Raw genomic sequence first — 144,179 nt, forward strand, 5'->3', positions numbered from 1 at the left:
AAAGGCCAATTTAAAAATATTAGGATAAGATTGAACAGGGCTAACTTAGTCCTAATCCTATCCAGTTGGATATCACTTCATTTTGGAAACAGTACTAGAAGTTATAGATCATATAAATAAAAGTTCAAGCCTCTCTAAATGTAACATGGGCTATTCATTAAGATAATTGGTAAAACAATGAAATCATAACAATATTTACTGAGAGAAAGTACAGAGCAGTGGTTAGAGTATAAGCTTAGGAGCTGGGTTTCAATCTCAACTTCTTTATGCACCAACCAAATAACTTTGGACTAGTTGCTGACCCGCTTTCTGCCTCAGTTTTCTTATAAAATATCCACTTGCTAGGTTCGTTGTGAGGATTAAATGAGTTAGTGCATACAAGGTACTTAGGAACAAAGTGCTCTAATAGTAAAAAGTGTTAGCTTATTACTTTGGACATCATTCAATTAAGCATCTGCAGCCTCATTATACATACAGAGAAAGGAGGCACACAGGTACTTTGGCCAACCTCATTGGAAGTGGGGTCTTACAGAGAAACAGTCATGTTTTAAAAATAAATTTGAAATCACTGTAGACTTATATACAGTTGTCAGAAATAATACAGAGATATCCTATATCCAGTTTCCCTCAATGACAACATCTTGCATAACAATAGCATAATAATACAACCAGGAAATTGGTACAAGCCAGTTTATTCAGATTTCACCGGTTCTGAGTGCACTCAATTATATGTGTGTGTATTTAGGGTTTTTTTTTTGTGTGAGCTTATTCTCCAGCAAGAGCAACCAGATAGAAAATTAGCTCATCAATTCAGTAATTTAAATGTTGTTAAAGAAGATAGTTAGACAACTTCATTTAGATCACACACTTGAATATTACTTCCAACGATTTTAAAGTAAGAATAGCCCTCTACTGGAAACTCAGCACATCCGGTTTGGATTCAGCCACTTCTTCCCATTTCCCTCAACCACCCCTCACTCCCAAAGGCTTTGCCCTTAAGAACTAAGACACATGAGTAAGGAGATGGAAAAAATAAAACTTTCTTCATGCTTCACACCAGACTATTGAGAGAGAGGGTAGAGACTTAATTCTTTCGGTACAGATTTTGAAAATATGTTTCTTCATCACCCCCAGGGGCCTTTAAGACAGGACTCCTTCTCACTTCCGGTTGGGCAAGGTGATTTGATCAACAAGGGCAGAGAAGGCCCTGCTCACCCGCTCGGCTCCAAGATACAGGTCCGTGTTTACGGAAGGTTGAGGATCTGAAATCAACAAACAAGAGAGTCCTTCAGAGAAGGTACCTGTAGGTTCTCAAGCTGATATTTATAACGCTCCAGGACAGGGAAGAAACAGAATCCACCTCTCCTCCGTTCCTGATGATAATGCACTCTCTCTAAAGTAGCTGGCAAATGAGGTAGCTATTATTTACCAGGATCAATGACCCATCCAACCAGGTTGTGGGTTCTCAAAGGCATTTCCCTGGACTCCAAGCACAGACCTGAGTAGTCAGAAAGCCCACTCTGGCAAACATCAGAATCACCTGGGAAGTGTCAGAAAAGACTGCTCGTTCCCACCCAGAATTCTGACTCAGTATATACTTGATTGCACTAAGGAACCCAGATATTTGGTCAAACACTGTTCTGGGTGTGTCTGTGAGGGTGTTTCTGAGTGAGGTGAACACTGAATAAGTAGCCTGGATAAAGCAGACTGCCCTCCCAGTGTGGCGGGACCACATCCAATCAATCGAAGGCCCGAAGAGAACAAAGTCTGAGTAAGGGAACTTCTTCTGCCTGCCTTCCAGCTGGGCTGTCAGTCTTCTTCTGCCTTTGGAATCAGAATGAAACATCAGCTCTTCCTAGGTCTTGAGCCTGCCAGCTTTCGCACTGGAACTACCCTTTGGCTCTGCTGGCTTTGAGCTTGCTGACTGCAGATGTTGGGACTTGTTAGCCTTCATAACCATGTGAGCCAATTCTTTAAAATAAACTTCTCTCTCTCTCCCTCTGAAATATTGTGCCACGTTAAAAAAGATGACATTGCACAATGTCTAAGATATACTGTCAAGTGAAAAGAGCAAAGATACATATGGGTGTTGCCCCAAAATGTAAACACACATTTTGAATAATTACAAAGGCAGTGTTTATTAAAATACATTTCATTTTCAAAATTGAGCCATTAGCTGTTAAAGCGTGTATACAGTTTTTTTGGGATACCCTATATAGGTAGACTAAAAGGATGAAGGAAAACTCACTAAACTGTTAATACTAGTTATCCATGCAAAACGGGTAGCAAGAAGTGGAGGGCATGATAATGAATTCATTTCTTTAAAAAAATCTTTGCTTAGGCATTTAAATTTTGCAATGAGCATGTCATATAATAATATTCTTTGTGTAATTAATAAAAAAATCACAGACAATGAAAATATGGAAAGGCTTGTTTTGTTAGTTACACACTTGAGTTACATGTTTTCTATTGAACATAAGAGGAGAGGTTTTATGCCTTATTTACTCTATTTCCTAACATTGCTCCAGAATGACAAGGACCTTGAATAAACAGTATTTTATTGCCTGAATAAGAAACCTTGTCCAGAGGCAAACTTGTTGTAGGATATTCTGTTTCTCAGTCCACAGTGATAAATATTTAAGACATGGCAATAAAGAAACAGGGAAGCAATAATCCATTTTATGCATGGAAGTTTTTTCTCATTGTTGGTTGTTTTCTTTTAAAGCTCCAGTCTCTTGGAATGTTAACATTAGCCAAAGATGTGCACCTAGCATGTGATTTGGCATACATTTGGAATTCAGTGCATATAGGGACTGAATTTCTGCAGCATATAGGTGGAAATGTTAGATATATCTGTGAAATCAATAGTCCAGAAGATATCACAACGAGAAAATAATTTCACTCGAATGTTAGTAAAAATCTGTCTGGTCTCTGAATGAATCAAGGATGAAGGAGATGGCTATCAGATTGACAGCTATGGAGGTTTAAAAGTATTAGGTTATTGAGTCTACGATTACCTTTCTGGGCAACTGAAATACTGAGCCCATGTCTTCCTTACAACAATAATTAATTAAGCAAACCAATAGGAACGAATATCTACTGTACTCAGACCTCTCCCTTGAGCTCCACATGGTACATGTTGATTGCCATTCTGATACATCCATTTGCATGTCTCTCAGACAATTCACACTTAATGTACTCAGAACAGAACTCTTGATTTGCCCACCTCCATCTCAGTGTTCTCCACTTCCCTCGTTGCAATAGTATATCACCATCCACCCAGGCCAAGCCACCGTCACATCTTACTGAGACAGCAACAGGCTATTACCTGGTCTTTTTGCTCACCCCCTTGCCCTTCTGCCAGCCACATTCCACACAATGCCAGAGTGTTTAAAAAACATGTATCTATTTCAAAATGAATACCAAGCATCAAGCAAAGCATTTGGCACATAGTCAATGCTGGATGTTTATTTGTTAAATGAATGAATGAATGAATGAATGATTCCCAGGCAACATTTGAGAAGATTGCCTTCTAAATAAGTGAGACAAATAGTGTCAAATGTCTATTGCTGTGGTTGATAAAGTCTTGTTCTTTATTTTCCTACAATTTGCTAAAGTTCATGCTTGATTTTAAGATTATTTAAAATAAGAATTTAGGTGTTGGTTCCAGAGGGAAAAAAAAGAACAGGAATAGACCTCCAACATCTCCACCCTTAATGCCATCCCTCTACTCCTTTGCCTTCCCTTCTCATCCTTTCAACCTACAGTGGCAAATAGATGGCAAAAAGGGATGGGAGAGAAGCTGGGGAAAGGATTTCAGATATACACAGGATATTTTACTCAAATTAGAAAGAAAATAATTTAATGAGAAAGTGAGACTAGAATATTATGTCCTTTTCTTTCTTTCTTTTTTTTTGTCATCACTAAAGCAAGTCCTGTTAGATGTTCTTTCAAATCTAATCCCTTTTGTGAAAGTTTGAACAAATTGCTACTGATTTTTCAATGGAACATTTGGGATTTCTAGAGGTTTGAGGATCTGTTTCTATACTTTATTTTTTCTATTAAGCTTCCATAGGCTCTTAAAATCCTATTATCCTAGGTATTGATACTGAATGACTCTATTCCGTTAATGTCAGCAATCACCCCCACACTGACCATCAGGCTTGCTGTTCTAATCTTATTAAGCCTTAAGTAATATAAAGGTCATTTTAATTTCCAAAATGTGTTGACTCCTTAGTAAAGCTCCAATCCAATAGGGTGGTCACTAGGATAATCACAACACTGGGTGAATACGTTAACGCTGTGTGAGTAAATCTTAGCATATTACAAATAAGAGATCTTTCTAATCTTCCCAACAATTCTCAATTTAAAACACACACACACACACACACACACACACACACACACACAACTGGGACAGCAAAATGATCAGAAACTTCCTGCTGTGATCTTATTCATCCATGACAGAGACAGAAATAAAACGAAAGTAACCAATACCTTAATTTAATTTCTTTGTCTTTCCTCATCTTCATCAGGGTGGCTATCATGCTTCTGTCTCTGATTCAGTTTGAGGTAATTCTAGTGAGCATCCATAGATTATACATAAATTATGGAGTGTAATTTTTATTTATTTATTTTAATCCTCACCCGAGGATATGTTTTTACTGATTTTAGAGAGAGAGGGAGGGAAGGAGAGAGACACACACACACACACACATATCAAGGTGAGAGAAAAACACCAATTGGTTGCCTCCTGTATACACCTAAACCAGGGATTGAACCCACAACCTTTTGGGTATAGGGATGATGCTCCAACCAACTGAGCCACCTGACCTCTAATCCATACTACCAATGGCTAAGTAGAACTTACAAACAGGATCATATTCAATACCAGACTAAATAAGGACATAAAATTAAGAAATATTTAAGGGATGACAGTGTTTAATAATTGCAAATAGTAGCCATGAAAGTTAATATAGATCTATGCCTAAAAGCCTCAAAGATATAAGACTAATATAAAATAAACTAGAGGCCTGTTGCACCAATTTGTGCACTGGTGGAGTCCCTCAGCCTGGCCTGCACCCTCTCACAATCCGGGACTCCTCAGGGGATGTAATAGTGTGCGAAGTGGCAGGTAGCCTAGGAGGAGCCTGAGTTAAGGCCGGATGCTGCGCTGCTCCCACTCATTTCGGCCCCGCTGTGCCTGTTGCTGCCTCCGCTTGGTAAGCTCATTGAGCAGTGCTCCTGCTGTGGGAGCACACTGACCACCAGGGAGCAGCTCCTGCGTTGAGCATCTCCCCCTGGTGGTCAGTGCGCATCATAGTGACCAGTCTACTGGTTGTTTGGTTGCTTAGGCTTTTATATATATAGATTACACTATAAGTTAAAATCTGATCAATTAGTATTTGCCAAATAATCATGAAGTATATAATACTCTAATAACAAAAAGGGAAAATGAGCATCCCTTTGATATAATAATGCATAATTTCTGCATAAGTATTTCAGTGTTTCTATTTTGGTTGTAAATGCAAGTAGAGGAAAAATTTTTGAGAGATATATTCTTATATTTTCTACATTATTTAACATTGCTAATTGCATCTTTATTCATTATTACATCATCTGAATTGAAAAATAAACTTTACTTTTTCATGATTTTCCTTTAATGGTTGAGCTTGGTTGACCTTAATAAAGTCACTTAAATTATGCATAAATCTTGCCTTAGCTGGTTTGGCTCAGTGGATAGAGTGTTGGCCTGAGGACTGAAGGGTCCCGGGTTCGATTCCAGTCAAGTTAAGGGCACATACTCTGGTTGCAGGTTTCCCAGCCCTCGCCAGAATATGTGCAGGAAGCAACCAATCGATATGTCTCTCTCACATTCAATGTTTCTCTCTGCTCTCCCTCTCTCTTCCACTCTCTAAAAATTAATGGAAAAAATATCTTTGGGTGAGGATTAACAACAACAACAACAAAAAACATAGATCTTTTATCTTTAGGTATCAAACTGAACACAGTGTGGGGTGTTGTCTTCCAAATATGTGTAGATCTAGTCTATTAGGAATCTGAACTGTGCAAAATAGCCGGCTTACATTTGTTGTGGCTGATCCAACACAACATTTTAGAAATCAGAAAAGGTCAAGTGGATATTGACTTTGCTTTGAATACTTATCATGACCCCAGTGATGTTTAGATGGAAATACAGTGGGTGGAATCTTGTGTCAGCCTAAGAATCAGGCACAAGGAGTTCCTATGCCATCCTTGTCTCAGGCAGTCTGGGCATGCTTCTGGCATCTTTAGGATGCTGTTCCTCTGATATAATAATTATAACTCCCATTCCCTTCACAGTAGAGAATTTAGACTCACCAAGTAATTTCTTCAGTGACTTGGCTCTACCAAGTTCAATATCCAGCTGACACTAAGCACCCATTTTATAGTCTACCACCTGTTATGGTCTAAACTGAAATTTAGAAATTCAGAATTCCTAGCCCCCAGTACCTCAGAATTTGACTATATTTGGAGGTAGAGTCTTCAAAGAGTTAATTACATTAAAATGAAGTTTTAAGGGTAGGTACTAAACCACTATGTAGTGTCCTTATAAGAAGAGGAAATTGGATAGGGGCATGCACAGAGGGAAAATGGTGTGAAAACACAGGGAGAACACAGCCATCTACAAGTGAAGGAGAAAACACCAATGATGTTGACACCTTGATCTCAGACTTGCAGCCTCTAAGGCCACTAAGAAAAAAAAGTGTGTGTGTGTGTGTGTGTGAAATGTATCTATCTACTTATTTATCATTTTATTATCACTATTTTTTCTTAAACCAACCTGTCTGTGGTACTTTGTTATGACAGCTCTAGCAAACTAATATATCAACTCAGAAATATTTTGAGAAGACCTCCCGTGATGCAGAAACACATGAGAATGTTATCCTTTGTTTTATCACAAGTTTCTAGATGAATTGTACTCTGACATAAAAGATCTTAGGTTTTCTTAAAAAGAAATGGATGTAGATATCAATATCAATATGCTAAGATAACAAAATGCTCTATAAATAATACATCATGCCAAAACAGAAGAAATAACTATAGAAAAAAAGGATTAAAGAAAAGATCCTTTAGAATTTAGCAATGAGTCATAGTTTATGAGGAATATGATGAAGCTAATGATGATACTACTTATAATATGGAATCCTTAACCAATGGTCCTCTAGAAATAGAGCATAATTTTTACCTATTTTTAAATGGTAACATCAGGCTGACCAGTTATATGTTTTACTATTGATAATAGTAATTGCAATAAGAAACTAATAAGCATTTGCTGAATTCTTGGTATGTGCCAGGTGCTAGACTAAAATCTCAGATGGTTTATCACCTCTCATGCTCACAGCAACTGGAATGAATTAGGCAGTACTAGAAATCATGTTCAGAGATGCTACTGATGTACAAAAGATTCACTACTCTGACTGGTGATGAATTGTACTTTCTAGATGAATTGTAGCTGTTGGGCTAATGTTATAAAATCAAGTGTTTTTAAAAGGCCATCACTATCTCTATTGATTGTGAAAAATCTTACCTGATGGCATTTCTAGAGTGAAGGCATCCATAAGTTTTGATAGCAGTTCTTGCAGTTCCTCTTCTTCCAGCTCATCCTTTTCCTCCTGGATGTTAACTGTCTCTTTCCTTTCCATGGGTGGCAGAGTAGGACTGCTGATTTTCGTAGGAGCATTCTGGGGGGTGTCCTGTAGCAGTCCTTCCTGGGGACTGGTTGGGGAGCTAAAGATTTCCTTGGAGGTCTTTTGTGCTTGGCTTTGTGCCCTGGTGCTTTGTGTTGACGTTGGCTGCAAAATGGCCTCTGGCGATTCTGAATTTGGTAGAGCATGCTCTACTTTTGCTTGACTTTGTTGACTTTTGTCAACCACAGTGGGGTTAAGAAAAGGTTCCCATTCCGGACCATCCACTCTGGCATTCTTGCTCTGGGAAGAATCTTCTTCCTTCCAAAAACTTTTATCCTTTTCATGGTCACTCTTGGAAATCATATTTTGATAGGAAGATGGATGGAGTGGCTGAAACTTTGCCTGGAGGAAAAAGAAAGCTTTACTTATGAAGAAATTAACACTTATCTTGCTTTTTTAAATATATGCATTTCATTTTAATATTCCAAAAGGAAGTTGTAACGTGATATTTTTTCTGCTCTCTAAATACATTAATCTAATGTATGCTGTTAATTCAATATCAACCTAAATTGTCTACAAAAGTTAAAACAGCTCAGATATTAAAATATCACAGGGAATAATCACAATGAATTTAAAAATTTTTGGGTTTTAGATACTCAGATCCTAAGATTGTAAGGAATTTCTGGAAACATCATCCTATATTGAATTGATAGATTAAAAATGGAGTATAAAATAGGTATGTTTTTATATTCAATGTCCTTTAAGAAACAATTTCTTATGTTTTGTGTAGTATCAAAGATCTCCAATTACCTGAAAAGTCTATGAAAATACTCTTTTTCAACTGCAAATTTGTGTGAGGCCACGCTTATTCATATACTAGAGGCCCGGTGCACAGACTCATGCACATTGAAAGGAAATTAATTAGAAGGTGCCCAGTGGGGTGGGACTGGGCAAGATGGGCCTGCCATGCTCTGGAGCCAACCTCCTGTGGCCCCTCCCCAGCATCTGCAGAGTGAGAAGGATCCCTCCAGCAGGTGGGGTCCCTCAACCTGGCCTGAGGGGATCGGGCCAAAACCAGCAGTCCGACATCCCTTGAGGGGTCCCAGAGTATGAGAGGGCACTCTGCAAAGTTGCTGTCACTCAGCAGCACCTGCATTGAGTGTCTTCCCCCTGGTGGTCAGTATGTGTCATACCTACCGGCCGGTCGACCAGTTGCTTAGCCTTTTATATATATAGATTTCAACCAAAACATCTTGGCACAGATTGAATGCTGAAGCAATCATGAAAATCCAGCTATCTTTTATTAAACCATATATTAAAGAGATTTCTAAAAATTGTAAAATGACGCCACACTTCTCAGTCTTAAAAAATATGTAGTTACTGCTTAAAATTGTTATTTTACTTTTTAAATCCTGACCCAAGGATATGTTTATTATTGATTTGAGAGTGGGGGGGGGGGGATAGAGAGAGGGAGAAGAGAGAGATTTGTTTTCCCACTTATTTATGCAATCATTGGTTGCCTCTTGTATGTACCCTGACCGGAGATTGAACCCTCAATCTTGGCATATTGGGAGGATGCGCTAATTAACTGAGTTACCCAGTCAGGGCCTCCATGGCTCAGTTTTAATTGTGATTATGGAAAATAGTGATAGATATAACCCACAGAAGCTCCTCGGGAATCCTAAAAAAATTTTAAAGAAGGTGAAAGGGATAATGAGACCAAAAGGTTTAAGAATGAAAGCTGTAAAGAACCTCTTTGCCCCAGGTCTATTGTTTCTAAATGGTACTAATTCTGTTCTCTCCCGATGGCACTACCTTCACGAAGGGGGAGGACAGTCTGGAAAAGGAAAGCTGGAGTGGGTCCAGGTATGAAGAGGAGAGGGAAAGGGAAAATGCTGGTCAAGGTGAGATGCGAAGTTTTAGGCTGCAGCCCTCCCTTGACCAGAGGATTCGAGGTCAGACTTTCAGGTAGTCCGGGTGGCCAAGATCTCCTACATTTTATACCTGTAAATCCTGTCCCATTTGCTGTAGCTTGGTCCACAGACTGTCCTGGTTGGCTGTGAGTTCGTGAATCTTTGTTTCAAATCTGCAACATTTTTCTTCTTGGGAGGTGTATATGGCTTGCAACTTGTCTTTGTATCGGTTTAACTGTTTTTTAAGGAACCTGGAAGAAACAGGTCTGAATGGGTTGAAAGGGCAAGAGGCCAGCAGGCTAAGTAGAGGCGTGTGTAGCAAGATGTACTCCAGGTCCCCTCCGTAGGAGAAGATGCTGGAGAAACCTGTGCCTTGACTGTTATCTAACACTAGAGGCCTGGTGCACGAAATTCGTGCACTCGGGGTGAGGGGTACCCCAGCCTGGCCTGTGCCCTCTCACAGTGTTAGAGCCCCATGATCGATCACCCCAAAGAGGTAGGCCCCACCCACCTATCCAGGGCTCCTCAATGGATTGTCCCCAAAGAGGTAGGCCAGAGCTAGGGGTCCCGCCTCCATGCCGCGACCACAGAGTCAAGTCCCCACCCACCCACGTGCACCTCGCTGTGCATGCAGCCTCCTGGTGATGGATTGTGACAGCGTGAGGACATCACAGTGTGACGGTGTGAGGGTATGATGACCATTTGCATATTAGCTCTTTATGATATAGGATTGTTCACCATGTGCAGCTGTCCTTTGGTTCTATTGTAGTACACCTGATTCCACTAAGAATTTCACTGGCTTTGAGAGGTTTTAGAAAACTCATCATGCAAACCTTCACCAGATGCTAAAATCTGAACATTGACTTTATTCACTATCATTTTGTCTAGAAATACTCCAAGTAAAGGTAGTATACATGCCATGGCTAAACTCCTGACACCTGTACTCCAGTAGGTGTGTGAAGGCTTTATCCTTGTTCCCCCTGGAACCCTCTTTCCCTCAGGTTCTTGCTTTGCTCCCTCTCTCCTTCAGTCTTTGCTCACCACCATGTTCTTAGAGAGGCCATCCCTGACCACCCTACTTGAAATTGCAAATCAGAGCCCCCACCCTCCGCTCCAGTACCTCCCATCCCCTTCCCTGCTGTAAGTATCTCCATGGCCTTTTGTTATCGAATTGCCACAGAGTGTGAACAGATCTTAGATTCTGACTTAGTCTCCAGCCTTCAAACAGTCACATTACGTGACATAAAACCTGTTTTTCTTATATATGATTTACTCTATTACTTAATAACTGCTTACTGTCTCTTTAGTCTGACAACTTTTTTTTCTCTGTTTTGCTCCCTGTTATAGATATGTGTCCAGTTCAAAGTGGCTTACTAAAGTACAATCTCATTCTTTGAGCAGTGCTATTGGCATGTTTATTGAATTTGGAGAAATGTACAATCTCATTCTTTGATCAGTGCTGTTGGCATGTTTATTGAATTTGGAGAAATGTACAATCTCATTCTTTGATCAGTGCTGTTGACATGTTTATTAAATTTGGAGAAATGGCTCTTTGTGAGAAATGCAACATTTTTCACTGTTAGAGCCTTTGAAATTCCTATTTGCTCCTGACCTTGGAGAGCTCTTGGAATTTAGTTTGGGCTTCCATCAGAAGCAGGCATTTCTAGAGGCTGGCCTTCAAACTTCCAGACAGCCTCACTCAGGAGAAACAGGACCCTGACTCTAAAATCCAGAATCATAACTGAAGTTTCAAGTATATCTTTATGGTGGGTTTTCAGAAAGGAGTCTGCACAGGGATTTGATGTTGCAGACAATCAACCGTTCTCAGAAGGCCTCCCCAACAGTGTCATCCGTGCCTAATGTGCTTGTTATGACCACTAATGATGCTGGTTTCTCTTTCTCCCATGTTGCCCCCAACTCCTGTCCTCTTTCTCTTCTCTCTCTGGACTGTCCTCCATGCTTGGACAGCTAGAAGACATGTACCCCCTTCCTTCCACAATCCAGGTGAAAGTAGGTAAAGCCCTACTTAAAGTATTGTTCTTTTCTTACTCCATTTTTTTAAAGGATAAATTCTCCTGCAGTTTTTGATGAATATAATTTACCCGATACCAAGATTTCCATCAACTGCGAGCCCACTACTTTCCAGGCAAATATCCATTGTTCACAAGCAATTCAGATTGTTTGAGAAATAATTCCTTTCAAATGATCTAAAATCTTCTTTTCTACACTTTAATCTTTATCTGTAGTTTGAATCTCCCATGTAATGGGCTTTCAAATAGAATGGGAACACTCCCAGGCCCAGTGACTCACACACGGAGCAATTTCGTTCCTTGATCAGCACCTAGCGGAGGACAGAGTAATAAACAGGTAACCAGTGATGGAATGATGCTCTTTCTTTTAGTGTAGTCTGAGCTGCCTTTTAAGTAGCCAGTGACACAGTGTTGGCTGATGTTGAACTTAGTTAACTATATATCTCAGGTCTTTTCCAGACTATTTGTTCCAGACTATGGGCCTGTAATTGTAGGGCTTGCATCTAATCCTTTACAATTTGGTCTTTATTAATTGCCCCAATGTTCTAGACCAGTGGTCAGCAAACTGCGGCTCGGCAAACCATGGCTCTCAAGCCCCATGCAGCTCTTTGGCCCCTTCAGTGTGGCTCTTCCACAAAATACCGGCTCTTCCACAAAATACCGACTATTGCGCATGGATCACAAAGTTTCAATTGCACTGTGCGTGCACGCCAGCACGTGGTATCACAAGCCGCGGTTTGCCGACCATGGTTCTACTAGACTATCACGTTTTAGTGAGCCCAGATTGTCATTCAGCCTATTGTCTAGGCCGTGGTTCTCAACCTTCTGGCCCTTTAAATACAGTTCCTCATGTTGTGACCCAACCATAAAATTATTTTCGTTGCTACTTCATAACTGTAATGTTGCTACTGTTATGAATCGTAATGTAAATATCTGATATGCAGGATGGTCTTAGGCAACCCCTGTGAAAGGGTCATTTGACCGCCAAAGGGGTCGCGACCTACAGGTTGAGAACCACTGGTCTAGGCCATCTGGTATCATGTCACACACATTTGAGAAGCATACCCTCTACTATTTTATCCAATTCATTGATACAAATAATAATGCAGAGAGAAACAAGGACAAAGCCTTCCCATAGATTCATTCATTAATCTGCCTCACACTTTGGTATACTTTATATTGATAAATACCTTACTAGGAGACCGATGATGTATATATTTAGTGGGTAGGAATTATATAAAAGGAAATAACTTATTTAAAAATAATTAGTTTAAAATAATTATTCTAAGAAGTAAGTTTTAAAGAATCAAAATTGCCTTTTTATTGCTACACTACTTTCCTTAATTTTATTTCTAATTTCCTTTTCTTATACCATAAAAAAGATTAAAATTGCTTTTAACATTTGAATTATTTAACTTATTTGAAAGTGTTATTAAGCACCTCTTCATGAGTTATTACAGATTTTTAAAATGTCCCTTATCTGTCATACATTTATATTATGAAGCACATCTCTTTCTCTCTTTCCATATATATTGAGCATCTGCTAAATAACAAGCATTGTGCCTGAAAATCAAGGTCTTCCCTTAGGGGGAACTTCTCATTGAGGATCATGAATTCCGTCTTCTAAAGAAATGACAACAGGAGACAGGAACTCAAGGAATAATTAATCCTTTGAGACACAATAAGATGGTCGACAGTTTCCAACAAACCTAATAAACCCGGTAGAACGTTGGATGCTGTTGGGGGACGTGTACTGATTTCTTTAGAAGAAGGGAAAACACACACACCAGACACACACAGAATCATACTTTGCTGAAAATGCTTAACCAATTTTCAAGGACTGCAATAAAAACTCAAAACATAATTTAATTAGCCAGTTGATCTCTGTTATGTTCAACTATTCAAATAGAGACAAAGCCCCCTTTATCTTCATACTGGAATCATAGGATTTCTATGTTTAAGAAATATCTCCTAGATTTAAAAAATCATGGTAAAATCATTGTAAAAAGATCATTGTATAAAAGCAAAAAGAAACGCTATTGATTTGTTTCTGCTGTCAGTATTTGTGCATGCCTGTGGTTCCTACCTTCTTTCCCTATGGAGCGCATTAATATATTCATGAGTCCTCCACAGTTCATTTCTAATGCTGACTGTGGCCTGAAGAAGCAAGAAACAGAGAAAATAAGTTTTTGGTTTAAATTTAATCCACATTCCTAAAAATTCATCATAACAACATGATAATGATATTTTTTTAAAAAAATTTCATTAGTTACTATTTTTCAATGTGACTAATATTTGGGTTTATGTCATCTAAGTGTTTATATGCTCAAAGTATCTATATATATATAAAACCCTAATATGCAAATAGACCAAATGGCGGAACAACCAAACAACCAAACAACTGGTCGCTATGACATGTGCTGACCACCACGGGGTGCGTGTGAAACATGACTTGCATCGGCAGCAGGTGGCAAAGCGCAGAATATGGCGGGCACTGGCTGTGGCAGGATGGTGGAACAGGTGAGCAGGGGCACCAGACAAAGGGGGGGCGGTGCCAGTTGCTGTCATCGGGGTGAGCCTCTGGTGGTTACTAAAAATTCTTTGCTCCTGTGTGCCTTGGCCCCACCAGGTGCTCGCACCTGCTGCCGGTGCCTAGCGCCGGCCCCAATCACAGCGCCATCAGCAGGTGTGAGTGGGGCTGGCTCCATCAGAACGTGGGAGCAGGGCTGCCGGCAGACAGGGGACTGGGGGCCTCAACAGGAGGGGCCACGCAGGGGCACGGAGGATGGGCCGAGACCCGCACCTGTGCCCACTGCAGCTGCATTGCCCACAGTTCCTCTCAAGGTGCATGAATTCGTGCACTGGGCCCCTAGTAGTCACATAATATTATTTTTACATAAAAATTTCCGTCAGCCGTAACCGGTTTGGCTCAGTGGATGGAGCGTCGGCCTGCGGACTGAGGGGTCCCGGGTTCGATTCTGGTCAAGGGCATGTACCTTGGTTGTGGGCACATCCCCAAGAGGGGGTGTGCAAGAGGCAGCTGATCGGTATTTCTCTCTTATCGATGTTTCTGACTCTCTGTCCCTCTCCCTTCCTCTCTGTAAAAAATCAATAAAATATATTTTTTAAAAAATTTCCTTTAAAGAGATTTAAACATAAAAAAGAGTTTTAGATGTTTTTGTTGTTTGTTTGTTTTAATATATTTTTTTTTATTTTAGAGAAGAAAGGAGAAAGAGAGAGAGATAGAAACATCAATGATGAGAATCATTGATCTGTTGCCTCCTGTATGCCCCACACTGGGGATCAAGCCTGAAACCCAGGCATGTGCCCTGTCCAGGAATTGAACTGTGACTTCCTGGTTCATAAGTCGATGCTCAGCCACTGAGCCATGCTAGCCAGGCGAGTTTTAGGTTTTAAAATTAAGTTACAATAGTCTTTGCTCAAATTAAGTTGCTGTCCAGGGCACCTCCTTCTTCAAAAGTATATGCCAAAGCAGTTGGGTCACTTGCTCTCTCTTGGCTCACGAAATCTTTCACTTCTATCTTCCACCTCCTACTTAAACTTCTATATCTTTCCACTGATGCCAAATAGGATGTGTACTTCGCATCATCACTTCTCTTTGAGTTAATAATAGTCAGCTCTGCTCTCATTTAGAATTCTCCCACAAAACCTTGTCTCTCACATCACACTTTGCAACCCAAGTGCAAGTCCTGACCTGCCCCAGGCTGGCTCTGGCTCCTGGGGCACCATGTACCAGCCTTTGGCGCCCACACATCTGGATGGGAGATGGGATCTCATTACTCTACATTTGTAAGCAGCTGTGGCTATGCTCCATGACCTTCTCCCAATGAAATTTTTTCAGCAAGTAGATTCGAAATGCTTCTTGGTTTTTTAAAAGTGTACACTCTGCAAATACTTAGTCATGTACGCAGTTTTGAAAATAGATAGACTAAAGTCTGCAAAGGTATAACTCAAGCAGATTACATTTGGGGAACCAGGGACCAGACCTGGGTTGAGAATTGTGGTTGAGAAGGGCTTTACCTTTACCTGTGATATTTTAACTTTTTATAAGCCAAACTGATTCAGGTGTTATTTATACTGTTAAAGATGTTTGTTTGTTTTTAATCAAAGAAAGATTAAGCTGCAGCAACTTTAACAATGAAAAAGAGATCCAAGGGAGTAAAAGGAAAGTAAAATAAAGAAGAAAAACTCAAACAGCAAAACCTCTTTAAAATTTCTTCCCTCAGAACAAATACATGTTAAAGTGGAAAAAAACACAACATTCTGCATTGTGAAATGGCTTTTCTTCCTCTTTTCTTGGAAGCAGGAAATAGAGCAGCTCTTCCTTTGTCCTCACACATGTAATTCCAGCTCTTTGCCAAGTGACGCCAGGTGTTCTGAGGGGGGTCTGAGTGGCTCCACTTACGGAGCTGATGACGAAAGTGCACACAGACCTGAAGGAACATCCCAGAGGCAACTGCACAGGCTGCGCGTTAGTGGGTGGTCATAAGACCTACTCTCCATTCATACTTCTACCCAGAAAAATTTACTGAAATATCATTAAGGGTCCAGTGTTCTAGGGTTTTACTCTTGGATTCTGGCAATTGTTAAATAAATAGTACTTATGTAAGATAAAGACAACAAAAGATGAAAAATGACTAGCTGCTTAACGCAACCACCAAAACTCAAATACTCAAAACTGACAAAGATAGTATTGAGAAAGACAGAGAGAGAGAGAGAGAGAGACTGATACTATTCTAACTCACATGTTGCAATTCTAAGTTTTAAAACATGAGCAAATCAAATTTAAAGTGGATTTAAAGCATAATCCACTACAAACAAATATAGCTTTTAGTTCCAGCAATGCCAGGGATGTTTACTTATTAAGGATTCTATTTGCTAATGCAATACTTCCAATAAGGGAAAACATGGGATAATTTTGATTGATGCTGAAAAGGTATTTAAAATAAATAAATTTGATGACTTCTGATTGCGTACCAAAACACTTAAAAAATAGGAAAAGAAAATGACTTCCTCCTCATTGAAAAGAATCTCAAACCAACAACTATCAGCATAATATCTAATGGAGAAACACTAGGGAAACACCCCCATTAAATCTAATCCCATTTAAGATGAAATAAGCTGCCCCATCATCTCTTGCATTATTCATATTGTTCTGAAAGATCTGGAGTCTTTCAGGAATGGAGACATGAAACAGAAATGAGAGGTGTAAGTACTGTACAGAAAGAGACCAAAACATCTTTTTTCCCCAGACCACTTAATTTTCTATTTAGAGGCAAGAGATTAAATCTAAACCAATATTTGAAATTACTAAGAGAATTCAGAAAGGTTTGTCTTTAAATGATAACTATTCAAAAATATATAACTTTGTAATATGCCATCACCAATAATTAAGAAAAAGATATAAATGAGAAAGGCCTTTATTCACAATAGCAGCAACAGCATAAAATACCCAGGGTGCCCTAGTGAGAACATAGAATAAGAGGAGGTAAGTTTATCTTGGAACGCTGGCAGAACCCAGCATGCCCCAGGTACCAGGGGGCCACTGAAAACAAAGACAGCAGTTTGAACTAGCACAAAGTTTTGAGAGTTCATTGAGGAAAACGTGTATGTATACCCTACACATATAGCCCACACGTATATCAATATATACATACTAGAGACCCGATGCACGAAAATTCATGCGAGAGTAGGCCTTCCTTCCCCCAGCTGCCGGCACCAGCTTCCCTCCAGCACCCGTGACCCAGGCTGCTTCCCTCCTCCAGCCACCGGCAGGCACTCAGAACCTGGGCTGGCTTCCCTCTGGCCCAGCTTCGTCAAGAAGGTCATCCAGAATGAGGTCCGGAAGACATCCAGTCTAATTAGCATATTACCCTTTTATTATTATAGATATCCCACATATATAAAAATATATACATATCTATGCCATACCTCAATGGCAAAAAACCTAATTAATAATCTGTCTTAAAAATGAGCAGGCAATACAAATAGACATTTTTCCAAAGAAAACATACAAATGACCAGCAGGTACATAAGAAAATGCTCAACATCACTTGGGGAAATGCAAATCAAAACCATAATGAGTGACACCTCACACTTGCTGGAATGGCTATTATAAAAAAGGCAGAAAATAACAAATGTTGGTGAGGATGTAGAGAAAAGGGAATCCTTGTACACTGTTGGTGGGAAGGTAAATTGTGGCAGCTACTATGGAAAACAGTATGGAGGCTCCTCAAAAAATTGAAAATCAAACTATCATATGATTCAGCATTCCTGCTTCTGGGCACAAAAACAATATTCTAGAACAAGTTTTCTCTATTAAATATTTTTTTCTATTCAAACTGCATTTCTATATGATCTTATAAAACCATCAATTTAGCTCATATGGGATTATTTACAAAGTAACCCAATGTTGATAGTTTCCTTTTTTGTTTGTTTTATTTCTATTGAGATAGTAAATTTTTAGAATATAGAAAAAATTCAGAAATAACCCAAATACCAAATAACAGAGGTGTTCAATAACGTTAAGTTCATTTAAATAAAAAATTATACAACCTTTCAGATTGTTTTTGAAGAATTGTATTGGCAATGAAAATGCTCACAACACAACTTCCTACATAATAAAGAGCTAATATTCTAATTAGACCAAACAGCAAAATGATCATCCGGACAACCTTCCAGACAACCATCCAGACGACCTTCTGGATGAAGCCGGGGCTTCATCGGGCCTCTAGTATATTGATAAAGAACTAGACACCCAATATGATATAAATCATATTAAAAATGTTAGGAGGAAAGATTATAATAGTTAACAATGGTTATTTATATTAAGGATTGATTATAACTTTGACTTTAGTCTTTGCTCTTTTATAACTTTCCCAAATTTTCTATACTAAATATGTAGCACTTCTTGACTGAAGTTAAAAAGTTATTTTAAAAATATGTCCCTAGATTTTTCCTTGATCACATGAACATCTTGAAAATATTCCCCAAACCAGGGAATGATTCACGGAATCTGACTGCGTCATTACAGAACGGTCCAGATTAATTGTGCCTTAACAACGGCTCCTTTCCCTTGTGGACTCACCTGGTGATGTGGGCTGCTGTCATCAGTTTGTTGAGCCTGAGACATCCTTTGACATATTCGTTTGGAGGCCTTCATGGCAGCTGTTTCCACTGGACCAATTGGGTATTGGATGGAGAGCCTGTTATAAAGGAGGGTTTTATGAGAGGTTGTAATAATCTTTAATTATCAGGTATGACATTGAGGAGAGTCTTAGAAAATGTTAAATCATAGATTAAATTTAGTATCCAAACAATAGCAATAAAACAACCCAACATTTGTTCTCTGTGCTCTTTCCAGCTACTCAGTTGATAGTCAATGACCTAATAATAGGAACAGAAATTTCTCCACTGCCCCCCCCCCCCCCCCACACACACACATTTGACCATCTAGAAATAAGAATGCAGAGACATTCAGGGATGACTACAGGAAATCCCTGGGTCATCTCGTCCAGGTCAGATACTAAGGGTTCTAAGCGCAGCTGTGGGTTTATGATGTCATATCTGAAAGAGCATAGAATAGAGCAGACTAGTTTAAGGTCAGGCAAGTTCCATTTTATATAACTTCATTTCCTTTCACTCCTTTATTCAGAAACTATTTAAAGCCTCTTACCATCTTGAGATATTGCAGATGAAAAAAAAAAAAACGATTTTTAAAGAAAGCAGAGAACTCCCTGTTCACGGAGACTTCCCATCTAATCACAGACAAATAGACAATCATTTTTGGACATAATGTGATTCTTTCAACAGAATTCAAGGAGTGTCTGGAAAAGAAGCAATTATTCTGTAGCACATTTAATTATTTGCTTAAAGGGGTAGGCAATTTGGGGTAGAGAAAAGCAGGATAGCCTGTCACTTCTTTGTCATGCATCTTGTGAGTGACAGACAGACTACTCTTACCCCATCTGAGATCATTTTTAATACCTTGGGGGCGTCCAACATCATTTTCTGTACTCATACAAATATTTACAACCATCAAAATACATGTTGAATTTGTTTTTGAAACAAAATGGCACTAGTCCATGCACATTATTCAGCCACTTGCCTTTTTTCTCTTAATGTATGATGGTGAATGCTCTCTAGTATAATTAATAGGTACTAAAATTTGTTCTTAAGTAGATTCATTATGTTCTGTTGTATGTCTGTATCATATATGTTCCAACATTTTTTTACTATATGAGAGTTGCTTTTATTCCCATAGGACAGAGTTCCAAAAGTGGGTCAAGGGCCAAATCTTGTATATATTTTTATGTTGAGTAGATACCACTCTCCTAAGGTCAGTTCCTCAACAGGTGCTCTAGCCCCCATTCCTTCTAAACTGCTGAGTGCCATCGCTCCAACAATTCTCCCCTCTTATACCAAATCACCAACTTTTCTCTCTACAAAATCATTCCCTCAGGACACTAACATGCTTTATTTTTTCCATTATAACAAAACATTCTCTTGAGTCATTCTACCACCTAAGACAATCTCTTTGCTCCCTGTATGTAAAACATTCTGAAAAAAATTATTATGTAGTAGCTTCAATTCTTCATCTCCTATTCTCTCTTAAATTGCTCTAGTCTGATTTTTCAACTACCACTGTCCCACAATGCTATTTTTGAGGTCATCCATGATTTCCTTATTTCTAAATCCAAAGGTCAATTCTTACTTGACCTTGCAGCAGCATTTGACATGGTAGACCATGCCCTCCTCCTTGGAACACGTTCTTACCTGTCTTTCAGGAGTCCTCATTTTCTTGGTTTTCCTCCTACCTCATTCATCACTCTTTTTCAGTAGCTCTTGCTGGCTTTTCTTCTCATCAACTTTGTAATGTGAAATATCGCAGTGCTCTGTACTCAACTCTCCTCTCTTCTTCATCTACACACTTCCTTTGGTGATCTAATTTGATCTCATGGCTTTAAAAACCATATATGTTAACAACTTCCAAATTTGTATCTCCAATAGACTTTCTTCCAAATTCCAGACAGGAATAGCCAACTGCATACTCAACATCTCCATGTGGATGTCTAAGAGATATCTCAATCTAAACAACCCCCCTCCCTTTACTCTCCTCTCCACTATAGTCTCCCCCATTTCACATGACAGCAACTTTATACTTCTACATACTATACCATCACCTTAACTATATTATTTAGTATAGATGTAAGAATTGATCCATGGATCTGAGGATGAGAATATAAATTGTACTAATTAATCCAACTATATGAAGAAACCTAATATTATTTTAATTAAGTGGGGAAAAGACAGCATAACTGGCTATCTATCTTAAAGAAAGCAAAGTTAGACCCTTGCTAAAATAAATTTCCAATGCATTGAAAATAGAAACATTTGGGAGAAAAACCAAGATGGCGGCATAGGTAAACACCAGAGATTGCTGCCTCGCACAACCACTTCAAAAATACAACTAAAAGATGGAACGGACATCACCTAGAACCACAGGAAGGCTGGCTGAGTGGAAATTCCACAACTAGGAGGAAAGAGAAAAGCATACCGAGACTCAGAGGGGCGCAGTGCGGAAGTGAAATACTAAGGTGCTGAGGTGCACGCAGAGCGGGCTGGTTGCTGAGGGCGCGGTTGTCTGTTTCAATTGGGAGGGAGTCTCAGGCTCTGAGCTCCAGTTCCGGGTGAGTCTCTAGGGACCCAGACTCAAACAGGAGAAGCGGGACTATCTGGCATCGGTCGGATCTCGAGGGCAGCTTTCTCTCCGAGGTTTGCAGTGGTTGCTGGGACACTGAGAGGCAGAGCCTCTGGGGACGGGACTGAGAGCAGCCATAACTGCTGGCTCTGCCCGCCCTGTTGATTCCCTGGGACCTGCCCTGCCCAAGCCCTGCACAGAGGCATTTGTGGGATAGCCTCAGGCAAAGGCTAGATTAGCACCTTCTTAGAGGACAGAAGTTCTCCCACTGCAGACACAGCTAATTCTCACAGCCAGTTGGCCTGGAGTCAAATCCCTCCCAGTGATACCTACAACAATCAAGGCTTAGCTACAACAAGACTGCGCACAAAGACCACAAGGGGGTGCACCAAGAGTGTCCACCTCAGGTAATTGGGACACTTAGCACAGAAAGCCACTCTATCAACACAGCAAAGCATAAAAAAATGCCAAGACAAAGAAACAGGACACAAATGACAGAACTGGAGGAAAGCAAGCTGCTGGATATAGAATTCAAAACCACATTTTTGAGGTCTTTTAAGAGTCTTCTAGAGTCTGCCGATAAACTTAATGAGATGTACAAGAAATCTAATGAGACCCTCGATGTTGTGATAAAGAACCAACTAGAAATTAAGCATACACTGACTGAAATAAAGAATATTATACAGACACCCAACAGCAGACCAGAGGATTGCAAGAATCAAGTCAAAGATTTGAAATGCGAAGAAGCAAAAAACACCCAACCGGAAAAGCAAAATGAAAAAAGAATCCGAAAATACGAAGATAGTGTAAGGAGCCTCTGGGACAGCTTCAAGTGTACAACATCAGAATTATAGGGGTGCCAGAGGATGAGAGAGAGCAAGATATTGAAAACCTATTTGAAGAAATAATGACAGAAAACTTCCCCTACCTGGTGAAAGAAATAGACTTACAAGTCCAGGAAGCAAAGAGAACCCCAAATAAAAGGAATCCAAAGAGGACCACACCAAGACACATCATAATTAAAATGCCAAGAGCAAAAGACAAAGAGAGAATCTTAAAAGCAGCAAGAGAAAGAAACTCAGTTACCTACAAGGGAATACCCATATGACTGTCAGCTGATTTCTCAACAGAAACTTTGCAGGCCAGAAGGGAGTGGCAAGAAATATTCAAAGTGATGAATACCAAGAACCTACAACCAAGATTACTTTATCCAGGAAAGCTATCATTCAGAATTGAAGGTCAGATAAAGAGCTTCACAGATAAGGAAAAGCTAAAGGAGTTCATCACCACCAAACCAGTATTATATGAAATGCTGAAAGGTATCCTTTAAGAGGAGGAAGAAGAAGAAAAAGGTAAAGATACAAATTATGAACAACAAATACGCATCTATCAACAAGTGAATCTAAGAATCAAGTGAATAAATAATCTGATGAACAGAATGAACTGGTGATTATAATAGAATCAGGGACATAGAAAGGGAATGGACTGACTGTTCTTGGGGGGGAAAGGGGTGTGGGAGATGTGGGAAGAGACTGGACAAAAATCGTGCACCTATGGATGAGGACAGTGGGTGGGGAGTGAGGGTGGAGGGTGGGGTGGGAACTGGGAGGAGGGGAGTTATGGAGGGGAAAAAGAGGAACAAATGTAATAATCTGAACAATAAAGATTTAATTTTTAAAAAAAGAAAATAGAAACATTTGAAGAAAATTTAGAAAAACATTCACATAGCCTTGCTCCTACTTTTGCCCCCTTTAATCTATTCCCAATATCTCTTCCTTCATTCCATTCAGCTACACTGGCCTCCTCACTGTTTTTTGTTTTTTTTTTTTTGCATCTGCCAGGCTCACTCCTGCTTTGAGCTGCTGTCTCCTCAACTTGCAGTATACTTTTCTCACTTACCAGTGCGGTTCACTCCCTCAGATCCTTTAAATCTTTGTTGAAATATCACCTCTCACTCAAGCCCACTATGTCCACCTTATTGATTGATCGATCGATTGATTGATTTTAGAGGAAGAGACAAAGAGATAGATAGATAGATAGATAGATAGATAGATAATAGATAGATAGATAGATAGATAGATAGATAGATAGGGGATTGAGAGTTCCAGAGTGGGGACAGAGCCTCAAATGTTAAGTGGGTGTCAGGAAAGGCCTTAAGAATGAGATGACATTTGAGCAAAGAGCTTTCATGGGTCTTTAGGAGCTGAGGAGTTAAGCCATTCAGGGAGGTGGTCTAGGGGCATCAATTCTTTAAAGTAAAGGTTTCAGTTTTAAGAGAAGGAGATCTGGCTTAGTCTTATGGGGAAGGGGGAGGAATCAGAGCTGGAGCAGCAAGAATGTAGGTGGGGACTTGGGGCATGGAGGTAAAATAGAGAGGTCATCAGGATGGTTCAAATAGCAGCACTTATCTAAGTCATGTTACAATTTTTAGTTTTTAGCTTAAAACAATGGAGAGATAATGGAGGGATTTAAGGCATGGGACTTTGGGGGAGATGAACATGTAAGAAATGTAATCATATTTGTGTTTTTAAAAGACGAGTCAGACTTCAGTGGTCAAAAAAGTGCAAATAAGAATATGGAACTTTGTGCTCTATGACAATGTAGGAATTTAAACGAGATATCAAGTATCTGATACATCTGGATGGTTAACTGACTTATTGTACTGATCCTCTGCTAGGGAGGGTGAAATAAATGGATTGAAGGAGACAGATACATTAGAACCTGAAATCTTTGCTTTTACTTTAAACTAAAATTCTTTGTACTCTATTAAAGATATACACCCACATGATACACAAATTTTATAAGAACATATTGATATCAACCTGCTAAGAAATGTGATACAGACATAGTGAATGCCCTCTAATTAAGAAGTCAATATGCACTTTTTCATTTAAAGAGCTAAAAATATATATTTAATTATACCAAATTGTAAAGTGACAAAATAACCACAGAAATAAGGCCTGGGGTTGAGATAGAATTATACTGGTGGGATGCCTGAGAAAAGATTAGAGAATTACGAAAGAAATCAACAAATTAATACCTATTTAAATGGATCTTTTCTTCTTCTCCCAGTAGATAAAATGGGAACAAATAATTCTGTTTCTGCCTCCCAAAAGTTTAATGACCATAAGCTATAGGAAACGCCCTCTCTTCTCTTTACCTTCTCAAATTTTAAATTGTGAAGAAGGGGTTATTTCAAAAATTAAGGTAACAGAGACTTTGTAAAGGTCACCTTTGGTAGTGATCGGGTATGTGATGGTGATCTTGTACCAGGGGCGTGGCAGTGTGCTTTGGGATGACTCCCTGGAGCATAATTTGGCATTCTGAATTTTGAGAATTAAAAAAATTCACATTTTTTACCCAAGATTTTACTTGAGTAAATTTATCTTAATAAAATGTTAAAAGTATGAGAAGATACGTGTATAGGGATGTTGATAACAGAATTTAGGGGAACAAAATTTGAAAATAACTAAAATTTTCAATGATATAAGGGATTGCTTGTGAATTGTGGCACTTCCTTATTAGAGTTAGGCCATTAAGAATGACATTTTGGAAACCAATGAGATGGGAAATGCTCTTTACTTAATGCAGGTGAAGAGAAGAATGAAAAATTGTACCTACAGCATAATTCCTGTTTTTGAACACGAAAGTGTGAAAAGCATTCATCTGTGAGTGATGGAATACCATCTTTCCTTTTTTTAAAAAAGAAGTATTAATTCTGAATTAAGCTTTCAAAGGCAAACCATCCAAAAGTAGGTATATGAAACAAAGCTATTCCAATACTCTAATACTAAAAATCTTTTGTGGCTGACACCTGCTGTTGGAATAACTCTAAATAATTGGATGGGCCACTTGAAGGTATTTTTGCCTCTTTCTACTCTATCTTAGGCTCGTCCGCATTATGGAAGCTGCTGCTCTGGCCGGGGCTGCCACTCTGCACGGCTGACTCTCACAGACACTCACCTGGCCTGTGCACGGTCAGCCACGGCCTTTGCCTTCACCCGATCCAGCAGCCACTGCCTTCTCGCAGCTTCTTTCCTCCGCCAGCAATCTTGGAGCAGGTTGCTCCTGAGGGTCCCCAGGAGGAGTCTGGTATACTCCTTGGCGGACATCTCCTGGAACGGCCAACATGACAAAGGGCATCAGGTCAGTCTCAACATGGTCTTCTTTCCTTATCTGGGCAGACCGGCTGCTGTGAAAGTCTCCGGAATTGCTTCACGTACGTTTATGTCCTCAGAAAAATCGTCTTACTTTCTTACTACCTGCATTTCTTTACGTTCTCTGTGTCTATGTGTACACAGAGCATACCCCCCAACTTCCACGGTAACTCTTCTCCCTTCGAGCCACCCAGTATTGTGGGATGTTAAAGCTAGAAGGGGGGATGAAGGAGGACCAAGTCCATGGTCATTAACATTTGGGTTGTGGATTCCTCTGAGAATTGGGTGATCACCCATGGATTTATCTCCAGAAATATGCTCAGACCACCTACAGTCCACCCATCAACCCCACATTAAGAACCTCTGCCAAAAAAAAAAAAAAAGCAAAGAAGGAATGCAATGAATTGTTAAAATTTCCAGCACTGGAAATCTTAAGTGTAATAACAAAGTGGCCACACGGTGTCAGTCTAACACCGATAAGCCTATTTCTCCCCAGGCTTTTACAAACAGGTCTCAGGCCATTGAACCTGAGGATTTGGGTTAATAAAGTTTAGCAAAGCAGTGCCCACTGGAAATTATTTGGCAAGATCCAGACACTTGACCTTTGTGGACTATGTGTGCTAAAGGGGAGAATGAGAGAAAACTGTCCTCGGCAAAGCTAGTTAATCAAGACATTTCATTCACTATTGTGGCGTTCGAGGGTGATGTCATCTGTGTGGAGAAACTGATTCACAGAAAGGCTGTGATGAGAAGAAAGTGTTCTTTCTGGAAAAGTTAAAATGCTCTCTGTTTAAAATGTACTATCCCATTTCTCTTTCCTCTTAGAAAGACCTGAATTCTCTTGCTGATTATTAAATTTTTCTTTTAAAAGTCTTAGTTTTATAATCTTCCACTAAAAACTGAGACAGTTGTCTTTCTCTTTCATTTTCCTTTGAGAAAAAAATACTTGACATTTAGGACTCAGGAAAAAGATGTTAAAAAGGAAAACTCCCCAAATGTCCTAGAAACTAGAAGCCTTGTTGCATCATCTTTACCAACCAGATCCTTTTCTTTTTAATCCGCACCCATTTCCAACCCCTCACCCCTCTTACACTGCAGACGTTTTCTAATACACAATCTGGGATCGATGGCTTCAGACTGGACTCAATTTGGCCTATTCTTCCCCCCCAAAAGGTTTTATTTAAATTTACAATGTAAAGAAAGCATATTTATATTGAGAGATATTTAAGGTTCACTTTGCCACTTCCTTAGTCATAAATATTTCTAATGAAAGGAGCAGACTGGTTTTTCTGGAGGGAAAGTGTCTAAACTGCTGTAGCTGGTTCCGACACGATTCAGGAGTAGTTTGGGACAATAGGTTAGGTGTTACCTGGACACCGTGCTCAACCACAGGATGAGACGTCTGGTGGGACTTGCTGTGGAGACCAGATAAGAAACACATCTGGCAGATGTCAAAGTTGAGGCACTTCAGGCAGCGATATCTGCCAACGAAAATGGGAGCGGGGCTGGCATCACTACTAGTAGGCAAACAAGGAAAATAATATTCAGGTGGAAAATGAGCAGGAACATGCAGGGGACTTCTGAGCATAAAAGTTCTCCCAAACTTTGCAGGGATGGATGGTAAATGACTCTGATATGTTTATTTAATCAAATAAATCTTCTTTTGACAGTATTTGTATAATATGGCATTATATTCATATAGTTTTAGCCAACAAACTAGAGTATGAAAGTCTCATTCATTTCTCACTCCTTCCCCCCAAATACTTGTATATGCAGGGCAATGTGTGCTACAACCCTTAGGACAGACCTCATGTTGTGCAGCTGCACAATGCATTCAAATATTTTTAATTTAGTTGCCAACTTTAAAAAAACCTGAGAGATTTTAATAAAGTTTGAATTCTGCCTTCTGTTAAAATTTTGCAAGATGTGATGATATTGGACCTGCATTCCTGAATGGTGCTGGAGAGAATGAAGCCATCCTATATAATAAAAGCCTAATATGCAAATCAGCCAAACGGCAGAACAACCGGTCGCTATGATGCACACTGACCACCACGGGGCAGACACTCAATGCAGGAGCTGTCCCCTGGTGTTCAGTATGCTCCCATAGGGGCAGCGCCACTCAGCCAGAAGCCAGGCTCACGGCTGACCAAGTACAACAGTGGTGGTGGGAGCCTCTCCCGCCTCCATGGTAGCGCTAAGGAGCAGTAAGGAGCAGCAAGCTGGAGGGCAGGAAGGAGTGAGGGGTCCCGGACTGTGAGAAGAATGTTTGACTGCCAGCAGGCAGACATCCCCTAAGGGGTCCCAGACTGCAAGAGGGTGCAGGCTGGGCAGATGGACTCGCCCCCCAGTGCACTAATTTCATGCACTCACTGGGCCTCTAGTAGCTAACTAATTTAAAACACACTTTTGTCATTTTTCTAGAAGTCTGTCCGTAAAAAAGAAAGTAAGTGGAGGAGGGGGAATTCCCCTCAAGCTAAAATGACCATCACACCCACGTTTCTTAACAGCCCAATACTGCAGTCTTCCTGTTATGAATAGTAGGAACCTTAACTCTCCTGTGTCAGAAGGAGAAGGGAGTAGTATCATATTGTTTGTAAAAGATCAGAGATCTATAATCCCATCCTCCCCCGATATTTTAACTCTCTTCTCCAGCTGCAGAGCATGTGGATTAGAGCTCTGTCTTTTTCATCAATTGCATCGATCAGTGAGGCCAATGCAGCTCCTCCTCCCAGACAGACTGTCCTCAGCTCGCACCACAGGCCCTACCCTCACTTCTACTCCTTGCCTTGCTCCTGTAGCATTTGAGTTTGCAATCCTTGTCTTAAAACTCACACACAGAAAAGGGAACTATGGCAAAATCCCTACACTCTTCACATTTCATATCTTGCTGCAAAGAGATGATACCGTAGCTTGAGATTCTAACCAGGCAAGTTAAGTACCATGTGATTATGTGTCGGTGAGAGGCATGGAAAATAAGTGTGATGGGGGAGGGAGGGGGATGTTCCTGTGGGCTGGTATGGTATGAAAAAGTGAGACATGCCATGCCATGCAGTAAGCCTGGGCTGGACATGAAGGTGGGGGAAATCCCAGAGAGGAATCCGAGGAGGAGTAAGGTAATATGAGCTGGTGTGAAGAAGGGTTTGGAGCAAGTCAAATTGGTCAGACCTGCTGATCATTCTGAAGAGCAGAGGAATAAAACCTTGGAACGCCCCTGGGGCCAATGGCGGAAGGTCTTGGAAGTCTGACCGGTCATTTACCAGTAAAGCAGAGCCAGAGAATGTAAGTTCCATGAGACCAACCCTCACTGTCCTTGTTCACTGTTGTACCCAATGCTGGTCCCATGGTAAGATATTAATAGTGTTGAATGGCTATAGTAGTAGCTAACATTTTGAGCACTTACGATGCAGCAGGCAGGGTACATGTGTTGCCACGGTTAGTGCTGGAGGCTAAGAGCAGTAGTTAGCATAATAAATGCGAGAAGTTTGTCAGAAGGCTGATGGACATTTTCAGCAGGGCTGAAAATCTGCATATTCTTACCTGCTGCTGAACAGCTGTAGGCATTTCCCCTAACCCAGTGGTCGGAAAACTGTGGCTCGTGAGCCACATGCAGCTCTTTGGCCCCTTGAGTGTGGCTCTTCCTCAAAATACCGACTTCTGCGCATGGGCCATGAAGTTTCAATCACACTGTACATGCACGCCCGCACGTGTTATTTTGTGGAAGAGCCACACTCAAGGGGCCAAAGAGCCGCATGTGGCTTGCAAGCCACAGTTTGCCAACCACTGCCCTAACCTGATAATCTTTTCCTGTTTACCAAATTTTACCTTTGATATGCCTGTTTGCATTCCTAAAGGGCCAATGTGTTTTCCAGTAAATAAAAAGCTGTGGGTCAGGAGATTTGGGGAGCCACCCCACTAGAGGGTGAAGCCTCCGCCTGGTTCCCCCAAATGACTTCCAAATTTATATTTCTTGTCTAGTCTCTATTCATTTATGCGCAGCCCTTCTCCAGATTCCTGAACCCTTGCTGTGAAAAGACTGCGACAGGTTAGTCCCCTGGAAGTTCTTTAAGGTAACATGTTCTTCTTCTTATTTTACAGATGAAGAAACTGAATGAGAGAGAGTCCCACAGCTCAGACAGCTACACAACCACATGGTAAGTTGTAGAAGCAGGCTCAGAGCCCAGGGATACCATCTGACCAGAGAGGCAGCTATTTTAGCCACTATCATAGACCACCAGGGCAGGAGGCTTGAGTTTGATTTCACAGACACCAGTACCAGTGACCTGGAAGTGGAAATGTAAATCCTGTTTTGGAGGATACCTGGTCCGTGGGAAGTTTTCAATAAACTTAAGTCCAATGAAGTTAAATGAATCACTGTTTCTTCACCAGGAAAATGGACTGATAAACCCTTCCTTCTCAGCATTGCAAAGTTTTTACAAACGTGAATAATTGGGAAGACTTTTCACATGAAATGTATAATAATAGCGTATTTTTAATAAGATTATTTGATAAGCCATTTGCTCTGGTTGCTTTATCCAGTATTACATATGGTTGCGGTTGACTCCTCTAGGATGGTATGTTCACCCTAACCTTGCATTAGTTCCTCTAGGCTCTGAAACTACCTGCAGGTTTGTGAGAAAGGGTGTAAGGTAGATAATGAGATTGGCCTGTCATTGATGCCTTTACCAACAGAGAACCAAGTTTCCCCCCAATCCCATCTCAACCTTCAATGGCTATTACAGAGCATAAATGGGACACGTCCTGCTAAAACATAACATGTGGCTTAGGAACAACCTGGAGTCTGTACTTTCTCTTTCTTTAGAAGGTCAAGTCTTTGCCCTCTTCTTGCTACCTCCAGATCTGAGAACACTTCTCTAAAATGGCTTTATTAAGCTCACTAAAATGAAAAGCCTTGAGGCTACTGTTGGAGTTTATAAGAGCCCAAAACACATGATTAAGGTCAGGATTGTAATGCATTGAAGCTATTTCTAATAGATTCAGAAGGTTACAGCTAAAAGAGGCCAATGACATCATTTGACCCACCCCTCCTTGTTTTCCTTTCAAAGAACTGAGGCTCAGAGAGGATACAGGCCTTGCCCAGCTTACCCAGCTGTCTCATAATCTGAGAACTGTGCATGGCCTTGGATGTCTAGGAGGAAAGATGGTTCACATAGATGCTCTTCTAAGAAAAAGCTTAGCCTCCTGAATAGATAGGGACATAATCTAAAACTTAAAGTGTGGTCCTGCTTGCCCTCTGCCCCTGCTAGTTTTTTGTTGTTGTTGTTGTTTTAATAATATATATTTTTTTATTTCAGAGAAGAAGGGAGAGGAAGAGGGAGATAGAAACATCAGTGATGAGAGAATCATAGATCGCCTGCCTCTTGCATGCCCAACACTGGGGATGGAGTCCACAACCCAGACATGTGCCTTGACCAGGAATTGATTGAATCGTGACCTCCTGAGCTACCTCAGCTGGGCTGCCACTGCTTGCTTTTGAGTGACCTTAGCAAGTCATTCAAAGTCTTTTATAAAATAGGAATAATAATATCTGCTATATGTTACACATAATGATTTTGAAAAAAAATATTTCAATAGAAAAGTTGTGTTTGATATAATTGCAAAGTGCATTTTGTACCTGGCCCAGTGCAGGACACATAGAAACTGCTTAATCAATACTTGTTTATTGGTTAAATGATTATACTACCTATATAATATGGTAAATAGTATTCATGTTCCTCTACTATCCAATATAAAAAGAGCATCTTTCTCATTGTGGTGTGGAGATTTCTTTGGCTTGGCTCCCTTGGTTTTCAACAGCCTTGTTCATTTATATGTTTTATTGTTTAAAGTTCAGTTATTTGCAGAATTTTTCATGAGTGGAGTCTCACTGTGTCCTCAGAATTCTTTTTAAACCCATTTTATTTTCTCAGCAAAATTAAAACCTGATTTGCAGTTTTTTAGTGGGCCCAGCAGACCTATTTTCTATCTGTGGGGAGCATGTTTAAGGTGTAGGGCTCATTAAAACCTGGGAGCTCGGGGGAGAAGAGAAACAGTGAGCAGGAGCCAGGCCCTGCATCCTGCCCCGTTGACTTGCTTTTAGTCCAGAAACAGCCTTCTTAGAATGTCCCAACTGGGCATGCAGATTCTTCTGAAAACAATTAAAGCTAAAGAAGAGGGTCCTTTGTTTGTTTTCCGTCCCCTTACCTGCCTAAAGGATTTCAGGTAGAAAACCTGCTTGGGGAAGGGAACCTTAGTGTATATGAATTAAACATGGCGGACAGGGAGGATTCAAGCAAGTCTCTTAGATTCCCCTGTGTGTCCCATTGTTTCTGGGTGGCCAAACATTTGTTTTCCACGTTTGCTCTTTCTCATCTGCCTGTGAACTGCCCACTTTCCCCTTGAGATCTCAAACCCCTGCCTCCCTCTCCTTGGTCCAGCATGGCATATAAGCCTCAGCTGCTTACTCTGTCTTTGGGTCTCATATTCTTATGGAATCCCTATAAAAACATATGTAATAGATTTAGTCATTTTGTCCTGTTAATCTGCCTCATGTTAATTTGATTAGTAGTCCAGCCAGAAGAACTTAGAAGAAAAGGTATTTTTTCTGCTCCCGTAGCTCCCTGGTTGTCCCAGTTCTTCAGTCCCTCCACATCTGCAGCCTCTACACCTGTGTTCACTCATCACAAGAATGGCATCCCCGTGCCTGGCTTACACCTGTTGGTTTCATTCTTTTCCCCCCAAGTCTTTAAAAATATTCCTAATTTCCCTTCCTTATTGTTTTATTTATGGGAGGCCTATGACACCCTTCCCCTAAGATGGGATTTTGGCTGTCCTTCATAAAGATCTGTCTTTCCTACCTGCAAACCTAGCTTTCAAATACACCCTTTCCTCTAGGCCAGTGGTTCTCAACCATCCTAATGCCGCAACCCTTTAATACAGTTCCTCATGTTGCGGTGACCCCCAATCATAAAATTATTTTCGTAGCTACTTCATAACTGTAATTTTGCTACTGTTATGAATCATAAAGTAAATATCTGATATGCAGGATGTATTTTCATTGTTACAAATTGAACATAATTAAAGCATAGTGATTAATCACAAAAACAATATGTAATTATATATGTGTTTTCCGATGGTCTTAGGCGACCCCTGTGAAAGGGTTGTTCGACCCCCAAAGGGTCGCGACCCACAGGTTGAGAACCGCTGCTCTAGGCAGAGAGATAGCTGGAGTGAGTCCAAGGCGTGTTCTTCGTTCCCTACACAGGGGGGCAGCATAGCATCATGATTGAAAGCAAGGATTCCGGATTCAGACTGCCAGGCTCTACCACTTGCTAACCTTGTGAACCTGAGCAAGTTATTTAGCTTCTCTGCAAATCAGAGATAATAACCCCATCTTCTAGAGAGAGTTATAACAAGTTGTAAATGAAATAATCCACATGAACCACACCATCTGTAGTTTTTAAAATACTTAATAAAGGCAAAAATTATTGTTGATATTATGGATGGCTCCAAAGTATTTTAAATAATTTTTTTTTTTGTAACAAAGGACAAAAGAATTTTTCCCTTAGAGCAGTGGTCGGCAAACTCATTAGTCAACAGAGCCAAATATCAACAGTACAACGATTGAAATTTCTTTTGAGAGCCAAATTTTTAAAACTTAAACTATATAGGTAGGTACATTGTTATTAACTTAATTAGGGTACTCCTAAGGCTTAGGAAGAGCCACACTCAAGGGGCCAAAGAGCCGCAGGTGGCTTGTGAGCCGCAGTTTGCCAACCACGGCCTTAGAGGAATAAAAATGTGTATGGTCAGAGTACATATCAATGGAAGAATTTAATATTCCATTAATTACAGAAGATAAAATACTTATTATCAACCAGGATCCCTCATGCGGGAAATATTGACTCCCCCAAATCAACTGAGTTTCAGATGTGTCAGAAGAAACCACAAGAGAATCTGGAGAGACACAGCTCCAGCTCCGGACTGATTTGGAGAATGACTTGGATCTGACACTGTTGTCCGTGTGTGACTGATGAGCGACTGTACCTCAGTCCTGTGATGGGGAAGCTCCTGCAGACTCCACACCGAGCAGGGTGCGTGGCCATCTCGGTGGCTGACAGTCGGTAGCAGGTCGGGAGCCACAGGAGGATGGGAGGCTCAGACTGCAACCAAGAGAGGAATTTCTCCTCTTTGATTGCTGGGCTCAGCACCTGAAAAACAAGGGCACACTTTGATGTGTTTTCAGAAGTGACTTTGGTCTCCAAAATAGATTAAATATATATTCTCCTCGTCTTTTCTGGCTCTGTTTCCGTGAGCTCTGCTGTCAAAGTTCATTTCGTGAAAAGTCACAGGCAAGTCTACCGGCTCTATTCGGTTGCCTGGGGTGCTGTGTGGAGTAATAGTTCTGTAATGTAAATTGGTCAGCAAGCGGTATCTGTCCCCCAGTCCCAGGGACATGTGCATGGCACTCACCCCCTGGAAGCAGCTGCGCGTAGCACTTTCCACCGAGCAGAGAGAGCGGCTCTCACCCACGACAGTTGGGATCTGCAAGAGGCAAGAAACCCCATGTGAGCTGTTAGAACATGGAGAAATCTGTGCACACTGACATCGGCATGCCTGCTGGGTGGTGTTCACAGCCTCGGAGTCATAAGAATTGGGTGTCGGAGATTGGATGAACTGTCTCCATCCAAGCAAATAAGAAATGTATGGGGTTTGTGCAGTGCGTGAATAGGGACAACAGATGAACAAGTGGGAAGAAGTGGAGCTGGGAGGAGGGAGGAGAGTGAGAAGAAAGTCTGGCCATTGGGGCAATATAGGGCCAGCTTCCATTGTTTCTTAGGATCCCAGTCAAGTTATTTTAACCCTTTTTTTGCCCTTGTTTACCTATGAATTACATATAACAATATTGTATTAAAGTTCAGAGTAGTTTTTTAAAAAACCTTTTCAAACACTTCCATATCATCTCATTTTAACAAATGCCAAGTTCTGGGGTAGGGCACTAATCATTATTTTGTTTAAAGCAAGGGCTGATTGAGATTTGATATTTTGCTACAGAATTGAGATCTCTCTCCAAGACTCCTTACTCTGTTGAGGGGTTCTCACCAAGCTTTGTCACCCTCCAGCCTTATGTGTATTCGAATAGCTCAGTCTACACGCACTCCGTGGTTTCCATCTTTCAATCACATTCATCATAACGAGTTTAGCTAAGGGACTAAGAACACCTTGTGACTGCCAAGATGGCCAGGGACTTGGATCTGACATTATCTATATGCACATTTACGTTGACTTGTCACCTCTATTTATGCCTATTTGGTCGGGGGTCCTAATTTGGGGTCTGACGTCTTCTACAGCACAGGCTGTCAGCAGGCACTGCCTGCAAACTCAGAAGTAATTTCGAAGACCCCCCTGCTGAGTCCATCAACTCGAATAAACATTCTTCTAATCAGGAAAGTGGCACTTAGAACCACTTTGCTGACAATTAGCCAGGCAGAAGTCAACAAACATTTGTGCAATCCTGACAAGATGGCTTGTACTTTAAATGGATAATAACCCCATCCCCAGCTGAACATGAGTAACTACTCCCTATGTTCTTTAGCCTTTGTCTGAAAAAACAACTCATCTTCCAACCCGTGAATGCTGGTGAGCTAACTGGACCACTAGTTTGGACATTGTCCTTGAGCCCTGGGAAAGGGGGTTGGTTAACCTGATTTGTGAAATAAGGGAAGTGTCTCGGATGGGACTGACCTGCTAGTTCTGTGATTCTGACACCAGTCAAAAGAAAATTCACTTCAGCACTGGGTTTTAACCAAACTGTTGCCTTAAGCGTGTGCACAAAGATTTTGTGGATGAATTGCCCATCCATGAGACTCATTTCTTGCAGGTGTTCTGTGGAAGAATTGAACATGACTGGATGACATGCTGGCACAGGCAGAACGCCACTTGAAGTGAGCATTTGAATTCTTGGGGGAGGGATGTGATTCACAGAGTGGGGCCTGGAATTTTATAGGGGACTCCATCCCTGAGTTCTTAATGGAACTCAATGGGATGATAATTTGCTATGCAAATTTCCGCCTTCCTCGCAGCTTCCTCAGGAGCATAATAATGTGTTGAGGGGAGACAGCTCTGTGGGAGCTGCCATTTCAGCAGCTCATTGACCTCAGACGAGGCTGAAACCAGGGTAGATGTGTATGGCCTGGTGGACAGGGTGTTAGCCTGAGGCCAGCTATAGTAGTCAGGAGGCAAGCACAGGATTTCTACAGGACAAGGAAAATGGCCCTTAGTCCATCTTCTTCCCTCACATCCACCTCCACATGCCAGGCTTACACGTCTGATTGTGTAAATGAATTGACAAATGTTCCCACTCTCCCTGGCTCCCCACCAGCTTGAGTCCTGAGAAGTGAGGCTTGCTGAAGCAGTAGCTCCCTAGGACATGCCCGGGAGTCAGCAGAAAACTGGCGATGAGATCCATGTGCTGTCACAACCACCAGAACAGCCCTGCAATAACTCCGTCTGATGTTTTAACCTTATTAATGTATTAAAAATTATTACTCTTTTAAGAAATATGAACATCTTAAAATTTCAGAATAAATTAAACATTATTACGATCAATAAGAACATAAAATATTGATATTAAGAGGTATTTTTGGATAAGTAATTTTGGATAGATTTTTCCTAACCATATTCTCTGTCCTAGAGTTCAATAACCTTCCTGCATACCTACTTCCCACCCCCATCATGACTATCCCCAGTTCAGAATCCCTGGTCCTGAAGGGTAGCAGAGAATATACCACTCAAAATATACCTCTTTGGCATATGAATTATTTGAGCTAAACGCTATTGAGAACCAATCAATGCAGGAAAAGCTCTAAAAATAGGGCACAAATTTTCCTTTTGTAAATAAAATGAACATTTATTCTCCTTGTCCCTACCAGGAAGAGAACTCTTAACACTTATTAGTGGAGAAGGAACAGGCTAAACCTGAATAACAAACCTTGTTCACCGGACTTTTCATGGTCACCTTCTCATAACTTGCCTACCCCACCTTTTTTCGTTGTTTAGCTTAAGGTGGTGTGATGCTAAGGTTGGGCTTTGTCTTATAGACAAGAATGGCCAATGAAGAATTTTAGGCATGAGGATGACATATGCATTTTGGAAGAGTCACTGGCGGTCATGTGGAGGCAGAGTGGGAGAGAAGAGAGGCTTGAGTTGGGGAAACGAGTTAGGGGAAGTGATTGCAGTAGATCAGACCTATACTCAGACGGTAGCAGTGGCTGTCGGGGGAGGAGTTGCATGAAGACATCTATTAATGTGAACTGGACACTAAAAATCAGATTCTTTAATAATGTGGCTAACATCTGGAACAAATTTAAAATTCTTAAATATTAGAGATTTACCTGCTGTAGATCTGTTAGTAGGTTTCTCAAAGTCCTTCGGGTCATACGTGCCCCAGAATCATAACCTCCCCTTTTATTTTCTGCATAGAGCTGAAAAAGAGCTAGATACATAAGGGAGAAAAGATCTTTACATTAAATTCATGCAATGTGTCTTTGAAGAGTATGTGCTTTGAATTCTAAACAGTGTATTTGTGGGTATGAAGGGGAAAAAAATGAAAATTTCTCTTCTTGATTCTTTGCTTTCTATTTTGAAGGCTTCCAAGCTAGATAATTTGATAACTACTGAAAACCCAATTCGCATTTCAACCCCTTGCTCATTCAGCACATCGATGTTGAAGACCAGGAGGTGGGTAAACGGCAATGTGAGGAGAGTCCCGGCCTTGCAGTGGTTCTCAACCTGTGGGTTGCGACCCCTGAAAATACATCCTGCATATCAGATATTTACATTATGATTCATAACAGTAGCAAAATTAGAGTTATGAGGTAGCAACGAAAATAATTTTATGGTTGGGGGTCACCACAACATGAGGAACTGTATTAAAGGGTTGCAGCATTAGGAAGGTTGAGAACCACTGCTAGAGGAATAATAACCACTGGTGTCAATTATCCCTACACAAATGAATACCCAGGGTAACCAAGTTATGAATAAGTAGAAAGCACAGATCAACATCTTGAAAAATTCCAAGTTGGGCTGAGTATATACCCAACAAGAGCCACGTGGCCAGGATATAGGAGCAGGTGAGGAAAATAATGTGTTGGAGATTTGGAGGCCATTGAATTTCAGACACTCAAAACTCCTGTGGGTCTTACCTCTGTATTTTGTAAGAGGGCTGTCCCCTGAGAGGGCAATCAGGGCAGCGGCTGCAGGTGTAAGCTTGAGAAAGCCGGTTCCTGTGCTGCAGGGCAACAAATCGCAGAGACAAGAATGGGAAAGGCAGGGTGATTCTTGGTGAAGTGGCTTATAAAAAAAATGTAACTATTAACGGACGTTTCTGACATGGTGTTACAAGTTCAAGTCTTTCATGGTCTGCTTTCTTATATCTAGAATTTGACAAGATTAATAATTGAATTAAAATATTTCTTCATTCATTCATTCATTCATTCATGTGCTCAGCTAATATTTGCTGGGTGCCTCCTCTCTGCTAAGCACTGTGCTAGGCACAGGTGATCCAGGACTTCTTCCTGTCTCCACAAAGCAGGTAGTTTCGCTTCCTTGGGCTTCACATATCTAGAAACCAAACAACAGAGACAAGAGCCAAAGGCAGTTAAAAGGAGCAAACATTTATGTATATAAAAACCCACCAGGTCACAGGCCCTCACTTAGAGACTAATCATCCTTTGCCACTGGCTTGGCCCCTGTCACACCTACAAAACAATGTGTTAAAAGCAGGAAGAAGATTGTTACGGGCAGGCACTGATATCAGAAATGGCAATCAAAGCTTAATGTTTAAGGAGACTGCAATCATGAGAAATTAACTTGAGAACAGTTTATATGTCATTTGTGCAATTAAAAAATAATAAACTAGAAAGGGAAACACTGTAAGGAATTTGCCAGATGGTTACCTGTGCTTGCCTCTGTGAGGTAGGCTTTTGGGTGATATTTCTTCTTTATTCTTTTCTGCTCTTTCCAAGTGTATTATATTCACTATAATTTTTACTATGTTTTTATTGATTTTTTAGAGAGGGAGGAAGGGAAAGGGATAGAGGTAGAAACATTGGTGAGAGAGAAACATCATCAATTGGCTGCATGCCCCCTGTTGGGGATGGAGCCCCTAACCCAGCCATGTGCATTGACTGGGAATCTAACGGGTGACCCATTGGTTCCTGGGTCAACGCTCAACCACTGAGTCATGCCGGCTGGGATTACTATGAATTTTTAAAAGTCCATTCTGAAGGATGAGGCTTGCTGGGAAAAAGCAAAAAGTTCTTTTCTTAAAAAAAAAAAAAAAAAGTTGTTTTCTTGATTCTCTGCTTTCTATTTTGAAGGCTTCCTAGACAATTTGGTAACTACTGAAAACAATATTCAAATTTCAACCCTTTGATAATTCAGCATAAGGTAAACAAAATGAAGTGAGACAAAGAATGATAAGCTCCAGAGCCAGGGAGACACCCAGAGAAACACACATCCCTGCACACACACACACACACACACACACACACGCATGCACCCACCACTGACTCCAGGGCATGCATACTCAAGCCTTTGGGATGGTCTAAACTGGTGTATAAGTGCAATGAACTGAATGTTCACGTCCCCTCCCCAATTTCATAGGTTGAAATCCTAATCCCCAATGTGATAGAATTTGGAGGTGGGACTTTGAGAGACGATGAGACTACAAGGAGAGAGCCGTCATGAGATGGATTAGTGCTCTTAGAAAAGAAATCTCCAAGCACCCCCTGGACACTTCTGCCATGTGAAGGCACAGAGAGTAGATGGTCCTCTCTGAACCAGGAAGCAGGTCCTCACAGACATTGGCTGGCACCTTGACCTGGACATCCCAGCCTCCAGAACTGTGAGACATAAATTGTTGCTTTAAGCCACCCAGCCTATGGTATTTTTGTTGTATTAGCCCAAACAGAGTAAGACAATAGGTTAGCCATCCATATACAAGTTATTCAAACTTGCTCCACTTAAGAAACAAAACAAAATTAATAATCAGTGACAAAAAATATGCAAGGAAATAAGCTCTAGGGCAGCGGTTCTCAACCTGTGGGTCGCGACCCCTTTGGGGGTCGAACCACCCTTTCACAGGGGTCGCCTAAGTCCACCGGAAAACACATATATAATTACATATTGTTTTTGTGATTAATCTCTATGCTTTAATTATGTTCAATTTGTAACAATGAAATTAGGGATCCCCAGAACATGAGGAACTATAGTAAAGGGTCGCGGCATTAGGAGGGTTGAGAACCACTGCTCTAGGGTCTCAAAAGAAAAGTGTACATTTTTGCATGCATACGTGTACAATGGCCCTAGCAGAGGGTGCGCATGGTCTCTAGAGCAGAAATGAGTTTTTACGAGAGAAAGTAAGGTGGATTTTTTCCCCTTTTTGCAATCCATGGGTCACTTATGTTGGTAAAGCTGATAAACGTGTCTTCTTCCTTGCCCTCCTGAATGAGTAATACATGTGTGGAAAACAAAGAAGCCATCTTATACGTCAAACCGTAAGCAAACATTAGACAGCACCAAATAGTCGATGACCAGTGGCAACCAAACCCTGCCCTTGAGGTCACAGTGTGCCCTCTGCACCCTCACCTGTCATACATGGCCATGAGAAGGCTCAGAGTGAGTTCCGCAGCCCCGGGGTGCACCTGTCCCGGCTTCTCCCTGGCTCTCTGGAACAGCTCCTGGAGGGCCTGGAAAAGATGCTGCACAGAGAGAGGGCTCTCTCTCGCTTCCCAGAAACTCGGACATAGTAGGACGTGCTGAATCTGGGAACTGCCAATCAAGTCCACTGTAGAAAGCAAATGGAGAGTTGAGTCTGATTTTCTGATGGGAACAAAAGGCTTCAAGTAAAGCAAATGTCACCTGGTGTTTAATTAAGACTTCTTTTTTATGGTAGGTATTTCCTTGAAAGAAAATTAGATATGACCATTATTTGAATGCATATCTCTTGTGCATAATTCAGGCATTACTCTTCTGACAGCCAATCTGACTGTGGAAAAGTGCATCTGTTAGTAAAGCACCATTATAACATTATTTCCTGTGTAACCTCTAGGATGGTACTTTATAGAATGAAGTTGGGGGAAGAAAAAGTCACAAATTCGAAAAAAAAGAATTTCCAAGGAATTTAGGACCCTCTAGTGAAAGGTTGGGGAAAACATTACTGTATTTTTTTAAAATATATTTTATTGATTTTTTACAGAGAGAAAGGGAGAGAGATAGAGAGTTAGAAACATCGATGAGAGAGAAACATCGATCAGCTGCCTCCTGCACATCTCCCACTGGGGATGTGCCCGCAACCCAGGTACATGCCCTTGACCGCAATGGAACCTGGGACCCTTGAGTCCTCAGGCCGATGCTCTATCCACTGAGCCAAACCGGTTTTGGCTGTATTTTTTAAGTTGATTAAGCAAATTAGCTTTTCATGTTCAAATATTGTTCTTCCTTTCTACAGCCTAGCTTTAGAATAATAGTGTGTGTCAAAATGCGATGGCCTTAGTTAAAAACCCAGTGATATTTATATAAGAGCAGTTGCTGAATTTAAATAATTTTATTGATTTTGATTGATTTTTGAGAGAGAGAGACCACAGTTTGTTGTACCACTTATTCATGCATTTATTGGGATTGAACACGAAACCTTGGCATATCTAGTCGACGTTCTTAACCAGGTTATACTGGGCCAGTAGAGGTTATACTGGACCAAGGCTGAGCAGTTGTTGAATTTAATATCAGACTCTTTACGTTCCACCTTTGCCTCAGTAATATTTATTATTATTTTTTAAAATAAATTTTATTCATTTTTTACAGAGTGGAAGGGAGAGGGATAGAGAGTTAGAAACATCGATGAGAGAGAAACATCCATCAGCTGCCTCCTGCACACCCCTTACTGGGGATGTGCCCGCAATCAAGGTACATGTCCTTGACCAGAATCAAACCTGGGACCCTTGAGTCCACAGGCTGACACTCTATCCACTGAGCCAAACCGGTTAGGGCAATATTTATTATTTTTTATCTTGTTTCCATTAGTATTATTATCTGAGGAAGGCACTAAATAAAACCAAAGTTGCTTGTAAAAAAATAATGGGTTATTTCCTGTATACTTTTATCACCTCTTAAACATTTTATGAGGCAATGAATATAAGGATGAATGAAATAGAACTAACCCTATGGCTTCTTACAGATAGAGGGTGACAGACAAAATTAATAAACACCCAATTGTATCATCGGAGAGATGTGGATGATGGTGGCACCAAGAGCTGCTGGCACTTAAACTGCCTCAGCCTGTGAAATGATAAAACCCTGTGCTTTTCTCTGCTTCATAAATCAATCTCGCAGATAAGAAATCTAGCAAGTATAATAAAATATTTTTATTTGTTCTCTGGTGCTGCTTTTAAGGGCAGAGTCTAAAGAAGTGAGGAGTAGGTTCCAGGATGTAACTTTAATAAAACCCTGGCTGCAGGCTGCCAAACCTTTTATCGTTACTCAATCGCAAAGCCTATCGCCTCGGTCCGGCGTGCTGCACACGGGATGAGGGCTCTGTATTACAGAAACACAGATAACACCGGTGTCCATTAATCTCACCGCAAGATTTATGCAGCGATGAGCCCCAGGCCCTGCCGCCTGGAACTCATAGCATGCTTTATCGCTGTATATGGGGCTTTTTTGCTTTCAAATTTTCATTTGGATATCTTTTCTGGAGTAGAACTTTTCAACTACTAATTTTGTGTCTTATTAATATTTCCCATGAGTATTGTTCATATTTACTGTTTCTGATGCCAGGGATAATAAGAAGTACAAAAAGGAACGTCCTCAAATTACATTCTTTGTACCCAGGCAGAAATGATGGAGGCTTATATAAACATTTGCTGCTAACTTTCTTTAATGGGAGAAATTCTCTAAGGAAATAGCATAACTGAGGATATATTTTTAGTGTGCCTATTCTATCTTTTATTAATCCCTGGAATAACAAATACTAGTTACAAGTAATTTTATTTGTCTACAGTAGTGATTTTTCTTCCTTCCTTTCCTTCCTTCCTTTCCTTCCTTCCTTCCTTCCTTCCTCCCTCCCTCCCTCCCTCCCTCCCTCCCTCCCTCCCTCCCTCCCTCTCTCTCTCTCTCTCTTTCTTTCTTTCTTTCTTTCTTTCTTTCTTTCTTTCTTTCTTTCTGTCAAGAATCCCTGCTTCAAAAGACCCTTATACAGAAAGGCAGTATGGAAAATAGAGAAATACAGTTGTTCTGGTTGAGGAGACGGTTTCTGGGTTTTCCTGGGTTGTCTATTCTTCCTTTCCCACCTTGCTAACCCTTTCGTGTCCTACATCATACCCATGCACAAACTGTTGTGAAGCACAATTTGAAATTCATTGGTCTATATAACTTATTAGGCAAAAAGCAAAATATAAAAACGCTCAACCTTTAGGAAAAAATGTCATATATATATATATATATATATATATATATATATATAATAGCTTCTTTTAGGTCTGATATAATAATGTCATAAATCATTTCACATAAAGTGATTTTTTAAAATGTAATACAAATTTATTAGAAATCAGTAAGTTTAGGTATGCTGAATGCCTATTGCTTTTCACAGCCAAGACCCAATTTATTTCATGTTGGAGAATTTTTACAGGATACATTTTTTTAAATGTATTTTATTGATTTCAAAGAGGAAGGAGTAGGGAGAGAGAGAGAGAGAGAGAGAGAGAGAGAGAGAGAAACATCAATGATGAGAGAGAATCATTGATTGGCTGCTTCCTGTATGCCCTCTATTGGGGATCAAGCACACAACTTGGCATGTGCCCTCACCAGAATCATGCTGTGACCTCCTGGTTCATAGGTCAGTGCTCAACTACTGAACCACGCTGGCCAGGCCAGGATAAATGTTTTTACAATATTTACTTTATTTTGCTTAGATAACAGTATCAGAAAAGAAAACCATAACATTCAATCAGATCTAAGTTTAACACAAAAGAGCAGTTCACAGGGAATTCTCGACATAGTTTTAAAATTTATGGCCCAGGAATTATTCACCTGAACCTACTTTTACATGTTCAGAGAGAGAAGTACAACTTGAAAATGAAAATCTTATGAGGTAGAAGAAATTTGAAAATGTTAAATTTACATCTACAAGTACAGATTTCTAAACTAACCTATTTTGTAATTTTATTTTGTGTTAATATTGGTATCCTGAAAGGGAAACCAACATTTTTTTTTCAGAAACAAAATAGGAAAAAAAATCTTCATCCAAAAATTATTTTCTATTTCAGTCAATGAAGCTACCCTTTGGTTGAACACACATGGTGTCCCCTCCCTCTCCATCTTCTCTGTTACAAGTGGAGGAAATGCACAAATGCAACCTCCGGAGTCTGACCTCACTCACATAAGTTTTGGTTTGCTTTGTGAATTTACATAGCGCATCAGGAACCAATTATTCCCAGTGTTTCAGAGAGTTCTACTTACGTTGACACGTGGTTTGCACAGATCGTAATTTGAAGGCTGTTCTATAAATGGAATTCTCAATACTATTGAGAGCCTCTGTAAAGAAAGCATGAAATAACATGGATAAATGATCATCTCATTAGACAAATCCCACATCCTGGAAGGCAGCTCTAGGGATCATGTAGGCCCTTTAGTTTGCTCTCTTTCCCATCTAGAAACAAATATTAATGGTCTACAGAATCTTAGGCTGCAGGGGACCCTGGACTCACCCTCAGAGTCCACCAAAAAGTGAGGATCCCCCCACAAATCTGTCCATGTTTTTATAGGAGGAAACAGCCTTATAAACAAATAGAATAAAAATCTCTTTGTAGCCCAACGGGTGTAGCTCAGTGGTTGAGTGTTGACCCATGAACCAGGAGGTCACGGTTTGATTCCCAGTCAAGGCACATGCCCAGGTTTGGGGCTCGATCCCCAATAGGGGGCATGTAGGAGGCCACCAATCAATGTGTCTTTCTCATTGATGTTTTATCTCTCTTTCTCCCTTCTTATCTCTCTAAAAGTCAATAAAAATATATTTTAAAAAACTCAATGTAGAATATAACCTCAATTTTCTTAATATATTCTAGTCATATATACACATATGTATTTATGCATATATAAAAAGCAATTCAAATGCTATCTATCCAATCATTCATCTAACAAATATTTATTGAGCTCTTGTTATATGGCCCTGGCATGATTCCAGGCCCTTGAAAAATAGCAGTTAACAGATGAAAACCCCTGCCATGTGGGGCTTAATTCTTAGTGGCATTCACCAAATTGGTAATAGTGGATATCTCTGGGTGCTTGAATTCTTAGTGTTCATAGTTATTTTCTTTCTACTTGGTGCTATTCCCTAAATTTTTGATAAAGACCTATATTATTTTTATAATTAAGAAAGAGAAATTTAAGAGAAAGAATGAGAAGTGAAAGCTAGTGAAACCAGGAGATAACAATAGTAAAAAGGCCGAGGAAGATGAGTTTCAGAAGGTAGAGACAAGCCAATAGTTCAGTATCTGGAAGCCACAAGGACATCAACTATGGGCAAATATAGCCTTTTTTTTATGATTAACTGAGTGGAGAGAATGGCTTCGAGGTGCAATTACCGAGATCAGAGCTAGGTTTGGCAAAGATCTCTGTGTCCAGTCCTAACGGGGAGTCTCATGTCTTTAAGTGGACCCCAAAGCCAAAGACAAAAAGTATAGCAAGTGAGGGTCACAATGCCATGTCAGACCAGATGTTCTGACCACTTCAGACCAGCTGTTCAGGATAAAAACCTTAGAGTTTCTGTCTGTCTCACAGGGATGGCTTCCCAGACTTAGCTCACTGTCAACTTCATGCCAAGCCACAGTGACTTGATTTTGGTTTGCAAAAGGATGCCTTGCCCTTGAATGTTGTGGAGTAAAGTTCTATATGTTACACATTTGGGTATTGAGGACCAAGCACTATGCTCTACCCTGGACTGGGTCAGACCCATCCTGGAGGAGTTGGAGCCCACCAAATGCCTCTGCCTGAACATACATTGATTCAATGACCAATCTATGATTATGAGTCAAAGCACCCACTTCAGGTGAATCTAGGCTGTGCCTGAAAATGCCACCAATACAAGCAATCTTGTTTAAAAAGCTCCACTTTTCTTTTCTTTTTTTGAACAGGTACCCCTATATAAAACTCTACGGTTAGTTCTAAATCTTTTGTCATTTAATGTATCCTTATTTTTAAAACATACTTTCTTTTCAGGTAAGAGTCCAAACTTAGAGCATAGGAGAAGTGAGAAACATCTCTGCTCTATGTGGGAAGTAAAACAAATTGAGAAGAGAGATAATAATAGTCTGGAAATGCTTTACAAAAGTGCAATGCCCGATATTATTTTTTCCTCCTAGGAACTGGCCCATTTTTATGCTCTCAGATGTCTTAAATTAAAACAGAGAATCAGTAAACTAGGGATCTTGCCAGTTCCCAGATGCTGTTCTTGGAGGAAGAGCGACTCTGTAGCTGCTCTACCATCTGGCCCGTCGCCCTCTGGTCAGGCTCTGTTCTGCAGCGTCATCTGATGAACTTATACAGCATAGCATGGCCAGCTGCGATACAGCAGCACGTGGAAAGGAATGTACAGCCCAGGCGCTTCACCACCAGCCCAGCTTCCTCAAGGCTCCCCACCCCCTCACTGGTGGGAGAAATTCAAGAAAGGAAAAGATTGCTAGACATGCCAGGCCCAAAGCTATGAACAAAGTCCTTTTAGATGCTTACAGAAATAATACAAAAGCTACATATGGTCTTGTTCATGGGAGCATTTTGACTGGGAAATGTGTTTTGCTTTAAATGATTCTTTCTTTTAATATTTAAAATTTTTATTGTACTAATATATATAATACAAAATTTGCTATTTTAACAATTTTTAAGTGTACAATTCAGTAGCATTAATCACATTCACAATGTTGTGCAACCATCATTCTTTTTTTAAAATCTTTGTTGTTCAGATTATTATAGTTATTCCTCTTTTTCCCCCCATAGCTCCCCTTCACCCGGTTCCCACCCCACCCCATGCCTTTACCCCCCATTGTCCTTGTCCATAGGTATAAGATTTTTGTCCAATCTCTTCCTGTACCCCCCAAATCCCCTTCACCCTGAGAACTGTCAGTCCACTCCTTTCTATGCCCCTGATTCTATTATATTCACCAGTTTATTCTGTTCTTCAGATTTTTTATTCACTTGATTTTTAGACTCACTTGTTTATAGATATGTATTTGTTGTCACTTTGTTGTTTATAATTTTTATCTTTACCTTTTTCTTCCTCTTCTTAGAGAATATCCTTCAGCATTTCATATAATACTGGTTTGGTGGTGATGAACTCCTTTAGCTTTTTTTTTTGTCTGTGAAGCTCTTTATCTGACCTTCAATTCTGAATGATAGCTTTGCTGGGTAGAGTAGTCTTGGTTGTAGGTTCTTGCTATTCATCACTTTGTATATTTCTTGCCACTCCCTTCTGGCCTGCATAGTTTCTGTTGAGAAATCAGCTGACAGTCGTATGGGTACTCCCTTGTAGGTAACTGACTGTTTTTCTCTTGATGCTTTTAAGATTCTCTCTTTGTCTTTTGCCCTTGGCATTTTAATTATGATGTGTCTTGGTGTGGTCCTCTTTGGATTCCTTTTGTTTGGGGTTCTCTGCGCTTCCTGGACTTATAAGTCTATTTCTTTCACCAGGTAGGGGAAGTTTTCTGTCAAAATTTCTTCAAATATGTTTTCAATATATTGCCCTCTCTCTTATTCTGGCACCCCCATAATTTGGATGTTGGTACGCTTGAAGTTGTCCCAGAGGCTCCTTACAGTATCTTCATATTTTTGGATTCTTTTTTCTTTTTGCTTTTCCGGTTGGGTGTTTTTTACTTCTTCGTATTTCAAATCTTTGACTTGATCTTGGGATTCTCTTGTCTGCTGTTGGGAGTCTGCGTAATATCCTTTATTTCAGTCAGTGCATGCTTAATTTCTGATTGGTCCTTTTTCATATCCTTGAGTGTCTCACTAAATTTCTTGGAGGTTTCTAGAAGGTTCTTGAGTAACCTTATAACCATGGTTTTGAACGCTATATCCAGTATTTTGCTTTCATCCATTTCTTTCATTTGTGACTTGTTTCTTTGACTCCACATTTTGGTTGCTTCCCTGTGTTTGTTTCTATGTACTGGGTAGCTGCTAAGTGTCCTTGAATTGATAGAGTGGCCTTGTGTGGTTGGTGTCTTATATGGCCCAGGGACTCAGCCTCCCTAGTCACCTGAGGTGGATACTCTTGGTGCACCCCTTTGTGGGATGTTTGCACAGTCTTATTGTGGTTAACCCTTGATTGCTGTTGGTATCACTGGGAGGAATTGACCTCCAGGCCAATTGGATGTGGTGACCAGCTATGTCTATACTGGAAGGTCTGTTGCACAGGAGACACCCTTATGGGGCAGGACTTGCTTCAGTAGGGCTTTGGTGCTCACTGAGTCTGCCCCCTGAGTGTATCTCTTATGGATGTGAAGAGTTGTAATCTGTTATCATCTCCAAGGAGGTGCAAGGTCAGCCACTGTCTGGGGCACCCAGCAGGAAATACAGAGACACCTGCAGATTCCTCCTCTTTGTATGGGGTTTGGAAGTGCCCATACGAGGTCAAGCTGTAAAGCAAGGCTGCTGTTGCTGTCAGGTAGGGGGCCTTCTTTTGGAATCTCTGGGGCTCTCTGACCCAGCTGCAGTTTGTTTTAGGCGAAAGGACAGGCCATTCATATGCAAAAGCCGATGTGCACAGCTTGGGTGGAGTTGTAAATTGGATGGGGTGGGGTTTCTTGGAATCACCAGGGCAGAGCAAACTGCAATGGCTTCCCTGAATCAGAGAAGTCCCTGGTTCTCTGTGTCCTGTGCACCTGTTCAGGAACAAAGATTGCTGGGAGTACCTCTAAGAGTAAGCTGCCCTCACGTTTTTGTCCCAATGCCAGACAGGCCAGTTTCTTCCCATATGTGTCTGGGTCCCCCAGAGTCTCATCCATAACTGGAGTTCGGAGCAAGCGGGAGCTTGTATCTCCCTCCCGGTTTAAAGAACAACACATCCAGGTGCCAGCACTTTCTGTGCCTCTGCACCTCTTGCCAGTCTCAATGCGCCTTCTTCACCTCTCTAGCTCTGGAACTTCCACTCAGCCAGCTTTCCTGCGGTTCTGGGTGTTTAGTTGTTCTGCCGTTTAGTTGTAATTTTGATGTGGTTGTGAGAGGCAGCAAGTATAGGTGATCACCTATGCCGCCATCTTGATTTCTCCCCGCTTTAAATGACTCTTAATTTTGTTTAGCCAAATCAATATGTGTCATTTTCTACAGATACTAAAAATATAATAAAATTGCTTTCAACTGTCCATCATCTACTTTGATGATCCAGAAATAGGTATTTTAGGTCAGTGGTTGTCAAATTGTGATCCCAGAGGAGCAACATCAGTATCACCTGGGAGTTTGTGGAAATGAATTCTTGGACCCCACCCTGGACCAACTGGGGCACTAACTCTGTAGGTGAAGCCCAGCATTTTAACCAACCCTGCCGGTGATGCTGGCACACTAAATTTTAAAAACACATCTTTAGAGACAGAGAATTTGGCTTTGAATACATTACCTACTGTTCTGTGTTAAGCTTATTAATATGAGGGTCTAAATTTGGGAAACCCAAAGATAATTTGAATTACTCAACTTGTTGTTTTAGATAAATAACTTGAGTTATTATAGAATTTTATGTAGAACAAATAAAGTTAACAATCTAGATTTTAGCTAGGGGCTGCAACTAGACTCACCAATAAAAATATCCTAGACAGTTTGGGCCTAAGCTGGCATTCAGATGTGTTAGAAGAAAGGGGAATTGGTCTCCCCCACATTCATTTATCAAATATTCACATAACGATAGCTGTGAGATCTTTCTCCCAACCTTGGGCCCACATAGTACTGGATACTTAACCCCTGACATGGAAATTTCTACAGTGATATCATTTTAACAGTAAATTATGAGAATAATTTAAAAATAAGCCACTTCTTGTAATTAAAATGTAATTATATTGAGACCAAGTAATTCGTTAAATTATTTGGGTGCTTTGGAGACAATAGACCAAATATTCTTAAATATGAATTTATGTTAAGAAGAAAAAGTCTTTTAAATCACCCAATAGTCTCTTTTTTCAGCCAGAAATTTGCTAAACGTCTACTCTGCTACAACTCAGAAGTCTGAAAATACAACATCTGTGCCTAATTTTTTTGTTTACAAACTATGCTCAGAAACTTGACAAAAAATGCTCACCTTGATTGTCTGGGTCCATTTCAGGAGTTTCTTGAAAGGGTGGATGGCAAGAGGGTCCTCCTAACTGAAAATGAACCAACATTTTAAGCAGAAGGTTTTGCAGTGGAAGAAGGAGGGTAGGGGAACAAACAGGCAACTAAAAGTCACTTCACCTGTGGAACAAGAACATGAGGTGTTTAGGAAGACTCTATAGAGTCTACAGCAGTGATGGCGAACCTTTTGAGCTCGGCATGTCAGCATTTTGAAAAACCCTAACTTAACTCTGGTGCCGTGTCACACATAGAAATTTTTTTATATTTGCAACCATAGTAAAACAAAGATTTATATTTTTGATATTTATTTTATATATTTAAATGCCATTTAACAAAGAAAAATCAACCAAAAAAATGAGTTCACGTGTCACCTCTGACACACGTGTCATAGGTTTGCCATCACTGGTCTATAGTCTCCTGGAAGGAGAAAAATAGGACCATAGTGGTAGAAGTTTCTCATACAGGTCACACTTCTGGAACTTAGAGTGATAACTCAGAAACTGAGACCAGCTCCTGAAACTAATACCGTGACTACTTAAAACTTTCGAGGCATTATAATTTCAAGAGTAAACTGGATCCTTACCTCAAGAAACTGTAGTTTTACTTGAATTTTGAAGGGCAAAATTAACAATTCTACATATTAAATTTCTGACAAATATTATATCCATTTATATCCACCTTATCACACAATTCTACATGTAGAATTTAGTCAATATTTCATTTTAAAAAGAGTAGTAAATTAGCTAGCTGCTGTTTCATGTTGTAACTATTGTTCGAACTCAATATATATACACAGATATGTAAATATGTTTACTTTGAATAAAAAATGGGCTATGGTATAAGAAATCATTATACAATTCTTAAAAAAAGACATTTCTTAACATGAGCAGTTGAAAACTGTTTTAAAAAATTACATTATAATCAAATTTAAATAGTACTTTCCCTGTTCTAGGGAATGAATTAAGGACAAATTATTGGATAGATAAATCGTATTTTACAAAGAGAGAAACTAAAGCAAAAACTGATAACATTCGTTCTTTAAAAATATAACAGCAATAGTGACTGCAGATTTGTCAAAACTAGGAACATTTCATATACATTCAAGTAAAATTTGTTTGGAAAGTCATATTAAGTGGGATCAGGTAAGGACTCACTCCTCTTGGTGCAGAAATGCTCGCCTGAGCTCTTCCTGAAGCCCCCAGGCAGGTGCAGAAGGACCCGGCCTCCTGCCCCATCAACATGTCAACATTACCGTGGAGACACAATCTCCCTGTCTCCACCCCAGGCCCTTACCTTTCTTCGTGTCCTTGAAGAAGCATTTCAGTCAAACATTCTGCATACATAACTCAGATGTGGCATTCCCAGTGAGAGAGGACGTCTTGTCCCGGTGGCCCAGCAATTGCATGCAAAACAGTGACATTGAATGTACACTGTTTTTAAGGGCTCACAGAAGTGCATTCATTAGTAATAAAGGTCTTGAATAATTTAATACCACTCCAACATCTCTGTTTCCGTATTAATTTCATGTGTAGGAGAGTCAAGGAAAACTACTGGGTGCTATGAAGGGCAGCAGTTACCATAGGGCTTAGGAACAGAAAGAGGGGCTCTCCCTCCCAGGGAGCAGGCTCCTTCCTGACCATCTAGGTAAGAGTGACCTAGGACTGGAGTCTAATTTTTAAAAAATACATTTTTATTGATTTCAGAGAGGAAGGGAAAGGAGGAGAGAAAGATAGAAACATCAATGGTGAGAGAGAATCATGGATTGGCTGCCTCCTGCACACCCCACACTGGAGATTGAGCCTGCAACCTGGGCTTGTGCCCTGACCGGGAATCGAACCATGACCTCTGGGTTCATAGATTGATGCTCAACCACTGAGCCTTGCCAGCTTGGCTGGAATCTAGTTTATTTGATTAATTCTTTTAAAAATACAGAGGTACTGTCACACATTTTAAGAAGGCACCAAATGTAATGAAAACTTTCCAAAGGATAATAATAATTTGTTACAAAGGTACATTTCCTCGTAAGTTTTAAGTATAATCTAAAAATGTATTTTTAAAAATTTTTTTATTGCTTAAAGTATTACAAAGGGTATTACATATGTGTCCTTTTTTTTCCCCCGCCCTTGACAATCCCCTGGCCTCCCCTACCCGCCAGTGTCTTATGTCCATTGGTTATGCTTATATGTATGCATACAAGTCCTTTGGTTGATCTCTTACCCCCCTCCCTCCTGCCCTCCAACCCCTGCCCCCGGCCTTCTTGCTGCAGTTTGACAATCTGTTTGAGGCAGCTCTGCCTCTGTATCTATTATTGTTCAAAAGTTTATAATGGTCTCTATTATCCATGAATGAGTGAGATCATGTGGTATTTTTCCTTCATTGACTGGCTTATTTCACTTAGCATAATGCTCTCCAGTTCCATCGATGCCCTTGCAAATGGTAAGAGTTCCTTCTTTTTTACAGCAGCATAGTATTCCATCGTGTAGATGTACCACAGTTTTCTAATCCATTCATCTACTGATGGGCACTTAGGCTGTTTCCAGATCTTAGCTATGGTGAATTGTGCTGCTATGAACATATGGATGCATATATCTTTTCTGATTGGTGTTTCTGGTTTCTTGGGATATATTCCTAGAAGCGGGATCACAGGGTCAAATGGAAGTTCCATTTTTAGTTTTTTGAGGAAACTCCTTACTGTCTTCCATAGTGGCTGCACCAGTCTGCATTCCCACCAGCAGTGCACGAGTGTTACTTTTTCTCCACATCCTCTCCAGCACTTGTCGTTTGTTGATTTGTTGATGATAGCCATTCTGACAGGTGTGAGATGGTACCTCATTGTTGTTTTGATTTGCATCTCTTGGATGATTAGTGACTTTGAGCATGTTTTCATATGTCTCTTGGCTTTCTGAATGTCCTCTTTTGAAAGGTGTCTATTTAGATCCTTTGCCCATTTTTTGATTGGATTGTTTATCTTCCTTTTGTTAAGTTGTATGAGTTCCCTATAAATTTTGGAGATTAGGCCCTTATCAGATATGACGTTGGCAAATATGTTTTCCCCCGCAGTGGGTTTTCTTGTTGTTTTGTTGATGGTTTCTTTTGCTGTGCAGAAGCTTTTTATTTTGATGTAGTCCCATTTGTTCATCTTCTCTTTAGTTTCAAGTGCCCTAGGAGCTGTATCAGTGAAGAAATCGCTTCGGCATATGTCCGAGATTTTGTTGCCTTTGTATTCTTCTAGTATTTTTATGGTTTCCCGTCGTATATTTAAGTCCTTTATCCATTTTGAGTTTATTTTTGTGTATGGTGTAAGTTGGTGGTCTAGTTTCATTTTCTTGCATATATCTGTCCAATTTTCCCAACACCATTTATTAAAGAGACTATCTTGGCTCCATTGTACGTTCTTGCCTCCTTTGTCAAATATTAATTGAGCATAATGGTTCGGGCCGATTTCTGGGCTCTCTATTCTATGCCATTGATCTATATGTCTGTTCTTGTGCCAGTACCAGGCAGTTTTGAGAACAGTGGCTTTGTAATACAGCTTGATATCTGGTATTGAGATCCCACCTACTTTGTTCTTTCTCAGGATTGCTGCAGCTATTTGGGGTCTTTTTTTATTCCAGATGAATTTTTGGAGAGTTCATTCTAGATCTGTGAAGTATGCCGTTGGTATTTTAATGGGAAGTGTATTGAATTTATAGATTGCTTTGGGTAGTATGGACATTTTAATGATGTTGATTCTACCAATCCATGAACACGGTATGTTCTTCCATCTGTTTATGTCTTCCTCTATCTCTTTTTTCAACATCCTGTAGTTTTCTGAGTTGAGGTCTTTTACCTCTTTAGTTAAGCTTATTCCTAGGTAGCTTAATTTTTTTGGTACGATGGTAAATGGGATTGTTTTTATAATCTCTCTTTCTGAAAGTTCACTATTGGTGTAAAGAAATGCCTCAGAATTCTTGGGGTTAATTTTGTATCCTGCTACATTGCCAAACTCATGTATTAAGTCTAGTAGTTTTTTGATGGAGTCTCTAGGGTTTTGTATGTATAATATCATGTCGTCTGCAAATAAGGGCAGTTTTACTTCCTCTTTTCCAATTTGGATGCCTTTTATTTATTCTTCTTGTCTAATTGCAATGGCTAATACTTCCAGTACTATGTTGAACAGGAGTGGTGAGAGTGGGCATCCCTGTCTTGTTTCTGTTCTTAGGGGAAATGGTGTTAGTTTTGTCCATTGAGTATGATGTTGGCTGTGGGCCTGTCATATATGGTTTTTATTATGTTGAGGTATGATCCTTCTACTCCCACCTTGTTGAGAGTTTTTATCAAAAATGGGTGTTGGATTTTGTCAAATGCTTTTTCTGCATCAATTGATATGATCATGTGTTTTTTTTTCTTTCAATTTGTTTATGTGATGTATCACATTTATTGATTTGCGGATATTGTACCATCCTTGCATCCCTGGGATAAATCCTACTTGGTCATGGTGTATGATCTTTCTGATGTACTGCTGCATCCGATTTGCTAAGATTTTGTTGAGGATTTTGGCATCTATGTTCATGAGGGATATTGGCCTGTAATTCTCTTTCATTGTGTTGTCTTTACCTAGTTTTGGTATTAGGGTGATGCTGGCTTCATAGAATGAGCTTGGAAGTGTTACTTCCTCTTGAATTTTTTGTAGTAGTCTGAGGAGGATAGGTTTTAGTTCTTCCTTGAATGTTTGGTAAAACTCCCCTGTGAAGCCGTCTGGTCCTGGGCTTTTGTTTGCTGGAAGCTTTTTGATGACTGCTTCAATTTCTTCCATAGTTATTGGCCTATTGAGATTTTTAGATTCTTCCTGATTGAGTTTTGGAATGTTGTATTTTTCTAGGAATTTGTCCATTTCTTCCAGGTTGTCTCGTTTGTTGGAGTAGAGCTGTCCATAGTATTTTTTAACAATCATTTGTGTTTCTGTGGGGTCTGTTGTTATTTCGCCTCTATCGTTTCTGATTTTGTTTATTTGGGTCCTCTCTCTTTGCTTCTTGGTGAGCCTGGCTAGAGGTTTGTCAATCTAGTTTATCCTTTCAAAGAACTAGCGCTTGGTTTCATTGATTTTCTTTATTGTTTTTTTGGTTTCTATGTCATTTATTTCTGCTCTAATCTTTATTATCTCCTTCCTTCTGCTCACTCTGGGGTTTTCTTGTTGCTCTCTTTCTAATTCTTTGAGTTGTAGAGTTAGATGATTTACTACCATTTTTTCTTGTTTTTTGAGATAGGCCTGTAGAGCTATAAACTTCCCTCTCAGAACTGCTTTCATTGTGTCCCATAGGTTTTGGATGGTTGTGTTTTCATTGTCATTAGTTTCCAGGATGTTTTTAATTTCTTCTTTGATCTCATTGGTAACCCAATCAATATTTAGTAACATGCTATTCAGCTTCCAAGTGTTTGAGTATTTTGGGTTGTTTTTATTGTAGTTCATTTCTAATATTATGCCATCGTGGTCTGAGAAGATTCTTGGTATGATTTCAATCTTCTTGAATTTGGGGAGACTTTGTTTGTGACCCAATATGTGGTCTATTTTTGAATGTGTCTTATGAGCACTTGAATAGAACGTATATTCCGTGGCTTTGGGGTGAAGTGTTCTGAAGATGTCAATTAAGTCCATCTGATCTAGTGAGTCATTTAGGGTTGCTGTTTCTTTGCTGATTGTTTGTCTAGAGGACTTATCCAGTGATGTCAGTGGTGTATTAAAGTCCCCTACTATGATTGTATTGTTGTCGATCTCTCCTTTGATATCTTCCAGGAGTTTTTTTATGTATTTGGGCGCTCCTGCATTGGGTGCATATATGTTTACCAGGGTTATGTCTTCTTGTTGTATTGATCCCTTTAGTATTATGAAGTGGCCTTCCTTATCTCTTGTTAAGGCCTTCACTTTGAGGTCTATTTTATCCGATATAAGTATTGCTACCCCAGCTTTCTTTTCCTTTCCATTTGCTTGAAAGATATTTTTCCATCCCTTCACTTTCAGTCTGTGTGAGTCCCTTCTAATGAGGTGGGTCTCTTGTAGACAGCAAATGTATGGGTCATGTTTTTTTATCCATTCAGCCACTCGATGTCTTTTGGTTGGAGCATTTAGTCCATTTACGCTTAAAGTTATTATTGAAAGGTACTTGTTTGTAGCCATTTCTTTTTTGTGTGGCTGTTTTCTTTCTGAGCTTTTTATTTCTTCTTTTTACACCAGCCCCTTTAGCATTTCTTGCATGGCTGGCTTGGTGGTGATAAACTCCCTTAGCCTTTTTTTGTCTGTGAAGCTTCTTATTTCCCCTTCAATTTTGAATGACAGCCTTGCTGGATAGAGTATTCTTGGATTCAGTCCTTTGCTTTGCATCACTTTGTAAATTTCCGTCCATTCTTTTTTGGCCTGATGTGTTTCTGTTGAGAAATCATTTGATAATCTAATGGGAGATCCCTTGTATGTAACTTTCCGTCTCTCTCTTGCAGCCTATAAGATTTTCTCTTTGTCCTGAACATTTGCCATGGTAATTATGATGTGTCTTGGTGTGGGTCTTTTCAGTTTCACCTGTTTGGGACTCTCTGGGCTTGTGTGACTTTTTTCTTCCCCACTTCAGGGAAGTTTTCTGATATTATTTCTTCGAATAGGTTTTCTAACCCTTGTTCCTCTTTCTGTTGTTCTGGCACCCCTATTATTCGTATGTTGTTTCGTTTCATGTTGTCCCAAAGCTCCCTTAGGCTCTCCTCCTGTCTTTTAATTTTTTTCTCCAATTGCAGTACACTTTGGGTGTGTTTTGCTTTCTTGTCTTCTAATTCACTAATTCAGTCCTCCACTTCTCCTAGTCTACTATTGATGCTTTCAATGGTGTTTTTTATTGCAACTATATCGCTCTTCATTTCTTCTTGGGTCTTACATAAGTTATCGATTTTTTCATCTGTTTCTTCTTGCTTCTGGCATAAGTTGTTGATTTTTTCATCTGTTTCTTCTTGCTTCTTGCATAAGTTGTTGATTTTTTCATCTGTTTCTTCTTGCTTCTTGCATAAGTAGTTGATTTTTTTATCTGTTTCTTCTTGCTTCTTGCATATGTTGTTGATTTTTCCTCCATCCGGTTTATGCACTCCAGGACCCTTATTCTGAATTCTTTTTCTGTCATGTTGCATGCCTCTGTATCATTAGCTGCTTTTCTGGTGAGTCCTCCTTTTCTTTCCTTTGGGGGTTTCTTTGCCTACCCATGTTTGATCTCACTGACATATCTAGATGTTGAGTTGTTCAGTGGCTGTTCCCTCGGTGGCAGTGGCTCCTTGGGCTGTGGTTGCTCCTTGGGCAGTTGTGGTAGCAGCTGCTCCTCAGTTGGCAGCAGCTCCTCTGGTGGGTGCTGTTCACAGCTGTGGTGGCTCTTCTGGCTGGTGGGGGAAGGCTTCACGTACAGCTGCTGTTCCTCAGACAGAAGGTGTGGTGATTAGGAGGCTGCTGTTGCTTGGATCTGCTGTGTTGATTTAAAGGCACAAAATACAACACAACAAGGCACAACGTACCAGGCACTGAACACAAATATATTCACGATATTAATAACCCCAAATAAAGGCGACCACCCAAATTAAGAGAATTAGGGGATAAAGAAGAAAGAAGAGAAAAAGATAAAAGAGAAAAAGAAAAGAACAGAAAAATAAGAAAAAACAAAACAAAAAAGGAGTGCAAAAATGAAATTGGGAAAAAAGAGGGGGGGAAAAGAAAAAAAAAGAACAAAAAGAGAGAATGAAGTAGAAGAGGGGAAGAGACTATTTGTATGAGGAGAAAACTCCAATAGAACTGCCACTAATCCCAACAAATTCCAGCAACAGATCCCTGGAAATAAATGCAAACTACAAACAACCAATGCTATCAAGAGAAGCAAGGGAAAACAGAAGCACAAAAATAACCGGGGGGTGGGGGGGCGGAGGGAGGGGAAAAACTAGCAGAAAAAAAAGAAAAAGAAAAAGAAAAACAACCTCACAACCAGTCCTAAAAAAGAAAAAAAAAACACAAAACAAAACAAGCCAAAAAAACCCCCCCAAAACAATATACTCAACAATCAAGGAAACAGCAAGAAAACAGTAGAAAGATAAGAGAAAAAAATGTTTGCATAGTGAAGAAAGATAAGGGATAGGTGTATAAGGATTTAGAGCAGTGGATTGGAAATAGGATATATAAGTAAGGTGAAATTAGACAGGGAGTAAAAAGACGGAATAGGGAAAATCTAAAGCAGGGATAGGGTAAGAGAAACAGGACACCAAAAGGGGAAAAGTGAGGAAGAGGGTTTTAGCATAGAGGTAAAATTGAGGAAGGGAAAATTGATGCTAAAGGAACGATGAAAATAGAATGGAGAACACTAATCCCAAAAGAAAATAAAGAGAAAATAAAATGGCACTTTAAAAAATGGTAAAATGGTGTCAGTAATAATACTGGTTAAAAATAAAAATGTAGTAATTAAAAGGGTAAAATCAGGTGATGGAAAAAGAAGAAAAAGAAAAAAAATTGGTTTCTTAGTTAAAAGGCGGAAAAAAAAAAGAAAAAATTTGCAGTAGTGAAGGTCTTTCGGCTCTTCTACTCTTCAGCCTGGCTCACCTTAGTCCTGCCAGGTATTTAGGAGAGTGTTGAATTTCCCTGCGTTACACTGTTCCTCCTTGTTGTAAATCACAGTTCTGATTTTAAGGCAGGCCGTATTTGTGATCCAGACTGCCTTAATTTGTGTTCACCTAAGAGTCAGTTTGTGGCTCAGCCTCTGGGTGGCAGTGTTTTTGGGTTGGCCTCTGAGGCTATATGGCTTCTCTATCCAGCAGCAAGGGTTTATTTTCTCTATTGCACTTAAAACTGGTTTGGGGAGGTTAACTGCCCAGAGCTGGTTCTTTAATTGTTACCCTGCTCTGTGTTGTTGGTGGGACTGAAAGTCCCTCTATAGGCCAGACCCTGGTAACTCCCAGGGACTAATCAGATTATTTTAATCCCTTATCTAGTACAGGGTGGAATCTGGGTGTGGCTGTGCTCCTTGCCTGGGGGCTGTGGGGAGGAATTCCACCCTCCTGAGAGAATGGCTGCCCCAGTCCTAGGCCCAGGGGTGTCTCAGCACTCAATTTGCTGCCACCTCTCCCAGCCCCCGTTCTGTCCTCAGCCTCTCCCCAGATTCCACTCGTCCGCACCTTCTCCCTCTCTTCAGCACAGGTGAGTGTCTGTATCCGAACTGTCCTTTGAGCAGGGTTCAGTGAAAACAAACAAACAAACAAACAAACAAACATGGGCCAGCCACGGAAATGCTCCTCTCTTACCGGCACTGCTTGATTTGGTCAGTTCCTCAGGCTGCCCCCTTTAGGCTTAGTCCTCCGTAATCACAGAATCCAAATCTCAAATCCCCCGACGCCAGCAATCCCGTGGAACTCCTTTCCCCAGTTAGTGGCTGTGTCTGTCCCAAGAGACGCGGCTGTCTGCCACGCAGTCTCCCTCCAACCCTCTGGGCTCAGAGGTCTGGCAAATTTTCCTGCCCAGATCTCTGGTTTTTTACTTTTCCAGGGGAGCTCTGCCCTTCCCGGCTGCATACTGTCTCACCAGCTGAGTAATTTCGTCAATTCGGGGTGGGTGTTATTAGTTTCAGCTTCTTACTCCATTTGCTCCAGGACAAGACCTGGGACGCGTCTGCCTATATCGCCACCATCTTGCTTCTCCTCTAAAAATGTATTTTTTAAGAAGTTTGGATTGTGATTAAAAATAAACATGTTCTAATCCTAATGGAGTTATAAAGCAAAAATTCTCACATGAACCAAATGTATTAGAACTTGATCACTAATGTCTTTAGGCTGCCAAGGAGGTAGGAAGTCAATTTTAATATGTGTTTCAAAAAGTTAGAACTAAAGCACAGGCATAATACTAATGAGTGGTACCTGGAGAGCCAGAATGTCTGTGAGTCTTTGGTCCCAGTGGAGGCACTTAAAACAATAATGAAAAATGGTACCTGGCAGGTGTGGCTCAGTGCTTGAGCATCCACCTATGAAACAGGGCACATGCCCTGGTTGAGCCCTTGGTTCTTAATAGGGGGTGTGCAGTAAGCAACCGATCAATGATTCTCTCTCATCATTGATGTTCCTCTCTCTCTCTTTCTCTCTCTCCCTTCCTCTCTGAAATCAATAAAAATATTAAAAAAATAATAATGATAAATGGTCACTAATCTACTCTAGAATGTCCCATAATAAAAATCTACTTTGAAAAATGAGTATGATATCCTAGCATAGCTAATTCATTCTTTATTTGTGAAAAGTATTAGAATCACAGTATTGGTATCTTAAAAAACGGAAAGGTGGGACACTAAAAAGCTAAAAATATATTATAATGAGGCAAAATGAGGTCAAGTGGAGAGGGCAAAACAATTGATTGCCTTTCTCTATATAAATCTATTGATTTTCTGGGAGCAGGTAAGAGAATGTAGCAAGACAGCAAGGCTATCTCACATGAAATGTATACCTAAGTTAAGTGCTGCAGACTCAAAATTGAAATTATCCTTAAATTTTTTTTGTATTTCATTATAACTGCATCAAGATATATCAGAGGTACTGGCAGCAGAGGGAGGTTGGAATGCTTTTCTGAGTGCTGCCCTGCTGAGAGGTGAACAGATTTTGGCAAGGGCTCAAGAATCTTGATACTAAAAATGATAAAATAGAGCAATTATAATAATACTAGAGGCCCGATGCATGAAATTCATGCAAGTTTAGGCCTTCCTTCCCCCAGCTGCCAGCACCAGCTTCCCTCTGGCACCTGGGACCCAGGTTTCCCTGGCAGCCCTGGCTTCATCTGGAAGGTCATCTGGTCTAATTAGCATATTATGCTTTTATTGTAGACTAGAGGCCTGGTGCACAAAAATTTGTGCACTCGGGGGCGGGGGCCCTCAGCCCAGCCTATGTCTTTTTGCAGTCTGGGACCCCTTGAAGGATGTCCACCTGCTGGCTTAGGCCTGCTCCCTGGGGGATCTGGCCCAAGCTGGCAGTCAGACATCCCTCTGGCAGCTCGGCAGCCTTTGGGGGGTGTCCACTTGCCAGCAGGGAGCAGACCTAAGCTGCAGTCGGACATCCTTAGTGCTGCTGAGGAGGCGGGAGAGGCTCCCACCACCACTGCTGTACTGGCAGCCATCAGCCTGGCTTGTGGCTGAGCAGAGCTCCCCCTGTGGGAGCGCACTGACCACCAGTGGGTAGCTTCTGCATTGAGCATCTGCCCCCTGTTGGTCAGTGTGTGTCATAGTGACCAGTCATTCCCAGTCGTTCAGCTGTTAGGGTCAATTTGCATATTACCCTTTTACTATATAGAATAGAGGCCTGGTGCATGGGTGGGGGCCAACTGGTTTGCCCTGAAGGGTGTCCTGGATCAGGGTGAGGGTCCCACTGGGGTGCCTGGCCAGCCTGGGTGAAGGGCTGATGGCTGTTTGCAGGCTGGTCAAGCCCCCCAGTGGGGACCCTCACCCCATGGGTGATTGGCCAGCCTGGGTGAGGGGCTGATGGCTGTTTTCAGACTCACCAAGCCCCCTGGCGACCGAAGCTCCCAGCCTTTCCTTTTTTTTTTTATTCACTCCAGCTCCGTGGCCATGGCGACTGGAAGCAGGCATCTGGGGTTTATTTACCTTCTATAATTGAAACTTTGTTGTCTTGAGAGGAGGCAGCAGCTGGCCGGGAAGCTTGGCTTCCTCCATCATTGGGGCAACCAAGCCTCCTGCTTGCTCCAGCTCTGTGGCTGCCAGCTGCCATCTTGGTTGGGTTATTTGCATATAGTCGCTCTGATTGACTGGTGGGCGTGGCTTAAGGCATAGCGAAGGTATGGTCAATTTGCATGTTTGTCTTTTATAAGTGTAGATGTTGTAATAAAAGTTATGTAAACATCTCTCTCCCTCTTTCCCTCTCAAAATATCTTACTGTACTGTACCCTGTATACAGCTTCTCACTAAAAGGAAGCCCTTTTCAGCTCCTCTGTGGCCTGTCCACATTGCCAGCATCACTATCTTGCACTTGGGGCCATTATAAAGTCAGATGAGGATTACTTGAACACCCGCCATGGGACACCTGGACAGTAGATTCAATAAGTGAAAAGCTACTAAATGACAAAGCGGGATTTGGGGGTTATGTATACAGAGTGGAGTCTGAGGACAAAGGGTGATTCATGTCCCTGATGAGATGGAGCAGGATGGTTTGAGATTTCATCATGCTACTCAGAACGGCATGCAATTTAAAACTCACAAATTGCTTTATTTCTGGAATTTTTCTTTTAATATTTTCAGACCACAGTTGACCACAGGTAACTGAAATGTCAGAAAGTGAAACCATGGCTAAGGGGAGGTGGGGGGCTACTGTTCTTTACTCCTGATATGATTCTGTGCTGTATATTAATCTGGGACAGATGTGTGGTCGTAGGTGTGGTGATTAAGATCAATTTGCTCTGTTCTCCTAGGGGAGGCTCTCCTAGAGCTCCGGGTCATCCTACAGTGGTTCTGAGATACATAGTTCATGTTCATGCTGGGAAGTACAGCTGGCTGGGGATGGGCTCGATGTTTCCCAGCGCCCCTGAAGAGGAGAAACTCTGCCTTCATCTCTCTCTTTCTAGATCCTTGGGAGGTCGAATGACCCTTTCACAGGGGTCGCCTAAGACCATCGGAAAACACATATATAATTATGTGATGAATCACTATGCTTTAATTATGTACAATTTGTAACAATGAAATTGGGGGTCACCACAACATGAGGAACTGTATTAAAGGGTCGCGGTATTAGGAAGGTTGAGAACCACTGTCCTAGATGCTCACCTATTGGAGAAGCAGCTAATTATCTGATCAGTCAGGGTGGGACATCCACTAGGAAGAATGCTGCTCACTCAGCAGCAGAGCCACTGCCTTGAAAGGTGGTGTGTGCTCATGGCTGTAGTCTCTGCTCCAGCTTTTCCACCAGGTTCCTGCTGCTAAGTGACTGGCACTCCTGACTGGAGGGGAGCAGACCAGGAAGCTCTGCTTGGATTTCATGGTCTGAGTCACACTTCCAGCGAGCTCCATTTTAGCATGAAGAAGCCCTGCACGTTAGGGGCAACGAGCACATGCCCAGCTGTGTGTAGAGCACCTGGTGTCGTCCCACCCAGTTCTTGTTCCTGTGCTCACTCTCCTTTGGTTGAGGTCCCCACAGGGAGAGGTAGGGGAAATAGGATTAGGGCACAAAACACCAACCAAAGTCTCCAACACAGACAGACCTTAGGATTTCTTCACAATAACAGCCAATGAAGTGCTGACTTTAAAAACAAGCAAATGTAAGTCATGGTTTGGAATCATGATAGTCAGAAGCAGCACTGAAGTTTCAGAAAGTAAGGTGTATCTTAAGACCTTTTTCAAACAACATAGAAAGCTCAGACATCAGCAGTTTCTACAGGACTCACGGGCTTTCAAAATGTCCTCATTGGCATTTGTAAAGGGTTCCATTAGTTTAAAAAATCCATGAGCATATTGGTTTGACTACTACTGCTTTAATTTTACTGTAATTTTTACTTAAACCATGCCATGCAATTATATTGTAAGAATATTATCCTGCCCTACCGGTTTGGCTCAGTGGATAGAGCATTGGCCTGCGAACTCAAGGGTCCCAGGTTCGATTCCGGTCAAGGGCATATACCTTGGTTGCAGGAACATACCCAGTAGGGAGTGTGCAGGAGGCAGCTGATTGATGTTTCTCTCTCATCGATGTTTCTAACTCTCTCTCTCCCTTCCTCTCTGTAAAAAAAAAAAAAAAATCAATAAAATATATTTAAAAAAATAATTATTATCCTTTCCTTTCAAAATCGAGGCCACATCTAGTGTCACAAAACAGAAACCTATTCAATCTAAGCTAAAGTCAAACTGTGATTTATTGTAAAGATCATTAAACCAAGCAAATCCAATGCACACCAGGCCTTATGGGGGTGCTGAATTGGCCAGTTCGGCAGGCCTCGCAGGCAGAACTTAGTGGTCTTCTCTAGTTCACTACCATTCCCATCACTCACACACCAACTTTCTCATCCATTTTTCTTAGGTCCTTTTTTTTTTTTTTAAGAGTAAGAAGGAATCTGATTGGTTCTCCTTGAAGAAGGTGTGTCTATCCTGGCCCAATCCGTTGAGGCCAACACAATAAGAAAATCTGAGCAAATATGGCCCTCCAGGCCCATATTTTAGGTACCACCTGCAGGAGGAAGCAGGTTCTCTCGGAAGGATGTACAGGCAGGGACACAATGAGTGACACATTATTTTATTGTAGTTCAAAAAATAACAATGGACACCAAAGTATTTATGAGAAATTAATAATAACTATATGAGTGGGTACACAGAATAATTGAATTCTGATGTGTGTGTGTGTTATCACTGTCATTTAATTGTCTGGCATAATATTATCTAAGACTGAAGTAAATCTATTATTCTTTCCTAAGTACAGACATATGGGTCTTCCTATGTTTATTACAATGCCAGTTACTTTTATAGTTGGTCTAATTTGATCTGTTACTGTTCCATAGATATGTTTTCAAAGTCTGTAAAAAGGAAAAAAAAAAGGAAAAGATGTAACAATTTTAAAAATACATTAGTAACATTTGTTTTTATTAGCTTTTCTCTTGTTCCCCTTCCCTTCTGTTTTCTGGATTTCTGTATTCAATTTGATTCAACAGCTGAGGGAGGTGTGTGTGAGGGGGTTCCTATGAGGTTAAATTGAGCTGTAGGCCATCATTAGATATTTTCATATAAGAAAATTAAATTCTGGCCTCTTTGCTGACTTCAGTCTATTTCTATGTACAGTCTCTCTTGGCTCCTTTGCTTGTCAGTCTGAATTTTGTTTGCAGCTATACTGTCAGTTCCATTTCCTCTCCTGGTCCTGCTTCTCTGCTGTTCAAGAATTCTAATTCCCCAGTTAGCCCCACTCTAAGCCCATTGTACTCTTCATTCTCAGAATGGAAGGTGCAATAGATTTGTTCATTTCATTGGATATTCAAATAAAAGTCTGGAGGCATGAGTGAATATCCTGGTTGGTCAGTCACAAAGAAATTGACATCAACTTGGTGTTCATAAAGTAGCAGGACAGCTCAATCTGGACTCGCAGATGCTTCTGTGTCCCTTTCCTTTCCATTCTGTGGGAAGGATTTGGTTGTCCTGGTCATAATCCTGGTCATAAAAGCAGGAACTCAGGTTCTATAAGTCAGCAATGCTGGTCCCTGGGGATATGTGATGGGGAGGGTTAAAAAAGAACCATATCACAGGGACAGGATCTCTTACACCCAGTTCCATTTCTGGAATAAGAAGAGACGAATGAATAGTTTGTCTACCACCTACCATTTGTGAGCTCTTGACTGAATGGGTTTTCCGAGTTGGTTTTAGGAGTCAGATCTAAATCATTCACTGTGGTAAATAGAGAATTGAAAGAAGAGAGTTTTAGCATTTAAGGCACATTGATTTTTTTTGCAGTTATTCTCATTTTATCCTCTCTTGTTCCTTCTAGTCCAGTTCCTCTCTTTGGAGTGTGTGAGCTACTAGGTCACTTTTATATGGAGTTTCAACCCATGACAGTGGCTCATCCATGGCCCGTGGGGAATATGAGCAAGCAGGTGTCTAGCCCAGCAGCTCAGTGCAGCACCTTTCCGCCAAACTCCCTCGGTAGCCCTGGTCTTACAGCAGAAACCCCTGGGCAATGGCTCAGTGTTCGCCAGCTCCTCCCATACAGAAACCAGGGAAAGAAGTGGCAAAAACTGAAACAGTCTAGATTATTATTATTTTTTCGAGATATGATTTGTATAGGCAGATTTAGCAAATATATAATCTACATAATTTTAACTACATAAATATTAACAAGTATTTTGTAAATACAAATATTTACATAAAATTTACAAATATTTATATATATTTACAAATACATACTTTGCATATGTGTATATTCATACACACACACACACACACACACACACACAGAAGGGAAGAGAGTGATTCCTAGATTTTCCTGCTAAAAAGAATTCTAGCCCAACCTGCATGGCTCTGTGGTTGAGCGTCGACCTATGAACCAGGATGTCAGGGTTCGATTCCCCATCAGGGCACATGCTGGGGTTGCGGGCTCGGTCCCCAGTGTGGGGCCTTCAGGAGGCAGCTGACTGGTGATTCTCTCTCATCATTGATGTTTTGATCTCTCCCTTCCTCTCTGAAATCAATAGAAAAATATTTTTTAAAAAAGAGAGAATTCTATCTTGACCTCTCCATCTCTTCCTCTCACACACCTTCTGAGGAGGATCCTGACTTGCCATGTCGGTGATTTGGGGCTTTGTAATGAAGAACAAAGAAGAAAAGGGAAAGGTAAGACGGGTGAACATGAGGGGTTGAAGCTGAGGTGAGAGTATTTGGGGAGAGTTTGAGGTAAGTATGACCTGGAAGCAGCTTCAGTTTGTTTGTTTTTAAATTGTGGACATTTTTATCCCTCCTACAAAGTGTTTTCAAAGTATAAAAAGAGAAACGGAGTTATTTACGAATGACTTTGGTTGCTGGACTATGTTCTCTGACCACAATATCAGACTCTCAGAATGAGCAACATGACCCAGGACTCCGGTACAGAGATTGCGTCTAATAAGATTGACTTACCATCTGGCATAACTTGATCTTTCCCTTCCTCGTGTGTTAGATCAGGAATGTCAATTTTATATTCTGAAAACAAATCTAGTAAAAAACATACTGGGTTTAGAATATAACTAACAACCTGTGCGCTGTTTTAACGCAGTGTTTTCAAACTTGGTTGAACATGACTTACAGTAAAAAATGCATTTTACATTACAGTCCCATACATGCACTTATGCACATACAATGAAATGAAAAGTTACAATATTTACCCTTTTCCAAACTTCTTACCTTTTTCTCATCTTTTCTACTCATCCTTTTCTTTTTATTTAATTCTAGTTCATTGGAAAAAATTCTGGTCTCCTTATCCTTTTATTATCAATTTTATTCTAGTTCAAGAAAAAATGCTAGTTATTAAATTGATTCTCATGACCCACTAAATATTTTCACAACCCACCTAACCCACAATATGGGAAGTATAATATTATATTTTATTCTAATGCTCCTTCAACAAATAGCCCCCAAACCAACCTGAAATCAACCCCACTATCTCCACTTTATCACCACTCAAGTTCTTTAGTCTGTATAATATTATCATCTATTAGAGGGTCTAAGAACCTAAAATCCTCTAGAAGGCCCATGATCAAGCAGGTTCGACTTCTAAGCTTGACCCCGTCAATTGTATGCTTTGTCCCGTCACCCACAAACCATATTGCTGAGCTCCCAACCATCTATTCAACCAAATAGCGGATGCCCCTTACCTACCGTTCCCAGCTCTACTTATCCTTTCTGGATCCTCTGCTCTTGCTCAGCTACCCTATGTACTGTCTTCTGAATACAGTTCTATACTATCTCAGGTTCGTATTTCATGCCTTGATCACTGAAATGTCTCCTTTGCCCATCTTTTTCCCTCTGGTGGGGATACATCCTCTTTCCAAGCAACTCTCCACTTGCACACCTCCGTTGTACTAAATTACATGAGTAATTCCTACTCATTCTTCTGGACTCAGAGCTCCCATTATGTCTCTTCCTAAAAGCCTTTCATAACACTCCCAGTCTATGTCAGGAGATCCCCTGTGGGGACCCATTATACACTGGGCCTCTATTATAACACTTCTCAATAAGGTAGTTTTGCTATTTCCCATGCTAGATGGTGAACACTTTAAGGTCAAGAACAATGTTTGATTTATGTTTATGAGCCTAGCACCTAACACAGTGTGTGTGTGTGTGTGTGTGTGTGTGTGTGTGTGTGTGTTAACATGAAATATTCCTGTTCAACAACATTTCAAGGGTACAGTAAGTTAACTGCACACACATTGTTGTATAGTAGATCACTAGAATTTTTTCATCTTGTGTGAATGAACTACACAGTGTCTGAATAAGTGCCCATTTGACTATCTTTAGTTATCTTAGATACAACTAGATTTCAAGATATTAAATTTTCTCCATACAGTATAAGAATCTTTCCTCTCCTTTCTAGATTACTTATCATATATATATGTAGATATATATATTTTTTTCTTTCCTTTTGGCCTGTCTTGACTTTAGTTTTATTGAGCTATTTAATTCATTGTGCATCTTGGCATTTACCTTTTCATATCCTCATGGCTTCTTTCCCCCAGATGTGTTTGTGTGGCCATAACTCCCTTACTGTGTCCCTCAGCATCTTTCACAGTGACCGGCACATAGAAGGTGCTCAGCGAATATCTGGTAATTTCCTTCAAAGATTTTAACAGATTTCAAATATGATCTTATATTTGAGTATAAGATGAGGGTGATATAGGACTCAACTCCCATTATACAGCTAACAGGTAATCAAATTCCTTTGAAATGTAGTGTCAAGTCTCAGATGAAAAGGGCATTTATTTTTTCCAATTGATATACCTACCATCTGCATATTCCTGATTTTCCTCATTGTCATCTGTGGTAGTTAAGGCAGCCCTTTCATGTTCTAAGAGTCAGAAAATTAAGTATTAACTGAAAAGTTTAAACAATTCTCACACATGAATCATCTCACTGATATGTAAATAAGCAGAAATGCCCTAACTCGCAAAGTTCTGATTATTTTCAATGCCCCGATCTTGGAATCTCCGGAACCGTGTTTTGGGCAAGGTCCAATGTTGACAGAGTCAAGATCAATCAACTCCATATGCACCTTGACCTTTGTTAATAAAAATTCAGCATATTATCAGGTCATTTTCTTTCAGAAAATCCACTATAATTCAGGTATTGTGGGAAATTTAGGACTAACTATCAGTCAATGGAGTCAAATTTAGAATGACTGCTCCATGGACATTATCATGAAAGGAATTTATAGTTTTAGAGGCCTGTCAAATGCAGGAAAACCTACGGCTCCTCAGACTTTTGTGCCTGCACCCTCTGTTTCTGTGCTGCCTCTGAGCTTCATTTGGTTTGGACACTCCTGGAGACTTGACTTTCCAAAACCCACCCTCTGCTGTAATCTTTTCCTTGCAGGCTCCCTGTCTTTACTCTCACTTCCAGTACTTTGACCTTTAACCTCACTAAACTCTCTCTCCTCTAGATGATCTGAACCAAGGGCAATCCTGTTCCCAGCCAGATTTTTTGTTGTTGTTGTTTGTTCGTTTTTACCAGTTAATCCATTCTGAGAGGCAGCAACTGTTTTAATTGGTTGAAATCTATACCATACTTGTTAAATATTTTCAATATCACCCCTGCCTGCAGCTTTTAATTTATACTTATTACTTCCTTCTTTATCTAATCTAGACCCCTATAGATCACTTCATTGCTTTCTTGCAATTATTCTCAACTTCTTTGATTCACCTCCTTCCTTCCTAAATGGTAAGTAACATAACAAAACTACTCATTTTCCATTCTCATGATCAATGCCAATGACCAAATTACCTGAACATCCATTTAGGGTGCCAGAAAACAAGAGAAATATGAGAAAAAATAGAAAAATAAAAACTTTTGGGAAATAACTTGCTATTCCAAATAAGGTCATCATGAAAATATTCAGAATTTTATTGGAATGAGTATATTGGAATATATACTATATTGGAATGCAGTATAGTGTTATTTTTATTCTAATTGCAGGGGTGGCAGTACACTACAATATTTCAAGACTTACTACAATCATGCATCTAGGTTCCCACTTCAGCTAACTGACCACCTTTGCGAATCACACAACCATACATTGAGAGAATAAAGTTGTTGTTTTAAGCCAATAATTTATTGTAATTTGTAATGGCACCCTGAGGAAACTAATTCGTGGGGTATATACAAAAGTTATATGGTCTTAGTGTTTTTAAGATGTGATTTCTTTAGCATTCTTAGGAGATGTTTTATTTCAAAGGACATAGTAAACATGGCAGTTTATTTTGTCAATAATTGAGTTTAAAGGTGATAATATAAGGATTTTATTTATCTATATTAAATAGTGATTCAGTTTTAACAAATATTTTAACACTCTTTTATTGTCCCAATAGGACATCACATCTAAAAGATTACCTGGTTGATATGGGTGAAAGTATAACAAATCTCCAAGTGCAACAAGTTTCTCCTGTTGAAAAATTTTACAATGAATTAAATGACCAGTATTATTAATCATTATTTAATAGAAAAACACTTTGATTTTTAAAAAAATATATTTTATTGATTTTTTACAGAGAGGAAGGAAGAGAGATAGAGAGCTAGAAACACCGATGAGAGAGAAACATCAATCAGTCGCCTCCCGCACATCTCCCACTGGGGATGTGCCCGCAACCAAGGCACATGCCCCTGACCGGAACCGAACCCGGGACCCCCCAGTCCACAGGCTGAAGCTCCATCCACTGAGCCAAACTGGTTTTGGCTGATTTGATTTTTTAAATAACCAAGTATTTTTAACATACCAGAAATTATGTAACCAAATGAGTAAAGTTGGTCTGCTGATTTTTTTCAAACTTGTGTTGGTTCCTTATTGTTTTTCAAAATAAGATTCAAGTTGAACCCAAAGAAAACAAAGGTATGCCTTGGCCTCAGAGAATCGGTTTAAGATCATTATCAAAGTCAGTTGCCTTGTATCTACTCTGACCTTACCTGCATCAGATCACTTGTCATTCTGGCCATTGTTTGTTCACTTATTTCGATATCTTTGAGATCTGTGAGAACCACCCAAGTCCCATTCTCAAATTTCGCAGGCATAGAAAAGACGATCCCTTCAGGAATGCCAAACTGGCCTGCGGTGAGCAAACGCAAAGCAAAGCAAAAACACTCAGGAAAATAAGTCTTGCCTACTAAGTATTGTGGAGCGGACATTATACATGGTTTTAATGATAACGGTGGAACTAAACCTCTGGTCATTCCTCCCCAGGGCGAGGTGAAACTCTCTAGGAGTATTGATTGGCCACCTGTCCAGGTTCTGGCCGTCCCCACTTCAGTCTCTCTCTTGGAAGGGAGCACCCCTGTTCCTTCTTCTTTATCCCTCTGTGCTGGGGTCAGACTCCCTGCCTCTGCCTGGAGGGCTGATGCAGCCTTTCTTCTCCACCTGGTGTGGGTTCCTTTTGTCTACTTCCCAAGGCTTTACCTTGTGCCCCTCGGTAGCCCAGGAGCCCCAGGCCTTGTCCAATCTGGTCTCCTGCTCTTCCAGGGGACTATGGCAGTCATATAGGTCAGGCATGAGGACTAGGAAGGGAACAAGAGGGAGCAGGAATGTTGCTGATTTCCTCTGAGCTCCTGGTTCCCAGTCTGGATGTGCTCCAGACAAAAAGATTGACAATACCTGTTACTAAGTGAGCAACATTCAAATAAAATTGCCCCACCTCTTCTGCGCCTTGGTCAAATAAAAAAATTATGCTTGCCAATCTAGTCATCAAAAATATTGCCACAAGAGCAAAATAAATGCAGATAGTCAAGAAACTAGGATCTAAAAAAACTTCCTCAATGGGTGTCCCGGGTTCTCTGTTCACTCTCTATTTGTTTTCTCTGTAAAGGGATAGATAGCTTTATGGGTGAGCAACATATGAGGATTTACCTATATAGTTTCAGGGAGCAATGACCACAAGTTCCTTTTCCCCAATATTGCATTGTTTATTGATGAATTCCTATAGCGATTAATTAAAGTTTCTACAAATAAAGGTAAAATTTAAAATTCCGATCTCACTAAGAAGGTAATATACTGATTTGAATTCACACAAAGGGGATGTTCATACATCGTAACTGCAATTGAACAAGATTCACCCACCCATGAAGGAGACCCAGGCAAAGCTCTGTCTGCAGGGGGTACACGCTCTAATGGAGGGAACATATGAATCTAACCACACCCTGGATAAAGGCGGGATGTAATATGCTTTCTGATGGAGGAAGACAATGCTATGTGAATACAAAAGACAGAGATTAATCTGACTTGGGGGCTTTGGGGAAGATTTCCTTGAACTGCATAGTAGTCACAGGAAGAACGGGGAGGATGGTGGTTCCACTAATAACTGTCAAGAAAGACAAGGAACACAATTATGAAATTGTGAAAACCTAGACAGCTTAATGATCATGTTAACAGATAATAGGTGGGACACAGAAGTGGGAGTACGAGGTATACATGGAGGTTTTTCAATATTACAAGATATGAAAGACCCAGGCTTACCTTCACTCAATACTCCTAAGGACACGATTTCCCCATACGGTGAGCCATGGTACCAGTATTTCAATGTAGTGGCTATACTGTGTGCAGCTAACATGCCTCCAAATTGTTTTCCTGTGGCAGTCAAATCTTCAAGAGTTGTCACAAATTCTCTGTTTATCCACTCACTATAAGAAAAGAAAGAAACAATTTTTCAATGAAGGGAGAAGTGGAAAAAAAAAGACTACTCCCTAGGTCAATGAATCTGAGTACAAAAAAAAAAAATCATCTCCACAAAAGAGAGATACAACTTCCTTTGTCCTTTCTTTAAGCGTCTTCCATCCCATAAAAAGTCGATTGAAAAGTAATGAGATAGAGCAGAAAGGAATCCCAAAGTTTCAAACGAAACACATGATAATACAAATATGAAACACAGAAAAGAGGTCAAAGGCTACAAGAACAGTTACTTTCATGACGAAGACTTTATCCTGTGTAGATATTATCTTGGAATGGGTGGTATTCATTTTAAATAAAATAACATCATAAAACGTTGAATTATTCACACTGAGAACTAGAGAGATAACTTTGGCTTTATAATCTGAGGTCTCAAGGCGGCGAATAGTCCAGCTGGACTAGAGCAACCACTAAATGGCTGCCCCTGCGAATCCATCGTGCTGCAGTTCCATTAGACACTGCCCCTACCCAGGCAACAAATGCAGAGGACCCTACTCCGAGAGTATGATTTCTAGGGTCTGAGGAAGGGAAGGAAAGGGAAGGAGGGCCATTGGAAAGGAAAGTGCTGCCAAGTGTTACAAAATGCTTCAAAGGCTCTCCTCCCCCTTTCTGTCCTCTGCCTGAGCACAATGATAGGGTTGACTGTGGTGGGCACAGTTCGAAGGGCTTTACCGGCAATATTAACCCATGTAATCTTCCCAATGACCCTGCAAGGCCCTTACTGTATTACCACTTCCACTCTGTAGATGAAGACTCTGAGGAATAGAGAGGTTAAGTAACTTCTCTAAAGTCACACAGCTCATAATTGGCTGGGTGAGAATTTCAGCTCAGGTGTCTTGGCCCTAGGGACTGTGCTCCTCACTGCTTCTGCGCTCTGCCTCTCTGGGACAGCACACCCAGCGGGCCTGGGCCTGCTCACCAACTTGATCCCTTGTTCTTGAAACTGGCCGACTGATTTCAACCTGGATACACATCTCTGCCTTTATAGTAAATGAGACTCACATTACATACCTTGCTTTAGAGATAACTTTAATGGGATATGTGAGCCACTTTAAAGATAATCTGAAATGTAAAAATTTGTAATTTCAAAACTAAATAAATTGGGGGTGGGAATTGACTAGTTGAAATCTTACGGAACTTTCTATTTCTCTTCAATAGAGAGCGTAAACAAAGATGAGTGTGAACAGTCAAGTTATTTTTGCCCAAAGATTTCCAAGATGGTTTAAAAGATTACAACAACTATTGAACATTTATTCAACACTGTTAGGATACGCCACTTAAAAATAGACAGTACCTATCAAAAACCAAGCTTAACACAGGGCGAGAAAAGTGAGGAGGTCCCCAAATAGCACTCTCATATTTGTAAATCTTGGCTTTTCTCAGATCAACGTAGCAATTTCCACTAATATTACCCCAAATTATCACATCTTTGATGTCTGTGAAGAAAAGAAATAAAAATTAACCTAATAATGAACTTCAGTCTACAAAATTGCCTGATGCCTATTTTTTTCTGTGTGCTTGTTTTAGGATTGGACCTTTTGCTATAAAATAGATCAAAGTTTATGCTGCCTAAAATGGTGCAAATCATGTGGCTCAATCATCTCCTTAGTCAGGGTTTGGCAAGTCTTACTCGTGCTCTATGAATGGTGTGGGCATACAACTGAAATCCAGGAATCCTGGCATGCCCCCTGAAGATTCTGCTGCTGAAAACTGTACCGCTCGCCTTGGTCCTGACTTCATTAACCTGCTTACCTTAGAGAACTGTTTTAAAAATTATTTTTTTAAAACATTGGTGACCTTTTTAACTGTTGTCACGGGGGAAAAAAATGGAATATTAGGTTTCAAAGTATTACTTGCAAAGTATAAACCTTATTATATAATGATGGGCAAGGTGAGGTGGTCACGAAAGCCAGTTCAAAAAACATGTTTGCACAGTGGTCAGATCACACACTAAGAAGTTCTTTGAATGGGCTTCGCACTTCCTACCCCAGACTCCTGAAGGGTTCCTAGAGGGTACGGGCTTCTTCCCAGCTGCTTTGAAATCATACTTGCTTAGAAACACAAGCAGAGAGACAGGAGTTCACTCACATGAGGGGGATGTTTTCATCTTCCTGGCCACCGCCGCTTTGGCCTGCCCTTCCACCCCCAGCGCCACGGCGACAATATTGTGCGCGATGCTCGGGGCGTATCTCATGAGCAACAACGTTTTCAGGTTGACAAAGGTTTTTCCTGCCACGATGACTCGGACCGAGTCGCGAGCGTTCTTCTCGATCAGGTAGCCGTAGAGCCTGCACAGAGGCACCCTGCTGCGGAGGCATTCCTCCACTGTGTACACCTCCTTGGTCCTGGAGTCGTCCAGGATGATGACCACGTGGGCCTGGCGGAAGGCGTCCTCCATACTGGTGCAGATGGAGACGCTGCGCAGCACGGGCGACACCAGGTCCTGCGCATTCAGGGCGAGGTTCTGGAGGGTTTTTTCCGCCTGCTTGTTGTCAAACAGAGCTATGCTGATTTGCGTGTGCGTTCCGAACACCTCCCCGCTGGTCAGGATGGGGATGAGGCTGTAGCAGGCAGGGGCAGACGCACTAACAGTGCAAAGCAGGATTAGCAATGGTTAAAGCTTTTGTCCCTTTTAAACTTTTATTCTTTAAAAAAAAAATAATATATAGAAGCCGGGTGCATGAAATTTGTGCACTCGGCGGGGGGGTGAGGGGGCAGATCCCTCAGCCCAGCCTGCACCCTCAGTCTGGGAGCCCTTGGGGGATGTCCAACTGACAGCTTAGGCCTGCTTGTAGTCGTACATCCTGAGCCAAGCTTCTGGCTGAGCAGCGCTCCCCCTGTGGGAGCACACTGACCACCAGGGGGCAGCTCCTGTGTTGAGTGTCTGCCCCTGGTGGTCAGTGTGCATCATAGCGACCAGTCATCCTGCCATTCGGTTGATTTGCATATTAGCCTTTTATTATATAGGATTTGTATTGATTTCAGAGGGGGAAGGGAGAGAGAAATAGAAACACACACACACACACACCTCAAACTTGACATTCAGATCTTCTATCATGGAGTTAATCCCACACCCTCCTCCTTTCAAATATAAACAGCCAACCTTGTGAATCCTGGGCTTTGACTGTCCCACCTGGTGATCCAGACCTGCAAGGGGTCAATGAGGTCTTTCAGGGATTCTTTCTCCAGCTCCTTTTGTATATGAGCCTCCAGGTTCTCCTGAGCAATTGCCTTCATCAGCTCAGTCGTCATGCTAGAGGTGACATCGTAGTAAAGCTAAACATGGCAAAAGAAAAAGTCAGTCCCCGAGAAAAGACAATTAGTGGATAATGGCTCTATTGGAAAGTTCTTGTGTAAAGCCAGAAGGGAGTAAAAAGAGAGCTAAGAGGAGACTTTTAGAAAGCAAGACGTTGGAAAAATGAAACAATGTGAAAGATGATAATGTTTTAAACAGATAAATCAACTTAACTTACATACCTGGGCATGCTCCAGGAACTCATTATACCCTCCCAGAAGCAAGCCCTTGCCTCCGCGATCCAGCAGCTCCCTCCAGATGATGGGGGAACTTTTGTGGCTCCATTTATTCTTTTCACACACATCTCTCAGCCACTCCTATTGAATGATATTCCAAGTGCAGTCACACATTAAATAGACCTCAGAATTCAATACTTTAGAATTCAAACACTAAAATACTGGCTTTTTTTGTGCCATTACTGAATATACATAAAATTTAGATAGCATAAAATTTACATTAGTTCAAATGTAAATATAAAAAATAGTGATAGTTAAATAACAAATTAAGCAAATAAGAAATAATATTCTTCAAATCCACTGACAAAGTAAAGGCACAGGAAGTTGCTCTCTTTGCTGAGGAGACCTGGGATGTTTATGTTTGTTTTTTTTTGTTTGTTTGTTTTTTTGTTTTTGTTTTTTTTTTTTTTTTTTTTTTTTTTAATTAAATCTTTATTGTTCAGATTATTACATTTGTTCCTCTTTTTTCCCCCCATAACTCCCCTCCTTCCAGCTCCCACCCCACCCTCCACCCTCACTCCCCACCCACTGTGTTCATCCATAGGTGCATGATTTTTGTCCAGTCACTTCCCGCATCTCCCACACCCCTTTTTCCCCCAAGAATAGTCAGTCTATTCCCTTTCTATGTCCCTGATTCTATTATAATCACCAGTTCATTCTGTACATCAGGTTATTTATTCACTTGATTCTTAGATTCATTTGTTGATAGATGCATGTTTGTTGTTCATAGTTTGTATCTTTACCTTTTTCTTCTTCTTCCTCTTCTTAAAGGATACCTTTCAGCATTTCATATAATACTGGTTTGGCGGTGATGAACTCCTTTAGCTTTTCCTTATCTGTGAAGCTCTTTATCTGACCTTCAATTCTGAATGATAGCTTTGCTGGATAAAGTAATCTTGGTTGTAGGTTCTTGGTATTCAGCACTTTGAATATTTCTTGCCATTCCCTTCTGGCCTGCAAAGTTTCTGTTGAGAAATCAGCTGACAGTCGTATGGGTATTCCCTTGTAGGTAATTGAGCCTCTTTCTCTTGCTGCTTTTAAGATTTTCTCTTTGTCTTTTGCTCTTGGCATTTTAATGATGATGTGTCTTGGTGTGGTCCTCTTTGGATTCCTTTTGTTTGGGGTTCTCTGCGCTTCTTGGACCTGTAAGTCCATTTCTTTCTCCAGGTGGGGGAAGTTTTCTGCCATTATTTCTTGAAATAGGTTTTCAATATCTTGCTGTCTCTCATCTTCTGGCACTCCAATGACTCTGATATTAGACCACTTAAAGCTGTCCCAGAGGCTCCTTACACTATCTTCACACTTTCGGATTCTTTTTTCATTTTGCTTTTCCAATTGGGTGTTTTTTGTCGAATCTTTGGTTTGATTATTGTACTCCTCTGGTCTGCTATTGGGTATAATATTCTTTATTTCAGTCCGTGTATGCTTACTTTCTAATTTCTTTATCGTAGCATCGAGGGTCTCATTAGTTTTCGTGAGGCTCTGCACAAATTTATGGCAAGCCCTCAAAATTGCGATTCTTAGCTCCATATCCTCCATTTCTGTCATGTTTTTTTGTCTCCGCATCTTTTATGCTTTCTTGGTGCACCCCCTTGTGGTCTCTGTGCGCAGTCTTGTTCTAGCCAAGCCTTAATTGTTGTAGTTAACACTAGAGGGATTTGACCCCCAGGCCGACTGGCTATAGGAATCAGCTGTATGGAAAACGTCTGCCTTCTGGGGAGGTGCTAATCCAGCCTTTGCCTGAGGCGATCGGCAAATGGCTGTGCGCAGGCTTTGGGCGGGGCGGGATCAACAGGGCGGGCGGAGGGAGCAGTTATGGCCACGCTCAGTCCCGTTCCCAGAGGCTCTGCTTCTCAGAACCCCGGCAGCCGCTGCAAACCTCGGAGAGAAAGCTGCCCTCAAGTTCCAACTGATGCCGGATAATCCCGCTTCTCCCGTTTGAGTCTGGGTCCCTAGAGACTCGCCCGGATCTGGAGCCCAGAGTCTGAGACTCACTCCCGACAGAAAACGACAACCACGCCCTCAGCCACCAGCCCGCTTTGCGCGCGCACCTCGGTACCTTTGTATTTTCCACACTGCGCCGCCTCTGAGCCTCGATTTGCTGTTCTCTTTCCTTCTAGTTGTAGAGTCTCTCTTCAGCCAGCCTTCCTGTGGTTCTGGGTGATGTCCGTTCAGTCTTTTAGTTGTATTTTTGAAATGGTTGTTTGCGGCAGCGGTCTCCGGTGTTTACCTACACCGCCATCTTGGCTCCTCCTCTAACAATCGGATGTTTATGTTAAAGATAAGCCAAGTGTTCCAACTCAACTTATTTTTAAAAAGTTTAACGGATTTCCCCCTTATTCTTCTATCTGAGATATTTCCAGTCGTAAGGAATTTTCAATATTGAAAAATTTGATATTGCTTTCCACATCTGTAAGTATAGTGTATATTGCTCAGATTAAATTAATGAGCTAAAAATTACACAGGGATTTCTGATAATATTTATTAGAAACATATTAAATCATTATTTGGTTTGTGTAGATCAGGTCTTCCAATGACAAGAGCTGAGTAGAATAGACAACAACATTCTTATGGGTAAAGTACATAGGAGCATTCTTGTCTCTGGAGGCATGTGCAATGATGCTACCTTAACACATAAAATCTTAGAAACAAATTTCCCTTCTGATGTTGAAATCTCTCTGCTTTTATCCCACCTTAAAGCAAACAGTGCTGCTGTGAAGATTCTCCCAGGGCCCTCTATTTTACACCACAGCCTTCCCAATGAAGTGCTGAGTCTATGGAATAAGGGACTCTACCCAAAAGGACCTTCAGCATCCAGGGCGTGTTGATATCCTGGCAAGAGATGAGAGAATATGTATGGGACTGGCCCCTGAGGATGCTGAATCAAGAGTGGGACATAAAGTTGGACAAGGGAGAATTTATCAATATTAATCACTCTTCTGCAATTCAAGAGTGTACACCCTGGCAAAGACCTTGGAAGAGAGTGATAACACATTGCTGGGATGATTCTCCTAAGATTGGGGAAGGTGATGATTACCAATGAAATGCCAGAACTGCCTTGGAAAACAATGGAAGGGATTAAAAGGCTTAGAAAAATGGTCATGCAGGAGTGGATATGCTACTATAGAATTCTGGAAACCCATTAGTCAACTGTGTACTCTAGAAGGCCCTTGGGGCAATACATTCACAAAGTGACAAGAAATGCGCTGATGAAAGGGTTCTCAGTATTGCTGGGAAGCCCTGGGTGGCTGTCCATTCTAGGCCAGGTCTTTAAAGGACATGCTGTTATAGAGCTGGACTCCAGGCCATTGGGACGATAGACTCTTGAAACAAGAGGCTAGGGAGCAGTACCTACCAGAGAGTATTTATTGTGAAAGAAACAGTAGCCCTAGCCAGTTTTGCTCAGTGGATAGAGCATCGGCCTGCAGACTGAAGGGTTTGGGTTTGATTCTGGTCAAGGGCACATGCCTGGGTTGCGGGCTGGATCCCCAGTAAGGAGGGTGTGTGTAGGAAGCAGCCAATCAATGATTCTCTCTCGTTATTGATGTTTCTATCTCTCTCCCTTTCCCTTCCTCTCTGAAATCTCTCTCCCTTTCCTTTCCTCTCTGATATCAATATATATATATATATATTTCTAGCCAGTTTGGCTCAGTGGATAGAGCATCGGCCTGTGGACCAAAGAGACCCAGGTTCGATTCCAGTCAAGGACACGTACCTGGATTGTAGGCTCCTCCCCAGCCCAGGCACTGGCTGGGGCTTGTGCAGGAGGCAACCAATCGATGTGTTTCTCTCACATCGATAATTCTCTCTGTCTTTCCTTCTCTCTTCCACTCTCTCTAAAAATCAATGGAAATATATCCTTGGGTGAGGATTAGCAAAAAGAAAGAAAGAAGCACTAAACAACCCAGCAGGAAGATAACTTAGACAGCTGAAAGCACGTGGGCTCATGAAGAGGTAGAGATTATGCAATGACTCTAGAGATCAAGCTGCCACTCACCAGAGCTGATGCAACTATTGCTGCTACTAAATGTCCAATATGCAGCAACAGAGACCAATGCTGACCTCCTCAGAGTGGCATTATCCCTCGAACTCACTAACCAGCCCCTTGGTGGGAAGTTGATTATAATTGGACCCCCTCCCACCCTGGACATGACAGTGATTCATCTTGACTTGAATCAACATATATTCTGGGTAAAGAACTGTCTTTTCTGCCTGTAGGGCTTTGCCCAGTACCCTGTTCAAGAGCTTTCACAATATTTTAACCTGTCAACATGGGACCACTTCAAACTAAGGGACACACGTTAGTGTAAAGGATGTGTGGGGTTGGGCACATAACCAAGGGATTCACTGGCCCTATCATGTAAAACACCACCTAGCTGCCCGATAGAGGGAAGGCACAGGCGCCAGTGTGGGACTGATGCCTTGCAAGGATGGGGCACCATCTTTCAGGAGGCAATAAATATCATAAATCGACATAGTGTTTTGCCCCAATAGTTAGAATGAATAAATTCAGGAACCAAGGGATGAAATGAAGAGTGACCCTGCTTACCATCACTTCCAGTCACTTGCCCTAGACTCTGTGGATCTGCAGGTTCTAAATCCCAGGGTAGGGGTTGCTTCTATCAGGAAGACTCCCATTAAGCTTTAGGCTGCGGATGCCACTGGGTCACTTTGAGTTTCTTTGCCAAAGAGACCAGCAGGCAAGGGAAGGAGTTACCATCCTGGAGGGAATAATTGGCCCTGATGATCAGAAACATGTAGGGCAGCTATCACCCAATGTGGGCAGAAGAGAATATTTGTTGTCTAGATGATTTACGGGGGCATGTTTGGTACTGTCTTGCTCAATTTTGACAACAAGTGGACAAGTGCACAGTTGCATCCTATAAAAGAAATGGAGACAAGGGTGCACAGATACAGGTATAGGTCACCACACCTAACAAGTCACTTAGCCCAGCAGAGAGTAAGGGGACTCTAGAATGGACAATAGAGAAGAGAGGTGATGAGTGTTAGTTGCAGCCCTGAAATGATGGGTAGTGGAGACTATAGTTCATGTGACTAACCTTCTTGTAAAGTTTTCCTAGGAGAGAGGCCAACCAGAATCTTGGACAAGCTGTTCCCAGATGGTGTGAACCTATTACACAGAGCATGCGGACCCAAAAGGCACAACGGGTGCACTGTGGCGGGTCCTGTCATTGCAGTCCAGATTGCCCCTTCACGACCCAGGCCCTCAGTCCCTCAGTCACGACCCAGGCCCTCAGCCCCTCAGCCACCGGGAGTGTTGGCTGCTGACTGCTCAGTGCCCAGTCTCCTTCCAGGAACTGGCTTTAGCTGAAGGAATTTCTCTTGCCTTAAGTTAAACGCCTTCCCTGGGCAGCTGGCATCCAGTGACTGTTAGCTGGGTGAGTACAAAAGCCCGGCCTCCGTGCCTATTTTGGGGGTGTCTCTGAAAGGCTAACCCAGCTTCAGAGTCCCCTGTATGACTGGCTGAGCCCTTTGTTGCAGCTGGATGGCAATTCAACTTCTTCCATTGCCCAATGCTGCTGCCCTCATTCCTTCCCAGGATGTTGTTCCCAAGAGCACCCCCCAATAAAGGAAATTCCTTCACCTAAATCTTCATCTCAGTCTGTTTCTGGGGAAACCCAATCCCAAAGAAGGGTATTTCAATAAACAAGCACCTCATGCCATTAGAAATCAATATGAAGGTGAATGAAGAGTTAAGACGTGCAATAAAAGTTACTTGGATTCTTATTTGTTAGGGCCTCATGTGTTCTAATTGGTATTAGGAAAAAATAATGCTTTGAGGCTGATAAGTGGGGACTTATTTTATTAGTGGTAAAATATCAGTAGTACACGAACATTCATTGCTGGAAGCCTATCTGATATACTAGCTAATGTTAATCAAATTAGAAACATTTTTGTGCATGTGTAAGTTTAATAAATTGTAAAGGCTTCTTACCTCCCAAACATCAGGATGTTGGGTAATTTTAAATACATGAAAATCAGGAAGATTCTTTTGTAAATAGTCTGCCAGGATTTCTGCTTTAGCATAATATGGGTCATCTGCTCTACCTAAAAGAGTTCAAATTAGCAATGCCTTCTTTTGTCATACAGAAATTATCATGCAGTTTTAAGTATATGTTATCTAATTAATCATGTAGTTACATTTTGTAACATAGTTATAGTATAAATTGCCACCACATAAACTTTTGATTTTTACTATATTGGTAAAACGGTCAGAATCTTAAAGTAATAAAACGTGGAAAGGAAAAAAAGACTATTGAATATTCACTCTCCTCCAGTACTATGTTAGATCTCACTTCCTCTAAGAGGCTTACATGCTACTAATTAAACATGAACTATTAACAATGAACTATTCATTAGTAGCTATGAAAAGCAAAGTGTGAAGTGAGGAGTAGTGGTAGAATCGCATGTGGATTTGATGTATGTGGCAGGAGTATTGGGGGGAGGAGAAGCTGAGGAAGAGAGGAGAGTCTGGGGTAACTTCTACTTTCTGGCTTGAGTAGATGATCCTGAGCTTAGCAGAGAGAAATCACAGGTGATAAGTTTATTGCTAAGTGCAGTTGGAGGGATCTGTCATACATCTAAGTGGATGTGAGCAGCAGGCAGCTGCATGTGTAAGTCTGAAGTGCAAGCTCTATTTAAGGGCTTATGATGTAGCCATCAACACACAGGAAGTTAAAGCCACCAATGTGCATGGGATTGGCTGTCTGATAGGCAGGGGCCACATGCAAAAGTCTCTCTATAGCATGCTTCCCCATCTACCACAATTACCAGTTCTTTGACCTCATGGAGACTTCTAAGTTATCAATCCCTCTCAACCTCCCCCTATTTATTAGCCTCCCTGTCTTGTTCAAATCCATCGTTCATGAATCCAAACCACTCTCTGGCCAATTTGACCCACTGTGCTCTGGCAAATACACCTGATAAAAGCCCATCGCTCTGGATGAACCAAATTACCTGTCTTTCCTAGGCCTATGTCCCACCTGCTAGATACCCCTGGAGAAACATGGCAGAACCAAGCCTAGAGGTGCCATTACATTCATGGCCATCACCCTCAGCTGGCCCTCAAATCCCTTACAGCATTCTCTTCTTTTCTCCACAACTGCTGTTCCAGACTTTGTCCACTTCCTTCAAATCTCTTCCTTATCTCCAACATTTTTTCTGGACCATCAGAAAACAATAGATAACCTTGCTCTCTACTTTACAAAAACAAAGCCAAGTCATAGAACAAGGCATCATTTGGGAAAGACCCCAATCTCCTGCCATCACAGGTACCAGCCCCTCTGCATTTGGATGCATCCTTTCTTTCTTCTATTCAATGGAAGAGGGACCCTACCTCCTGTTTGGGTCTCATCTTACCACACATGCTCTGAATACTACCTTCTTCTGCCTTCAGAATGTTCATAGATTCTGCTAAGTTTCTTTCTAGAATCTTATCTCTGTTTCTAATGAAACTTTTTCTTCATATTTAAATATACTCATTATATTTGTTTCTCCTGTACTAAAAAACAAAAAGTCCATGCCCCCCATAACTATTGTCTTCCGCTTGACCTTTTCTATTAACACTTTCTTCTTTTTATTATTAATAAAAGAGTTCTCTACACTTGCCATTCCCAGTTCTTTACTTCCATTTATTTCTCTTCCCACAGCAATCTGGCTTTCCCTATCATTCTCTAGAACAGTGGTTCTCAACCTTCTTAATGCCGCGACCCTTTAATACAGTTCCTTATGTTGTGGTGATCCCCAATTTCATTGTTACAAATTGAACATAATTAAAGCATAATGATTAATCACAAAAACAATATGTAATTATATATGTGTTTTCCGATGGTCTTAGGCAACCCCTGTGAAAGGGTCGTTCGACCTCCAAAGGGGTCGCGACCCACAGGTTGAGAACCACTGCTCTAGAAGGTCACCAGGACCTCCATGTCACTAAATTCAATAAACATATTTTTAGTGACCTTTGTTGACTGTTGGCAGCATTTGGCCCACTGCTAACATTTTGAAGCACCCACTCTGCTTGGGCATTCTCCAGGATTTCTTTCTACTTGTCTGGTCACTTCTCATTCTACACTGTAGGTTCTTATTCCTTTATCAATACATTAAAAGGTAAACATTATGCAAGGCTTCTTCTCTTCATATCCTGCACATTCTTCCTGGCCAATCTCCTCCACTCTTTTGGGTTCAAGGAGCAATCTGTATTTCCAATTCAGACCTATCTCCTTATTCAGTTTACCTATACCCTTCTGTATTCTTTCATCTCCTTCTTAATGTCCCATAGACACTCAGCATATCTATGATGGATTTTGTTACCACTCCTTCACTAAATCTGCTCCTTCTCATATATTCTTTATGTCCATCTATCAAGTTATCTAAGAGTATCCAGAGTATTAAGCCTGTTCTTTTTCAATAACTCATCTACCAGAAGATGTGGTTGCAGCACTGCTTAGGAATAATTTTAACTCTTTCTTCTCCCTTACTTGACTCCCTCCACCAAATTAGACAACTAATTCTATGGCTTCTGCCTTCCTAACATCTCTCCAATCTACTCACATCTTTCCATTTCTGTTTCCTACCAGCCTAGGTCAAGCCAACATTATCTCCTTACAAAACTATAGCAGCTGACTGGGCTCTTGGCATCCAGTCTTTCTCTTCCCACACTGCAGAGATAACACTCACATAAAATGAAAATTTAACTATGTTCTTCCCCTCCAAAAACCTTCCATGTACTTCAGATAAAGTTTAAAATATTGAACACGGCTCACAAGAATCTACATCACTAACTCTGGCCTTAGGCTATGATACTCCTTTCTTTGTTCCCTTTGCTCCAATCCCACTAAATCTATTTTAATTTTCTATTTATTGTATACTCTCATCAAGCTAGTTCTCCTCATTTCAACCCCACTTCCTACTACCCATGCCTAAACTGCTCTTTTCCTTCTTACCTCTTCTCTGCTGGTAGGTCCCTTTCAGGTCCCTGCTTAAAAGTCACTGCCTCTAGGGAGCTCCCTGGCCTGACTAAGCAAGGTCCTCTGCCAGGGCCACTGCTCCTATCAAACCCTGCCCTGCCGCTGCATTCTTTGTACATTTGTTTACCACTGTCTTTCCTGCATACACTCTGTCGGTGCTCAAATATATCCTTCTGAATAAATAAAGAAGCAAAGAAAATAGATTTTCAGGTAGATGGGAGGTGCCAACTGTGTTAGTACATCAAAGAGGCCAAATATGAGAACTGGACAGCTTCTCTCAAATCACTGGTGATTCTGTGAGGGCCATTTCGGAAAGGAGGCAGATGTAGAAGCCAGATTGAGTGGAAGGAGGACCTAGAAGTAGAAGAGCAGTCTACTCTTTTAAGAGTCTTGTTGAGAAGAGGAGGAGGCAGGTACAATAGCATGTTGTAGCAAAAGACTCTTTAGTGCTTTTCTGGATGCCAGTCATCACTTCCTATCCTTCCCCTCCATTGCTGACAAGATGGGCTACCTAAAATAAAAGCCCATTAAGGATACTCTCCTGCTAAGTTTTTCAGCGGCTCCCTACTGCTTTTAAGGTACAGTTCAAACACCTTTGCTTGGTGCACTTGAAGATCTGGTTGCAGCTCCCCTTCTAGCCCCAGGTCCAGTCACTTCCTCCATATCCAGATCGTCCATTAGGCCATGAGGCTCTTAGCCTCTTTGCCTTAATCTGGAATGGCCTCCCTATGTCAAACTTTCACACATCAGCTCCTGTAACAACCCCCAGAGCCCTGTGCACTGATCACATTGTGTCAAAATTACTTGTTCACATGCTTCTGTACACCATGAAACTGAACGTTTCTCAAAGGCAAGGACGTGCCCCCTACCCCTACCCCTTCGTCCTATATGTCCAGTGTCCTGCAGTGCTTTGCACAGGGTCACTGCCCAATCAACATCCTTGAGTGCCTGTACCAGAAAGCCTGGGGTGGTCCATATGGAGGCTGGAGTTGCTAAAACAGAAGCCAGTTAAGAAGATCACTGCCAAGCGGCTATAGGAAGCCAGCAGTTGTTGGTGTTTTCAGTGATCTGCGGGCTTACACGGGAATCACTCACCCGCAAGCACGAATTTGGCCATGGTGAAGCTTTGGTCCCGGGGCAGACAACGCGACTCCGCAGTTTCCCGGCAACCACGCTGCCAAGGACGCGGCGCAGGCGCACTCTGTAGCTGAACGCGGGGTCTGGCGCCCCGCAGCGAAGATTAACTGTTGGAGTACGCGATCATACGTAGCCTATAAAGCTCTGCGATCTCTCCCATACCCATCATTGAAGCTAAGAACACTAGTCATTTCCTTTGTTAAGCTTTCTTCTCTTTAGTGTTGGGAGATTCCTTCTCCAATCGCTGCGAGCGAACACTTTTGGTCCTCAGAAGGACCCGTCCAATCCGTCAAGTCTCGCGAGAGGCGCAGTTCTCAGCCGTGCGGTTCGGCTGTTCCCGAAGGCAGCCACGGGGTTCAGGGCTAAGGTGAGTGGAGGACGCGCACGGGCGGGACAGTTGGCGGGGCTGCACTCTAGACTTGCGGCTTTTCGAGACGGGTCTCAGGAGTTCCCAGCATTGAGTTCAGGAGCGGGGTGAACCCGGGTGGCTGAGTTCCGCACCGACGGGCTGCTGTCGCTGGTTCTGAAACCCGGGTGCTGGCAGGTGTCTCCCCTCCCGCACTCAGGCCACATGCGAGCATCACTTTAGTTTGCTGCTTTGTCTCCGGAGCCGTTCTCCTGGGTCCAAAGCCTTGTTCTTAATAGTCCAGGTTCTAACGCCTCTTGTTAACAAGTATGGATCGGCGTTAAACCCTTACGTTTCTTTGAAGACATCGCCAAGGCAATGTAGAGGAAGCTTTGTGGGGACAGTTTCCATCGGAAATCCACTTCATTAAAAAAAACAAACAAACCTCAGTTGTACAGAGTATAGTGCTTCTGAAGTAACCTGGCTCCCCCGGGACCGCACGTGTGTAGAGGTGGAGGAGGCACGTCTTGGTCAAAGAGTTTACCATTTTAGTGTAAATCTTTCACGTCTCCGCAGGTCTCCGCTTTAGTGTCAGTTAAATGCATGTCATTTGAGTAAGAGCTGTGTTCCCATTTTTATTCCTTTCATAACCCCTTCCCCGCAGGAAAGCAGCGGCACGTGCTCTCTCCCGCCCATAGGAGCGATGTTGGTAACATCCTGACAACTTCTGGGCAGTGCTTCCGTGGAGAGCACGATGAGTAACAGAGCAGGTTCCTTTCTGTGGAACCTCCGGCAGTTCAGTGCTTTATCTCCCACCAGCAGAACCGTGAGGCCGGACCCTTTGGGATTTTGCAGACCAGAAATTGTTTATTCAAACTGGAGCCCAAGAAACCATCCCTCCAACGACTTTGCTAGTAAAACGCAATCACCTACTAGATATCTCTTTCAGGATGCCTCGGTTTTTAAATCAGGAGATGATGTCTTTCAAACGAAGGGCACCAGCCCCGTAACAGCCCTTCCGGTCAACAGATTCTTGTGTCCTAGAAGGCTGTCCTTTGACTCAAAACAGTCTCCTGTCCCTGAGGATGGATTGAAGAAGATGCACTTTCACCACGAGGCCTCTGACGAAGATGTTCTTACCCGGGAGACAAAGCCCACCCCTGTCAACGTCAAGAAACTGTCGCAGGGCAATTCCCTGAGTGATGTGTTAGATGCGTTTGCAAAGGCACCTTCCTTTCCCAGTAGCAACTATTTCTCAGCCATGTGGACGATTGCCAAAAGGATGTCCGATGACCAGAGACGCTTTGAAAAACAGCTGATGTTCAGCCACCCCGCATTTACCCAGCTGTGTGAACACATGATGAGAGAAGCCAAGATCATGTACTGCGACCACCTGCTGTTCAGCCTCTATGCCATCGTGAGGCTCGGCATTCCTCAGAACACTCTGCTGGTTCAGACTCTGCTGAGGGTGGTTCAGGTATAATCAAAAGGAGTCTAACACATCCTTTTCCTCGGTTTGTAGATCTTGAATGAATGAAGGGAAACAGAGGGGTAGTCTTGGCATAACTTGAAATAATGGAGGGAATAGACTATCAGAGGAACGGTAGTTTCCTTTTTATTTGCGTCTGTATATATGATGTAGAGTCCTTAAACTAGCCAGGTCTGTCCTCTTGCTGTGAAATTTATGAGACCTTGTCCCTTTTCTCCTCTTCAGAGTTGAATAATAATGATGAGTAAGATAAAATGAGGAGAGAGAAAAAATATGCAAGGAAGGTTGGGTAGTTAAAGGAAGGAAAAAGGGTGTACCTACACCTCTTTCTTATATAATTGTATTCAGCCCTCTTAACAGCTTTGTAAAGTTGATGTTAACCTTAGTTTTGCAAACGAGGAAACAGACTTAGTGATATTGAGCAAGTTGGCTAAAGTCACACAGCTGGTGGATTCTTTTATGCAGTAGATATTGGGTGTCAAATATGCATCAGTTACTGAACTTGTCTCCAGGGATATAAAGATACAGAAGACATGATTCCTACCCTTACAATCTGGAGGGAATACGGCTATTTTGTGGGCAATCACAAAAATAACCAACATTTGAGTCCTATATTTACTGTGTTACAGGCATTGTACTGAGCACAAGGGGATTTAATTGTGAACAAAATAATGGCTACAAAGAACTTCCGGTGCAATGAAACAAAAGTATAGAGTCTTATGAGAGTATAATGGGCGTCCATTCTGGTCAGGAGAAGGCCTTCCTGATGGGAAGAGGAGATGAGGGAGAAGGATACAGGATTAGTGTTTGCGGCAGAGATTTGTTTGAAAACAATTGCTGCGTGTAATCTTCAGTGTAGCCTTTTAAAATAGGTATTGTTACTCTCATCTTTCCAATGATTAGGAAATTTAGGCTTGGAGAGCTTAAAACACTTCCCGAAAGTCACGAATCTGATAATATCACTATTAGTAGGTTCTTGATAAATGTGTCCATAATGAATGAACAAACACCTACCAGCCCATTGTAGAACTAGAATTCAAGCTCGGTCAGAGATGATGTCTAAGCTGAATCCAAGGAATACACAGCAGTTTGTGAGAGATTGATAGTGAACGGGATGGTTTTTCAAGCAGAGAAGATTGCTTGTTCATCCCAGAGCAAAAGTTTACAAGTTTGGGAGCTGAAAGTAGTACAGAATGGCTGAAGTACAGAATTCTGGGGGGGGGGGGGGGGGGGGTTTGAGGGAGTGGGGAGGAAATTGTGACATACTTTCCTTCAGACACATAGCCAAGTGGTCTTTCCTTTCACAGTAAATATTGAAATATTGATGGCATGTTGTAAATTGTTATGGAAACCCTCCCGTGGTAATGAGACCATTTTTTCCCTTCCACCTGTACCTCTTTCAGCCTAAGTTTCCTTGATGTGCTCTTGTAAGGTATATAGATTAATTATAATTAAACTGTAGAGCACTAGGTAAGCTGTGTTACTATTCCTTTTCCAAATTATGCCCACTGCCATTTCTGGCATCTACATTAGTACCAAACTCAGGGGACCTGAAAGAAGGATCTGGGGGCTGGGGCTCCCCTTGAGAGCCAGATAATAGTGATAAAATGTGACAGGTGATGTGGATCAGAAGATTTACCAACTGCAGTTCGTTTGCTACCCAGGAAAGGATACAGGGAAATTATGAGGACACAGGTTCTTTAGGGATGGTCAAATTGCCCTCTATACCGTAGTAGCTCTTACATTACAGCTCTTGTCTTCATGATGACCTCGAATCCTAGAAGGAGGTAAAAATAATGTTTGATAAAAGGTGTGTCAGAAGCAGAGTAATATAACCAATAATGGATTTTCAGTGATAATAGTAAATGTAAAGAAGTTTTGATGAATAAAAGAGTGTGAATTGGGTATTTGGAAAACTCACTATGGACGGCATTTTATTTCCTAAAGATGTTGTTTATTGAGGACTGACTCCGTGTGAATTATTGGTTTCATAGTTAAACCTTAATTGAAAGCATCAGTTCAGTGGTTTTGCATGGGTACAATAGTCTACTATGGGCTCATCAACTGTAGTGTTTTTGTAATTATATTTCAATAGGAACGTATCAATGAGTGTGATGAGAGATGTCTTTCAGTTTTGTCAATTATTTTAGAAGCAATGGAGCCATGCAAGAATGTGGATGTTCTTCGATCAGGATTGCGGTGAGGACTCTATGCTTTCTTCATGTGGCAATCTTTGTTTTTTTAATATCTCAAATAAAAAACCAAGATGAAAGCTGAATTGCTTTTTATGTTTGTTTGGGGAAAACTTTGATGGTAGCTTTAATACCTTATTAAATTTAAAATTCTCACTATGGATCAGATAAAGGTGGAAATAATGCTGTTAGGGTCCACAATAATGAAGGTATGAGCAGCATTGAAATCTAAGTTTAATATATAATACTGATGTGGGCTGGCAGAGAATTGACAGGTATTCAGTTCATTATGGTTATTTGTGCACTGTGGAGGTTACGTGACACTGGCCTGGCTTGAAAAGGAGCTTGAGTTTTACAATTTATAAAATTGATGAAACTGATATAATGTTATAAGCCAGTGAGAATAATGCTTAATCCCTTTTTTCATTGACAGTGCCTTGGGGTATCTTACAATAATCTGATGTGATTTGTTCATTCATAAAGATAGCAGAATAATTTGAGAGGGAACAGTGCTAAACTGGTCCTGGATCTTTCAGTAACTACTCCAGCGGTTCTCAACTTGTGGGTCGCGACCCTTTCATAGGGGTTGCCTAAGACCATCGGAAAACACATATATAATTACATATTGTTTTTGTGATTAATCACTATGCTTTAATTATGTTCAATTTGTAACAAAGAAATTGAGGGTCACCACAACATGAGGAACTGTATTAAAGGGTCGAGGCCTTAGGAAGGTTGAGAACCACTGAACACTATCTTCGGCAGGTAGATCATGTCTATTGGCTTCATATTTCTTGCCTAGAAGTAGGAACTGGACCAAATGACTTTTAAGATTTCTCTTCTGGTTTTAAGATTCTAGGTCTATGGTATTTATTCTGTTTGATTACAGGATACTAGTTGATCAACAAATTTGGAAAATAGAACGTGTCTTCACATTACAAGCTGTGATGAAAAGTATTGGAAAAGATGCACCGATTTCTCTTAAAAAGAAACTGGAGGTAAAGACTGTCTGAATTTTTTCTAGTGGATGAGATTTTAAAAAATATTTTTTGTGATCTGTCACTTCCTACAGTCAATTTTTGGGAGGACATTGTTATGCTTTTGTGTTTAACTCTGTTAAAGTAAAAAGAAGTAGGTTTATATCTATCTGTATATATAAGTAGGTATATTAACTATATGTCTAATGAGTCATTTTGCTCAAACTTTATCCTTTTTATTTAAAAACAAACTTTTATTTTATCACAAATGATAAATTTAATCTTGTTTTTCTTTAGATGAAAGCTTTGAGGGAATTACACAGATTTTCTGTTTTGAATAGCCAGCGCATGTTTGAGGTACTAGCTGCCATGGATCACCGTTCTGATGTACTTCTGGATGAATGCAGTAAGATGGTCATAGGTAAGGGAAATTTTTCTTTCATGACTTTTAACCTCTGACCTACTGTTCTGGACTATATTTGTTTTGTTTGTTTTAAGAACTTTGCTATTACAAATAAAACATATCTGATGATATGGTTACATCTAAATTTTATTTTTGCCTGCAGTTTTGTTTGTTTTTACAAAATACAGTACTATATTTTTTAAACAGAAACAAAAATATAGTGTGTAGAGTCTCTTAGATCTTACATTACAAACTATCTGGTAATTTTTGTTTGTTTTTTTAACTCATTCTTAAAGGTAATATCAATGGATGTCCTTTGAAAATATTGATCAACATATTGCAGTCTTGCAGAGACCTCCGATACCGTAATTTATATCTTTTCCAGGGAATAGCAGATTATGTGGCTACAACTTTTGATGTCTGGAAGTTGAGACAAGTAAGTATGTTAATAGGTTAGAATAAGCCTCAGAAACAAATTCAAGAAGCATATTAATTCATTTAACATTCTAGGTATTTCTCTATCAACTTTATAACAGTTAAGATACCAAAATATTCCAGTGCTAAATTGACTTTTGAAAAATTAGTTCCTTGTCATTTCTGTCTGGGAGTTACCTGTTAATGTACCACTCAATCGTTTGACTGTTTTTCTTTCTTTTCTTTTTTTTTTTAATATATTTTATTGATTTTTTACAGAGAGGAAAGGAGAGAGATAGAGAGTTAGAAACATCGATGAGAGAGAAACATCGATCAGTCGCCTCCCGCACATCTCCCACCGGGGATGCGCCCACAACCCAGGTACATGCCCTTGACCGGAATCGAACCCGGGACCCCTCAGTCCGCAGGCCAACGCTCCATCCACCGAGCCAAACCGGCTTTGGCCGTTTGACTGTTTTTCTATCTGAAATAAAAGTTATATTGTTCAGTGTTTGCTCTTCTATTTGCCATTCAAAAGGTTGCATGGTGCCGAACCGGTTTGGCTCAGTGGATAGAGCATCGGCCTGCGGACTGAGAGGTCCCAGGTTTGATTCCAGTCAAGGGCATGTACCTTGGTTGTGGGCACATCCCTACTGGGGAGCGTGCAGGAGGCAGCTGATCGATCTCTCTCATCGATGTTTCTAACTCTCTATTCCTCTCCCTTCTTCTCTGTAAAAATTCAATAAAATATATTTTTTTAAAAAAAAGGTTGCATGGTGGTTTGGATAATTAGGATTAATGCTCTCTTTTTCTTTTCTTATATTTAGAATAATAAATCCACGTGATGTGACAGGCTTATGTTTTTTGAAGAATAAAATGTCATTACTTAATGATCATGTCTATGTTCTAGTTATGGAATGTTTGCTTATTTCCTCCAGAATAAGGGCCTTTTAATTCAGGGGCTGTGTTAGTAACATAAACATGAATGAAAAAGCCAGTAAAAACTTTTTTTTTGCAGTTAAGCAATGGTAACCATTAGATCAATAGGTTCAGTTTACTTTGGAGGGTAAGATAAATATTGAGTTTGCCATAGAAATTGATTTTAGAAAGAGAAGTACTGATCACGAGAAAGACCAAGAGGGAAAGGAGGAGTGAGCTGGAAATGTTAATGTAATCATATTATTTCATCTCTGTTCTCATTTCTAGAAATTCAGATTGAACACAAATTTCTGAGTTATCTCTTATATGTTAGAATCTAGGAAGTGTCTAGGTTTGGAAGGGGAGCAGCTCAAAATTGAGTTGGACACTTGAAAAACTTCAGAAAAGGTATATATTTAAGTAGTTTTCAGGCCTGTTGTGAACAGCCTGTAGGATAGGACTTATTTTTAAGTGAAATGGAAACCATTGTATACGCTGGTATTCTGCTTATATAAGGAGGTTGCTTATTAACTTAATGCCTGACTCAAAATTAACTGGAACAGATTTTGTGAGGAAAAGATAATTGTTCCTTTTTAGGGAATATTCTCTTGATCAGGACAGTTCTATTACTATTTAAATTTTTTGAGATTTAAAGAAATTACTACTAGCATACTGGAATTATTAAAGTGTTCTTCCTCAATTCACTCTTTTTTAAGGTTCTTTTTGTCCTCATTTTATTTGAAAACCTTGCCTTTCGACACACTGATCTGATGGATTTATTTATGAAGAAAGTGGTGGATGAACGTGGCTTCCTGAACATGAAAAGCATTGTGTCTATTCTTCACGTGTATGCCTCTCTGAATCACCTCCACGGGGGCCCAGCTCGAGAGTATGTACTTGTCCTTTTTTACTGTTTTAATTGCCACATACATACTCACAGTTGACTAGAAGAGATGAATTAGGTAGGAAAGTGGTAGAAAATTTGGCTTAACACATTTGTATGACTACATGTTGTACAGGAATCATTTTACTTATGTGCTGGCCTCTGGGAAAGAAGGTGTGTTACATCCAGAGTATCTTCCTGGGTCTGAAACCTGAGGGAGAAAGCATTTAACATTCAAACTGTGATTTCGGTCCCTTGGTTTCTTCTCCTCTTGGTTGGTCTTTACCGTCACCAGATTTGCATCTCTGATCATTTGTGTGTTCTTGAATCCAGACTCCTGGATGCATATGGTCACTGTAGATCCCACAGGTGTCTCGTGGTCAATTATTCTGCCAAGTCGGCTCATTTTTTTTTTTTTTGCCAGTTATTTACTATTTACCAACCACCATGCAAAGGGATTTTATAAAACCACTTTATTGAGGTATGACAAACATGTAAAAAGCTGTATGTACTTAATTGAGTACCATTATGCCTGACTCATTCTCCTCCTGTCCTCATCTAAGTTTATTTGTGGATTTAGTCAGAGAGTGAGTGCCAAGCACTTGGGTTAAGGACAAAGATGAATAAGACATAATCCTTTTTACCAGACGATTCTGTGTAATTGGTAAGGTAGACACATAAATCAGCGGTTAAATGTAGCCTGAAATTGGAGTGATAGAGTTTTATACAGGACACATGGACATAGAGGAGGCATGTGCCAGGAAGCTGGCCTGGCAAAGTGGAGGGTCGAGGTGGATGCCAAGTAGTGCTGCCTGGAGGAGATGGTACCTGTGCAGATCCTAAAAGATGGATAGGTAGGAGGGAAGATAAACAGAAAAGCACATTCTGCGTGGAACGACTCCGTATCAAGTCAGGGAGGAAAGACACAGCAGAGCACGTGCAGAGAGCCACAAGTAGTTTGGTGTTGCTGACGCATAAGGAGTGGATGAGAGGACTGGAGAGGTGATTACCACTCAGGCTCCAGAGGTAGTCATCTGCAGCCCTGTGATGACTTAAAGCCTTTCTTGCTGCAGACTGCAATTCAGTCAGTTACCAGTTAATCAGTGCCGCCTCTCTGGCGTCTCTGGTACCTGTTCCATTGTTCCCATCCCCTTGTAACTCCCAAGTCCTACTTAGCCTGCCTCTGCCTCCCTGCCTCGCTCCCTCCCTCGCCCATCTGCTCCTTTCCACAGACCTCCCAGTTGATCTCAAACATGTCCCTTGATATCCTCATGAGGGCATACTTGCTCCTGCTGAAAGAATCACTTCTCTGTGCTTTAGCCTCACTGGTTACTTACTGTAGCCCCAGTAACGTGTACCTTCAGGTCTCCATTTCTTTGCTCAGTTTCGCATGATCTTCCCTTTCCCTGTCTTTTCTACGTATTGACAGTCTCCTCATCCCAGAGCTATCCATCTGCTTTCCGTCCTGAGCACTGCCACAGTCCTCTGCAGGTACTTCATGTTTGTCTTGCATAATGATGCATAGCTTTTGCCCTAAGAGTCAGACAGACCTGCTTCAAAGGGTTTGTGCCATTTATTAGCAGTGTCACCCAGGACAAGTGGCATTCCCTAATTTTGACCTTTCCTCTCTTTGTGTTTAACTGTTTTGTTTTACTGGATGATAGGATTAGGCTTGGGTTTTTTGTTTGTTTGTTTGTTTGTTTTAACTCAGAATTATTGATAGCTACAGAATATTAATTGTTTATAAAACAGCAGAGTTGTTCCAGGCCTTATGGACATACTCATGATAAAAATGTAGCATAATGGTTAAAAGGCTGTGGAGCCTGACAGTCTGTGTTCCAATGCTATCTCTGCTACTTCCTGGCTGTGTGTTCTTGGAGAAGTTACTCAACTTCTCTGAGCCTGTATGCTCATCTTTATTGTGAGAATAATAATATCAACCCTATAGCATCTTAATAGGAATTAAATGAGTTAAAGCCTACAAACCATTTATTTGCCCTATGTAAGACATAGTGGTAGCTAACATTTATTGAGCATATACATTGAGTGGCCAGATTATTATGACTGGCCAGATTATTATGACCACCCCATCAGTACAATGAAGTGAATTAGTTTAGTTATGCAAATAATAATAATAATAAAACCTTGAGAGTATTTGCTTAGAAAGTTTTCAATATTCAGTATTTTTGGAAGTGTCAATGATGTACTGATGTGGTGGTCATAATAATCTGGCCAGTCATAATAATCTGGCCACTCAGTGTATATTTATTATAAGATATCCACCTGAGCTGAAATATATGTGAATACTTATTTCAAGCCTGATTTCCTTTCTTTTTAAAAAAATATATTTTATTGATTTTTTTTACAGAGAGGAAGGGAAAGGGATAGAGAGTTAGAAACATTGATGAGAGAGAAACATTGATCAGCTGCCTCCACACCCCCTACCGGGGATGTGCCTGCAACCAAGGTACATGCCCTTCACCGGAATCAAACCTGGAACCCTTCAGTCTGCAGGTGGATGCTCTGTCCACTGAGCCAAACCAGTTAGGGCACAAACCTGATTTTCTTATCTTCTTTCTTTGGACTCCTTAAAGCCATTGGTCCTGTGGCGTCTCCCTAGCTCTACCATGACCTTGTCTTGTCTTTATCTTTGAAAGCTGACTTTTCTTTGTTGCCCTGCAGGTTCCTGGACGCTATGGGTGCTGCTCTGACTGGTTATCTCCACCACATCTCTTCTGAAAACCTGCTGAACGCTGTGTGTTCATTCTGCTTGATGAACCATTTTCCCTTGGCTCCCATTAACCAGCTTCTCCAGAAGGACATCATCGATGAGCTGCTGATGTCAGGTGTGGTGTCAGTGCCCAGGGGGGACTGAACTGCAGCAGTTCTGCAGCTGCCTGTGACTGAGTGGGGTCGCCGTGGGCTCAGGTTAGAATGTGCAGAGCAGAGGCTGCTGAGGAAGGGACCGGCAGTGGTGAAGTCAGAGGTCGTGTAGAAGGCAAGAATGAGAAACACATCATCGCGCCTTTATTGGCACTTTGTGCAGCTATACAAAGGTTCACGTTCTTTATGCCTTGAGCAGAGGTGTGTGTACGTCCTCACCCTTTTGTGTCACCTCTGAAGCCAAATTAAGTCAACTCTTGCAGCTCTGAACACCTTGTCTTTCATAGCCAGTAACCAAGGCACAGCCTGTTAGATCAAGAAACCAAATAGTTACCAAAGCAGTGAATTTATTTACTCTAGGAACCAAATTAATTGTTGACTTTTGGTCTTTAATATGGAACACAGAAAAGCAATATCAGGTCAGGTGTACAAAATTTGATGTGTCTGAGGATAGAGAAAGTTTACATTCTTCTAAAAGCAACATTATAAAATTGCAGCGTTGAATTGAGAAGAAGGAACACCGTGTTTAGATTTTTCAAGCAACTTAATGTGCGGGGAGCAGCCTGGAGCCCAGGAGACCTGGATCCTCGTGTCAGCTTGCCTTAGTTAATCATGAGGTGTCTTAGCATTTGCTCATCTCCTTAATGAAGAGTTTAGACTAAATCACCTTGAAAGAGATTTTAAACCTTAAAACATTATGAAATACAGGGTATTGATCTGGACACTACGGGACTAGGGAGCATAGATTCCTCCTGATATGAAACAGATCAAAGAAGTGTGGGTGCATTAATACGGGTTCTTAATTGTGGCATTAATATTTTTTCTTACATGTTTTCTCTCTTCTTTTAGATAACAAGGAGAGGAATATTTACAAGCTTCAGATTTTGGCTGCCTGTCTGAAACTTGATGATGTTCCTTGTCACAAGGCCGTAGACTTAGTACTGCCGTCGCTGCCACCTGCACCATTGTATCCAAATGCAAAGGTGGCCGAGGTGCTGAGCAGCCTCCTGGGAGAGGGGTACTTCTTGGAAAATGTACAGTTGCCACATAATCATCATATCGGTATGGGACTTGATGTGATTTACATCTGCTTCATTTTGTTTATTTTCTATTCTGTCTCTCTTTTTAAAAATATGTTTTTATTGATTTTTTAGAGAGAGAGGAAGAGAGAAGGATAGAGAAGTAGAAACATCAATGAGAGAACATTGATTGACTGCCTCCTGCATACCCCCTACTGGGGATCGAGCCCATAACCCGGGCATGTGCTACGACTGGGAATCGAACCAGTGACCTCTTGGTTCATGGGTCAACGCGCAACCACTGAGCCACACCAGCTGGGCTGTTTTCCTTCCTGACTAGGAGTTGACCATGGCATTTTACTGTAGTGCGGCGCTGGCTCTGGAGCTGGATGCCGGGGTTGGGTTTCTCACTTGGCTTCTCACTGGTGCTGTGACTTCAGGCACTTACCAGTCTCCCTTTCCCAATGTGTAAAATGCCAACAATAATCTTCTCACTTCTTAGGATTCCAGTGATGAGTGCATGAGATTGTCCTTGTAAAGCCCAGACCAGTGTCTGGCACATGGTAAGCTCAATTTATAGGGTGTCCCCCAAAAATGTATACACACACTTTGAATAATAATAAAGACAGTTTTATTAAAATACATTTCATTTTCAAAATTGAGCTATCAGCTGTTAAAGTATCATCACATTTTTTTGGAACACCCTATATTTTAGCTGCTGCCTTTATCATCGTTGGTAGTAGTAAAGTACATTTTGAAACAAAAATCACTTTGAGCAATGTTTGAAAAATTATCAATTCTTTTCTTTCAGATTTTGAAATCAGAATGGATTCTAACAGGAGTGAAGTGCTTCCACTTTCTGATGCGAATATAGTAACTTCTGCTACAGATATTCAAAGGTTGCTTACATCTGTTCATATGCCCAGCTTTATGATTTTAAATCTTAATTCTCAAAGACTCCCTGTTAAATATTAGTAGCAATCCTGAGACCTTATATTTGTATGGAGCTTGTAATGCACTAAGAGACTTCTCAACTGCGAATCTCCTCAGGTCGTAAGTGTGGGCACTGCAGTCTTCAGCTGTGCACTGGAGTTGGGCCATTTAATGAAATAGGCAATTTTTTTTTTAAAATATATTTTATTGATTTTTTACAGAGAGGAAGGGAGAGAGATAGAGAGTCAGAAACATCTATGAGAGAGAAACATCGACCAGCTCCCTCCTGCACATCTCCTACTGGGGATGTGCCCGCAACCCAGGTACATGCCCTTGACCGGAATCGAACCCGGGACCCTTCAGTCCACAGGCCGACGCTCTATCCACTGAGCCAAACCGGTTCTGGCAAAATAGGCAATTTTTAAAAATTAAGTTTTAAAGCTAAACAGTTCAAGAAAACAGTGTTAATGTGATTGAACTATTAGCACAGTGTGAACTTTTGACAACTTTTTAATCAGCAATAGTGATTAAAAAGAGTTAAGGCCTCTAAAAAATCAAATACCCACTAAACATTTTGTTCTACCATGAAGACCTTTATAAAGGTAGAGAAACTAGCTTCTTAATTAAGCTGTTGTACGTGGGTCAGATCATACCGGAGTTAATCCTAAGTTGTTTCCTTGACCCACACACTACCAATGGGTGTCTCTGGGAGAAACCTGCTACACTCTGAGAGGCTGTCCTGCCTTTTCAGTAGATGATGAGATGGTGTTGCACACGCCCTTGCTCAGTCAGCCTTTGTGGAAAGGTCTGCTGGGCTCTGTGGGGCACACAAACATGAGTCAGACATGGATTCCGACCCCACGGAACTTATATCCCATATTGCTTTGTAGGACATGCTCATAAATATGATTGGGAGAGGTCCAGAAAAACATTTGTAAGGATTCAAACTCTCATCTGCCCATCCCTCTCCATTCACATACAACTCTTTTACTCATTTCTGCACCCGTGTAGCTTATTCCTTGGGCATCTTTTTCAGCTGCTGTCTTCCCTATGCATGTTGCCCATCTCCTCTCAACCAAAGACTTTCTCTCTGATCTTGTTAGAAAGTTATTTTTCTTTCTTAAGTATTCTATTGTTCTGCATAACATTATAACATAGTAGCTCTCAGCCTAAGGTATGAGAAGAATTGAGGAATTTGAGCATTCCTTTAAAAATATAATTTTTTTTCTCTGATTTGTTATGTCAAATAACAGCCAGAAGACAGTAGGAATACAAATGTCTTTTCCCCAAAGGCCAAGAGCAATGAAAAAATCAAATTCCACGTTCCACATTTTTGTTACACATTCGGATTTTATCTTTTTAACAGTCTTGCCTTTCTTTTAGTTTTTTCTTCTTTGCATTTGGCCTCCCCATTCTGGTTTTTAAATTCTCTCTCTCTCTCTCTCTCTCTCTCTCTCTCTCTCTCTCTCTCGGAGGCACTCTGTTCTAGAAGAGCTTTACCATTTGGTATTACCTACATCAGTACTTCAGTAGCGTAAATAATTATCTGTAGGTCAGAGATTAGCCTTAAAATGGGCGCTTTCATATTTGAAATTTCCCCTTATCAGGAATGTAGCCACCCTTAAAGATGATTGAGGAGTAACTTTAAAGCATTTTTACAAGCTTTTGGTTGTTAATGTAGCCTTCATATAGTGGATTATGTACAGAGGCCAATTAACAAGGAAGTGGCGGACTAAGACAGTAGGGAATGGTGAGGGTCCGTGGAGAGCTCAGCTTTGAAATCTCCAAATACAGCAGGATTGTGACTGGTAATCTCATTAGTAAGTACTCTCATATTGTGTATTTTCATTTTCAGAGTGGCTGTACTGTGTGTTCCTAGATCTACGTACTGTTTGGATTTAACCCACCCTAGAGGATTCCTTGCTACGAAAATGCGTCATTTGAAAATAATGGGTTTTCATGTGATCTTGGTAAGAAAAAAACACAGGTGATGTGTTCTTTAGTTACTGATGTCCATTCTGCCAGGAGTGTTGTAATTGAAGTTGGTTACTAGGATTCTGGAGGAATTGTTAGCAGCACAGAAATAAGTGTTTTAATGATTGGTTTGGCTTCTCCTTAGGTGATTACTATCATTTACTAGGGGTTTTATAAGTGCTACATTTGGTGAACTTTACTCCTTTTTGTTAAAGTTTTGTTTTCATGGGCCAGTGTGAGGCTGTTGTAGGATGTTTGTCACCATAAAAGCTGGATGGTTATAAGGGGATGGTTCTTCTTCCCTCTTGTGCTTCATTTTGGTTCTGGGTACCATAGCTTTTCTTGAGCAGCCTCTCCAGATGTATGGAGCAAGAATAAATATATGATGAATAAATATATATTTATGTTAACGTTGGGATCTATCTAAATGCCACTCATTGGTCCTGCACACAATATGAAATGCAAACATTCTAATATTCATTATGATAGTTAAGTAACTAAAAATGGATTATACATGGATACTGAAGTTAAGATGGCCCCTTCTGTTAGTTGGCTACTATTTAAGACTTTTTTTTCCATATTGGCTATTTTATATATTCTAGGGAAGAGTGTCCCTAGAAGGGAATTTTTGCACCCTTTAGAAGACCTTTAAAGTTTTTATAATTTTCAGCTTAGCACTTTCTTCAACCCTAGCACAGTCTTACTAAGCCTTTAAAATAACATTTGTTTTTAAAAAGCAGTTGGCTTGATGTTACTTTAATATGTTTGGATGAAGAAAGTAGCTTTTATTTTACGCGGCATCATTTTCTTGCAAACCGATTATTTTCCTCTTTCTTCGTAAGGTCAACAATTGGGAGATGGAGAAACTAGAGATGAAGGAGGCGGTCACATTTTTGAAGTCTCAAATCTATTCAACTGAAAATCCTCCTACCGCTGATGTTAATTTTCAGAGCACGTGTTAAAGTAAAAAACAACCTTTTCCTATTAGGAGACAGACATAAATTTGTAAAAATAACTTTAATAAAGACTACAATTCAACTATCAGTGGCATTTACTTGACTGCTTACCATAACAAAAAGTTCCTTCAGTTCACTGTAATAATTAATTTTAATAATAGAAGAAATGTTACTGGTATTTTAGGAAATGCTGAGAAAATTCCAGAAGGGTAATTTTTCCAACATAACTATTCCCTCTAGTGCCCAGACATTTGACAGATTCATGAGCTGTATGTTTTACTGTTTCTCAATGGCTTTGATAAACTGAAAACTGGTTTCTTGGTTGTGATGGGTTGCAGGTAAGTTGGTGTGGGCAGTCCTTGTGTTTGGATCTGCTTACTTACACTCTTATTACAGCTGTCTGAGGGCTCAGACCTTGACCATATGTCAAGCATTGGCCACCAGGTTCTCGGTTGACGGTAAGAATGAATGAGGATGCCCTGACTGGTTTGGCTCAATGGATGGAGCATCAGCCTGCAGATGCAATGGTCCCAGGTTCGATTCCGGTCAAGGCCATGTACCTTGGTTGCGGGCACATCCCCAGTGGTGGCTGTGCAGGAGGCAGCTGACCGATGTTTCTCTCTCATCAGTGTTTCTAACTCTCTATCCCTCTCCCTTCCTCTCTGTAAAAAATCAGTAAAATTTAAAAAAAAAAAAAAAAGAAGAATGAATGAGGCAACAGGTTACAAATGGGTGAGGACTGGGCAACTGCATTTGTCACATTCTAGGTGGAGGTGGTTTGTGGGCCATACTAAGAAAAGCAGATGAGATAACAGAGAGGTCAGGGAGTCCAAGTTTATTAAAATGGATAGGCTGTGGGTGATAAGCCCTTAACTCTTGCCATTATTGAGGCCATTCCTTTCTCTTTCTCCCTCTTTCCCCTTCCCACTACTTTGTAAAGTCTTTTAAATTATATATATACTAGAGGCCAGGTGCATGAAATTCATGCACTGGAGGGCGGGGGTGGGAGGATCCCTCAGCCCAGCCTGCCCCCTCTCACAGTCTGGGAGCCCTCAGGTGGAAGGCAACCCGGCAATCAGGAAGGCAATGCCCCATCACACCTCTGCTGCTGCCACTGCTGACAGTGCAAGCCTTGGCCGGCCTTGGTTACCTGAGCCTCAGGCGGCCTGGGGGGCTGAGGGCGCCACCATCTTTGAGGGCGTGGCATTTAATTAGCATATTCCCTCCGTATTGGCTGTGGGCACTGCCATCTGTGATGGTGTGGGCATCAATTAGCATATTCCCTCTTTATTAGATAGGATATATATGTGTGTGTGTGTGTGTGTGTGAACTGTGTTGTGAGTCAGACTACTTTTCAATTATGCTTGTTCATTCTTTTGAAATATTTGTTCAAGTTTGCTGACGCCTAGTTACCTAGTATTTGTCTCACTGAGGATACAGTGAGTTTCACCTGTGAAACCTGAGTGCCATGTAAGTTGGTATTATTTTACCCCCACACGAAAGACTAAATGGTTATATTCCCCCAGAGTTCATATGTTGAAACCTGACTCCCAATGTGATGGTGTTTGGAGATACAGCTTTGGGAGAAGATTAGGTCATGAGGGTAGAGCCCTCATGAAATGGGTTAAAAGAGACCTCAGAGAGTTCCCTCTTTTCTCTGCCATGTGAGGGCACAGTGGAAAATGACCCTCTATGAATTAGGAAGGGGCCCTCACCAGACACCAAATCTCTCAGAACCTTGCTCTTGGACTTCCTAGTCTCCAGGACTGTAGAAGTAAATTTGTGCCGTTCATAAGCCACCCAATCTATGGTATCCTCTTACTATCAGCCTGGATGGGCAACGATACCCCAAACGTACAGTTATGCAATTACTGGACACCTTACTCTATGCAGCATTGCTAAGTAGTCACGTGTATTCTCTTTTCATGATCTTAATAATAATGAATTCTCTTTGAGGTGCAGCTGCTCTCATGATTCTCTTAGGTCCCTTCATTTCTCATCTCTAATACAAGGATAAATTATTTGCCAATGCTACACAGATAGGGCAGGGCTAGAGTTGGAACCTGAGCTGACACCAGCTTCTGAGAAAAATCGTCCAGGAACCCCAGTAAAAATACTCCAGCAGAGCGACTGCCACTGTTAGAGGTTTTATCATATATCCAGCTGGCGTTTAGAAGCGGTTAGTGCTGAAAGGAAGTTTAGCATCATTGAACCCACCTCCCTCATTTTATGGATGAGGAAGCTGACTCAAAGAATTGGATTTTTCTGGAGTCTCAGCCACATATAACTGATTTCCACGTCATTTCATCCTCTGCTGCTCTTCAGCTTGTGTCTCCAGGAATCTGGCTTTTGGTTCCAGACTGGATATCATCTGGTTTTGTGTATGTGGCCAAATGATTTAACCCTTACAAACTTCAGAACAAGAGTTGAAAATACTCTATTAAAAAAGAAACAAAGATTTATTCATTAAACATTAAGTGTGTATCTTTTATCTAACGGCTAATATGATTCATATTCAAAAGATTGGACCAATGTATGAATACTTGCAACTACCTTTTGGGGAAGTGGTTTTCCTGAATTTGTAACAACTGGCATGGCCAATTACAAGGCATTTTTTTACTGGTATTGCTAGTATTAGCATTCTTCATTGCTTTGTGGTCTAAGAAAGTCCTATGAGACTCAAGGTTCAGAGTCAAGAAAAAAGTGTAAATAATACATGTCTTTTCAGGATTATTCATATAAATGGGGATTTACTCCTCACTTCAGGAGAATATGTAAACATTCTTCTTTTCTGGTATTTATTCAATTTACAAAAAAAAAAAAAAAAATCCCAAACCACACAACCCAGTTTGATTTTATGGGCTTGTTTCTCACTGAATGACACAATAAGTAACAAAAAGTGGGAGTTTATAAACCCAAATTCTGACTGCTCTTGATGAAATCACAAAATATTTTATATCATAGTACTATGTCCATTTTAATAAGGATGAAACCTCCTATTTTATTGTTAACCAACCAAAAGGGTGAAGATGAAAGCTATTAATTTTGTATGTGGCTTGCTTCTGATGTAGTCTTACGCTAAGTCAGCCAACCTGGGAAAGAAATTAGGTGACCAGAAGAGTTTGATTCTTTGGTCTAATTCTGTCTTTTTGTTGTTAATCCTCACCAGAGGACATATTTTCTATTGCTTTTCAGGAGTGGGAGGGAGGGAAGGAGGGGGAGAGAGAGAGAGAAAGGAACACTGATGTGAGAGAGACACTTGACTGGTTGCCTCCCACATGCACCCCAACCTGGGGACAGGGAGCGAACCTGCAACCCTAGCACCTGCCCTTGACCAGTTATCGAACCTGAGACCCTTTGGAGCTTGGGACACCCCTCTAACCACTGAGAACACCAGCCAGAGCCTAAAAACTTACAAGGACTAAGATGTTAGGTGAGGGTCTCAGAGTATTCATCAGCTTTCCAGGTTGGTCCTTCAGGATTGTGATCACTGGGGTGGGTGCCAGGGAGAGGACCTGTCACTGCAGCGGGTCCTGAGGTCAGCCATGTACTAGTAGTTGCTTGTCTGGTTTTGCTGCCTCTCTGAGCCTGGAGCTGAAATACAAAGGAGGCCTAGATGTTCTCTCAGGGGCTCCAAACCGTACGGCCAGCGATATGCTAGGGAGGCAAGGTCACCCTGGAGTCTCGGTATCCTAGTTTTGCTCATTGCGAGGCACCTAGGCCTTTGTGCCCTGGTGACCTTTCTGTACCTGCCCATCGTTCTTGCCCTGCTGATCTCTAACTGCCTACCACAGCTCCATATATTTAAGCCTTTATGGCTTTCAGAGGTGACCCTAAGCTACGTGCTCTCTGTAAATTAGAAAAATGTTGAGGTATTCTATCTTTTTTTTTTTACTTTATTAAGCCTTTTTGTTTGTTTATACACGTTTAGAGCAGTATTAAGATTAGGTTTTTCTTTTTTTTTTTTTGATTCTTGAACTTCTTTAAAATGTCAATTTACATTATAATTACATCAAGTACACAGATAAATATCAAGGGAAAAATAGGTGATCTATCTATGATACATCTATAATAATAAAAGGGTAATATGCTAATTAGACCAGATGTTTTCTGGATATTATTCCAGACGTCTTTTCTGACAAAGCCAGGACCAGAAGGAAGCCAGCCTGGGTCCTGGGTGCCGGAGGAAAGCTGGTGCTGGCAGCCAGGGGAAGGAAGGCCTACTCTTGCATGAATTTTCGTGCATAGGGCCTCTAGTATCTAAATAAAGAACTCCTATAATTTGATAAGAAATATACATTACAAAAGACAAATGAGCAAAGAGCTGAGCAACATGAAAAAATTTCAAAAAAAAAAGTTTCAGTCTACTAGTAATCAAAGATGTGCACATTCAAACATGAGATATTTTGGCCTTTCAAATTAGCAGGGTTTTTTCTTCCTTTAAGAATTACAGTGCTGACACAGGTGTAATGAGGCGGGCACTTACATATGCTGCTGGTAATATAAATTAATATGACCCTTCTGAAATGCACTCCCCCCCTTTAAAAATAGCTTTATTGAAGTATAACTGACAACCACATAGGTTTAAAGTATACAAGTTGATAAGCTTTAACAGGTTTCACACACACACACAAACACACACACACACACACACGAAAACCACCACAATCGAGATAATAAACAAATCTACCATCCCTGAGAGTTTCCTCCCTCTTTGCCCTTCCCTTTGTTCCCACAAAACCACCCATCTGCTCTCTGTCACTATGGAATGCTGTTTATATGCATCCAGAGTCTTGAAAATATTGGTATCTATTGACAGCCCTCATCGAAATCATGGGTAAATCTCAACGTGGGTAAATTTCAGAGCCTTGGTTTCTTCATCTGTAAAATGGGACGCTAATACCCAGTCTGAAGGGCTATTATGTATATTGGAAATAAATATATGCGCCTTTTTATGTAGTAGATGTTTAATAGTTGGTAGTTCTTATAATAATAAGGCAAATTTCCATGGTGATTGATTATAAATGTGAACCACAACCCTTGGCAGTGGTCACTATGTAATAAGCTAATAGACCAGAATTTTCAGCTGAAGTAAGACTGGAGCTGAATTTTGAAAAGTGTGTGCAGAGAAGCTCCTATACCTTTCTCATGTAGGTGTAGGGAGGTAGTTGTGTGTCATTGTTGTTGTTTTGGGAAGGGGGGTCACTATTCCAATATTTGAAAAGGAATTTGGTATAGTGGAAGTAGCGAAAAATTAATGCAAATGTCCCCTAGGTGGCGCTACTTCATCGTGAAAATGCAAGCGGGAACCAGTATTTTTAGAAGTGACTTCCCCTGGTTTGAATTTCAAATAAGAGCAGGAGAGCTCCCCGGGATGTCTGGGAAAAAAGTGACCAGGAAGAAAGAGACTTTGAGTACGACGAGTATACACAATACTCTTGCCCGTGAGGCCCCATCGGGTATTGGGTTTGTTGTGGTTGGGACCAGGAAGTGGGTGCAGGCCAACTCTTACTCATTCCCTGTTGGAGCCATGACTGATTTTGACAGATCGAATACCATTTAGAACACTGCTGTGGGGTACAGTGTAGCCTGAGATGTCCGTGCTAGCCCCTCCAGGGATTTGAGGGATGTAAGAACCCCTGGAATATTCAAATATATATGCTAATGAATTGAACAAGAATAGCCCTTTATTGTTCTGTGTGTCACTGTGCATTTCTCAGCTACACTCGTCCTTTCCAACCTCCATTTCTGGGCAACCTATTTTTCTTTCGGCATCAGAAGCGATAGCATCTGGGAAGTGAATCTGATGAATTCTGTCTGGCAACCAGCATCCTTCAGACTGCCAGATCCTCCTGCGGCAGGAAGCTGAGATGCGCAGGAGTTGACTCGGGGCCAGATCTACCTGTCTTTGAGATCCTGGTGATGGGGGAAGGAGGCTGGCCAAAAGCGGAACTTCTGAAACTCTGTGTCCTGAGTTCATTTTCATTTTGGCAAAACGTGACTTTGGTTTCCAAGGGAAAGAGTTCACATGTACTAAAATGTCTCCGTTGCTGAAGTTGCTTTGTGTCCTCTGCTAAAGCCTTCTGCCATCAGTCCCCATCTCCCAACACGTTTTCAAATGTGGTGTCTTTGGGAGGTAACCATAGCAACTAAGCTTATTCAGAAATGACTGAATGTAGGCCATAAAGGGAGAGGAAACCCCCTGGTATTTTTCCCTGGAAACTCACAGGACCCTTGGCTTTAATAATGGTATCTAGTCTGAGTACTGTTATCTATGCACTAGGCAGTGTCCCACTTTAAGACATCTGGTTCTCACACACACCCCATGAAGTGACCACCATTCTCCTTTTATATGGTTGAGGGAATTGTAGCACAGAGATTTTGGTGTGGAGCAGGGTTGTACAGCTGGTTGGGTTTGCTAGGCTTTGAAATCAAAGGCCCTCCGATAGGCCCTATATACACGGCCTTCTAAGGAAAGAGGGAGACAAGTCTTTCAATGTCCATTTTGCAGGTAGTAAAAGTGAGTCACAGAAACGTGGAAATGATTCCAGGCAGCAGAGACCAGCAGAGCCTCTGCCTCCCTCCCACTGACACCTTCCTGCTATAGGCAGCGGTACCGCTCCAAGATGACCTCATCTGATGCTCTGAGCAGGGCTTTGTGGTGATTAGATCTATTTGCAGATGAGGAAATGGAGACACGAAGAGGTTAAATTACATTTTCCAAGGTCACAGCTAGTCTATTGAACAAGAAACAAAATCCATCTCTAATTCCATGCCCCCTTCCTAGAGTTGGTACTTTAAAAAGATTTCATCCCTCCATCTATCCATCCATCCACCTGCTCATCCGTTTCCTAAGAATTTATGAATGTATTGGGTACCATATATTATGTGTGGTTGACAAGGTTTTCAGGATTAACTTTAATTCATCAGAGATGAATTTTACTATATATACAGGGACCATCTTTGACTTGAGTATGGTGGAAATACTGTTTATGAGTACAAACTTGTATATGTGAGAATTATATATTCAAATTAACCTTAAAATTCCATGCCAAATGTACTATAGATATAAAATCGTAAATTTATCTCCATACGTTGCCTAAAATGTTGACAGAGAAGGATGTTATGCTTGAAATTTTTAGTTAAGCAAAAGGCTGACAGTCTCACGAGAAAGATGATCTGTAATCTGAGCTAGAGCCACTTGCCCTGCAGGGACACCAAGCTAGAGCCACTTGCCCTGCAGGGAGCCCATTGTATGGAGAGGAAGTGTAAGGGGGTGGGCCACGTCCCTGGGGAGAAGGTGTCTGCTGACTTGGACTCAGTGTTCACTCAGTGAGGTAGAACCATGATTCATTGGGTGACACTCAGAAACCTCAACTCAGAAGTCTTTTGAGAGCTTGACGTGAGCCCTTTGATCATTGGGGGCCTGGAGACAGGATCCTGACTCTTGCCTGGGAGAGCCCAAAGGCAGGAGGCTGCCTGGAGCTGCTTCTGATGGCAGAGCAGGAGCAGAGGGCACAGTGAAAGGGCTTCAGGCTTCCAGATCGTGCTAGGGAGAGGGAGGCATGGAGGCATAGTGTCTCCCATGGATTAAATGGATGTCGAAGAAGTTGGCAGGTTGAGCCATCCTGAACGGCACCCCCCTCCCCCCCAGAGGATGTTCTCCTACCAACCCCCCAAAAGAGGCTGTGTGGGGTCTTCTCAGGCAGCCTGGGAGTGCATTGTGTGTGTGTGTATGTTGGGAGGTGGGGGGAGGGGCAGAAACACTGTGGTGTCAGAGGTGCAGCCAGTAGAAAGGGGTGGTGGTGGGTGGTTGGTGTCTCTAAAGAACCCTCTAATGTCCTTCACGAGAGGAGGAATCAGCCTTTGCACATCTAATACCTAAAAGGTGTCTACACAGAATACAAGGTCGCCGGTGAATAGACCTTACCCCTCTTCCCCTTGTCCCTCCCCTCCATCCTGACCTTGCGGGGCCAGAGGCAGCACAGGGAGTGGGGCTGGAGAAGTGACAAGAAGAACAAGGTGGACAAACAGCGAAAAAAGAGACTGCTGCTCGTGACGGAGCCTGGGGAAGAGGACCTTAAACTGGGTGAGGGATGAATGCTTTGAGATCAGCAGATGGACTTTTTAAGACCTGGAAATGAGGCTATTCTAATACTAGCCAAGTGGGGCCCATATATGCCTGAGAGAGCTCCGCGGGGTGAGGAGGGGTGGGCTCACTGCTGTGAAAAGGTTTTCACATGCACAATATATTTTCCGAGGGACCCTGGGATTTCCTGTCCTGGCTCCTTTACCCCCAGCAGCGAGGCTCACTCTAGAATCATATCCTCTGGTGTTTTTTTTTTCTCTTTACACCTCTGCTTAAAGAAACATCCCGCCCTCTTCTGCTTGGTTTCTCGTTTTCACTTTAGGGTTATTACCAAGGAGAAAGGACACTTTTTCCCATAAACTGCGGGCAAGTGCTGCAAACTCCCTGTGGTGACTTTGTGGGACCTTCAGGATGAGGGTGGAATCTGAAGGGGACAGGCGTTACGATTAGAAAAGTTATCTCTTGCAATAAAACACCCTCTAATACCTCTTATACTAGCGTATAGAGTCACTTGGTGAGGGCCCACACAAGATGTATTCATCTGCAATTATTTATGCTTACCAGGGAAAGGAGGTTTTTCTTTGTTTATTGTTTTCTTCATGATTAACCAGCATGGTAATGGTAGGGTTATAGTGATAACAACAAGAGGAATGAACACGTTTGAGGTGTACATTGCAGACAAGGTGCTAATCCTAGATTGACAAGTTCAGAGGCAGGGAGTCTGTTCTGTAAGTGTGTGTGTGTGTGTGTGTGTGTGTGTGTGTGTGTGTGTGTGTGTGTGGCTTAAGGGCAAAGGGAAGGAAGAGGGGATAAATGAACCCCATGCAAGGATGGGCTGGGAGGGGTCCAGGTGCTCTTCTTATGCTTTCCACAAGCTGTTTTGCATTCGAGGTCACGAATGTGTAGGGCTCTCACAAGCCTTCTCCTTCTATCCCTCCCACAGAATGAGAATTAATCATTACCAGAACTACTGTGAGCTTCCTGCTTATGAAAATCCACATGTAATTGTTCCTGAGAGGCAGTCTTTCTCTCGCAAAAGTTCCAGAAAATTCTAGCTTCCCCAGGGCTGACCTTGCGTCATTAACACCCCTGTTTTCTGTCTTCTCAACTCGGGAACAGTGTTCGGTTCTGTGACCTATGACTTTCCCAAGGTTTCTGGGCCTGACCCAATGCGTAGAAGATGTGTCCCCTCCACTTGAGCCAGCGAATTCTTTTAAATATACTCATTCCTGGCACAACTTTATCTTTTGTCTCTGGTTTTCACACACAGTTAAAAGTGCTGCAGAGCTAACCTTGGTGACGTTGATAACACTGAGTTATACCCTTTTTGGCCAAAATATAGGCATAAAGGAATAATTTTCTCCTAAAACGTAAAAACTAGGTCTGAAGGCAGTGCCAAAAGAAAAAAAAGCACCAAATATTTTGAACAATGACATCATTAGGGGAACAAATATATGATGAGTCTCCCAGGGAAATTATTTTAAGCCCAAACCCAAATATATAAAATACTAGAGGTCTGGTGCATGAATTCGTGCATGGGTAGAGTCCTTAGGCCTGGCTGGTGATCAAGGTTATCAGTGCTGGGCCAATTGGAGCCTTCCAGCCGGGGGGGAAGGAATATGGGGGGAGGTTGGCCACTGGCCCAAGGAGGGAGCCAGCCCTTGGCCCCCCCTAGGAAAGGGGCCACGTCCACCACCCATCCCCAGTTCCCCTTCCCAGCTTGGGGCCCCAAAGGCCTTGGCGGGGTCAGGAGAGGAGGCGATGGTCACCAGGCCAGGGGCGGAAAGAACAGCCGCTGGCCACCGATGCTGCCAGTCGGCTGCAGGAGTTTGGCTGTAGGAGTGTACTGACCATGAGGGGCAGCCCCTGCATTGAGCATCTGTCCCCTGGTGGTCAGTGCATGTCATAGCTACTGGTCGACCAGTTGTTCTGGCCATTTGGTCAAGAACGGTCGCTTAGGCTTTTTTATATATAGAATATGATAATAGCCACTGTCTTTTAAGCATTTTTCTCAATGGTTAATTAAATAAAACACTCCAACTCAGAGGTATATATTATTATGACCATTTTACAGCTGAAAGAACCCAGACAGACTTCCCAGCCATGGGACTTTGAGCAAGTTATTGAATCTTTCATATCTGATTCCAGAGCCATATATGGACACATAACTTTATCCTAATCAAACAGAAGGCAAGTGATATTCAAACACATGTCACCCATTTTTCTCTCATTTTCATGTGAGGAGATAAAGGTGCTAATACATTATACATGGGTAAAATTTTCCCCACTTTTGAATGAATTTCATCATGGATGAGAAAGGCCCTGTTTTTCCTATTTTGTATTTTGAACTTTAGGGAGGAAAGGGAAAGAGAGAAAAGGTCATCGGACTGAGCACCAGGAGACCCAGGTTCAAGCCTCTCACTTAACTTCTCTGAATCTTGGTTTCCTCATCTGTACAACAAGGTGGTCAGATAGACCTTCTCTAACACACAAGGCTTTTCCTTCTTTATAAGGTTAGCATGAGCCTGGATTGTCAGTGCCAGGTTCTGGTCAAAGGTCCTCCTTATTGCCCCAAACTATGTTTTAAGCTCATAGAGGAGCAGTCTGTCATCCCAGGACTAAAAATACGCAGTGCTTTGTGAATCAAATTGAACATTAAATTGCATTGAAAACATAAAGTTTTACACAAACTGTTGGTGCACAAGACTTAATGAGCTCCATATGCCCGACCTCTGGAAAAAAACGGCTTTGGGAACTGTCGCTGTGGAAGAGGCTGGGGCATCAGCATCTGGTGTGAGTTATGCGGAGGGAAGGGAACCGACCGCATTTTTGTACCATCGCCAAGCTGGGGAAGGTAGAAATACTGCATAATGTGTGCTCACCTCCTGAGATAATGCTGACAGGTTTCCAAACGTTTCCTCACTCTTCAGGAAGCTGTGGAGTGGAATGGATCCCGACTTCCTCTTCCATGCGTCTCGTGCCCGCGAGGCCACAGGATTTCAGGTCTGCTCTGTTGAAAGGAGGCTCTCTTGTTGGATGAGTCAGTGACTTTGACCACTTGTACTTGTTTTGGTCGACTCTGCTACTCCTAAAAGGATCTGCTTGAAACCCCTTATTTAAAATAGTCAGGCCTCCCCATTGCTTATGCACTTACTGCATGTAGGTGAGTTGAACACCGAACCCATTTTTTGAGATTCCTTGGTCATTAGTCCCCATCCTTAGCAGGCTGGGCTGTAAGCCATTCAGAACCCATCGTCAACATCCCAATCTCATCTTTCTGAGCCATCCACGAGCTTTCTACTCTGAATTCCCACCACCTCTTCTTCATCTGGGAATCTCCTAATCCCCTGGGATGTCGCTCTTTGCCATTTCTGTGTTCTCATAGCCCTTAGATGCAGTCAGGAATAGAGAGGAGGGGTATAAAGTCCCCCCCCCACCCCCACCCCCGCAGTAAATCAGAGAGCTCTTCATGAGTGAAAAAATGTCTGATTCTTCCCTTTATTTTCCTGAGCAGAGTACAGTTGGCTTTCATGAAATATTTATTGAGTGAATAAATAAAGGAACTAATGAAAAAAATGGAAAGTTCTTAGAAACCAAGCAGGGTTTTAGTCTTTTGAAGCTTTGCCACCACACTTCTCTGACCATCCTGCATATGATAATTTTATGTCTATCAGGGTTCATGACACACTTACATCCTTGTTGAAGGCTACTGTTCAAGGATAGAAAAACACCTAACGTTCCTCTGACCACATGAATTTGCTATGAAACAGCACAGAAAGGAACAAACCAGGAGACTCCCTTGTCTTCACAAAATGCTGTTGCTCCCTGAGCTCGTTAAGCATATGGATGGACACTTGCTTTGGAGATGTGCTTTGAATATAATCATTTTCTGTGTACGGTTTTGCAAATAGATAGGTCTCCCAAATGGAAACTGAACAGAGGAAGTAATTTAGGTCTTCTATTATAAAATAGAATTTAATTCTAATCCTTTTGTTCCTATCTTCATTTCAATTTATTTTCTAAACACTGAGACAACCAAACCATGAATTGTCACCCATCTTTTTGATACCAAGTTCTGAATATTCACATTTTGGAGATCCTTAGTATTGATAATCGGAAATAAATATTTAGAAGAATTGATGGTCATATTTTAATAGGACATAGTAACTTTCCAATTCATTGTCTCATGATCCGTGCATCAGTCTTGTGAAATGGATGGGCAAAATGCTGTATAGATGAGAAAGTTGAAGCTCATAGAGCATAAGTGAATGATCCAAAGTCATGTAGCTAGGAAAGGGCCATGCCAACACCTGGATCAGTTCTGATTATGAGGGTAACGCCATCCCTCATTCCAAGCATTTAGACATGAAAAGGCACACACATTGTCCCATGATGATTTGGGCCACCTTTGCAAGTTTCTGTCCTCCCAGGCATGCAATCCATGTTGGAGAAACTGGTTACTCAAGGGCCTTCTCTGGCTCATTATCATGCTCTAATGAGCTCAAGAAAGAAGAGTCTCTGAGAGAAGATGGGCTTGAGGAAGGAAAACACTGAAAATGGAGCCTTAAGGCTTGATGCAAAGGCAACCGAAGTTACTTGAAGAAAGATGCAGATTGTGGGACTGAGGGGTTTAGTTTGGTATTGTTTTTAAACTGGGCTATCCCCTTTCTCCTTTCTCAGAGAGATTCAGACAATGATGAAGAAAATAGTGATCTCATTTACTCACTAACTGGCTCCTCTTCAGTGAAGGTGCAGGTGGTAAATTTGTTAAGAACTCAGTTAAAAACAATGGACGATTTAAAATTCAGGAAATTGGGGTTCCCCGTTTAGCCTGATCTTGTTAGAATAATGGAATTTGAGGGTTTAAAACATAACTTGTTTCAGAATGATGCATGAGTTCTCAAAAACCTTGTTTAACATATTGCTGGAATAATGCATATGAGATGGTTAAAAATGGAAGTGAAAAAAAAAATCCCCAACACCCTTAAAGGAATTTGCAATTCATAAAGTTACTGACAATTTTGCATTATAGTTGCCATGGTAACCGTGCTAGGCTTCTGCTAAAACGTTTCTTAAAAGGGGAAGGAATAGTATATAATAAGCTCTTCAAGTGTAATTTTTTTGTTGTAGTTGAATTAATGTGTAATTCTTATGTGAGTATTTTAGTAATCCATGAACGTGCACTCTAGTTATGGTTCAGATTTCTTATCTCTCTGTGTTTAAGCAATGTATGAGAAGTTGCTGGCTACTAGCAATGCTTAGTGATTAATTATAAAAAATACCAACAAAAAGCATTATCCACAGTAATTAATTATAAAAGTAAAAACAAAAAGCATTTCAAACCCGACTGTAGTAAATTTCCCAGACCAAAGCATTGACTTGCTTATTGATTCAAAGTGCTTTCAGCCAAGCTTTTAGGCTATATTCACAAGTCACCCCTTGCCCCCTCTCTCCTTTCTGTTAGAAGAGTCCTATGTAGTGAATAGATGAGGACCAATTAGACCAAAATAATACTTTAATTTGGCCATTTGAATAGAGAGCTATTTTTAAATGGTAATTGACTCTGTGTGAGCTTGTGTGAGTGTGTGAGTGTGTGTGTGTGTGTGTGTGTGTGTGTGTGTGTGTGTGTGCTGTTCAGCTTCTATGGAGCTAGTCTAACAGCTGAGTCAGAACAGTGCCTATCTGGACAAGGAGTTGAGGTTGTCTAGGGTTTGATTTCACGTGGTCTGTCTTGAATAGAGAAGAGATAGGGGCTTTGGAGTGAAACAGAACTGGATTGAATTTCAGCTCCTCATTTTACTAGCTGAGGGCTTAGCAAGTCACTGAATATCTGGAGCCTCAGTTTCTTCACTTGTATGAATGAGGTGTATACCTTTCTTGCAGTGTTTGTCAGGATGAGAGATTATTGGACATAAAACATTTTACTCAAAGTTTGGCAGTGTATTTATTGCCTATTGTTGCTGTAACAAATCACCACAAACTTAGTGGCTTAAAACAGCACATATTTATTATCTTAGGGCACTGGAAGTCAGAAGTCCAAAATGGGTCTTGGGATAAAACCAAGATGTCGGCAGGACTGCCTTCCTCTCTGCCTCTTCCAGCTCCCAGAGGCTGCCTGCATTCCGTGGCTCCTGTCCCCATCCCTCCATCTTCAAAGCCTGCAGTGGCCGCTTGAGTCTTTTTCACATCTCCTCACTCTGATGATGACTTTCCTATCTCCTTCTACTGCCTTTAAGGATCTTTGTGATTATGTTATGCCCCCTCAGAAAATCAGGATTATCTCCCTATTTTAAAGTCAGTTGATTAGAAACCTTAATTCCATCTGCAGCCTTAATTCTACCTTGTCGTGTAGCACATTTATGGTTTCTGAGGATTAGGACACCTTTGGAAATAGGGATGGGGGGCGGGGGGCGGGTCATTATCCCACCTACCATACACAGAAAGTACAAATAAGTGGTAACTACTACATATTTTTCTATCATTCTTATTATTTTAGTATTAGTAATAATAATACTTACCCCATCTAAAAGAGGGCCCAAATGAGGAGTCGCTAGAACAGAGAGAACTGTCGAAATTCAGAGCATCTGAATCAAATGTTGGCCTGCCTGAAGTTCTTTGTTGACTTTCTGTTTTCTGATTATCACGCTTTGGTAGATTTGGGTGGGTCCTTATAGTTGGAACCCATACCTGGAGAGCTGCCACTAGGACTGAGTTTCATTTCCCAAGGGCTTTGCTTTAATGTGGTCTCAATTATGAAAAGCTTTATTTCATTAGCATTGTTTTTTTCCAAAACTGTTTTCTCAAAATGCAATAATTTATAAAGCCTAGGAATCACCTCTTAGGAGTCAAGGCTTCAAGAATTCTGAGATGACAATAGTTCTTGGTAATATTCTCGCAGGAGATGGCATTTTCACACTCTAAAGTAATACCAGTGCCTATCAGCCCTATAAGAAAGCAAGGTGGTGAGGGGCTCATCATAAAACTTGCTGTGGCCAATGCGTTGTTGGGAAGCATGACATAACCAAAGCTTGAAAGCATCAGGCTTATTCTCATTCTTAACTTCTTTGTGACCATAAGAATCTCTGTGCTAGTCTGTTGAGTGATTAGACATTTGGGACAGAACTGAATCAGCCCAGTAATTTCAGCCAAGGACATTCTATAGCAGCTGAAAGTCAGCTGACCCCCATCCATCAATTCATCTCCTTGTACATGTGAGATTGTCCAACTGAGACCAGAAGAACCACCCAGCCCAGCCCAGCCAAAATCAGTGGAGTTTCTTAATCAACCACTTCAGAGACATGAACAAACATTGCTTATTGTTATATTCCATTGAAATGTCATAATTAGTTGGGAGTCAAAATTGCTGGGGAAACAGTTATTTATTTCCCAATATAGTTTTGAGGACTCTCATCCTCATATTTTTTTTCTCCTTAACAGCCACACTTTCATTTTTCCTAAGACATGGTATATATCTGCCCACATGATGTTCTCACATTTTCTATGGAAATTTCTTGGAAGAATGCAATAACTGGGATTCCAACATGGAGGCAGATTAAGTGGAAGCTACACTGACATTCTCCTCAGACCAAACTGGAATTACAACTAAAATATAGAAAGATCATCCTGAATAACCAACTGGAGACTAGCGGGAGAGAACCTCATAACTAAGGACATGAAGAGGAGGCCACATCCAGACTGGCCAAACCGTTTAAATAATTTTCTTCTTCAACTCATAGAAATAAGCAAAATACTAGGTAATATCAAAAAAACAAGGTGTGTTTTAAAATAAAATGTTTGAACTTGTAAAATAAAAAATGCAATAACTGAGTCATTTGCTTCTGGTGAGTTCATGCTTCTGAAAGAGTTGGATTAAAACTGCAAAAATCTAATGGGTATCTATGAACTTGAGGAGGATATTCGTTCACTTAGTACTACCTGCCATTTATTGGGTCCTGCGAGTATTGGCTCCATATTAGACATGGCACTGGGCTTTGGGGAACAAAAGGAAGCAAATGTAAAAAGCTTATTTGTGTAGACTTTGTGTTTTACTGGAGGACACTCTAAACTGATAAATAGACAAAAAGCCAGCCCAATGTGGAAAGTGATAATGCAGAAAGAGGAGCATAATTTTGTTTATTTTCAAGTCTAGAGAGACACATATTTTGATGAAAATACTAGAATTAAAGAAATACTTAGATACTATTAGGTTATTTATTCATTAATAAGTACATGTCAGACACCTACTATAGACAAAATAGTAAACTAGATTCTTGGAGGCTATAAAAATAAGTCCTTAAAGGGTTTATAATGTAGAATGGGACACCAGCATGCAGAATTAATATAAATCAAAAGGAGTAATTCTCATTAGGAAAATCATAAAGTGCCTTAAGGATATCATGGAATTTAAGCTGGAATTTGAAATCAGATATAAACCTCTGATTTATATCTACCCAATACAAATAGATCTGCACAATAAAGGGTCTCAAGGTGTGGCAGAGAACATAGACCTCTGGCTGTAAGACTTGAGAAAGAGAAAGCTGGAGGATGCTGCAGAAGACTAGAACCTAGAAATAATGAGGTTAGAGGCCTGGGGTCTCTCTTGGGTGGTATAACACACAGGTTGTGTGACTCTCACCAATTCACTCAGCCAGCTTGGTTTTCTCATCTCCAAAATGAGCAAAGCGATTCTAGATAATCTATACAGACCCCCTTCTAGCTCAAAGATCCCAAGTAAGCTAATTAATTACTCATCATGTGCTAAAACACTTAAACACATAAAATGCCCAATATTTTCCATTAAGGATAAATTAGCATGGACTCAGCTACTGCCTGTCATGTGTAAATGGATACAATTTGAATACTTCATACATTTCAATTATTCAGTCTTAATGCAACAAACACAATGTGGTGGAAATTCTATTCTTGGAGTAACAGACTCATTAGTCCGAGTGGAGGGAAGGCTAGAGAAGTTGTATCACAGAGTAGAGAGAGCAGCAGACAGACTGGGTGCCAATGCTGGTGCAGTCACCAGCCATGCGATTGTTGCAGAAGTCACTTAGCTACTATATGCCTCAGTGTTTTCATCTACAAAGCGAGACTAATAATCCTGCTCCATAAAGTGAGGTGCACATAAGGTAATCTATTTAATGTTACTCATCAATAGTTCATTATGGATAATATGTGAGGAACTAAGTGAGTTCTCTACAGGAGGGTGTCCTTCTCTCTGCACCAGAGATGTGTTCCTGAAAGGTTATGTGTGATTTGAGATTTTTTTATACCTCCTTCCTCTTTGAAGTGTGCTGTTTTAAAGGTTCCTGCTGTGACTCTTTTGACTAAACAATTACTTGATATTTAGATTACATGAAATTTGAATTTATAAAGCAGGACAATTATTTTCTTAAAGAGTGGGTTATAAACTACACTGAATGTGGAATAAATGGCTAGTTTATTTAAACCCACTATTCACTTCCCCTTTCTTTCTATTGAAGATGTTCTTTGTGGCATCAGTGTTTCTGACCAGAAGACTTCATTTTGCATGTTTTTTGTGCCGAGGGGGGGGGGGGGCCGAGGTGATATTAGCTGCCTCTAACCCTTCACTTTACCCCTTTTCTCATTTGGAATGAAGGTTGGATGTCTAGAGACCCAGCAATATTTTGCAGCTTTGAGAATGGAAGTCACACACTGAAGACAGTGGAGGAGCTAAACAGAATTTTGCTGCAGTGCCAGCCCCAGACTGTCTGTCTTGACTTTTCTTTCAATGAGAAAGCAATAGCCCTTTATTTTCATTTAAGCCTCTATTATTTCTGTTCTCTGATAGGAGCAGCTTATTGCAGTCCATAACAGATGCGCCTAGCAATATTGGTGGCATTGTCAAGTTCAATGGGCAGAATCAGAAATCAGAGTAATAATTATGCCTGATACCACCTCCCCCCTCCCCCCAGCTAATCATCTGTGCAGGATTCCATAAGACTAACCAGTTAGTATGGCCAATGTTACTGATTGTCAGCAAAGTTTATCAAAATTCACTTAGATGCAGGGGACGCACATAGGAAGGGCATCTAGTTCAGTCTTGAAGGATTGGGAAAATCTTCCTTAGGAAGAGAATGTGGGTGATTAAAACTAAAAGACAGCAGCAGTTAGCTACTAAGGTAGAGCAGAGTTAGGAGGGCAGAGGGAAAGGCTTCTGGCAAATGAACAGTGTTAGCCAAGACACAGGTAGAAGTGGACTTGTTCTATTTGAGCGAGCGGTAAGTAGTTAGCATGTAAATGGAGCCCAGTGTTGGAGGTGAGGGAATGGACTGTGGAGTGAGGCAGGAAACCAGGCAGGGGAGCAGACCAAGCAGAATTTAAGTGTTTTGTTCTATCCTAAATGGAATGAGCTTCCATTTTGAACAACCATTGTGATGGCAAGGAGGAAGAAAGATGGGGCGGGCATGATTTGGTTGTTTCTGTAAACCAGGTACGAGATGAAAGGACTCAACTATGGTGTGGTACTGGAAATAGGAAGAGTAGACAAATTCAAGTAATAATATGGGTTAGAACCAATAGGACTTAATGAGTGATTGACTCAATGCCAAGAAAGATGCCTGGGTTTCCGGCTTGGGATCTGCATGAGTGCAAATTTGAGAATCTCATGGATGGCGTATTTGCTGCTTCTTATATGAATCCTAAATGTCTGCTTCCTATTTAGAAATAAGCTGGGTCAGAATTGGCTTAGGGAAAATTAAATTTTATTGATAAGAAGAGTAAGCCATCTGGCTCTTCTCTGACTAGTTGATATCTATTTCCCTGGGTATAATAAAGATGTAACCCCTGCTACAGGAAGCTATTACCTGATATTATTTATTTCCTGATAAAAAGGAGCAAATCATGGCTGGACATTTGCAGAAAATGAGTTTCTAATAAAGCTAAGGTAGTTAATGTCTAAGCGGGAGTTTCTCTTGCGATGATAAATGTCTACTCTGTTGAAATAGTTTCCATAAAAGTCAGTCGGTAAGAGAGTAGAGATACTGTGTAATTGCCAATGAGGCAATAAAGGGATGCTTGTTTATTGGATTTATAACCAACAACGAACCCCAACTCTTATAAAAAATGAAAATGCTTGGGTGTACCAGTTTAGCAACAGGAGCTTTTTGTTTCAGAAAAAAAATGGTATCTCAATATGTATTTAGTGCAACATTCAATGGATAATAGCAAAGACCGTGGTGGATGCCATTGGGAAAAATAACAAACTGTGGCCGTGTGTGGGAGGTACAGTGCTAATAGCTCCCAGAACAAATAATAGCATATTGCTGACTGTTCGGTGTACACGAAGGGCTTTTTCCCCTAATTGCTCTGTGTGATTTTTGCTTATATTCGCTGCTAGATTTCAGTCTGTACTGGTGGGTTGCTGGAATGGGGCAGCAGGAGGCAAAATACATCTTTACCTTGACTATATGTTTTCTTTTCTCCCACAAACGCCTGGTTGAAAAACAATCCACAGCTTCTCTGGCATTGAATGTAACAACCTCACGAGCCCAGCATGCCATGGATGAGTATGGCACACACAATCGCTGTCCTTGTCTCGTCTCAGGTGCTTTCTGGAGACTCAGCTTGGGTCTTGGTGCTCCCTAGATGTTTCAGTAGCCACTGGGTGCTTCTGCCTTGTAGCTTTGCCTCCCCGTGAACTGCTGCCCTGAGCTACCTGGTCAAAGCCAGGTCATAAGCATAGTATCCTCTTTCCAGCACAGGGAACAGGGAAAGAGGGCATGAGGGCAATCAGCTTCCCTTTCAGAAACTTCTCAGAAGTTTCTCATCGCATTGGCCAGAACATCATCACATAACTCCACCTACTTTCAAGGGAATCTGGAACATTGTCTCTAGTTGGATAGCTGAGTGCCAAGCTAAAATTCAGAGTTTTCTACTACTAAAAGGAAGATGAGGAAAGTAGTGATATGTGAGGGCCAGTGATCATCTCTGCCACACAGTCCTTTTGATCTGTTTTAGTGACTGCTCTCTTTCTCTAGAGTGAGTTTCATTTTATGGGGTGGGTGGTGAGGGTTCCCTGTATCTTATAGATCAGCGATTTTCAACCTTTTTAATCTCATGGCACACCTAACGTGGTTACTAAAATTCTGTGGCACCCCAAAAGATTTTTTTTGCTGATCTGACAAAAATAGGTATAATTTTGATCCATTCACATTGGATGGCTATTGTTGTGTTGGGTGTTGTCATTTTTTATTTGACAGTCTAAGGAAAAAGAGGCCAGTGCCCCTGACTAAATAGTCAGGTGCTGCATGTTTTAAAAATTCTTGCGGCACACTGGTTGAAAATCGCTGTTATAGATGTTGCCCAGATGGTGCCTGTTCATTGCTGACAGAGAAGCCATTGGAAACTACCTATCTCTAATGTCATGTTTTAACTGATACAATTTGAATATTTCATACATTTCAGTTATTCATACACGAATACACTTCAATCTCAATATAGCAAAGTCAATATGCTGGTAATTATATTATCTATCATATTTACCAAGGGAAGCCTGAATATATGTTGAGGATTTTCCTGTATTGTTCCACAGCCTTGTTGCTGGAACATGGCAATTAAGATTAGCTACCAAGAAATAAATAGCAACACTTGAAATTGAATGGGGGTGCTTTGTTTATTTAACACTTAAAGAAAATATATTGAGTGCATTTTTATTTCAAAATAGAAAGTTTTGTTTTCAATAAGTCAAATGCCCCTCAGAGAATTTGGGGTTTTGTCTTCTTCTATAATGTTAAATGGTATTTTTGTGTAGGGCTACCCATGATGTTACTTGATGGGTTGGGGCTGGTGAATTGAGAGGGCCTGGTTCTGGGACATTTAGGAGACACCCGGATTTCCTATCTGAGAGCCCGAAAGAACCATTTGGAGGCATTCAGGACTCTCTCCACCCTTCTACCGCAGCACTAACAATATTATCCATTTTATAGTATGGCTACCTTTCTTTCTCAACAAGAGACTCTGAACTTCTTGGGGGAAGGACTATATCTTCTCCAACTTTGTGTCTCTTGAGCACAAAATGGGGGCTATTTGAAATGTTGAGTGAATGGATGAAGAAGAAGGCAAGTGGGGCAATAGCCCTAAACAGGAGTTGGAAAACCTCTTTCAACCTATCAGGATGAGAGGATGAAAAGATGGGTGTGGACACAAAAAATCCAGGGACTCCTGCCGGATAACTCTGTCATCTCAATGAGGTTGATAATGAGTTGGGGCAGGGTGGTCAAGAATTTGGGGAGAGTAGAAAACTTTGAAATGGTTACTTGGAAAACATGAGAGACAAGCTTATAATCGTTCATGATCTCACAACTCTTACTTTATCTTTAGCATTCCCTCTCTGGCTCTCTAGGTCACATGCACACTGATATTTATTTATTTTTTTATTTCTTTAATTTACCATGTTGCTTTTTATGTCAGGAACTCTCTTTCTCCTTTCCTCCTTTGCCTGGCTAACATTCATTCACTTAACAAAAATTTTCCCAATGTATTTATTGGTGAGGCATTGTATTAGCATTGAGGATATGGCAATGAATAAAATAGAAAAGTCTGTTCGCTAACATCTGGACTGGTGATGTTCTGATCAAGTTCTGTGCCGCCTGTCATGGCACCCATCCAACTAGAGCTCATTCATGGATTCTTCAGGGGCTCCCAAGGGAAACTTTTCACTGCGCCCTTCCCTAGGGAAGTATACTCTATCTAGCAACCAAAGGAACTGTAATTTCTGTTATAGTATTCCACAGAGGAGATTATGGTAATTTGGATTACTGCAATTCACTCCATGGGCTTTAAGAAGGATTTGAAGGATGCTAAGCAATCCTATAATTCCAACCCCTCATTTTTAAGATGAGGAATCTGAGCCCTAGAAGTGATCATCTTGTCCAAAAGGATGTGATGGTGATATTTTCACATCTCTATGAGGCTGACCAAGGAGCTGGTTAATTCTTTTGCATATCCTAAATATAAATCCATAAATATCAGAGACCAGGAGGCCTAACTGTCTGGGAGTGAGGCAAGGTGAGGTGTTTGTATAATGAAGATGCCGACTCTAGTTCTGCCCCTTTAGTGGTTTTATCATTAGACTCCATGAATATTGTTATAAAAGTTCATGATAAACAATAAGTGCCGTACAAATGTGAGGTTATACTTCTTTCTCCAGACAAGCCAGGATGGATGACAAGATTAGTCCAGGGGCAAGCTCTGGAATGTAGCAGGGCCATTGTAAGCCCTCTAGGAGGCACAGGAATATGAGGCAACCCCAGTGAATGACTGATAGAACACACCATTAAATAAACAGAGGCAAATAACACAGACTCTTGAAATGAAGACAAATGCGTTTTAGCTTGATTTTATTTTCTCATTTTTCCTTAGGGGGCCAAGTGGCCCAGAAGTCTCACAAGTAGAATTGCTATTAATCATGATCATTTACTTTCCAGAGAGGAAAAAAAAAAAAGTTCAACGTATGCAAGCTGTATTTCTAAAATTCTGATACATAAAAACTGAAGCTCTATTCTTCCAAGTAATTATTAACTACAGAAGGAGAGTAAAAGCTTATAATCAGGGACATAATGTCAGACTCTTTGGCACTTTCATTTAGGACATTTATCCAGCCTGGAAAAAAAAAATCATTATTAGGTTTCCATTTCAGATTTGTTCCAGAGAAAGCTTTTCACTTTCTCTTCCATGACACAGAATCTTAATATAAAACACAGAGGGGCTACTGGGTAGAAAGAGAACAGAATCAGATGGGAATTTAGGGATCTACAATGATAATAAACTAGAGGTCTGTGCACAAAATTCGTGCACTGGAGAGTAGTCCCTAAGCCTGGCCTGCACCCTCTTGCAGTCCGGGACCCCTCAGGGGATGTCTGCCTGCCGGCTTAGGCCAACTCCCCACAGGGATCAGGCCTAAGCTGGCAGTTGGACATCCCTCTCACAGTCTGGGATCCCTCACTCCATACCGCCCGCCTGCTCGCTGCTTCTTACCACTCAGCTCGCTGCTTCTTAGCCACTGTGCTCCCCAGCTGTGAGCCCAGCTTCTGGCTGAGTGGTACCCACCCCCCGTGTGAGTGCACTGACCACCAGGGGGCAGCTCCTGCGTCGAGCATCTGCCCCCTGGTGGTCAGTGCGCATCATAGCGACTAGTCGATCAGTCATTCTGGTCATTCCGCTGTTTGGTGGCTGGGCTTTTATTATATAGGCTATCATTCTGTGGGCAGGTAAGAATGATTTCTAAACATATCCCTCAGCCCTGCCCCCACCCCTTCTTTACCTGACTGGCTGCCTGTGTGCAGATGCTGTGAATGCTCTGGGTCTGAAGGAGCAATGTCAGCAGGGGACCTGGAACCACTTTAGGGCAATCACTGAAACTTGAATCTTCAGGTAGAGGTCACGGAGCCCAGACCAACCTTAGCCAAATTCATCCTCCCACTCTTCTTACCCTTTCATTTTGGTATACATAGTGCAAATGCAACTGTCTAATTTTTAGGGGAAAAAATGTTCAGTGGTAATGTCTCATTCTAAAATAATGGTCTGATAAAAGCAGTTGTGGTAACCAATATTCTCAGGAATTCAGCCCCACATATCCACCACTGCCTGTACTTCTAGCACTCACTAGATGCCTCTCCTCTTTCCCTTTGGTTTTCCACCCTCTCTCTCCTTCTTCATTTCATTGATTCTCCACTTGTTCCCCACAATGACCAAAAAATGGGTGTGAAGTGCCTACAGTAATATGTGAAATGCAAAATATACCGAGAAATAGATGAGGAAATAGGGGTGGAAGGGAAATTGGATTGCAAAAATGAGAGACAGCCAGGGATGAGGTTAACATTTGGAACCAAAAAATGATAAAGTTCTCTGGAAAGCCAGAGGTTGGCTGCAAACCCTGTTCTGAGCTTCTTGAGTAAAGGAGGGCATGGGAGGAGTTGCAATAGTCATAGTATCTAAGGGTCGGCTCCCCTTGGCTGCCCCTCTGGCCTTGCTGCTCATTGTGATCATTGCACCCACTTTGCTTCAGGTAACTAAATGCCACTCCCTCCACCCCCTTCATCATTCCGGGATCCGGGGTCCGGGATCCGGTGATCCCATTTGCTTCCAGGGAGCTCGCTACTATAATGACATCTCTTACTGTCAGGTGTGATCTACAGAAGTTGGCCACCCCTGAGCTTCCCATCAAGCCTGCTGCCTCTTGTGCCAGTGTGTTGCTTATTCTTTGGTTAAATAGTATGCTTTCTGGGCCTTCTTGTGGACCAGTCGCCTGGTGGATTTTCCAACTCTGTCTGGTATACCCATTATTGCCTACTTTTCTGATGCTTTTGAACTTTCCTTCAACCATATAGCACAGTTTTTCTACATTACTTAGTGTGGGCCATTGCTTTTTCTAAGTTCCTAAAAACCCTTATAGAAACTTATAATCACTGTTTAACTGAGTCCTAGCCAAGTGTTAAGTTCTATATTGCTCTAATAACTATGAATTCTTCTTTATCTGTCTTTATGCTCCACCCATCCCCTTAATCCTTAAAATTCAGTTCCATACATACTACACTCTCCTGGCCCCTGTCAGTACATGTCACCTAGAGTGACAGCTCCTCTGCCCTATGATTCCTTTCCTCCCTTAGCATGCTCAGCACTTCCCAGGCCAAATTTTGTTGTGACTTAAATCTAGTTACTTGAGTGATGAGAAGGGGAGGTCAAGACAGATCCCGAGTAGAGTTCATGTAGTTTACAAAAGGCAGAGTCCCTTCTATCAAGGGGGAGACATGGGCCTTCAATGGGAGAGGATCTTTCCACAGAGGGTCCAGGGAAATCTGCAGACTCAAGATTGTTGAGCATATCAACCCAGATAACCCCATCTTGTGTCTCAAGGTCCCATTTCTTCCTAATCAGGGCCTTGACCTTGGCATATCAGACCTGACAGGGATTTGAATTATTGGGAATTATGCTTCTGTTGTTCTTATAAGTCTTGGTCTCGGTTCTAAACGTTATCTAAACATTATCTGATCCAGTGGCAGGTGACGAGGGTCACTGGATATGCCTCAAAACAGGCTTAGGCTTTCACACTTAGTCTTTAATTGGTGATGAATTACCCTTGATACCATATCCTCCATATTTCTCCAACACCTCCCACATCATACCTGTAAAACATCCCATGAGCTTAGGTTAGGCAGTGTTCTTTAACAGAAGAGCTGTCTCTGGGGCAGGACTCAATTATGGCTGCCAGCTACCAACACTCCCAGCAGCCTGGGAAATGCACACCTCGGTTCTGAGAGGACAGATGCCCCTGGATGGCTCAGCACAGTCCATTAGGGGAAGAAAAGCAAGTTAGGGCTTTGAACTCTAAGTCACGTACATAAAATAGGTAAAGCCTGATTTGCTTGCCGCTATATAGACAAATACAATATCATAGAATCAGCTGAGATTGAGACTTAGAACACTAGTGTAAATTTGGAGAGATGAGGACAAACCGCTGGATGGCATTCCAATTATATCCATCCCAGAATCCCTCCTGATGGTGGACACCTTTTAAAAATTCTTCTTTTCTCTCAGTCTAAGAGAGTCTGAGGTTATTATTTCCAGCTCCCCAGGTTTCTGTCCTGTAAGGACTATCATCTATATTTTTAGAGAATGTAAGAGTGAACAAGATGTGTTGCCTGTCCTCCAGGTAGGTGGATGGCAAGGCTGTTCCCAGGCTTAATCAATTGATTTGCTGAGAGCTGACTGGGGTGGGAGTGGGGTGTAGAAGGGAAATAAGAATGGAAAACAGCACCACATTAAATATGCATATAAATTACATCAATTTCCAAATTGTTGAAACGCTCCTAATTGTGTGCCTCAGTGAGGGGACAATACAGTGTGAGGCAGTGCTGAGTGTTATACTAAAAGACACAAATGATGGAAAACTTCAGCAAGGAGAGAATATTCTAGAAATAACAGGGAAAACCTCAGGGGAGAGGTAAAATTTGAATAATACCTTGAAGAAAAAAATGTGACATACTTATAAGAATGAGTGTGCATTTATGATTATCGACCTTTAAAACCTGTAGATTTATGTATTCAGCCTGGTCTAATCTAGTAGATAAAATCACATTTTACTGTCCCATTCTTTATTTTAGCTGTGTCTCATAGCATATTAAATTTGTGGAGATTTAATTATCGGTCCACTTACATTATATTGTTATTTAACTACTTCAGTGTTATTTGCATATATATCTTGTTATGGTGTCAAGAGGCCTTACAGCAAAGGAAACCTACGAACATATCAGTAGAGCAAATGGTGTTTACATTTGCTTTGCTGCTTGTTAACATTGGCCAGTTGAGTGTTGTAATCTCCCAGTAACAACAGGGACAGAGTAATAAACTGGTAGCTAGAATGACATAGTTACATCAAATTTGCTGCAAAGCGATCCCCAGTTACTATCATATTTCACATCTGTGAGTGGTAGAACCCAATGAGAAAGAAATAAAATTATTTGATGGAATCATAATACTTTGGCAAACCCTAAAACATTTATTAATTCAAGTGCCTCTTTCTTCTGCTTATAGAATTAGTATGTGCTACTGTAAAGAAGTCAGAAAACACAGACATGTGAACATTGGGATGAATTATTCACCCATAATTCTTGGTAAGCAACATGGCAATTGAAAGGAAGAATAATGCCACCATAGAGTGATTTCCAAAGCTACAATGGAAAACCAAGTCTCAGATGAACAAATATACACACACAAACACACACACTCACTCACTGTATCCTCTAGCCCAGATCTCACACACACACTGCATTTTTCTAGTTCAAATCTTCTGGGAAATAATACGATTCTCTCTTCCTCCCTCACTTCTCACTTCCATCTTTCTTATTTGGTCTTTTTCAATAAACGAACCCCTTGGAATATCATGAAAATGCACAATAACTAGGCTGATAGAATGAGGAGGCAGAAAGGCTGCTATACCAGCACAGGCAAGGCAACTTTGAACATAATAGGAAATTCAAGATGATTTCAAAGCTGGTATCTCTATGCCGAAAACTATTGTTCTTCCCCAGAAGAAATCCGAGAATTTGGCGGTGACATTTCAGACTTGTTTTAGAGCCGTGCTCTTCGTTGTCATTGTTACGGTGACGAATAACGTGTAATAAGATTTATTGATTTAGGAAAGCCACATCACATATAAAAACATCCATTTGTAACCATTTGACCAGTCTATCTTTAAAGGGATTTGATTGCATCTACTAAATCTCTCTAAGATGAAATCTCCCTTGTGTTAGTTGTGGGTCTGGTCTGTAAATCTTCTTGGAAAGAGTTAAGATACAAATGATCAGAGAGTAGAGGTGGAACTTTGGGGGACACCTCTGCTGTGAATATGGATGGTATGACACAGAACAAGAGCCATGTCCTGAAAGAGAGCTATGTTATGGAGGCAGATGGTCAACTATATGTCATTCACCATAAGATGGTCTAAACTAATTATCTAAAGCAAGAAACAGATGTCTGGGAGCCTCATAAATGATACATGGGTGACTTTACAGTGTAGCCAAAATTATGGCAGCTATTAAAATGCCACTGATATCTAAAAATAGAAAGAAAAGTATATTAAATAATATTTTACACTCATTTTCCCCCTCAGGAATTCAAAGCATCCTATCAGCAGTAATGTGACACATGCATATTAGTAACCATAAAATAGGGCTATTTGTGAGATTGCTTACTCTGCCTAGGTCGTTGAGTGCTTTTATTTAAATTATTGCTTCTGTGTATTCTTGTGACCTGCAAACATAAATGCATTTCTGAAGGTTTTCCAGGATATGTTCTTACAAACACTGTCATGTTTGCTATGTCCATAAAAGGAAGCCAGTGGGAAAATGAATATTTTGTCTAAGAGAGATGAACTCAAGCTTCTTACTCCCAATTTAGTTGAGTCTCTGATAGATGAAGATAGTGTCTGGGAATATGTGTGGATATAGTGTCTGCACATTCATCCTGACTAATTAGGGACTCTGTTTTGATTAAATAGAATACATTTTGACAAATAATGTCTTCTGAGTGCTTTCTGCTTTTGTTCCCCTTATTATTGAGGAATGTATCTAACATACAGAAAAGCATAGAAAGCAAAAGCATAGAGAACAGTTACCAACTTCCAAGGTTTAATAAACACTTTAATATGTATTAAATTTAACATTTTGCCATGTTTTCTTCAAATCTTTTATGGGGAAGTGATTGGGTGGGGAGGCAAAGTCCTTGGGAAGTCCTCAAGGGAAACCCCTATCTTGAAGTTAATGTGTATCCTTCCTTTCCATGATTTGATATTCACACTATATAGAATAGATATATCTATTCAGAATAAACAGAATAAATGACATCATAACTATACATACTCTATAACTTGCTTTTTTATTCAACATCATGTTTTCTAACTCCTATCCATATCGATACAAGTGGATCTAGACCTTCATATTTTAACTGGTTTGGAATTTCATTCTATGAGCTATACCATAGTTTATTCATCCATTTCTCTAACCTGGAACATCCTGGTTGTTTTTAATTTTCCTCTAATACCAACAATACTCCGATAAACATCTTTGTATCCAGAAGCAGAATTGCTCCTTCATATAATTCACTTTTTTGTGTGCTTTGTTTTATTTTTTTATTCATTTGAGGAATTATTTAATACAATCTATTGTTATATAATGCAAATATCTCCTTCCAGTCTATGGTTTATTTTTAAACATTGGCTTGTGTTCTCTATTGTTCTGAGTCAAATTTATCAACTCTTGTTTTTATAATAGGTGCTTTTTGTCTTGCTAAAGAAACCCGTTTTTATTAGATTTAGTAAAGATAGTGACTTCTGAGTTATACTAAAAACATTAGAGTTTTGTTTTCATATGTAAATCTTTAATAGATTTGGAATGCGTGGGCATAGTGTGAGATAGGAATCTAATTAAATATTTTTTTTTCTACATGGAAACCAATAATCCATTGCCAGTTTTGCATTTTATTGATTTATTTGCCCATCTGTAAGGTCACCTCGTTCATATGTCAGGTTCTGGATAAAGTAGACATTACACACGCTCACCAATGTCTGGTTATCCTGTCCTTCCTGGGTACACAGGACTTTACCTCCCTGCTCTTCTCCAGCTCAGCAGGGCCTCATAGCTAGTCAAGGGCAATGACCCCTGCGTAGAAGCCATGTGTGTCAATTCTGGGACGAGACTGTGGAAAATCCCTGATCAATCTTTCCGCTTTCCTGAAGAATGTGTGCTGAGGTGGCAGAACCACAAGTTAGAGCTGTCCGGGCTGTTCAATCACCAGCTGCCTTGGTTGAAATTAAACTGCTGGACTGCAGGGTATACTAGTATGCATTGTTCACTTCGTTGGAAATTTGGATGCTCCAATGACATTCCCATCAGCTGTGTGCAAGTGTTGCTGATGTGCCATGTTCTTGCCATATGACTTGACATTGTCCGGTAATCTGTGATATGTATAAATAGCTTATTTTTGTGGTTCCAGTCTGCATTTCCTTGATTTCTAAGAAGGGGGCAACATTTCATATGTTTATGATTGTGTTTCCTCTTCAGTGAAATGCTTTTTTGTGCCTTTGCTCATTAGCTTGTCTGCCTTTTTTACTTTTCGGAGTTCTGAGTATTCTGCATACTAATCCTCTGTTTACTGTATAAATTGTAAATATCTTCTACCACTGAGCGAATTATTTTCACATGTTAAGTAACATCCTTTTATGCCAGAAGTTTTTCACTTTGGTGTAGTAAAAAATAACAATATTTTCCTTTACTGTTGGTTTTTTGGTCATGTTTGAAGTACATTTTTTTCTAAGTCTATAAGTAAAAATTTACTTGAAACTTTAACCTGAGTTAAATAGATTTTGGGGTTATATTGTGAGAAAACTAGTTCCAAATTTTCAATATACTTAGCTAATTGTTCAAGCATCAGTTACTCAAAAACCCATCTTTTCCTCACTACTGTGTTACTTTTATGACATGTTAATTTTGCATGTACGTGTGGGTCAGTTTCTGGACTCTGTTTTTTGTTTGTTTTTTAATTTATTTATCCCACACCAATACCATGCTATCATGTGATTTTCATAACCAGAGCTTAGTACCTGCTAGGGCAAGTCACCCAACCTTTTTTTCCTTCTTTTTTTTTATGTAGAAGTTTGTTTGTTTGTTTGTTTTTTATTATTGGAAGCTTTGGTCTTCAATACACATTTTGGAATCAGCTTTTCAATATACATAAAAAATCTGATTGATATTTTTATTGGAATTACATTAAATCTATATATAGATTTGAAGAGAATTGATATCTTTACAATATTTTTCCCACACAGAAATGTAGTATATTTCTCCATTTGTCCAGTTTTTCTTATATGTTCTAGCAGTGCATTAAAATTCCTTTTATCCAATGAGTCTAATATCAGCTTTTATTTTGGAATATCTATGTAAACCCAACTGTACTCCCTAGACTTTAAAATGATATCAATGCTTTCTTTTCCAATACATCAAATGCTTAAAAGCAAGAATGTTTCCCTCCAAATTTATATTTATAATAGGGTAATATGCAAATTGGTCCTGGACGCCGTCACATAACGACCGAGCAGCAGGAGGGCGGGGCACGAGTTACAAGCAGCAGAGAGCTACAGGAGGGCGGGGCAGTGGGCAGAGAGCTACAGGAGGGCAGGGCAGTGAGCTACATGCAGTGGAGAGCTATGAGCGGCGGTGGGTGGGGCGGCCAGCTGAGGCAAGTGGCAGCGAGCTACTCATGCACAAATTCGTGTGCAGAGCCACTAATTTTTATTATAAAATTCTTATTTTTTTAATAAATTTTTTTTTATTGATTTCAGAGAGGAAGGGAGAGGGAGAAAGAGATAGAAACATCAATGATGAGAGAGAATCATTGATTGGCTGCCTCCTGCATGCTCCCCACTGAGGATCGGACCCACAACCCGGGTATGTGCCCTGACTGGGAATTGAAACATGACCTCCTGGTTCATAGGTCAGTGCTCAATGCCAGCCGGGCTTAATAAAAATTTTAAATAGTCATAAAATTTAGTAAAATAGAAACCATATATTTTCCATCTGGTTTCTACCATTATTGATATTTCCCATATTTAATCTATCTACTCTATCTATCTACCTACCTATCTACCTGACTCTCATCTTAGTCTGCTAGAACTGCCATATCAAAATGCCTTGGTGTGGGTAACTTAAACAACAGAAATTTATGTTCTCACATTTCCGGACCCTGGAGATCCAAGGTCAAAGTGGTCAGGTTTGGTTTCTCCTGAGGCCTCTCTCTTTGCTTGCAGAGTGCTGCCATCTTGCCACGTCCTCACGTGGTCTTCAATTCATGCTCGCATACTTCTCCTGTCTCTTCCTATGAAGACACCAGTCCAATTTGATTAAGGCCCCATTCTTATGACATCATTTAATCTTAACTTCTTTAAAAGTCATCTCTCAATATAGTGACATTGGTGATTAAAGTTTCAGCATATAGATTTGAGGGAGGACACAATTCAGTCCAAAATGTATGTATGTATGTATGTATGTATGTATGTATGTATCATAGGTCTATCTTGTAAAACCCTTTCAGTGTAAATCCTAGTTATCATGACCCTTTTACCTTAAATACCTTAGCAACCCGCCCCCCACCCCAAAATAAGCACATTCTCCTGCATAATAAATGCTACTATATCTCCTAAGGAAGGAAATAATAATATCCTAAAACCAAATAATATCAACTCCATATTCAAATGTTTCCAGTAGTGAGTTTTCGACTTTTATTCTCCCTTCTACACTTATTAGTCAGCATTCTTCTTCAAAGAAGGGCTTATATCATCAACTAGGGATAAACTTTAGTTGCTTCTAAACAGTCAAGTTAAAGTAAAGCACAAATCCTTATCCTAGTGAGCCAAGAATATACTTCAAGAGTTTTGTGTACATCTTGCAATTGTGTATGTGTACATTTTTCTTGAGAGGAGGTCCATAGTATGCTCAGATTCTCCTCAAAAGATTGAGAATGACTTTTCTAAGTTTTCCTGGTCATCCAGTGACATATGGTATCCTTGTGTTGACTTAGATTTAAGAATTATACCACCTTAGAAATAATGATATTCTCTGGTTAGGAAAGTATATTGTTATTTAAAGGCCAAGTAAGAGATATAATATTTGGAAAAGTGAAGGAAAATAAAAGCAACTACTAATTAGGATCCAGTGTATGATGCCATTGTGAAGTATAATGATTTCTTAACTTAAATAATATTCAATATCTTGATCATAAAAACCATCAAGGGAAAATCATCACTAAGCTGGGTTCCATGTTAGTCTGTGAAATTAAAAGTACCCTAAAAATTAAAGCATCATCATTTGCAGACAGGCACTAATGACTCTGGGGCTGACAGGTTAGTTTAGTTCAAGCATTTCATAGATGATTAAAGTTAATGAGTAACGTGTAAGCAGGACTCTACTTAATGAATGTGCTAATTGTTTTTCTTGCTGCAAATATTAGTGCTGCTTTTAACTACAATATACAGAAGATTAGGAGCCAATTCATTATGCTTTGTTTAATGAGCTATATTTATAAGATGTAATGGCACTGTTAAATTCACATAGTACCCTTCTTAATATTCTAAGACTCTACTAGAGCATACATACCATTTTAAGCTCGAAGCCGCCCTTTGTCAGGAGAAAAGGCAGGAAGAATATGCCTACTTTTACATGGTAGTTATGAGCCCAGATTCCGAAGCCATGCTGCCTGGGTTTGAGTTCTGGCTCTGCCACTTACCAGCTGTCCAATTTCAAAAAAGTGATTGACCTCTCTGTCTCAGTTGTCTCATTCAAAAAGTAGGATGACGGTATCTACCTCACGGGGTGTTACAGGATTTGGTGAGTAACTCCTTACAAAAGGTGTAAAGCAGTGCTGACTACACCACACACCTCATACGTGTGTTCTTAATATTATCAATTACACCTGTATCCTCATGGTCCATTCTCCACACAGCATCCACAGTGGTCTTCCAAAACTGAGAGAGAGAGAAAGAGAGAGAAATGTCGATTGATTGCCTCAGCTAGGCACCTGACTGGGGATCAAACCTGCAACCTAGGTATGTGACCTGATCTGGAATTGAACCTACAACCTTTCAGGGTATGGGATGTTGCTCCATCCAACCGAGCCACACCGGCCAGGGCACCAAAACTGAGAATCCCTTCATGTCACCTGACTGCTTCAAGGACTGCATTGCAAGGGGAATGAATGTCATCCAAACTGTTCACCATGGCCGTGTATGGTCTGGCTCATACCTCATTCTGCACACTCATCTTTCTCCCTCGCCCCTGGACCTGTGCTGTAGACACACTGGTCTCCTTTCCGTCCCTCAGACACGCCAAGGTCTTCTCTGCTCCAGAGCCTTTTCTTGGACTGCCCTTACCCCAGATCCTCAGACACTTCCTGTTTCACATCTCAACTCAAGGCAGTTCCTGGCCATCTTATCTCAGTTACACTCTGCCACTGTCACTGCTCTGTTTAATAGAGAAAGAGAAAATGTGTGTGAACCTTGGGGTTCATCGCATCTGATTTTCTGTATAGCACTTACACATAAACAATGTGTTAGTATACAATAGGACAGGGGTCCTCAAACTTTTTAAACAGGGGGCCAGTTCACTGTCCCTCAGACCGTTGGAGGGCCGGACTATAGTTTAAAAACAAACTATGAACAAATTTCTATGCACACTGCACATATCTTATTTTGAAGTAAAAAAACAAAATGGGAACAAATACAATATTTGTATTTGCATGTGGCCCGCGGGCCGTAGTTTGAGGACCCCTGCAATAGGATCTTTATTTATCTGAATAAATGTGTAGTGGTATGAAAGTTCTTTGGAACCCCAAATCTCTCTGGCATGTTCTAGTTCTTTCCATATCTTTTTTTAGTTCTCAAAGTTCATCACCAGAGTTTATTTATTTATTTTTATTTATTTATTTTTATTGATTTCAGAGAGGAAGGAAGAAGGAGAGAGAGTTAGAAACATCAATGATGAGAGAGAATCATTGATTGGCTGCCTCCTGCATGCCCCTGAGTGGGGACAGAGCCCGCAACCCAGGCACATGCCCTTGACTGGAATCCAACCCAGGACCTTTCAGTCTGCAGGCCAATGCTCTATCCACTGAGCCAAACCAGTTAGGACCATCTCCAGAGTTTTTGATTCAGTGGGTCAGGGAAGATCTTTTTGGGGAGGTGACATTTAAGTTGAGACTTAAAGAATGAGGAGTCTGACCCCATGGGAGCTGAAGGAAGAGAGTTCCAAGTAGAGGGAACAGTAGGTACAGATACTCTGAACTGAGGAAATGGTATAGCGTTTGAGTAACAGAAGTAAGGCTGGTATGGCGTAGGCTTGGTGAGTGAGCAGAAAAAAATTCCTGGGTGAGTCTGAAGAGGAGGCAGGGATTGAATCAGGCAGCACCTGATTGGCTGTGGGGAGGAGGGTAGATTTTATTCTGTATCAATGGGAAAGCTTGGGAAGCCTTTAAGCCAGAGAGAAATCTGGTCCAATTCACATTATTTTAAACCAACATTCAGAGAGCCTTGTAACGGGCCAAAAACACAGAAATGGAATTCTTCCCACCCCTTCCTCTGAAGCAATCACCAGCTCTACATTGTCTTCCTGCTGCATATTTTGGCCTCTAAAACTGCCAACTACTTTAAGGTGGGCAGTTGCCATTGTAGCAAGCAGAACAATAGTGTCTGCCTCAATCCCAGATTTGGAGGAAAAATCTCCAGCTCCCAGGACCTGCTTAAGAAACAGCCCAATTAATTTCTCCTGTGGTTGAATTTCATAGTCTGCCCTACCTGACTGGACCAGGGTAGTCAGGATACAGACTGACCAGCAGTTTGTGACGTGGCTCACCACAGGGCACTGCTCAGCAAGGTCAATGATAGTGAGAAAATGATCACTCCAAATGGACTGCTTTTTGTGGCGGCAGCAGCAGCAGATGGTCGCAGGACTAGGAGCTTACACACAGAGAAACGACATGAGAGCAGAGTTATGAGGCAGTTAGAAACGAGCAGAACTGACTGGTAAGCATAAAAGGCAGAGAAAAACTGCCCAGAGCAGAGGGTGTTGCTTGGTTGTTGCCGAAGAGGCAGAAGCCAAGGCAAAAAGATGCTGATCTCCAACTGGTGACGAGTCAATTAACTTTTGCCTCCAGGAAGTGGGATGGATGGAAACAAAAAGGACCTGGTAATAGAGGAGAGCTGGGTCCTCAAGGTCTGGGTCCTCGATTGCAGGCAACTTGAGCAGGTCTGTCTGCATGGCTCTTCCTGGGTCTCTGCCTTGCGGTCTAATTTCTACGTGCCCTGAAAATACCTTCCCTACCACCCCAGTCACACAGAGTAATATCTCCCCCATACACCCCCATTACCCAAGCCCTTTGCCAGGGTCAAGCCTGACAACCACACTGCACTTAGGAGTGTCTTGCTTACTGAAATTTCCTGTGCATTCTCAAATGTACAACCCTATCATAATTTAGGCCAGAATAGATCATGTCTGCATTTTAGCTTGAAACTTTAGTTGATTTAGATTTACCTTCAGAGAAAGACATTACCCACAAGTACTGAAATATGAGATAGAAGTCAAAATGACTGTCAATTACTACAGAATAACAAAACCCTCTCCTAAAATATAACTTCCAATTCATTGAGCTGCACACTTATGATTTATATATTTATATGTAGGTAGAGATTCTAAAACTTAAGTGTAAAAGACAATAACATTTTCTCATGATTGCAAAAGAGATGCACCACTTCTCTCTTTAGAACCACTTATTAGCAATTTATAATCTTAAAAACATAATCCCAAACCCATAGTAGTGCACATGAGGCCCATCTCTACAGCTCTGTTTTTCTTCTCTGTTTTCTCCCAAAACACAAAGGCTCTGCTCCACCTGCATTGAACCACCCTACAGCATCCCCGATGGATGTGCTAGCTCATGCCTTGTACTATTACTACAAAACATGGCTGCTCTGGGAAGCCTCCCTCCAACCACGGTCCTCTAGTTTGAGCGAGTTCCCTCCTCTGTGCCTGCATCATCCCTTGTGCTCCTTCCTCCTTCATGTTGTGATATGTTCCACTGGGCTCTGTTGTTCACTTACCTACTCTGGGCTTCGCTCTGAGCTCCCACAATGCAGGGGCTCTGACTTCGTCTTTCTCCAATGTCAGGCATGCAGATTGTGTGGCCCATAATACATGTTTCTGAATAAATGAATGAATGAATGAATGAATGAATGAATATACAAAGTCCTGTGCTATATAGAATCTGAAACAGAGGTATGATTCGGGGTTATCGCAGGAAGATAGATCCTGTCCTCTCAATATTTATAGTACAGAAAATGGAGAAGAGCCTTCTTCACACATGATTTCAAATAATGCTGTGCATGGGTGGCATGCTCCCCACCGCCCTGGGTCCCACGTAGAAAGGGCCACATGTTGTGCAAGCCCTTCCTCTATATGTGGCATAGGTGGGAGGCTCAAACACCTCTTCGTCACAGGGAGCAGTGTCTGTCTGGTCTCATTGGAGTTTGGCTTTGGTTACTTTTTAATTATTCACTTGGATCCCACCCCATTTCCATGGCTGATGCCTCCTCAGCCTGTGGGTACTAAACCTGACATGTGACCGACTCAGAGGTGTTTTCTCTCTCGTGGGGCAGCTTATCCTTTCCTTTGAGAGTGGGATGCAAGTGCCTCAAGAGTAGAGTTGGTTCCTCTCTCCTCACCAGACACTGTGCAGTAAGGCTTGTTGGCAACTGGTGAGCATTTGGCAGGATGTGTTTGGGATGAATTATCCTCTGAATAAGTAGCATATTTCTAACGGATATGCCCAACTTTGAAAAAAATCATGTAATTTAATTCTTAAAAAACAACGTGAGAAGTAGGAATTGATAACCTTATTTTACCAGCAAGGAAATAGGCCAAAGAGAAATTGACTTGATCAAAATAACAGCCAGTGATAGGAATATAGACTTGGATCCAGGTTTTCTGACAGGAAGTCAGTTTTTTTTAATCTCTATAATATATTCAGAGAAAATTTCATGAGTGCTGAAATATGGATGACTATTCTAAAGATGGCAGTGGAGATTCTATTGTCCCCATGGTCAATGTACACTAAGGAAGAGAAAGAAAATCAATAAGGTGGCAATGAAATGATGGTAGAAATGATCCAAATGGCCTATTGAACATGCTACTTACGTTTTCCTTTAAGTCACTATAGTAATCCAACTTATTATGAAACATCAAGATCTAAATCTGTAATTCACACCAAACTCCCTATAGTCTAACGTGTGCCTTTTGTTTTCAGGAAGCTTTTTTATGAACTAAATTGATAAGTGTCAACACTGGGGTCTTATCAGTCCAAAAACAGTGAAGAGAACTCAAACATAAAATTCAATTTAGTCAAGACTTTACTTATTGGGTGGGAAACAATCAAAATGAGGCCCCGAGTTTATTATTCTAGTTTTCAAAGTAGCTCTTTCAGAATAAACACTAGAAAATGTTTCATTTTCAAAACATAATGCTTTGTACATATTACTGTAAAGCAATATGACTCAGAAATTGTAGTTATAATATCTATATATAAAAACTGCTATAAGAACACATGGAGATAGTGTAAGCTTCTGTGAATTTTGATGAGCAAATAATATTGATTCCTGTCTCTGTGAATTAAAAGTTGAGGAATGTCTTATAAACCTTCCTTTTTGATGTCATATTGTCTGCTAAACTATAGAAATAACTTCTTGTCTATTCTCATAATGAATTCAGATGTTTTAATACAACATTCCTCAAATGTTTTTGACTACAATCCACAGTGAAAGAGTTATCACTTCTGCCTGTGTTAGTAATAGGGGAGGCCACTCACAGGGAGAGGTTTTGGAGTGGATCTTGGGAAATGAAGTGAACCTTGCTGGACGAATGAGGGGACTTATGTTTTCCTGGTGGAGGGATCATGGACAAAGACTTGGCAGTGAGATACATCTGCAGTGGGTACGAAGAGTTTGCAGAATTCCTATGAGCATGGAGGACAAACAGAGAAGGGAGGAGGCACAGATGAGGAAGTAAGTCGAAGCCAAAAAGAGCCTGTGATATGTTAAATCATTTAGGCTTTATCCTGAGACCATGGGAAGTATTTCATCATACAAAATAGTGCTTATGAAATTAAAGACTAAGGTCAAATACAAAGCTATGAACCAATGTGACCCTTGCAAAGAAGTTAACAACTAAACATACATCTCTTTATTCACAGTATTCTGCAGAGAAAATTAAGAACAGAAACAGACTTTCTTGCATTATTAACGTGAAGCAATGATGGTTGCAGGTCCGTGCCCTACATCTGCAGGTAAGCCAGTATGCTGAAACGCTGGAATGCACTGGGATGTGGTTTAGAATCTCAAGGTGTGGAGTTGAAACAACTGGATTCCTTTTAGCCACTTTAAACTTTGAAGTCTCTGGTCTAACAGGACACTTACCTGGGCCTTGGTTTTTCTCAATTGTAAATGAGGAAGTGAAATTAGATCAAAAATTTATATCAGCAGTTGGCAATTTTTTTTCTAGAAAGGTCTAGATCATAGATATTTAGGATTTGAGAGCTAACACAGCTTCTCAACTCTGCCATTGCATCTCATAAGCAGCCATACACAATATATGAATAAATAAATGTGGCTGAGTTCCAATAAAACTTTATGGACACTGAAATATGTATTTTGTATAATTTTCATATGTCATGAAGTAGTATTCTTTTTTAATTTTTTCAACCATTAAAAACCTGTTTGCAGGCCATAAAAAATAGGCAGTGGACTGGATTTTAGCATATAGATTATTGAAAGCTAATCTTTATTTCTATATGCCTAATTTACTTATAGGAAAAATGTAATGCTTTTTAAAAGTTCAACAATAGTATATTTTCCAATATTTTTACATTTAGTAATTTTTCAAATATAGTCAATTGTATTAACAAAACTTATGCTGTTATAAGGATGCTGGCTTTAAGATTATAGAGATTTATTGAAGAACCTTCTATAGGCCCCAAATAAAATAACCTTTCTTATACCTCCACCTTCATCACAGAATAGTTTAAAGAGAAATTACTTCATCAATTTATATTGTCACTCAGAGGGATAAGAGAATATTTTAAAAATACAGCATTAATATTTTTTTAAATGAGGAAGGTTTGAATGGATATTTACAGACTGATTTTCATAACATTATTCCAAATAGGCAGAAGCTGGAAATAACCCAAATATCCATCAGTAGATAAATAGATAAACATAATGTGATATATACACTCAATGTAATATTATTCAGCCTTAAAAAGGAATGAAATTCTGACATATGCTACAACATGGATAAACCTTGAAGATATTATATTACAGGGGTCCTCAAACTACGGCCCGCAGGTCACATGCAAATATACATATTGTATTTGTTCCCGTTTTGGTTTTTTACTTCAAAATAAGATATGTGCAGTGTGCATAGGATTTTGTTCATAGTTTTTTTTAAACTATAGTCCGGCCCTCCAACGGTCTGAGGGACAGTGAACTGGCCCCTGTTTAAAAAGTTTGAGGACCCCTGTTATATTAGGTAACATAAGCCAGACACAAAAGGATTAATATTGTATACTTCCATTTATATAAGGTACCTAGAGTAGTCACATTCATAGAGACAAAGTAGAACGGTGGCTGCCAGGGGCTGGGGGGAGAGAGAATAGCCAGTTAATGTTGAATGGGCACAGAGTTTGAGTTTGGGATGATGAAAAAGTTCTGTAGATGGATGGTGGTCATGGTTGTATAACAATGTGAATGCACTTAATGCCACTGAACTGTGCACTTAAAAATGGTTAAAATGGTCAATTTTATGACATATATATTTTACCAGAAGAATTTGAAAAATGAGGAAGAGAACAATGAAATGGTTAAGCTAGTATCACAGAAGGCACAAGGGAGGATAGAGAATAAGCTACAGGACCAAAGCCTAGTCCAGAAATACAGAACTCTAACCACAACAACTTCAATGCCTGTGTGTTGAGAATCCTCTGTATTCCCAATGCCTGTGTGTTGAGCATCCTCTGTATTCCCAATGTCTCTGTGTTGAATATCCTCTGTTTTACCAATGTCTGTTTTTTTGAATACTCTATTTCAGAACACATTACTTCATAGAATCCTCTCAATTGACATTTTACAAAGGAAAAAAGAGAGGTTCATTGTCAAGAGACCAACAGATAGGTTGCAAATCCATGACTGTGCCTCTGAAGTTTCTGAACTAAGCCACCGTGAGACACCGTCTCCCTGAAATTCTGAATCTATCCATCATAGACTGTTGAGATCTTGTCACTGAATACAAGATTTTCAGGGTCATTCATGTTACCATTGTTCCCTCTGGAGGAGAGAGGACTCAGATGACTGCATTTCCTGAGAGTCTGGGTCCATAGCACAGGACCTGTGTGCTGCTGGTTTACAGAAAAGCCAAAAAGTTGACGCCATGTGCTGGCTGGGGATGCTACGGGTTGGGTTGATTTCTGCCTTCACTCTCGGTAGAATGACTAATATAGCCCTTTAGCTTGCAGATTCCCACCTCAGATGTTTACACACCACCACTAAATAATAAATATCTACATGCCTTATCTCCCTCACTTGATTGTAAGGGCAGGAGCCAGCATGTTTAATAATTATATCCTCCATAAGATAGCCCTGTGCAGTGCTTTGCACTAAGGAGGCACTTGGTAAATATTTGTTGAATGAATGCATAAATGAATGTTAAATAATCTGTCTCCATATTTCCCTTTTGTTTCAAATTTTCTCCTCCATCTGACATATACAATTGCCTTCTGTGTCCCTTTCGTAGATATTACAGATGCCCTCAACAATTTTTTTTGGTGCTCTTTTGGCCCGATTTTCCTCATCACTGCCAGAACAGACTGGGGGCCAAAAATAGAACCTCCTTGACAACTTTGCAGAGGACTTACACCCTGATTCCTGAGGTGGCCATGCTAATTCTGTTACAGCAGAATGGGAGTTTCATGACTGCCACATTCTTAATTTTGCCTGACATTTAGAAGGGTTAAAAGTTTTCCCTACGTGGTGGTTAATACAAACTCAGCCAGTGTTGGAAGGTGAGGTTAGGGACAAATAGAGGAATGTCATCACATAGAGGAATGCCACAGCTTGTCTTAAGGATGCTTGAAAAGGAGACAGAATTACAATTCTCTCTCTCTTCCTCTCTCTCTCTCTTCCCTCCATCCCTCATCCCTCCCTGTACTCCTGCCTCCTTTCTTATTCTCTTTCTTGCCATCTCTGGTTTATGGCAGAGTAAGTGAGTCATATGTGTTTTCAAGCCAGTGCATATGATGAAGACATAAAACAAGAATGTATATAAACACATATTCTGACACAATGCTGATTCCTTTGGATTGAATTTCGAAAAACCCACAGCAACAGACACTGCTTTGATCTAGAATGATCTCTAATCCATCAGGGATACTATAGGATGGTAGAAAGATAGGACAAGTACAGAACTAATAATACAAGGGGACATCTACTAGTAAGTGTTAAGGGATACTAATGAAATCTTAATAGGCAATCTTAATAATAACAGTTTCCATTTATGGAGTGTTTGCTATGTGCCAGGAACCATGCTAAGGACTTTGCATACTCATCATTTGAATTCTAACTACAACCCACAACCTCAGTGCACAGGCATGGGGAGGCAGTGGGGTACAGAGGGTAGTGTAGGCTCTGGAATCAGATCACAAGGTCCTGGTCCCATCTGTGGCCTGGCCTCTTCCTGCTGCAGAGACAGAATGCTCCTTCCCAGATACTTAGGTGGTGCATCTGGTCCCTGCTACTGCCCATGTGACCTTTCCTTGCTTCCCTCTCCTTGCTTCCATTTCCTCATCTATGAAATAAGGACAATTATGGAACATAACTTATAGAGTTGATATTAAATGAGATAGTGTAAGTATAGTGCTAAAAACAGTGCCTGAGGTGGAGTCAATGGTCTGTGAATATCAGGTTTTATGACCTTGAGGCTCAGAAAGGTTAAATAACTTGCCAGCATTCACTCAATGCATTTATATCAGAACAAGAATTCCAATGCAAGCCCTGACTGATCCTGAGGCCCTCTGATCTTAACCACTTTGCTGTAAGGTAGGTCAGCTCTCCTTCCATGCAGCTCCACCTCTAAGCACTCACTGTGTTCTCTGTCTCTGCAGCATCTACCTCCTGCTCCCCAATGATCTCTGGTCCTCTGAGAAGGAGCTCAGGTGTTACCCTTTAAACTGCATCATCAAGACAAAGTAGGCCTTTTAGGCCACGTTTTCAGTCAAGGGGTCCAGAGTCAAATGAAACTGGAAAGTGGTCCCCTAGCATTTCTGGGACACAATCCTACTTCTCTTCTCTGGCCCAACTCACACGTCCCCTTCTCTCTGGGAGCTTCGCTGCCTTCTCAATCCTGTGCTTGTTTCTTTTCATTTAATAACTCTAACAGTGATGGTGTCTACTGTGTAATCCACTCCTGAATTCCTTACCCCTACTCACTTAGTACTTAGTGAAATGTGTTGATCCGTGGAAGCAAAGCTGGGTCCTGTGATGCCTCTTTGTGCTCTGTCTCCTCTGTTAAGCAACAAAGGACTTGAAATCTCCAAGGACTCTTTTTTTAAAGACTAAGAAAACATAAAATGAAATAAAAAAATTTATTCAGGGGAAATAAGGCATGCTGAAACATACGCCATTTGTTATT

The 144,179-nt window shown here is 40.9% G+C and overlaps 3 protein-coding genes across 11 annotated transcripts; 1 reads left to right on the top strand and 2 right to left on the bottom strand.

Annotated features, from left to right (window-relative positions):
• Positions 1-1,158: 1,158 nt before the first annotated feature.
• DYTN (dystrotelin) lies at positions 1,159-49,844 on the bottom strand. Its single transcript, XM_070423289.1, has 12 exons — positions 49,826-49,844; positions 44,011-44,085; positions 40,141-40,339; positions 37,695-37,780; positions 36,885-36,985; positions 33,964-34,035; positions 33,538-33,701; positions 26,861-26,972; positions 25,298-25,446; positions 9,675-9,834; positions 7,571-8,072; positions 1,159-1,262 (listed from the first exon to the last, which is right to left on the bottom strand). Exons 1-12 carry the CDS (start codon positions 49,842-49,844, stop codon positions 1,159-1,161), a joined length of 1,743 nt encoding a protein of 580 aa, XP_070279390.1.
• Positions 49,845-64,091: 14,247 nt separating this feature from the next.
• MDH1B (malate dehydrogenase 1B) lies at positions 64,092-85,930 on the bottom strand. 6 transcript variants are annotated; one of them, XM_070421959.1, is made up of 13 exons: positions 85,866-85,930; positions 81,737-81,849; positions 75,727-75,861; positions 75,383-75,525; positions 74,338-74,834; positions 73,544-73,685; positions 72,040-72,203; positions 70,500-70,639; positions 69,930-69,981; positions 68,329-68,391; positions 66,468-66,542; positions 65,178-65,243; positions 64,092-64,384 (listed from the first exon to the last, which is right to left on the bottom strand). In XM_070421959.1, exons 1-13 carry the CDS (start codon positions 85,885-85,887, stop codon positions 64,356-64,358), a joined length of 1,641 nt encoding a protein of 546 aa, XP_070278060.1. In that variant the 5' UTR covers positions 85,888-85,930; the 3' UTR covers positions 64,092-64,355. The 6 variants fall into 6 exon arrangements, 5 of the variants coding, with proteins under 5 accessions (XP_070278060.1, XP_070278058.1, XP_070278059.1 ...); XM_070421957.1 differs by having other exon boundaries at positions 75,353-75,525; XM_070421958.1 differs by having other exon boundaries at positions 64,092-65,059; positions 75,353-75,525.
• Positions 85,931-86,213: 283 nt separating this feature from the next.
• Positions 86,214-117,193, top strand: FASTKD2 (FAST kinase domains 2). Of its 4 annotated transcripts, none has more exons than XM_070421965.1 (12): positions 86,215-86,274; positions 86,918-87,730; positions 89,838-89,941; positions 90,824-90,932; positions 91,209-91,332; positions 91,611-91,750; positions 93,363-93,535; positions 96,212-96,375; positions 97,262-97,474; positions 98,243-98,330; positions 100,220-100,334; positions 116,821-117,193. In XM_070421965.1, the coding sequence occupies exons 2-12, from the start codon at positions 87,008-87,010 to the stop codon at positions 116,839-116,841; spliced, it is 1,974 nt and encodes a 657-aa protein (XP_070278066.1). In that variant the 5' UTR covers positions 86,215-86,274; positions 86,918-87,007; the 3' UTR covers positions 116,842-117,193. The 4 variants fall into 4 exon arrangements, with proteins under 4 accessions (XP_070278067.1, XP_070278066.1, XP_070278064.1 ...); XM_070421963.1 differs by lacking the exon at positions 116,821-117,193 and adding an exon at positions 101,181-101,376 and having other exon boundaries at positions 86,216-86,274; XM_070421964.1 differs by lacking the exon at positions 116,821-117,193 and adding an exon at positions 101,181-101,376 and having other exon boundaries at positions 86,216-86,274; positions 93,435-93,535.
• The last annotated feature ends 26,986 nt before the right edge of the window (positions 117,194-144,179 follow it).

The sequence above is a fragment of the Myotis yumanensis genome, unplaced genomic scaffold (genome assembly GCF_028538775.1).
Source record: "Myotis yumanensis isolate MYYU_CA2020_CCGP unplaced genomic scaffold, mMyoYum1.0.hap1 SCAF_8, whole genome shotgun sequence".
Taxonomy (NCBI): domain Eukaryota; kingdom Metazoa; phylum Chordata; class Mammalia; order Chiroptera; family Vespertilionidae; genus Myotis; species Myotis yumanensis.

Excerpts from the sequence above, each read along its gene's own strand:
- DYTN (XM_070423289.1), bottom strand. Across the intron at positions 25,447-26,860 it reads TGGTTGAGCACGGTGTCCAG|ATGTCCGCCAAGGAGTATAC; the intron begins GTAACACCTAAC and ends CCGTTCCAGGAG. Across the intron at positions 1,263-7,570 it reads CACTCTAGAAATGCCATCAG|ATCCTCAACCTTCCGTAAAC; the intron begins GTAAGATTTTTC and ends TGTTGATTTCAG.
- FASTKD2 (XM_070421963.1), top strand. The coding sequence starts at position 87,008 with ATGAGTAACAGAGCAGGTTCCTTTCTGTGGAACCTCCGGCAGTTCAGT. Across the intron at positions 87,731-89,837 it reads CTCTGCTGAGGGTGGTTCAG|GAACGTATCAATGAGTGTGA; the intron begins GTATAATCAAAA and ends ATATTTCAATAG. Across the intron at positions 91,333-91,610 it reads ATGCAGTAAGATGGTCATAG|GTAATATCAATGGATGTCCT; the intron begins GTAAGGGAAATT and ends TCATTCTTAAAG.
- MDH1B (XM_070421957.1), bottom strand. The coding sequence starts at position 85,887 with ATGGCCAAATTCGTGCTTGCGG. Across the intron at positions 74,835-75,352 it reads CAAAGCCCAGGATTCACAAG|TGCGTCTGCCCCTGCCTGCT; the intron begins GTTGGCTGTTTA and ends TTGCACTGTTAG. Across the intron at positions 65,244-66,467 it reads AGATCAAGTTATGCCAGATG|TGAATGATTTAGATCTGACT; the intron begins GTAAGTCAATCT and ends TATTTACCACAG.